This window comes from Danaus plexippus, chromosome 7, assembly GCF_018135715.1.
Source record: "Danaus plexippus chromosome 7, MEX_DaPlex, whole genome shotgun sequence".
NCBI classification, from domain to species: Eukaryota; Metazoa; Arthropoda; class Insecta; order Lepidoptera; family Nymphalidae; genus Danaus; species Danaus plexippus.
Genome location: NC_083541.1, coordinates 400,338 through 544,516, shown reverse-complemented (window position 1 = coordinate 544,516; position 144,179 = coordinate 400,338). Strand labels below are relative to the sequence as shown.

Sequence of the window (144,179 nt, the reverse complement as noted above, 5' to 3'; positions counted from 1 at the left end):
ATGTATCAGTTTCAACGTTGATCAAACAGAAAGTTACTTCGATATTTGCAAGTCCAATATTACATATTATTAAAGTAAAATAATAAGTAATTGAGGAAGATATAATTTCTAAGGCTCTTCGATAACTTTTTATTCATGATATAAATTTCCTACGCATCCGATAACTGTAAAAGCACGTAGCTATAAAATGTTTTACGAGCACCGAATAACTTCTTATGCGTAAGGAATTGTAACTCGGGGAGGTGATTTAGTGAAATGCTAACTAAAAATTATATGGAGCGTTTCCATCCAATTTTGTTGATGTGGCTAAAGACAAGGAAATGGCTTGTTGCATAGTATTACACTGATAACCTGAGTACTGTTATGGATTGGTTCTGGTGTTTAGCAGTTGTGGTTATAGATTCAATTAACAAAAAATTTAATTATTCTGAACAGCAATCTAGTAGAAGTAAATAAAAAGTCAATCCAATGGATATATTATAACATAAAAATAAACATGTCGTTTGTTTATAAGCTATTTTATATTTATTGTACCTAAAGCCGTCACTCACAAAGTCTGTCACATGCAAGGCATTGTTCTTACAATATCAAAACCAATAGAGCATTTTAGGTACAAAGAATCTGCAGGCGCCACTTCGCCAGGTGTGCCTCGTACCGTCCCCTTCCGCTCGGATGACCCGACCCTTTGATCTTCCACTTTGTGCTCATCGCTTGAAATAAACCAGACGCGACAGAATGTAACCACATGATTAAATAATACACAGATACAGAGTTTCATACAATTTATTCGCAACTATTTAACTTTCCGTAGCTCAGTTAAGTATAATTGTATTTACAATAATACTAATTGGCTCTTAGTCAAATTTTACCCCATGAAAGTTTTGTGTCTCAAATTCTTTTTATTATTTAAAATTCTCGGCAACAGTCACTTTGACCATGAGTAAATCGTTATGCAAATTCCTATCTAATATAATAATTTTTATAATGATGATAATAATCACTTGAATTTCAAAACAGAAATTCTTTTTATACATAAATTGAGGCAAATGAATAGACCATTCATTTAAGTGACTGTTCTCTGTAGTCTCAAAGACACCTGTGGCTTAGGTTTAGATTTATTAATAAAAGTTGTTATTATGAAAAAAATATAATTAAGTTGAAATATTTTACAGCCATAAAGACACAAACCTAGCTACATTACTATTTCTAAAATCGGTAAGACGGATAAAATAAGTTGTTTCAAAAAAAAAAAAAAACAATAGGCTTTCAAATGTCAATAATGAGTCAAAGAATTGTTATTCTGAACGTGTGGCAGATATATTCAGTGCTGAGACGAAATTTTAGAAAAGACGTTTCGAAGTTCTGTTGAGAGGCTCTTTGCAAACAATGTTGGAGAGCACAGTCGCGTATCTTTGATAAAGTTTGGAAAGCTGAATTGAATTTTTAAACCCTACGCGGAATCTCTCATATGTATAAAAACCATTTAAAAAGGTCACATTACGGCTGAATACTAAAAACAATAGAGAACAATGAAAGTGGAAAGTTCTCGTGAAGTTATATGAGATGTAGATACTTCGTGTTTCAGTCAGTAGGTCTCACAATAAAATATTGAATTATGGTTGTGATAACCAATTAATGTAACGCGAAAAGCGTTTTCATGCGTCATTGTTAATCATTATATCTAAATTACCAGCATGCATAAAATATCGATGGGATAATGAGTTTTGTAAATAATTTGAATTTTATAAATTTCCTGTTGATTTTAATTTTAAAATTATATTTTTTTTATAAATTGTATAAGTGTGTGAATAGTATGCTAAAAAACGAAATATATACTTCATATATATAATTATTTACCGTAAATAATTACAGTAAGTAATGTCTTGGGGATGTGAGAAAAGTAAATGTTTCAAATTGTAAATAATACCAAAGAAAATATTTGAAATAAATATTTGTAGTTTAAAGAATTTAATAATTATAAGATCAGGAAAACCGAAAAGACCTTTATATATAAGAATATTTACCATGTATCTACCACAAAGCTTGTCACTTAATACTTTACTATAATTTTTCATGTTATATTAAAATTATGTATAAGCGCCAACAAAATTTTGTCGTTTAGAATAATGAAGAGGTAGCAAAATTTGACGTTGTGGCTAGATTACTTGCCAACGGCCACTTGAAGATTGTAGTATAGCAATAATCGAATATCATTTTCCCCAAATAAATATCAAGTTAAAAAAGTAATTAACTTGATGGTAAGAACAAATTCTGTAGGAGAAGAAGTATTTTCTATGAAGACTGATTTACTTGTATATGCAACTGAGTAGGCTTTTCCGCTATACGATATTAAAAACCAATGTGAATTATACATTATTAAGTTTAAAAGGGTATTGTTTGTTGCGGTGCTGACTGTGATCGGTAGCTAATTGGGTTTAAATTTAATAATTACACCGATGATCTGATAAAACCTGAAAGTTTACGAGACATAACGCAGCTTCAGCATCCATTTGAATATTAATAAGGAAGGGAAGTCAGCCGTCGGGTAACGCTTTATTTTCTGAATAGGGGTGAAATGACGTTGAAATTTTGAATGTTATATTTCATACCTTAACAATAAGTAAAAAAATATATAGAAGATAGAAGAACACAAAATTATTTTGTTAGTAATATTATTCTTGGTCCTCTGCCAATACTTAATCATTCTAGTATTTATTTATATTGTAGCGTATTTTACTCTTCTAAAGATTTTAACTTATATAATCACTATAAAGACAGAAAGATATTGCTGTAATATCTCATATCTCTCTAGTTTTCTGTTACCTTCATATTGTATTTATTCATAGCACTAACGTAATCGCTCCCATACTTTACTGATTGCAAAAAAATCCTATCATTTATAATTTGGTCCATCCATTTTGCATGATTTTACATGAATGAATGCCTAATTTATGCAAATCTCTTTGAGGCTCTGTTGCAAGGGTCCGGATCGCATTATCTTGTTTAAACAGATATTTTCCATTACTTAACTTGATCTATGTATCCATAGATTTTAGATTTTTATTTATTACACAACATTCTTATTCCCAATTAAAACTAAATATAAAAACATAAAAATCCAACAAGAATTTTTGCGCCTATTATTCCTATAAGCTAAAAATTAAATTGCACCACAGAATTTAATTTTAATCAGAAATTGAAATATTTATATTTCAAGTATCCAACGTTTAAAAAATATATATGAAGCTATTTCTGCTTACTTCCCAAGTTATAACGTAATACCAAAGTTATTTGAAACTAAATGTTTGAAACTAACTTAGATCATATCTGTTTCAATTAACCGTTTAAAGGGAGGACCAAAGCACCCATAATTTTTCTTTAACAGTTCTAATCCAACTATTTGTGTTCAAATTCTGTTTTATATAAACATGCAGAAATTGAATATAGTAATACCAGAAAATTTTACAAAGACAGTTGTGAAGAATGAGTCATTTTAATACAAAAGTAAAAGAGTAATTTCAATAACATCATGTTATTCAAAATGTTTTCTGCTTTACCCAAATTAAGATCGATTACGACCCGGATATCCTCCAAAGCGATTATATAGTAGCGTATTTAACAAATGAAAATATAATATTACAGAATTAGAGAATTGGATACATAATGCAAAACAGCTTATTAAATGCACAAAATTTATGAGAACCTTAAAACTATCTAAGCTATGTAACAAATACTTATTTGTGTTCAAAAACTTTGATCTCAAGAACATTGCAAATGATTCATCATAGACTGGTTGAACGGATACAGTTTCATCGACAATAATACTGCGTTTAATCTTAATGAGTTATCTCCGGCAGCCTGGCGGAGCGTTTTTGCAAAATCATGGGTAACAGCGTTCTAAGTGCTTAAGGAGCGGCTTCCAAATTATTTGTGAATGGTTTTTGGCAGCTGACCAAGACTTTCGATCTAATTATGCTTTACCGTTAAATATTTTTAATTAAATATCACAAGAAATGCTGATATTATGATGACTCCGTGATGTAGTTGACCCCATTTTCAGCAAATTATAGAAGACATTTATATGGCTTTTGTTCTTCTTATACGATAAGTTACTTTGGCATTCATTTGTGTATATTGCGAGTAATTTTATCTTTAAGCTGTTAGTTCTATTTGGTCATAGAACTTAAGCATCTCGTAACTGTAAAGTTTTTCATAATCCTGTGGTTTAGATATTTTAAAGAACAATTTTAGGTCACTCGGAGTACTAATATCAAGTATCCTAGCAAAAGTTTTTAAATTTTATATCTTTTTGTCCACTACTCATTGCATTTTATCTAGAGATTTGATCGAATTTAACATTGACTATATTTTATTAAATTACTAGATACCAGCCCCGGCTCCGCACAGGCTCTATACAAAAAAATATTAAATAGCCTATTTAATTTTGAGAATTATAATTCTTAATTAATAATTATTAAACTTATATTATGATCACTTTCAAATGGTACGCCCGATTTAAATGATTTAAAAAAGAAAACAGATACTGACGAAGGCTTGAAAACGACGTAATTTATTTTGATAAGACTTAATACCGTATTTATGTAAATAGCTTTCCAATAAACGCTTTAGGAATGCCAATTTTTAAAATTTGTAAAGTGAATATAGTATGTTATCCTTAAAGTATAGACATATGCCACCGCGGACTTTCTGTATACCTATATAAGATACACAATTCCAGCATATATTATTTTCTTATATCCCAAAGACATTTGGCAGCGTTTTCGTTAAAAGCTCACAGACGGCTCATGTTTTTCCGACATATTTAAAAAATATCGTTAATGTACACACAAGTAAATACAAATAACTTTACAAGTTATAAACTAAATCCTCGAGAATCACGCTATCCGAGTGGTACTAACTGTTTGATAATCGGTGCAATAGTATTTCCGTTTATCACGAACAGACAGACAGACAGACGCGGCGAGAGACTTTGTTTTATAATGTGTATGTGTATTGATTGATATATCAAAACACAGTGTTAGCTAGACGTGGTGTATATGATTATTCTGTATTATAATCAAAGTATTAAATCTGGTTAATTCGTTTAACATATTGGACAATCAACTTTTTTATACATTTAAATGTAATAAACCTTTCTGATTTCACTTTCGATGACCTTTCCTTGATAGATTTACATATTTTTATATAACCCTTCTTCAAATTTACGTATCATCTGCTGGCAATATGAAATAAATTGTGGCAAAAATTCAATTTCTCAGGTTCAGCGGTTTTATTATACTAAATTTTATTCCGATTATACTGGAAAACGTAATATGTAGATCTATAAAGTTTTGTTATTTATTTAACAATGAAACATTAATTTTAGTCTATATAATACCCTACTGTCGTAATAGTTGTATTATGATAAGTTTACGCTATGAAAAAACTATAAAAGACAACGGCTAGTATATTCTGGTACATAGTGGATCAGTTTGAGGGGATTGTAGTAAAAACGGATCAATTTAATACCGGCTGAGACACCTGTGTTATCGGCTTAATTAAATACCGGGGTTGGAATGTTCCGTAAAGATGGTGCTTCGCTCCCGTAAATATGAATATCGTGGAGCTCTACAACCAAAATGATGCGAAAAAGTTTATTGAACTTAGGTAATATGCCTGTAATTTATCTTATTACTTACAGGTAATGTACGTCGTTGTGTACAAAAGTATTATTTTTGCCGTCTTAGCTCATATAATTCTAATTCTCGTTGCCTTTAAATGTGCACACAAGAATATCTTAGATGTCATTACTATGGTAGTTCAATAATAAAAGAAATTCCACACGTGTCGTGTAAAGTTAGAAGAATTTTTATTTACAGGTACATTATTAAATATTTTTATCTTTAACAACGAGACATGTTTTTGTCATTAATGTAATATATCCCATAAATATTATATACATATATATACATAGGGAGCAATAACTTCGGAATTTCCAAATATTTCTTTGTAAATGATTACACAAATTAAGATGAATAAATGAGAACCATTACTAAGTGACAAATGCCTCCGACAAAACGCATGCCGCCAAGTGTCACCTTGTCTACGTTTATGTTCATAGAATAAAATAAAACAATACTTCTACCCGCTATACCCCAGTATTATTATGTAAATTTTGAGTAAATTCTTAAATTGAAAAAAATATAGTCTCCAAAATAATAAATTGAAAAAAACATATTTTTTTTTGAAAATAAAAGTACGAAAAAAAATTAATCAAGTTATTTCCTTTCAGTAAAACATGTTTATATTTTTTATTATCTTCAGTCTAATTCTGTTGTAATCCTATGCATTATTTTCATATATAAACATACTTAATTATGTAAAATTACGTGACATAAGAAGATCTTGTAATACTACATATTTTTCGGTTTAACTTAGTTCCAAGTAGGTAGACCACAAATTCCCCGGAGAGCGTTTTCAATGCGAATCAAAAAAGGCATCAAACCTATAAACCCCAAAGTTGGGTTCAAAATCCTAATTTAATTATCGCTTCAATGCGAGCATGATATTAAGCAACAAATAATTTAAACTTTGCACGCTCGTCGGTTACCAACGGTTGATTAAAATCGCTTAACTCGGTTATTATAGGTAGGGTGTCTGTCAATTTTGGAGTTATTAAAATTCAAGTGTACTTTTACGAGATTGTTTAGGCTGTTTACTCTGAGAGTGAAAGGTTACATTTTATCCGTTCTATAAATACGTTAATTTATCCCGTCATGAAGTGGCCGCAGTAAAAATGCTTCATTAAATGGCTGCAGTAATGAAATTACAGGTACTGTACTAACCAGAGCTGTCCCTCCCTTTCGTAAGAGGTCGTATTAAAAAGCCATTACAGAAAACTTTAGCAAAAGCGAAAAAGATAGAAAAAAGCAGATTCTTTCCTACTCAATAGTATTCTATCAAATATTCATTTTTTAAACTCAATGTGCTGAAGGATGGAGAAATGAGATACGTCTAAAATACTATTTCCGAAGTTCAGACGCAGAAGTGACCGCTTTTCATGACGTGCATTTTATACCTAACTGTTTCGGTGTTATGCTCATGCATAAAAGAGTCGTCTTATATTTTATGCTTAACACTTTAGGGTTTAAGTTATTCCTTAAAAATAGACAACAAGAATCCAATACGTTCCAGCTCATTTCAAATATTTTTATCACGAATTTTCTCTGTTCTCATTTCAGACAATGTTAAGTAAACAAAAAACATTAAGCTCTAATTAATATTCAGTTGAAATAAAACGTGTATTTTGCCGTACACAGGGGTATGAAATGACGACTCTGATTTTATATTTGTATGTTTACTATAAGCTGTAGAAACACTAGCAATTTAATATCTGCTATAAAAGAAATCCGTTAACATTATATATATTACGTATTTAGCAAGCATTCATTGTTTTTTATTCGTTCAGACGGAACTATCAAGGGATTTTATCAAACACATTTATATTCCTGAATTTTCAAGCTGCTGTTTTGTTCAAAGTATTTTATTTTATGTTATAAATTTAATCTACAGTCAGAATAAACTTGTAAATTAGTAACAGAAATTGTATTTTTTGAGTGGTTCATTAAAAGTTGTAAGGTTTACGCAATCGTTGCTTTTGATTTGTGCTCTGTTATGATAGTATGTGAAAAATAAATGTCGAATATAGTTTTGATTGAACTCTTCAATAATTAATATTAATTACTATTAACATTGACATGTAAAAATTGTATACGGTGACAAATATAAAGATGAAAATAATACGTCATTGTATATATTAGTAACAGATCTTCACTGACTTACTCTTGTTTCTAAAAATTGTCATAAGTTAAGCAAATTAATAAAGGTTAATAAGATTAGGAGCGAAACTGTTTAAAGAAAAACGATGTTTTGTTTTTCTTAATTTTAAAAAAGTTGTTCGTACAATAATGATGTGCAAGTTTTCCATATATAATACGAAGCCTTATTTTTCAGACATGCTACGTGGTTTTATAATTTAATTAAAAAAATATATATAAACAAAAATAATGAGACCGCGTAGCTTACACGAAAAACAAAATTAAATTTTATACATGCACGTAAGTTAATATTGAAATAAATATAATATATTACTTGACCTGACGAAACGAGTAAATTGACTGTAAATTCTTTACTTTTATCTGTATATATTGAATTATATTTGAATGCTTTTAATGGAAGGGAGCACGTGAGTTGTGGGAATAAAATAAGAATAGGATTTAAATTGACTACGTTAAAATATTTAGTGTGTTTTATAATTTTTTCCTAAATTAAACTACTATTGTAAATAAAAAAAATTATTATGGAATTGTAAAAAAAATAAGACGGGAAAGGTATTTCATCAAAACTAACACAGAAAGCACATTACTATACGAGATTAACGAACAATATAGCACAGAGATAGGAAAACTCTTTTATCATTAATCTTGTAAATAACAATCTGTCATGTACTCATGTCCCTAAATTTTATTCAATTACAAATTTTAATAAGTAACAAGTGTCTTGTTTCAAAACTTGAAAAAATAACTTATTTAGTAGTTTATACAATTATAAAGACAAAGTTTATCCACTTTTCATCCAGTCGTTAGTGTAAATATACATCGTTATATTTGTTAAAAGGTTTTAAATAGAAAGTTATATATATATATATATATATATATATATATATATATATATAAGGAAAACATGTTTAGGAATTCCGAGTGCTACAACTTTGAGCAAGAAATTAATTATTTCAATGATAACATGATCTCATCTCTACACCTGTACAACTTTAATGTGTATTAGGCAAAGTTAAAAGTTCGTATAAAAGATAATCTAAAAACATTATAAACAAGACAACCACGATATTTTTCATACTAATGTCCTATATATAGTTAATTATTTCAATACTCAAAAACAAGCAATAGAACTGCTTTGGTCCTGTATTTTTGGAGATATTCGAATGGCAAAATCCGATGAGATAAGCTCTTGAACCAGCATCTTAAAGCAGCCTTGTAAAATTTTGATTTTTCAAGGCTGCTTTAATAGGCTAGAATTGAAAATGGACTTAAAATAAAATCTATACATACATATGTATAATGGACCGCATATACACGTATATATATATATATATATATGTATATATGTGTGGTCCATTTTAACCATTAATCCTTGAAATCCGCGATATCTGCCAATGTTTCTAAACAATCTCATATGTAGCTCCAAATAATGGCGAAGACAAACGTACAAATATGTTTTTTTTTTATTTTTACTGCACTAGCGATGATTTTTCAAAATAATTTTTTGTACATAAAACAATTATTAAAATTAAATTTAAATTCAAAATAATATTATAAACAAGAGAGAAATAAAAGAAAAAAAGTTTATAAAAATATTAAAAAATTATTGGAGGATGCTAAATAAATATTAATTCTATTTTTTTATTTAAAAGACACATTAACGGAAACAAAATTATTCACATGAACTATTTTTCTAGTATACGAGAGGTCTATTGAATTCTGCGCTTTAAATAGATAAGATTAGAGTCCTTTCTTAAATGAACATTGGTTCATGACCGTCTTTATAAACAAATAACCATGTAGAATATATTTCAGGTCAATATGAACGTAAACTTATTCAGTCGTATTCGCTTTCCAATTTACCTCGGATATAGAAAGTATTTCAATAACATCACACCGAAATATTATTTGACTTAAAAGACTAGTTTACCAAGACTTACATCATTTTCCATCCCTACAATGTAAAACAGAATGTGAGAAAAAATATAATTCGAGAGGGCAAAGACATTGTAATTAGAATAAAAAAATAATAATTTCATGATATAATAATTTACGTTTTTTTTTTTATTCTAAGAACTTTAAAAGTAATTTTAGAACATACTAGATAGAACTTTAAAACATACGGTTTTTTCATTTAATATCCCTCCCTTCATCGGAGTGGGTGGTGGGTGACGTACATATAAACTTGTAATATCGGTAAATCCAAATTAAAGACCCTGGATTAATACAAGATAATGCCGGGATGCGAACCTCTACACTTTATCGTACTTAAATCAGAAGCATATTACTTCACTTAATAGAATATGCCACAGAATTAATAAGATTAAGGCAAAATAATTCACTCACTATGAGTAAATTGAGTAGGTTTGCATTTAGTTTTATGTACTTAAATCAAATCAGATATTAAGCCAACATGCTAACCACACAAAAAAATTACCTTTTTTATCGATAGAACTTTTTACAATTAAGAAACAAATACTATTCTCTACCAATTCATATTAGTTTTGTAAATTGTTGTCTCGATGCGAAAAGCAACTGAGATAAGTTAAATAAAATATAAGATAAGATTAAAATAAAATATGTGTCCAGTTAATTGTGAAAGCGAGACAGGATTTAATACACTTACATTCATTTAGTTCGAACGGGTGACAAAGAGATTGTCAGATTTACTTAGTATTGTTGTCTGAAAGCAGAACAAGTTATCAGAGTTTTTCAAAAGTGAATTTGATTTTGCGATGTTCAAAATAGGGAAATAAAATATAAGGATGTTTTTTTAGCATATAAATGATTATGTGAAGAAATGTTGATATTTAATTTAATTTTTTTTTAATGTATCATAAATTATCATCATATAACATTTATTAGAATCCTCCATTATTTACGGTCCCTAAATCATTTATCAAGGTTCGAGAGATCTTGAGATTCCTTTGAACCTAATCGTTTCAGCTTCGCATAATTTCCTTTTCGTAAATACGTCTCGGAGCTATTAAGTTAACGGTTAACTATATTTAGATTTTTTGTACGAGTTTCGTTGATTTAAGTATTCTTTGTTTCTCCTTCTCATGACCTCCAGACGTGTGTTGGTTAGCAGGTTCGAACGCGTGAGATCTTTAGATTTGGTCACATGAAATATATAAATACATACACAAATATGTATGGTCCTATATATTCCGGTCAATATTCACATGTTCAAAGTAATTCCAAGCCTTTATTTTAGTCAAGATTTACCAGTTTAGATAGTGTATGTAGCTTCAATTTCCATAATTTAAATACAAGATTTCGCCTACAAGACGTATAATTAAATGTGATCTCTTGAAATAACTTATGACTAATTGGTCTTAGTAAAGCACGGTTTATATTCCCATAAGGTTCAGAGCCTCCGGTTCTGTGTAATTAATATTAGATGTTGACAAACGTGTATCTCGGATAGTTTTAAAGCGGAGTCATCCGAAACTGTAGATATGAAATCAAATCAAACACGTTGACAAACAAATATCTCATTTGGTGTTCGAAGTGTTTGCTGTTTGTATTTCTGAACACTACGCCGGCTGAACTACTGTACTGTGTCAATGATTGATACCTAATTGGGTTGTAATGGAGTTGCACTCGGCTTTCCATAGCATGTAGTTGCTTATGTACTTTGTACATTTCCAAAATATATATTTAAAGTGATATTGTTAAGCACATACGTTCATTCACGTAACAATGTTGATTTACGGGACACATATTTCATACAAAGCTTATGCAATATTAAGGTGGTGGAAGTAATTATTAAAGGATTATGTGTTAATTTTAACGATAAAATGTACCTGAACGTTCCTTGGATTAAACAAATGTCTTATATAAAAAGAAATTAAACACAACCACAAGAAATAGAAAAAGAACGTTTATTTTATAGTTACATAAAGTTACCTTTCCTATGATAACATAATATTAAGCTGATATCTTATAATATTTAAATGAAACTAGTATTTTCCGGATAAACTACGCGTGATTTATTTTTGTAAAAAACTACATACTCCCGACGTTTCGGTTACTTTTCAGCAACCGTGATCACGGTGACATCTCGTCTGCCCGTGATCACGCGTAGTTTATCCGAAAAATACTAGTTTCTTTTCAATGAATAAAACTCGCGAAAATCTTAGATCTTATTATCTTATAATACTACCGATAACTAAAGTTTGAAATTAAACCCATTTAATTTTATATACTTCTATTGCAGTCTTGATGTATAATTATGATCGAGGAAATATTGGTCGGAAGTTTTACTGATGTGTCTTAAATGAAGCGTTTGCTTAGAAATCAAAAAGGTAATCCAATAGGCAAAATCCATTAATTTATTTTGACGCTCATTTTTAACCCCGTTAAATCTATATTATAAAGTCTGTACTTTTTCAATAATAAGTTATACCGGAGATTATCTCTTGTAAGACAATAAAAGCGTGATGTATAGTTATATTTTATGTTTCCGTGGTTGCTGCATGGTTCACCTTAATGAGCTTTGTCGTTAAAACTACATTTTTAAATGCTTTTTTTATTTAAATTTATTCAGTACTTAAGATATGTTTTAAAAAAACTGTACTGAAAAACTTTTTATTAAAAATATTCCTTATAATGTTATAACGCTGTGTTTGAAGACAGAGAAGGTCGAAGAAATATTATGATTATTTACAGTATTGGAATTTTTAGAATATGATAGACGGAAAATAAATTCTTTGAAGCCAGTCAAAGGACAACTTTTTCATAGTAACCTTTTTGAATTCCCCATTAGTATTCTTTCCATTTTTTGTTAAACAAAATGAAATATATAAAACAGAATTGTGCTGTTTTGTAAAATATATTTTTTAAAAAGATAGCAAATAAATAAAGAGTTTGATGTGACATATATAATTTAACAAAAATAGTTTGTGCCTGATGAGATAAAAAGAAATAATTCAGACTAATGTCAGTCAGGAAAATTAAACTAATTTGGCAGTCTGCCAAAACAACTGTAATTATTGTGCGAGGCTGAAAAAATTTAGTTTAGGGACATACCTCCTTACCAAAAAACTTAAGTAGGAAATATGGATAACTGTTTGTGTTGTTAGCTCGTTGGTTTCACTTTTATTTTAAGCCAACTAATTAGCAAACAATGCATATACCAGGATAATACTAATTAAGATAATTTAAAAATATAATACGTACTCATAGCTGTATTTGTAACGAGCTCTTGTTTATAGTTACGTCTGTTCTAACATACTAATCCAATGTAATTATTACCCTTCGTCCCAACTTGTGTGAATTTAGTGAGAATGTTTACTTGGGAAATGCTTCGTCATGTAAGGAAAGGGAAGGGCAACCTGTAGGTTGGCAGACTTTACAATTCAACAAGTTATTTAATGCCAAATATATAATAAAGTTCCATTAAATGCTTTGATATTTTAGTCACAAAACATAAAATAACTGATTTTAACTTATAATCGTTAATAAAGTTAAGATTATTTTCTCTAACGTTGACGAATAAAATATAAATAGGTTTTATATTGTAATATCTTTTTGTCATAATTTATATCATACATTATATACCTGGCAAAGATATATAGGACCTTCTTTCTTTTTAAAAGTCATCATCACTTTATCAGTTAAGTGGAGTAAATCTAGTCTAGAACTTTCTAAAATTAAGTGATCCTTTGTTTATAATTACGGAAAATTAAAAATTCCATGTTAACTATTTAATAGCTTTGTCATTTACAGTAGAACAACTATATTATCTGAAACAAGTATAACGTTTTAGTAATTGAACTGGTCATAACTGTATTAACAATGATCGTCATTCATCATTAAAACTTTGTAACGAGATTCTGACAGACGGGCGGGATCATCAGGACACTGTTTCCAACATGTCCTTATTACAATCTGTTAAAACAATCTTATCGTTAATCCGTACAAAATTATTTTCCGGTTCGTCTGACTGGAAAACATAGTGCTTCTAGTTTAAACTTCATGATGTGATGTCGGATTATTTTAATGGTTTAATAATACTGGGAACGTACTGGGTGAAGGATAAAACTAAATGAAGAAGAAAACAAAGCAAAAGTTAAATTTTATAAGATATTGTAATCATTTATAAGGATTTCTGTGTGAAAAATGTATAATATAACACTCCATCTTGATGGAAACTATAAAATATATAGGACATTAAATATACGGACGCAATTAATTACTTTATATCAGTATAAAACTCCTAGAAAATGTAAGTGATAGCGTTATATATTATTTAGATCTTTATTTTTTTTCTTAATAGCCGTATAGGCAAAAGTAACAATAATTATTAGGTTATATAAATAAATATGACTTTGTAACTCTCAAAAATTACAGAGGAAATATGTGTACGTCACTCAGTGTAACTCAACTCATGAAAATAGGATCACGATAAATATGTGTTAATTCAAGTTTCATGCTCAACTTCATTAAGCCGGGTTTGAATATGTTTTTGTACGGTACGTAATATGTTGTTCTACCTCAATTAAGATATCATAATTTATTATAATTAAGCAGGTTACTTAATAGTTTATATGTTTAGAGATGATAGACAAATAATTTTATAATTAATGAATCATAGTTATTAATTTTACTTTACTCATTTTTATCAAAATGGATGTTGGTTAAGAAATTTCAAAGATAAAGTAATATAACTGAGAATGAAAATACAAATCTATCCTAACTTAACTTATCATAAAATCTAATTAAGTGCGAAACGACTTTCAAGACGCTAACTGAATTATATTAAAAGAAATTTACAGCAGAGCCTTTACGCGAATCTATTGCGTGATGTATTCTAGTTGAATAAAAAGGTTATCGTAAAACAAACGTTAATTTTCAGAAAAAAAAATTCGTGCTCAATTTTGTTTATTTTATTTTTATTCCTTACTACTCTTTCCTATCTTTTTTCCGTATTTTCCTCGTTTCTCGAAAACTGAAGCGTCCTTAGATAAGATTTTATCTAATTAAGACCTCCAAATGGAATTTAATCTGAGTTATAGTCAATTCGGATTGTTGATACACAGCCGGTTATAAAGGATTTATTAATTAATAAACATGATATACTCTTTTATCCGTTTAAGTACAATTTATAGGTTTGTATCAAATTATAAAATTAAATTCTGCTATTATGATTTAAGCGTTCGCGTTCTTCTTTATTTATTATTAAGAGATAAATATTGAGCGAGTTTTGTTCATATGCAGATGTTCTTATTATTAATTCCCTAATACAATCGTTGCTAGCTTATTACCACCCACTTCTAGAAGATGTTGTCCCTTGTTAGATAAGTAAAATCGCATGTTTTATGTTTTGATAATTTCATTAATATAAATATGGGAAGTAAAATTTCATTTAGATTATCCGAATTTCTTTCAAGAAGTAATAACAGCATCGCAAGTCTTTAAAACTGTAAGACAAGAAAGACAGCGAAAATGAAATAAATACATAAAATTTACAATGTCAGCTATTTGTTTTGAGACTTATTCATCTACTTTGCTGTAGTTAGCACATTAGACTTTTGAGTGAAAAATGCACCATCACTTATCCTAGTCTAATCTTATTATTGAGCTCAAACAAACGATAAAATAAATGAATATAACCGTCACAAGACCAAAACTTCAACCTCTTACTTCTGAACATCTATTTCGTATACAGTATAGCTAATTGTATAACTATGTGTTTTACAATTAGTTAAGGTACTTCTATTATCCTAGGTTCTATTATTCGGTAGGATCTTAGAATGTTCTCAATACGAGCCATCCAATTCATAAACCTTATTGAATATATTTTGTTATGAATACTATTATTAGTACTAAAGCTGACATGACAAATAAACTAAAATTAAAGCAAGGATTTCATAAAACATTATAAGGTGATAGTTCAAATGTATATAATTATAAACTGACATGACAATGAATACTTAATGAGATGGTTTTAATTAAAAAATGTTTAGTGCTTATATGTTTTAAAAATATTTATTATTAGTTATTTTTAATATATGGTAACATTTGATTAAAAGAAATTTTTGATACTTGGATTTCAGAACTAAGTAGAATTTTAGGATAAGTTGTACAAGAATAACATCAGAATCAATTTAAAACTGTACTACGATTCACCGCGCGGGTGCTGGGTTCATCAGTTACAGGGAGAGGATCTGCAACAGCTTTAAGAGTTCTGGGCAGCTATTATACCTCTCGCTCCCATTCCTACTGCGTATTAATTTACGACGAACCTATTCTTAGTGAGTTCGTTAGTGAGCTCGTAATACTCATTGACCTTGATGGCGTGGTCTTTGGGGATGTTGGCTTCCCAAGGAACTGTAAGCTCTATTAACACAACGCGCTTTAAAATTCGCGATTACAGAGGTATATCTGGTTTGGACGCCGATGCAAAATATCTTCTGGGATGTTTTATACTTTGAAAAAAAAAAAAGTACACTATGATAAGAATTCTGGTTTTTATTCAGTTATTATTTACGGAGACATACATATCTTAAACAAAATTCAAATATTTAAGATAAAAATAATTTAAATAACTATTGGTGGCCATAAAACAATTTGACTACTTGAAACTGAATTCACGAGGTCTTGCAAAATAAGGTTGCATTTAGTTATGCCTATTATTTTGTTAAGAAAATACTGAATATATATCAAATAAGTTTTATATAAACGCTCGCCCACGAATTACATTTAATATGAAATATGTATTGTTTGACAATTTAAAAGCGTTGTCAGATAAATCCACGGACTATAGAAGCTGAAGAGACACATGACAGCAAAAGCTCCGGGCACTATAATTGGAACGCCTTTGTTAGTTATTTCTTTTTATGGTTAATAGTTCTGGTAAAAGTTAATGCCTCAGTAAGAAAAACTGATGCGTAGTTACATGAGAACTTTTTGGTTATCCAATTTTTAAAAAAATATTCCTCATCATTTTATTGCATTTAAATATAATGAGAGGTTTAATTTTTATCAATTCGGTATTTTTTTTTCCAACAATTAACTAGGACCTTTCTTTATAAACTTATTCAATTATATGTTGTCCAGAAAAAGGCATGTAATGACAAGAAAAGGATATTGAAACGTATACAGAAGTATCCTAAGCATATTTCGGTCAAATGGAGGTCTAGATCATAGATTAAGATATACAAAAATATATGGACTTGATCGGTTTTGAATCTCAGGGGTATATTTTTATTCTAAATAATATTGCAAATGAAAAGGCTACCAAAAATATATTTCAGTAAATGGAAAACGCTCACTGTTAACCCTTTAACCTACATAAATTAAAGAAAATATTTTTTATTATCAAATCCGCAAATGTAAGAACTTTATAAAATAAATGTATGTACATTAACATTGAAGACTTTCACCTTTTTTTTAAATTGATTAAAAATCCGTTTCTATTTAACCTAAACAAAATCTATCGCAGCATAATATGGTTCTGTTTTTCTGAGAATTATCTTATGTAAACTATTTCATTAAGTCCTACTACCTATTTCATTAACTACTTCATTAAGTCATTGTCTAAGGCTATGAAATAAATCACTGGAAGAGACAAAAATCAAATGGTTAAGTTTGTATGTTTCTGCACCGATGACACTCGGCAACTCGTTCAAGTATTTGGGTTTTAAAGAAACAATCATGAGAATTGTACTATATTTTATTTTTTAATTTAATACAATCTTCAGACAATTTCTTTATTAAATATCGAATGTTTGACAGCTTGAAAAATTTAAGGTTTTTCAATTTTATTATTCTATAATTATATTATAAATTTTACGTCAGCCCGGAACACGGCAGTTGGTATCAAGGTCTCTGCAGCCACTCCGACCGACCACCGTGCCCTGACTACGATGTTAACGAAGAATAATATCGAGTACCACACCTACGCCCTCCCGGAGGAGAGTAGGCTTACCGTGGTTATCAAGGGTCTCCCCGCGGAGATACCTGTCCAAGTCATTAAAGAGGACCTTAAGTCCCAAAATCAGCCGGTGTTTTGGTAGTGCATCGCATGCACAGGCCCAACAAAAAACCATTCGACATGGTCTTAATTCATTTGTCCCTTACCCCGGAAGGTAAGAAAATTTATAATTTAACATCCGTTTGCCGATTGTCGGGCTTGGAATTAGAGCCTCCGAGAAACCGCGGCGCCCCGGGGCAACGCCACCGGTGCCAACTTTACGACCATTCGCAGAGGTTCTGCTACGCACGCCCGCGCTGCGTAAAGTGCCTAGGCAACCACGGTACATCCAACTGCAGCAGGGTCTCGCCTAAGGAGGAGCCGCCTAGCTGCGTCTTGTGCGGTCAGCAGGGTCATTCCGCGAACTTTCAAAGATGCCCCAAAGCGCTGCACTGGGCGAAAGTTGGGCGACACCCCAATAAAGCCCGGGAGCCGGCTCCCATCCCTGCTGCCTCCCCAGCAACTAACGCCTGGCATAGGCCTAGCATAACACATGAACCGACAGTCCCTCAGGCCCTCCAGGCCCCTAAGGCACCAAAGGCCCCTCAGGAACCCAGGCCCTTAAGGGAAACAGGCCCCTCAGGCACCCGCGCAAACACAGATAAGCGGCCTCACAACTGACTTGCAGCTAGTCTGTGACTTCGCAAGTCTCATAGACCCCGCGGAGGTGCAGACATTCGCCGCCAAGCTGAGGGCCTCCGATGGCAATCCCCAGGCCCACATGCTGGCAATGTGCCAGCACGCAGGCATCTTGAGTGCCATGGGAGCGTTCAAAGCCAATGGCAATTAGCAGTTAAGATTAGGCGTCCCAGACACCCCACCTAGACCCTGACAATGAACACATGACCGACAGTACAGACATAGAAGTCCTCAAGACACACAAGACAACATTACACTAACACACCGCCTTCGCCGGAGAAAACGAGGTCCCGCTTCTAACACGTCGCTCCGGCGTTCTGGCGTCGGGGGGCGTCATGCAATCCCATCTTCCGATGCCATCCTCCACTTCAACGTCGTCCTACGACGACTTCAACGACGCCGAGGTCCGGCCTCTTAGAGGCACCCTTGGGACTGGCGTATCCCTACGTCGGGCCCTTCGGGTCCGAATTAAACGGGTGGGTCCCTTCGGGTCGCCCACCCCTCCCGGTGACGCTGTAAAAGCCAATAGGGCTAACAGCTACTGTCAAGTCGAAAATAAATCCGAAAAATATTAGTTTTACTTGTTCATGTCAGTTTAAGATGAAGTTCCTGTAATAAGTTGCCCAATTTTATAATCATAAAAAATTGTATTAATATTTATAATAATATTTTCTCACAAACTTACTGCAATACATCGGCAACTCTTAATTCTGTTGAACTAAAATAAACCATTTTCGTAAATCCTTCCTAAGAACAAGTATTTTATTAGTCATATCGTCTTTCATTAGACCTCTATCGAGGTTGTTTACAACGTTTAATGGGATTCGAAAATTTTTCTTGCATAAAAATATTATTTATGAATGTGACTGGCAAATATTTATCATTACAACGAAACAAATGAGACCAATCGTGCTGCCTTTAGCCACATGATATTTTAAATATATTTTGTTTCATTATTTATTTTTTTATGTTTTATTATTTTTCTATTACAGCTTAAACATATACAACTAGTTATTTTCAATAAAAATGTGCTGGCAGATAATCAGTGATGACGTAAATAACACGAGTCATAATTCCTTAATCATTTCCTAATAAATAGTTCAATCGATTTTAATGACGTAGTAATAATAATTTATGTTCCAACATAACACTTAGCCATATAAAAGTGTCTCTAAGCGATCTCCAATACTTTATTATAGATAAACCTCAGTCTCATCAACTAAGCTCATTAAATATAAGAACCTTAACTTAATGCCGTAAGACTCATTACGAAGATGAAATATAAGGGACGCGAGTTTGTCAGTATATAAGGATATAACGTTATGTTGATGTAGTGGGAATTAATGTACAATAATATAATAATTGTTTTAATAACTCACTCGATTCTTAAGAGACGAAACACAAAAGATTTTTATATTTTATTTAGAAATGATGATTTACTCAATGTTAGAGTTGAAGTCAACTATGAAATACGTCTTGAAGAATATTATACTAATAAGAATACGGCTTGCCTCGTGCCAATTTTATTCTTGATGTACAGTGTAGACCATTTGATGTAATTATGCTCTTTTCTTTATAGCACTCGCTGGCTATATAACATATACATATGTATCATAGTAAGTTTTATACTTTGAATTATATATTTTTTTAAATAAGTCCTTCCACATCATCGTCAGGGAGATTTTATATTTTGGAACGAGTAGAAAGTACTACTAGATATTATTTTATTTTATTATATACTCAAAGATTGTTTTTTGGGCGACTGGAAGGCGCGACAAGTCTACGATTTTGTTATGGGTTTATAGTTCAGAGATCATTCATAAATGTAATTTTATTTTTTATAACCCAATAAAATTTCAAACTTAATTAGTTTTTAGACTTTTAAGTTGTGTTATTTTAATATTTCATGTATCCACATGAGCTAGGACCCAACCATGACTTTGCTTTGTTGAAATTCCTCAATAAATTCTTTCGGTTCATATATTTTATATATACACCAAATCGAATATAAAAAATAACTCAAAAAAGATACCATTTGTTATATTAGTTGATAAAAAATATAGAACAAAATACACCGAAGCTCAATAGTTCGCTTAAACAAATTTTTTTGACAACGAATATAAGAGATACAAATTATTATTTATGTACGAGAACATATTTGGAGATGTTCCTAATTTCATAATCATCGGTAAACGACGTGGTTCAATGAGTTTCTGTTTATTGAACATTTATAATATCTGTGTTTGTTTCATATATGTTTTGAAGCATTCTATTGAATTCGTAATTCCTTGTATTTTAAGAACCACTTGGCCCTTTTTATTAGCATTATTTCGTGAAGTATAAGCAATAAAATATATTAGGTGTGGGGCCTAGGACGAAATGTGTTCGCTTAGTGAATTAGAGCGTAGAGTTTCCCTTCTGCGAGAGCTTCTAGTGATGTATTAATTTATGTCTGTCTCAGCTTCAGAACTTTAATAGAACTTTGTTAAATGTTTTGTACAATCATTGATTTCATTTATATTTCAATTGAAAATAATAACTTGGGAGTTAATTAATAATGCTATTATATTCCAGAAAATCTCTGAAGCGTCCAGCAAAGCACTGATTCTTATTTACATTCATTTTATTTAAAGGGTGACGAGTCTGACGACTTAAGTATAAATATTACTCGGAAGCTATATTTATGTGTACCGGATATATTTCCTGTGCTAACTATGGACACATCATTATAATTGACAAAGGTGATATTAAAATTTTATTTTATTTTTTATAAACAGATAGACTCGCAAAATAATTTAAGACTGTTGGTTTTTTATCTTGTCAACACCACCAAACGCCAGAAAACAATAATAAATTAAGATATTTGTCAACGTTATTATTATTAAAACTTAAATCAATGTCTTATAAATGTTATTAGCGCCGTCATTTTAAATCACATGTCGCTATTAAGTAGGACTTTTCAAGGTGGTACAATTCTCCTACGTGCCAGATTTAATCAATGATGGCCTCTGAGACTATCCACTAAGTGACCTACGTTGCTCCACACCTGTCAGTGCAACAACAAACTTACAGGCAGAACATGAACTAAATAACATGAACTAGTTGTTGACCATTGTCTTTGTATAGTATTGTTAGTAAAGGAAAAAAAGGAATTAATGGGAACAATATTACAGTTTTCTGTACATTTTTAAACTGCCAAACTGACTTAATATATAAAGTCTTATTTTAATGCCAATTTTGCTAGTGAATTTGTATGCTTACACGTGAAGGCTTGCGTATGTTTGTGAATCACTCCCATTAAAATGGATACGTAGGTAGGTAGGCACACGTAGGTGAGCAACATTAAATTGATTTCATATAAAAAGTATGTTATATTGTATGGCATTATGAAAACTAGATTTCGGATCTGGTTTTATTTGAAAGGAAATTAAGTACAACAACCAACTAGTTTACGTGACCAAGGGCTCAAAGGAAAACGTTATAGAGAAACTTTTACAAAGAGATGTTGACAAGTCAGTAAAGACGTGAGCACCATAAAATATATGCCAACTTTTATTACTACTTAATATATTGAATATTTGAATAGTTTTTTTCTACGACCCTCATAATGGATATATGCCTTAGGAATACGGTGGGATAGGGGATAGGAGAATTGTACCCAATAAATCATTATTTGAAATGTATCGAGGTATATTTTAATTTTTTAGATTCTCGTTGACATGTCATATACTCTGAATTTTTATATAATACAACTGATTTTGAAATAAAATCTTGGAGCAGATTTAATTCCACGCGTCAAATTCCACAGTCAAGATACAGGAGTGTTCCACCTTCATAACATATTCTCAAAATTCTTCTGCTAAAAGTAAATATCCTCCCTCGTAATAAAAGTATCCATGGCATCCATTTATCCTAGTTACCCATCCATATGCAATGTTCACCTCTTACAAACAGATCAGCAGCAAACGTTTTCCACTGCAGAAAATTTACGAGCAAAAGTTACATAAATAGCATAGTTAGTTTTTGCATAATAATTTTATTCAAATAATACTTTCAACCTCCTATTTTTAGTATACTTTATAATTAAATATTAATATTTTTATCTTAAGACATTTTCTTCTTATCTTCCAGTGAATACTGATATTGCAAAGCAATTTAAACTTCGAGCTGAAAATAAAAATGTAAATATGCTACATCCGAATGCGAAAATATACTTCTAGGAAAATGAGATGCACTAGTGATAATCTTTGAAATAAAATGTATTGTTTTATACTTAAATTAAATCTGTTAGTTTGAATATCAGTAGTTATATTACATTCCTATTATATTAAATCCTTTGGCATATAGAATGTATGTGAACATTGTGATAACTAACAGTTTTTTAAACACCACGATCTATTAAATGAGAAAATGTGTAAAACTTTATTCGTACAAATGTAAATTATCACTACACGTCATAGTTTAACACCTAGCCCTTGTATTTTGTAGCAGAGATTCCTCTATAAAACGGTGTTTCGAATCAGCTGATGGATCGTTTATATCAATCAAAGCTTCCTCGCCCATTCGTTGTTTAGAATGTTTCAGTAAATAACGTTTACTGTTTTGTACTTGTGACAGCTTTTAATTTTAAACAAATGAATACCTTTTAAACAATTGATTTGTATTGCTACTATCATGTTGAGGATTTTTTTATATGATATTAAAGTGCTAAGTGTATCAAATTGATTACAGTGTCAAGTAATGCGAGTAAAGTGGCCAGTAATTATGGAAGGTCCATTCAATCTTCATTACGTTAGTTAGCTTTGGCCTTTCAAAATTAATTCATTGGATTTACTTTATTGTAGGTAACAGTGAATAAAAGGCATACAAAATTATCTCTGTAACTTTAAGGACAGGATTTTGTAATTAACTCTGGTAGGACTACTTATTATTTTATCCTGTCTGCCATTGTCTTATTAAGAAGTTTTATGGGCTACTATTTAAATGAAGTGGCAATAGTAAAATTATAAAAAAGCGATCAGTGCCAACACAATAAATTTATTGTTTGAATAAGTTCTCAATTGTTATCAATATATTATTTTAGAATGGAATGTTTGTTAATTATGTGGTCATGAAACAACTCCGCTTAATTAGCTAACTGATTTAAAATATACTGGCTACTGTTTAAAGTTATAATTAATTTTTTGTTACTGAAAAGTCTGTATTTGAAAATTATGAAAAAATAAAATAAACGACATAGATTTTAAGTAAAGTAAAAAAAAATATATAACAATTATACAGAATCAAAGCTATGGAGGAAGGGACAGGTTAAAACAAATATAAATTTACTTTAAATATAATATTCTTCAACCGATAAAAATTCTGAATATCTCACAATACTATTGCCAACGAATACCCAACTCAATCATCCGTAAAGAAGATCCTAAGCTGAAGGGAGCTGATAAATGGCTATGACGCTTTTGTCCAGACACAAGCAATAAATTGTCAAGAACTCTTCGGGATTTATTAAAAATGGTTGGTACGCATATGGAAGTTAGATAAGCTATGGGATTAATAGCAGCTACTTCGGAGAATAAATACAAGTTAAGAGGTGAATTCAGCTGTTTTGTCCTTGGGCCAAATTAGATATCAGATGTATGTTTATGTATTTGACTATTTGTGTCTATCATTTAATTTTATAGAATTACAAAAAAGACTTTCCTGGATTAATATTTTTAGTGTATCTACCACCTTTAGAAAAAAATTAAATAAAAATATTTATTTAAATCTAATTATGAGTAACAAATTGATTGAACCGAGTTTCCCTTAGACTTAATTCAGGTTTTTTTTAAATAATTTTGATATGAAGCTACATTTAAATATTGACAAGGCGCAATATAAGCAATATCAAATAGCGACTAAATTCTTTACTCCCCATGAATTTGTCAATGAATATATATTTTGAAATCACTAACTGCGGAAACTTTTGCATCAAATCAATGTTTATATTGGTATATAAAACACTGGCCATTTGTAGCGCATCAGCTGGCTGTTATTGCAACGTTCACGCTTTTATGAGAGAGTAAATTTTTAGATGAAAACTGTTAGTGAGAGTATCTAAAATAACCTCAGTAACGCAACCAAAACGAGCTCCTTTAAAATATGTGCTATGTTTTATTTATTTACATATGCTTAATTTATTTGTAACTACTTCTATGTTTGCAAGTGAATTAAAAAATATTATAATATCTATTAAAGAAAGTGATCAAAAAATGTTGTTATGATTTATAGTGTTGTGTGTTAAAAGAGTTTTAAAAATAAAAGCGTTAGAACAAACATTCAAGAACGTAAAACATTCCTATGGCTACAAGATGCATGGACGGCTTGTACCACATGCATTGTAAAATTAATTTCTCATTTCACGTTATATTTAATAACCAAATATAAAAACCAAACATTGTCTGTATATTTCTTGCATAAATATAATATTCATAATCGGAACCATATCGCCACATCTCTACTGAATTCCAAAAAAGTTTCAACTTGCAATCAATAAATAGAGTTGTGATTTGCCCACATTAATCGTAAATATGCTCCATAATGTATGAGAGTTATTTCCGTACTTCTCTTTGATATAAAGGTTTGGATTTGTTGAGAATTCCTGTGGATTTGAAACGAATAGAATCGTTTTGCATCCTACCTGAACGTTTTCAGTCTCTCTTTTTAAATGAAATCATGATTTTCTTATTTTTCTATCTAAATATTGTTGCAAATCTGTTTTGTTAATATCGAATCGTCGGATATGTCTTCAATGGGGTGTCATATTCGTACAATGCCCTGATAGAGATTCTATGTATGTTTATCGAGCCTATATAACAAAATTCCGGACGGCCAAGATAAAATTTTATGTCCGCAAGAGACCGGAACTATCGGGGCGTGCTATAAAAGTTTTTGCATATGAAAAATCCCAATACACGCTAGGGAGCCAAAAAGCCAATCATCTATACAATACTATGTGTCCGAAAATTGACTTCATTTTAAAAATTATTGCAAACCCTTTCCCATTCTGATATTGCAATGCTAATATTTTGTTTGTTGTTTTTTTTTTCAATAAAATTTTTTTTGGGAATTTTTGTAAATCATATAAAGTATTCTTTGAAATATTATGTTAAAAAGAATTGGACTGCTATTAAACACAAATTTTTGTTTATATTAGAAACATTTAAACTTAAACAATCCTTTCAATCTATAAATCTTTATCTATACAAACATTAATTCTAAACAAATGACAGGTTTTGACATGAATGCTAGCACCACAATAAAGAATTTAAACCACTCAATATTTCACGGTATCGATGTGTCTTTCGTAAATTTTATGTCTATTTGTCCCCATTAATAGGGTATGTTTTATTGTCCCCACGGTACTGTGTTTCGTCTCAACCCTTGTTTCCATAAATAGAAAAGAGCTTTTACAAAATTGAACCTTTTAGATTTGCTTACTGATATCAAACCGTGAATTTGTATTTCTGAACCTGCTCTCTTCTAATACCAAATTTATATAAAAAATAATAAATTCGGGATAAATTATTCGGGATATTGGCTTCTTTTTTTAACACCAAACTTTTTCTGCATGTCACAAAAACACGGGTCTCGGATATTGTAAGTAAAATTAAATAAAATTCGAAAATAGTAATTGTACATAATAAAGAGTGTTGGTAAATATTATAAAAAAGAACTTCAGTAAAATTTAATACTTTAACGGATTGTTGAAGTGGTATTTGATAATAATACTTAGGACAGTATCTTAAACAAAAATACAGATATAATAATAAGAAGCAAAAGATGACTTGAAATCATGCCAATACATATACATATTCAATATATGTATGTGGACTTAAATATATTGGTAAATAGATTAAAATAACTTATACAATGTAACATGTTACGAAACTTAAGATATATCTTGCACATTTTATTATTGTACTATTATTATTATTTTTTGTTTCATTTGGAACTAATTTAAATTCAACAATTAATTTCTAAGCTTTTTGGTACGGCAAAATAATCATAGATATCATGAGATAATATAAAACCTCCTAATCAATTCGTCTACAAATGATAGTGAAATAGATTTAAAGGAACGCCAATCGTAAGGAATAAATTAATTCGTTCCGTTTTTTTTATAACTATTTTATGTTATTCCAAGTTAACTTGATATTTTTTCAATACAAACTAGTAAGTGCACAACTAGCATTCCTCCTAATGATAGATGGAAATAAAGCTCAAGGTTTTAATGAAGCTTTCTTAGTAATAGATTTTTTATTTATAAACGAAGGCAAACTGTTTGAATAATTTCCTGTGCATGTCAGAAAAAATTACATTTCTTTTATTCCAGCTGGAAGGAATTTTAAGGACAAAGGGTATAAAGGAGATGGTGGAATAAAATAGACAAATTCATACTAAAACTTTATATAATAAATCCTATAAATTAACCACAAGATAACTAGTTTAAAAGTCTCAAAGCTTGAAATACTGCCGTTCTTTTGCAGGGACACCAACCTTTTTTGTAAATGCTTTAGCCTTGAATTTAAAGAAGCGCCCGAAGTTAAGGTCCGAGAACGCCTCAAATCTTAATAACTAAATAAAAAATCACCATTTTCGTAGGATGAATAACGGAATAGTAAAGTGAAAGTGAACAAACTTTTATAGTAAAGACATGCTTGCGTTTCGGTGGCGTAAAATTTCATAAGATCGGTAGGAAGCACTTCATTCGGATCCTGACTAAAGTTTAAAAATAATAAGCTCTTCCTTGGTGTCTTTTAAATAATCACAGTTCGCCTAAAACTTGACTGAACACCACTTCATAAGTTTGCTTTCATCTGCGTAATCAAAAATGCTCAGGAATAGCGGACCATTAAAGTGGGACAACAATAAAATTGTAGAGACAGCAGGCTCCAACGGGATCCCTGCTTTGACCGCTATTGTCTCAGACGATTTCTATAACAACTGCTACATAACACGGTTCGTCATAAATTCACAAAAACATCCAACCACACCAGGGAACGTGATTAATATATATTTTTTGTATAAAATATTTTTTACATTAAAACTATACTACTAGATAGTATCCAGAAAAGATTTTACAAGCTCTAGTCCGTTTTATAACATTATCATACTAAATATGTTTGCCGCATTTTTAGGAAATTGAACTATCTATAATTTGTGATAAAATATTTATTAATTGAGTAATTATAACAATGAAGCTGTTGCTGTCAAAACTTATAAATTATTCATAAGTTTTAGATTGAGAAACCATTAGGTCGATAGCTCAAATGGCATAACTAGGTCACACAATTAATCACTGTGTGGTAAGATGTAAATATATTTGGAATGACTTCATTAAAAATGTAAATAATTTTATTAATGTCTAAATGTTTCTTTGATGTTATAATGTTTTTATTATTATTAATAGTATTTAAATAAATATTTAAATGTATTTTAATAATAATAAAATTGGTTAACTGTTGAGATTACTAAATGCGTCAATTTGGATACTGATTAGTAGGCAGATTTTTTTTTTCATTATACAACTTTAAATAAATACAAAATCCCAATTAATTTAATGTCCCTTTGTCAATAAAATATTTTTTGAATTTTTGAATAACTAAATATGCCTTATGGTTTTATCGTATCCTAAATATTGACATTGTTTTTATTTTTTTATATACTTGTGGGTTGAAAATGTACCGGAACCTCATATTGAGTGAAGAATTCCAAAATTTTCGATTTCTGCCTTACATACTGCAGTTGATCCTTTATTTTCATATGAAAATACAAAGGTGCTAGAAATAACAATTACAAAATTAAAGAAAATCTATCTTCAAAAATAAGAATTGATATTTATATTTAAAAGAAGATTTTCAGAAATTTAATATTGTTTCTTTCTTTAATGTAATAAAGATTATTGTTCTTTTAATGTAATAAAGATTTCAAAGATTAAGCCAAAATTAAACCTATCAATTTATATACATTAAACTCTTATCACTGTTATAATTTTATAATAACGATATCGTTTTGTTTTTTTAAGTCACAATTAGTTAAAGAAATTTATATAGAAATGTTCATAAAATCATTATCCCTATTATGGCTTAACATTGTTACTACTGGAATTTTAAGAACTTAAAGAAATTTTCTTTATAAATGTAATGGCAATAAAAGTAAAAAGTGTTACGATATTTTTTTTGGAACAGTTTCATTGTTAGAAAATGGGGTCAGGTATAAAAAATCTACAGTCATCTATTAAGATCAAATTTAGAAAAAAATAATTATATTGTCATTCGTCTGCATTATTAGATAATAAAAAAAACTGATTAGATTAAAATAGAGATATAGAAATATATAATAAAATAATGTAAGTAACTGAGAAACTGATAGAAATTAATATAGAACTATTAATTTTTTTTAATAAATTTGACTGGATCTTTTTCATATAGTGTTTGCTTGTATATTTTTTTTTTTGAAACTACAATAACTTTATAATTAAACATTTGCAAAGCACAAACTGTTATATTCAAAAAATAATATTTGAATTTCAAAAACAATTCTCTTTATTTTGACATAAAGTGAATATTTTTATTTCCTTTCACAAAATTAAATCCGAATAAAAGTTAGGATAAAAAAGAAGAAACATTTTTTACTTCAATATACCCTTTAGGACGATCAGATATGACTTCTAAGAAGAGGCAAAATCACGGAGATCTTCACGCTTCATTTATGATGATATAAAAATATCGTTGGAACACATGTTGAGATATATGAGGCCGTATGTATCTTGTAAATGGGTTTAGGTTGAGTGTCTTTTGAGTGGCTTTGGAGTAAATTATATAAAACTTTGTTACTCTACTAACAGCGAATAATTTATAGTTTACTGTTCACATAAAATATGCTTAAGTATGATATGTTGCAATGTAAAATGTAAACAAAATGCTCGGTAACATTAAAGTAACCACAGTATAATATGAAGACAGAACATTTAATACGTCACCGCGATAATATTACGAAAGTTCCCCAATTTTCCGAGTTAATATAATTATGAGAAGTCTCATAAAATTTCCCTTTCATTTGGCTTATAGGCCTAGTGAAGAAACTGAACGAGCGCTGCTAACACCCCACTAAGTACTTAAGGAACTTAAGGGATACAAACGTTTCTTTTATTATATTAAATTTCTTATGAAGTCAATTTATTCCTTAATAATTCATTTCTAATTTAATTATATGAACATTTACATACTAGTAGTGAAGTGTAAGAGAATTCCTAATATCAAATTATGGGCCATGAGTTTTTCGAATGGTTCGTGTTAGGGTTTTTTATTTATAGCTCCAGATGAGATGGTTTCAATGGAGTGGATATACGGAAAGTGTGAAGATTATTTTCGATAAAGCTCGTTTTCATCTTGTTTTCATAGATTCTAGGCTTAGGGAAGATGATTTATGGTCCATCCATTACAGTAATTTGGACACAATTAGGAAATAACACCTTAAGTTTATCAGAGCCTTTAAATATTGCATATCTATTTTTTTTTTATTTCCTTTTGCTATCCAAACACTATGATAATTAAACATCCCCAAATAACAGTAAACGCCATAATTCAAATTGAATAAAGAAAATAAGAAAATGCATTCCTGACGATAGATCAGGTGCTTATTTTTAATGTTTAATAACTTAAGTATTCTATAGTTTCGTGAATCCCACATCGGTGATCTGTTAAAATCAAAGTGGGTCAAACAAATATAAATAAATTTCCACGGCTAACAATCCAATTTGCCGTTTATTTCCGAGTGTGCCGTACATGGGAACCAATTTATTGCGTACCCCTCTTTACTCAATCCACGTCGTGTACGTGCCGCAACAAAAATATTATCACCTTAAAATAAACGTAGTCTCACAGACGCCCCACTGTTAAACGAAATTCTAGTCAATAGATAGAGATGTTCACATATATGGAACTTGTTAAACGTTTGTAACTGGTACCTAAGGCATCTTACTAAAATAACAAAAAAACGGTCTTTTTACACAAAATATAATATTATTTCGTGTTACCATTTATACAATATACACTAATAATATCGTATTCTATCCGTACGCGAGGGAACAATAATGTACACAATAATAACGTTGTGAATACAAAGTAAAAGGTGCCTCGTTTAAGCAACTTAATAAAATAAATAGTATTGTTAAGATTGTATTTATGTATTATCTTAATTTATTACATATCTCGTTGATATATTGTGGTCTCTTCTGGAACAACCTGGTTAAAACTTCAATTAAAATTAATAATACAAACATTAATCCCCGTGTTTTAATATATTATTTCTTATCATTTGAGTCAAATGTCTTAATGTTAAATTTAAAAATTATTTTATTAATATAAACTATGATCTTTCGACACAAATCCTTTCGTAGTTGAAGTATGGTTGGACTATCGAAGGTTTTTATCTAAATATTGATGAATATTTAGAGTAAAATTTGATAAAATTTAAGTTGGAAAAAGGAAAATACTTCCAAATAATCGTACTTCAGAACTTACACTAATAGATTTGTCCTGCCTGCTCTCTATATTAGGATTCGTTATGGTATATCCGAAGCTCGCGCCATGAAAATTCTACCACCGGATGTGCTCACTGTTGATTATAATGAAATAATATAAAGAAATATAATTGCAGCGCAAAGGCAGAAATTAATACACTTATTTTGAACTGAGCAGTAAATACAATATTTTATTTTTCCCAAAATAAAATGTTATTTTGAGTTAAGTTATTATTTACTTTACATGTTAGTGTAAAACACTCGTTAAAAATTAAAAAAAACAATAATTTGTTGACATAGGTGGTTATAACAACAATCGTATTCAGAAAACCGTTCGCTTAGAATACAAGTATACAAAAAAGCCTATGTTATACACATATGTTAACAAATTTTGGGTTTAATAAAAAACAGTTGGGAAATAATGTATCAATTTTAACAACATAGTAAGGGCCTTTTAGTCTTTGACGAAATTGTTAGACGTATTTGTTGTAGAGCTTTGTAGATGTTTTAAAGGCTCTCAAGTTTATTGACTCCTTACTCGAATAATTCAAAGAACTTACATGCAAAATTAATAATTGAATTTTGCATAGTGAATAAAGATTTTTATAATTTCATAAATTTTATAAAATATGCAAAACTTAAGCATTTTACTAACGTGTACCTGAGCAATTTTTTGCTGAAAAGAAGTAAAGGTTCGCTAGTCGACTGTCATGAAGTGCGTGGAGTTCTCTGTGGCTGAAATTTTCAACTTGGTAGGATTTTTTAAAGATTATTCAAGTGTAAATTAATTAAACAAAGTATGGAGCAAGATAAATTACTACTACACTTAAATATAATCTACTTACAATCACGAGAAGATATGTTTTAAGTAATGTAATCAATAATATTATATGATAACCCGACACTTTGAGGTACCCCGGACGAGACCATACACGCCGATCAGATCATATTATCAGTGAGAGTGTATTGTCTGAGACTATAGAGGTATCTTTAAATTTAATCTTACACCAACAAAGACATGTCAAAAGGATGGAGCAGGGACCTATAAAGATATATACTCACCGATATTAGGAGCATCGCAAATATAGGGACTTATACAATGTGATTCTTATAATTTCATTTATTTAACAATTATCGTTTCTCTCCAATCGGATATCATTGTCAATTAGAATTAAAAGCACTGTAACCATAATATGATTTGGTGGGTATTGCTCTTCTTGTTTGGTTTCTTTGCGAAATTATGATATTGTTCCATAGAAGAAACAGTAAATAAGTTGAGGATCTATGTATCTATGTATATTGCCTGGAAATCAACAAAACATATGCTCATAAAGCTTTTATAGGAGCCAATACAAAGTACCGAAAGGCATCCAACTCAGCTGTAATACGAGAAGTTGGACTTGTTGCCGGAATGGCAGGATTCCAATTCCGTTGGACTTTTGACGTTTTTGGTTCGAAAAAGTGTATCGTTGAGACCTTTAATTTTTAAATATAATTTTAAAACTACAGACAGAATTCAGAGCTAGCAATTTTGAAGTGCATATTCTATACTTTTAATGGAAATATTCTTTTAGACAACAGTTTCAAACTGATACTGACACTTCATATATTGTTCAATAATAGATACTGTTATTTTAAAATATACGTCTAAACATACACGTACCCAAAAAAAATTATGGGTCCGTATTCTAAGCATTTCAAAATATTCGCACCTTTTTGGAATGAGATATGGCAATACTCCAAAGTTCTAGCGGAACGTGACAGGATTGTATTTTTAGGCAGTCGCTTAACGGTACCAAAGGACGAAGAAAAATTTACTTTATGTGCTCTAAAAATAAAATCCATTTTATTTTTAAAATTTCATTAATATTTTAGAGCCACCTTTTTCCTTTATGTTAATTAATTGTAAGTCAGTTTTGATTACTTTCCTTTGAACCCAAATTTGATTAAAGACAAAAAAAATAAATTGTAGACGACGAATTGTAAACGACGGTTACACGTGACAAATCCACAAAGACGCCAATCAATAGAAATTAATGCCCATTTATATAATTCAGAATTTCATTTCCTTCCGGAGGAATAGACACAATAAGTTTAATATTCTAACTTCGATTACATACAGCTCATATACATATATACATTGTATGTGTTATGTGTTTTTCTAAATTTTATTATAAAAACTCCATCGTCTTAGTTCTTGTAATAAGCTAACACAAAACCCTGAGTAAAGTTTCTGTAATTGAAAACTGTTATCGCTGCTTTTCTTGTTCCTGAAAGAAGTCGCTCTCTGCGATATAACGTAATCTTTATGTAGCAAACACATATTGCCTTTTGTTCTAACAGCTTCTGTTTTAATTTAAACAAGCTGTATATTTTTTAAGAATAACAACTATCACATCTTAATTTAAATTATTCCATTTCGAAGCCCTAATATATTGTCGTGAATACTGATTTTTAATGTGTGAACTCAAAAAAAACTAAAAAGATATCAATAAACTGTATTCAATTCAATGAACAAATTAACATAAATAAAAATCTAAAGTACGCTTTAGAATTATTACCATAAACGTGTCCGTGAAATGCCGGGCGTCATTATGTTTATTTAATATATGAGAGAGGGGAAAAATCTTTTCGCAAAATCATGGAATCGTGTTAAATCGAGGACAGCGAAAGCGTTTTAGAGATGAGGTTGCATTGAATATATTTAAATAATCTGACAATATTAACTGTGAACAAAAGAAATTATTTTTGACATTTTCAAAATATAAAGTTGTATTTCTGAGTAAGTTAAATTATTTTTATTAAAATATATATGTATATATATAATAATTTCATCATGAGATATCAAGCTAATGTTTATAAACTCCATGTTAACTTTTCAATTACCAAGTGTTGTGAATATTAATGTTCCTAAAAATAATTTTGAAAAATTTATTTTAAGACGACGGTTTTTTTTATAATTTGCATTATATATTTTGATTTAGAAGATGTTCTGCCTGAAATATTTTAAATATAAAACAATAGATTGAGCTAATAATAAATTTACAGTACCTTGGCTTTTCAGTGTCATTGAATTCCACCGACGTCATAATAACCCTGTAACGAACGGGTAGTTATTAAGGAGCGCAAAGATTACTTCATTGTTTTGGAGCAATTAGAGATACCAGAATATAATATATTTTCTAAACAAAGGTTGTACGCTTCACTTTCATTTAATGTTACTTTTAATATTTGCTGAGGTATAGTCGCTTCTTAGTGTTGAAATACATATTTATATGTATTCCGGTATACATGGTGTATATTATATCTTCATGCAGATTGTCCTATTGATATAAAATCTTTTCATCATCCTAATTTTATTAAATAACGACTCTTAAAATTGCAGAAGTAGAATACAGTGGACTCTTCAAATGTTTCCTAAGAAATTTCTCGGGAGACGGTAAAAATATGTTTATAATGAAAAAATTACGGCCGCATGACACTAACTCCATATTCTTAATAGTAAGGAACTGAAGCTTTAACATATCGAAGAATTTTTTTTTCTGAGGACAGAACTCGACATTTAAGGACGCACATCTTCATTTGTGTTGTTGAATTGTATATTTGTTCAGTTGAATATCAAACTCATTCTTTTGCTATAAATTTCTGTCACTTAAAAATAGATAGAAATATAATTAATAAAATGAACAATATAATATGTTAATTGTGTTAATTTAAAAAAGACAAATTATCTAAAAACAATGTCGCTTCTATTTATTTGTTTATTTCATTCGTCCAAATAGATTCAATATTATGCAGGAAAATATTCATTCCTTTTATTTAAGGGTACGGAATTTTTCATTTTAATTGTGAACGCAGAGTTATCGGAATTCTGAGCACGTTCGAGTGAAGGTTTTAATTTTAAGTTGTCACACGAGGAACTACCGCAGGTGCGACACCGCCGTTAGAGTAAAAAAGTTTTACAATTCCGTAACTAAACTTTTACTAGTGAATAATTTTTTTTTGGTTGAAATTTTTTGCACAGTTTGTGAATAAAATTATTTTATTTACATTTTTATAAGGAACATTAATAGGTATCATAAAATAAAGAGACATATTTCATTTGTTAGAGCTGAAGTAAAAATATTACGATCTCTAATGAAAAAGCTGATATATGTAATATGTACAAGGAAGTAATGTTACAGTTTTTTTCTTGCTAATATTACCAGTGATATGATACCAGATACAGGTCTTTACAAAAAAATTCAATTTTTAAAATTTCATTTCCTGAATTTCTAGTGTTCGATAAAAGGTTTTAATTTTAAATCTGTCACAAAGCACTAGAGCAGATCCTGAGTTAGGAAAAAGTTTTATACCGAAATATTTTAATAAAATGGTACTACACTTACTTATTTGTCGGAATATATTTTGATCTGTTCAGATTAAATACTATTTGATTGCTTACTATTAAGCCTAGAAAAAACTAAACGAATTAAATATTCATAACTTATGTAGCCTTTTTATTTCAAAAGGAACTAAATAAAACGAATGACCCCAAAATTACCCCATAATTTGTATAAGTTCTGAATAAAAGTATATAGGGTTCTCATGATTAAGTTTTAAAAACATTATAAAAGAAAAGCGAAGACGAATATTTAACTACTACAAACATCTTAGTACACTCCAATAAAAGGAAACATATAAGAAAGTCCTAAAAGGTCAGTTAAAATTTATTTTGATTTTATAATTACCTGCCTCTAGACTCAGAGATAGATAATTAACGCTCCGAGTAGTGGGGTGTTGTGACGTCACATGACAAAACTGTTTTAGCGACCATCAGAAGGATGTCTTTAAAACCTGTACTGAAGATAAAGATATTGTGGTTTCAAGATAAACCGTGCACTTATTATCCTATCTACGATTTCCCGACAATATAGGTAGAACCTTGTTGAACCTGAAACAAATATGGATAGTATGGTTAGTTTATCCGCATAAAATAGCTTTTCAGGTGGATATGAATATAGTCAAAGTCATGATCAACAAGAATGCTGATTAGGGACCACCTACAATGTCGATCAAAGATGTTGATGAATTATACATACACATTGACTTAGCTACAATGTTTCAACTAGATAGACCTTATTTAAGAAATTAAAAGACGGATGGACGAGCTGGGTAGCGTTTAAAAGAAGTAAACTTCATCTCGTTCTCTAAATTCAAATATAACGAATTTTGAAAAACATTATTTTCAAGAAATGCGTACTAATTGAGCTAACATGCGGCGCATAAACTGGTGAAGTTGCACTTAAGTGGCTACTTAAGTGTAACTTCACCAGCATCAAGGCACTCAGCAAGCTATGGAGAATCGTAGCTTAGCAGATTAGTAAGCTAAGGTCGCAGTATACCAAGGATAAGACCTACTTTCAGCAGTGGACAAATTGAAACTATTTTTTTTTCATTCAATTTGATCTATAAAAGATGGAGGGCCTAGAATATAAATCATCAATGAAATAAAACCAATATTTTTCGAATTTGCTACGCGTTTATAATAATTTTTAACCACATTCTCCGTAAGTTTCGACGAGATCACACCAAACTATCACCACATCTCGTCTTCCCGTGATCACGTTTGCTGCTTGAGAATTGAAAAAACATCAAAAGTTTTTTATTATTTCTCGAGAAAAAACTATAATTCCACAAGTCTTGGGAAAACTATACAAGTAGCAAATCTTAACTCCGGACAGAAACAAAAACCAACGACCTCTGACAAAGTTTCAAACCTTGAGAGCCTAACTTTATAACTAATGAAGAAACAATGTGTTGTTGCGGCTCTTGGTCACTTACCCGTAGAATGGTGCCTGACAGTAATTAATAATGTATTCTGAATGTGATGTTGGGTAAATGGAATAATTAATATTCTCGATAGGATAAAATATAATATCTGCTATCATAAATTACTTGCAAACGACTTCAAAACTAATAAGATCTGAAATTACAACAACAAATTATTTAAAACATGTGAAAATTAACTTATCAATTTTATTGTAAGGTTAAATGATTTCTTGTCAAATATTTTTTGAATAGTTCATAATGAATTTAGGTCCAATCATGCTCTAGTAACTAGTTTCTTCTTTTCAATTTCCCATTTACAATTTTTTCCCTTTGATAAAGTAAGAATAATAAATTACTTTCTTCTACAACACTAGTTGAACATTTTAGATTCCAACATTTTTCTGTATTTTGAAATTAGAGTTAAAATTGATATCAAAAAATGTATAGTAGCTAATAAACAATAATAAGTTTACAGCATCACTTCATAATTTAAACCACACAGTATGTTATTTAACTCAGAGGAACATGACTAAATTTTATTCAATTAGTTAATCCATGAGTTAAATTTTAACTCAAGTGAAGAATTACTATTTAATACTTTTCTAAAATCTTTCTGAACTACTCAAAAGCGTGGATATGATATAGGAGATATTTTACAACGTAAAGTACGTTATCAGTCTTGGCAAGGGATCACGTATAAAACAAAGTAGTTTTAAATATCTGAGTCAATAAAATTCAAAGCTCTAATGCACTGTGAGACAAAAAATATAAATCATATATGTAGTATATTTAAATGTGTATTCTGTATAAACTTCATTTTTATAAGTGATTTTTTTTTAAATTAAAACAGTATATTTTTTTGTCCTAAGTTTTTAACGATCAATAGAAAGTTGTACATGTACATAAAATCACTTTAGCTATAACAGTGTGATCACTACAGATAATGGCACGTCATGTGACACAAGTGACACTTCACTCTTGATTTATCCAACGGACGTGACACCTCGCCATCTACTGTAATTCCTCATCGAAGTCGTTATTTCCTATGACGCCCTAATGTTGTCAATTTATCTTGTTTAAGAGCCACCGTGTATTATAACGGCTGAAACATCGTGGATGTGTCATTTCTATTCCTCTCGATAAATTACTGACGTCCAACAAATTTTCAAATTAAATAACTTTTAGATGTTTCTATTTTTGGTGCTGTTTTATGAAATACAAAAAAAATAATATAAAATAAATCTAAATGTCATGGAGTGATAATATGAAGGTTTGTTGAAAGTTCACGCAAAAATTACAGAAAGGAGTTTACGACGCTTAAGAGTAATGTTAAGCTAATATTTTAAAATATATTCCTGAAAAAAAATTGAGGAAAACTAGATGATATTTATCAGTTATATCAAATATACAAAAAGAAAGCACAAATGTATTCTACTACATTAAAAGAAACAATATATTAAGAGAAAAACAAATTAAAATGAATAAGATAATTCCTAAACTTTATTTTAATTGGTAAAAGACAAAAATATTTAAAAATTTTAATAAGTGGCCTTAATACTATAGAATAGGTTCTCGTAGCTTCAAGTTTCTTAACTTAAATACAATAACTTTACCGATTTGTTATTAGTTTATCGAGTCCATTATTTATATAAATTATAAAATAAATTAAATATTATATATATATATATATATATATATATATATATGAGTATAATACCTTAGATAAGTTGTAATGTAGACAACATATTTTTTTTTTATAATATTTAATACAGGCATTTTCTTTTGTTTTATAAAATAAATACTACTTTTAAACAGTTACTATGTTGTAACTGCAAAATAACGTACATATAAATTATACAGCGTAGTATCGCATTTAATGATAAAATATCTTTTGATATTTTTGAAGAGCTCTTTCGTTTTTATTACTTTTGTCCCGCCGGGAAAGGTACTGATTCTAATTATAACGATAAACCAGAAATTGCCGACCGACTTACAAGATAGAAACGAAAATGAACAAATTGAATTAGACTATGGCGTCGCTTAAATATGAAAGACGACAACCAAAAATAATGAATCGAAAACTCAACAAGTGTCACTCGTCACCTCATGAATACCTCTACCACGACACTACACGCTTTATAAAAATCATTTATTAAACCAATGGCCCAAAATCCCTGGCGTAGCTCGAATCCCATAATGATTGCATTTAAACACCTTCATATTTTTTTGCCTTTAACGATAACTTTCTTTGATTCATTGACATACATAAAAAGATTTAAACATTGCAATTAATTTGTTTTGAAAATTTAACTACAGGAATATTTTGACATATTATATAAAAGTCATTGCAGAGTATCTTAAAATAATATTCAAATATGTATTATTTTTTTATAATATACAATGTATAATATATTATATTCCTTATATATTTTAATTATAAGTTATTGTTATTGTTATTGGTAATTTACATATAAAGAATAGTTTTAAATATCATCTTTGTTTTTTTTTCTATATATAACCACTTAATTGTTCTTGCTTCATTATAATTCTTTGAAATCAAATTAATATTTTTTTGTGTGTTTTTTTTTTTTGATACTCATAATAAGTCCGTCACAACTGAACCATAATACAAGTCATGGTTAGTCGTTGATCGATAAACAAAAACAAACTACATTTTATTTACTATTTCAATTACTTATCGTCACTGGTTCTAGCGATAAATGCCTTGTCCAGGCTTTCTGTATTCCGCTTATCCCATTTTTCACAGAACGAAATTCGATAAATTGAACTGAAATATTTCATCGAAGTCAATTTGACATTATTTTAACGGATTTCTGTTAGATGATGTGTTATCAAATAATATGTTCGAAGTTTAATATTAGAAAATAAGTCAAAAATAAATATAATAAATTTCTAGTAAAGACAAAAAAAGCAAAAGACTCGTGACAATCTATGCGCGATCCAGTCGAAAATTAAAGAAGTATGAAAAAGAAAAAGAAGTGTTATGCATATTATAATACATACGTTAAATAATATATATCTTATAACATCAAGCTAAAACAAATGAAATCACAGCAGAACTGTTAAAGAAATATTAATTTAAAAATAGATTTCTTTGAAGATGTCTCCCTTTTTATGAATAAATAGCTTTTTATTTCTTTTACTTTATAGTAACTTCTATCTTGACAAGTTTACAGAACTGTGACGTCACCATCTCGTAATAATTCCATCTGATTTGATACAAATATCCTTTATATGGTCTTGTCCACCATATATTCATAAATTGTCACTTCAAACAACATTTATTTAACGACGGAGATGTTTCTTAAGTTTTGTCCTCCCTTTTTGTTTCTTCACTGTATAATAAGCTCGAATCACAGTCAAGATTATACGCGACCGAAAAGTGCAAAGGACTGCAACACTTAATGGAACTGTTTCGATTCAAAGCTTGCTGATTTTGTGGAGTGAATTTTCAAATACATTTATGATGTGAACTGTTTGTTTAGAAAAAATTTAGCTGAAGGTTTATATTAGTATGGTAAGAAATTGTAAAATGTATTTTAATTTAAGTTTCAAAATCTACTATTCGTTTCATTCGGAAAACATGTAAGCTCATCCGAAAAAAAAGTTTAATTTAAATTTGTACGACTGGTGAATGGTGGTGAATTTTAGAAAGGATAACTTGAAGCAGTGGAAAAACTAACATGTTTTATTAAAGAAACACTGTAATTAAAACTAAAATAAATATGAAGGAACGAATAAATCGAATTTCTATTAGTTACGATAACAAACTCAATTTAATTTAATAAAAGTATTCGTAGTATAATATCAATAATTATTTAAAAAAAAATACTGAAAGATTTTTCCTTCAATTGTCGTGTGATTAACCTCTATATATAATTAAAAGTGTAATTATTTTTTATGTAGTAGAAACTAAGTATTTGAAAGACTATGGCTTCTAAGAGGTTGTTTCCGATTTCCATGTGTACCTACAGCCAAAGGAACCCGTAGATGATTTAGTCTCATATGAACCTGGTCTTACGAAGCTTAAAAGACCATAAGTAATATCTTCAAAATAGATTCGTCAAGTAGGTACTCCTAAATACTCAATTTGCTCAGATATATGTTGACGGCGGCTCACGTACAGTCTTACTATAAAATGCAGCGAAGTGCTTCTAAACAATCAACATAAAATTAAACTGCTTTGAGTTCGTTGACCTACAAGAGTGGCGGTATCTGTATCCTAAACAAAAGTTGAAAAATGAAAACTAAATACAGAGAGATTTCAGTCTTTCTTTTAATAACCTAGGTTAAAACGATTATTTGCAAAGATTTATTAGTGTATAACTCCATACCCGCCGTAGTCAGTTTGATGAAGCAAACTTGGATTAAAGGTACAAACGTTAAAACTGATAGGAATTACATTCTATTATAATTTATTACTTTTGCCCACAGAATGAATTATCTTAAAACCTTAATTTGTTTTATATTTACAAAGCCAGTAACATGTAATCAATAAAAAAATTTCTAGGTACAATAAAATTACTTTTTTGCGTTATAAATTTCTTTCTCCCATATATAAAAATTAACACGACTTGGAAATAAGATTTTATTTTCACGTATTAGCCTTTAATATGTGAAGTCCCAGGAGTGCTTTTCTCAAACCTTTAAAGGTTGATTTAGAAAAAAAACTGTCGTGTCACGATCTCTTCATAAATAAATAGTCCGTGTGATTTGATCTCGTGGGAGGCTGTTCGTCGTTTGTTAGAAAAATACGTTTTAAAAATACGTGTAAAACAAAATAATTTATCACTATTTTTATATTATTCTAATCAATATATTTTTTATAACTTTTAAAACAGTTAAAAAAGTTTTCCACGATACTTTTTAACTTATTCTCGTTGTGTAACCCTTAAATTAATTATTTTGTAAGCATATAATTTTATAAACATATGGGACGAATATTAGTAGGAGCAACAAATTTTAAGTCGAATATCTGGGTTATGTCTATCCCAATTTCAATGTCTGATTCGATTTGGGGATTAAATAAGGAAAAAGCGTCAGTATTTTTTTATAATTCCTTTATTACCTATGGTAAGATGTCCTTTAATCGTATTATATTGCATAAAGAAAGTATGTTAAACAAAGACTTATTTTAATGTAAATAACTTTGCTATGTACATATGATGCAAAAGTTTTGATATAACAGGAACAGTTTAACATACAGGATACATTCTCTGAGGTTGTACGTCTTCAGGCTTCCTGTATACTTATATATACTGTTCACTTTATAGCCAACGTAATTACAATGTAATAAATTCTCTTGTAACGAACGTCGCGAGTAATGTTTCTTATATTATTTGGCTCAAAACAAAACAAAAGCGCGTAAATCTACCCATATAACATTGATCTAATGAAATATATTGCAAATTTATACAAAAGTAATGTAATTTAGTTATTTCTTATTATAAGACGTCATATTGATTACAGACTTATACAGTTTTAGTTGTATTTGAAACAAAATCGTTTTAAATATTATTGAAAGAAAATTAGTAGTTAGGTAAAAATGTCTTGTTACTCAATACCAGTATAGGGAAGAGTAGATTAAAATAAATAATAAAAAAAAATCTCAACTGTCATTTTACCTTATTGGTCATAATTTTCTTTAATAGCGACATTAAAAATTATTTATCAATAGTGTAGAAATTTTAAATTAATTAATGACATCATTTATAATTTATGTAATTCTCCAAAAAGTGTTGGCCATTAACTATAGTTATTAAAAAGTTATTTTTTTAGTTGTCTCTGATAGCTTATGTCATTTGTAATTAAATTACTTTAAGTAAATGTGAAGTTGATTTCAAGTCCTTACTATTTCTATTTACAGTATCACATTTAACTGTGTTTTATATAAGTACATTTTGTTTTACATATTATGTAACAGGGTGTATATAAAATTTTGGGTTGGACATCGAGTAAAACTGTCGTGTCACGATCTCGTGAGAAATGTCTTACTTGGTTTTACCTCCTTGGAGGCTTTAATCTTTTTATTAGTACAAATCCCTGAAACCTTGTTAAAGGATATAGACTACCCGAAATGTTTCTTTTGGGGATACGTTTTGGAATATTTAATATTTTAGTTTACTATACCTAATACATAATAATATCAATGAAGTTTTATTTTGTTTTATAATGGGATAATCGGATAATAAGAATACTCGGAGCCAAATAAGTTTATATGTAAAAATGATTACTTTGCTGACGGACTGATTAATTATTTACAAAATTAATCGAAATTAATATTTTGTTTAACATGTAAATTTGCCTGAATACAAGGAAATTTCATATAAATTCTTTGGAGATTTAACATATTTAAATTTTTTATTTTTTTTTTAATTTATGAACCTCATAACCGATTAAAGCGATCAACGGACTATTTCCATTATTCCAATAATAGACAACAATAATCGTTCATTATTCTAAGTATCCCGAACATGATTAGTAAATCATAATTAAGCCATAATCACAGCATAGGTGTCTGTTTCACTCAAATAACATTTGTATATTCATAAAGATACATAAACGTTTTTTTACAGCTTTTCATATGAATTTATTTACACCAAAACAAGTTTATACATATATATTAAAATCAAAAGCCTACAGCTTTATAGAAACATGTTTTTACTAACATCATCAACTTAATATTTTTTCCGTGTTTTTATTTATTACATAATAGTCACACCTTAGCGTCATACAGATCAGTGTAACATACTTAACTTGTAACGTGAAGGCAACATCTGTCAGGAGAATCATTAATTACGATTCAATTAAGACGAGACAAAATTAATTCCCTCGGGGATGTACCCTTGTTTTAATGTAATTATGTATTTATATGATACATATAAATGATTTTTGTTTCCTCGTATTAAAATAATTGATAAATTAAAAAAGGAAATTACTTTGTATTTCATTTACATCGAGGCAGAACAATTGTTAATGTCATGAATAATGTTATTCACTGATCATTGTGAAGCGAGAGTAAACGGTTTACCGTCTTATAGTTAGTCATTAAAATGGGAATAAATATTAAAAATTTTCTTGAAATTGATGGTCCTTGCCTCTACAGACAAAGACTTCACGGCGGCTCTTAGTGCTCTGAACTTAGAATTAATGCTGAATTCAATAAGTTTTTATAACAGACAAAATCTTACTAGAGGCGAAAACCCTGTTGCCAGCTGTTTCTACTGCTCTGGAAAAAAGGAACCTTGAAAGCACCCAAATATGCAATCAGTTATTAAAAGCTTGCTGAGAATGTAAATTACGTTCTCTTTTATGTTGAAATCAAAAACAAATGTACAATGATGATGTTTTCTTACGAAATCAAATACACATTTGACACAAAAAAAAAATACTCTTACTTTTTAAAACATCTAATAAATTAAAACACTTGCAACTGAGAAAAGGTTATAAAGTGCCCCGCACGATTTAACGACAATGTTGTCTGAGTCACTCGATAATTTGACATTTCACAAAATTAACTTCTTTCAAATATTTTCTTCCACTTTTCTTGTGGGCGTCTCTGGATAATTCTCCCGAGAAAAAGGATAGAGTTCAATTTAACAAAAATATGGGAGAATATGTTTATGTTATGTGCATTTTCTTTTTTCTATTATAAAAGCAGTAATTTTAATGTATATAACTATATACATAAATATACGTTTATAATGAGTATTTTTAAAATTTGCATCTAAAATTTATATTTATTTTAATAAATACATTTTTACAGAATATTTCTTAAGGTTAAAGACACGAATATTTATGAAACAAAGTATAATAATAATATTTTTATAACCGTAGAAATTATTTTTAATAATAATAAAATTGAATAAAATTAAACCTTAAGCTTTTTATTCCTAAAAGTAAATTAAATAATCACGTGGGCTTAGCATTTCACTTTGATGTTCTAAAGACTCGGCGAGAATTCAGCTACAAAGACACGGGTTTAAACGTATGTATGTTTGTATAATACATAATTTAAAGTTAGGTTACTTTCGTCTGACCAAATATTAATTATTATAAAATCGGGATTAATTAATAAAACTTAATAAATATAAAACATGAGCTAAGTTACTAGTTTATTATTTTATCCCAAAGCAACAATTTATAACATTACATAAGTGTTATAAAAAGATAAATGATTAGCCGAAAAATAAACCATGAGAGACATTTATCATGAGATCGTGACACAACACATATTCCAGAATCAATTCTGAGAGCTTTGGTTTTATATATAAAGAATATAATAAGAGAAAACCAGCAAATACTATTCTTGTATTTATGTATGATCTTGAATATAAAAAAAACCATTCATTTTTATTCTTAAGAAACTATTTTAATTTTAAATAGTGAGTTAAGGAAACTTTATCTCACAATACTTCTTGACAACACTAATTTCATTCGAACCGTTGTATACTGTGTAATTTGTGTAATTAACGGATGTTATTCACTGTTGTTTTGTTTGACGATTGCACAGATGATGAAAATTTGACATGTGAGAGACAAATGTACCGATTGACATCTTAAGCAGATTTAGAAAACGTCATTTTACGGCTGTCATACGCAGCGAAAAATAAATGTTTGCGTGTTTGTCCTTTACAAGTATTATTATATTTTGTATGTACTAAAAGAGCCCACGAGGGTTGCTTGCACAAATAATATACGTACAAAATATTTGTTACCCATATTTGTTGACAGTTTTTTTGGGTATAGAATTTTTTTTGTTTTCCCGATAATCAAGCGTGGAAGACAAATATTATTTGGCATATTTTTATACCTTTCTAAATGTTTTAAAAGTTATTCTCTTATTTGAATTACAAAATTTAAACTAGCCGTAGCTCCTATGAAAAGTAAATAGCTTTGAATGTATATAACCTGGTAAAAGACTTCTTAATGTGCCAGTCAAGAAACATTGGCTGACGTTTCTTACTCATAAACTCCTAACTTGCCAAATTTCTGCTGACGGCAGTGGATTTCAAACTTTTATTATTCTGTATGCCTTTTGAAGATCTTACAACCATTGCAGTAACTCTGTTCGTATATAGCCCAATACGTATGTACATAAGCGATACAATTATTAAAAAAATACGGAACCAGAACAATTTAATCAATTATTCATTTCATTCTTAACAGGGACACATAATGCAGTTTAAAAGATCATAAAGAATATCTTTTAGTGATCCTAAGGACACATTATATACAATTATTTTTTTTGCACATTTTTAATGTAAAAATGACTACTTTGGGGACGGGACATAAAATAGATACTATATTTATAAAGATTTTTCCAGAAAACTTATCTAAACTTTAAAATATTTAACGTTTCTCTTATATTTTAAATGATTTGTTTGGGTCAATAAAACTGAAACTCAAATTATAATATTTCACTATTGAGAGAGATATTCCGAAGAGATAGAGAGAGATATTCCGCACCCGTGTTTTTCTTCGTCACGTTCTTTGAGAGTATAGTTCATAACGATGAAAATGTCACTGTAAATTGTACATTATAACTCTTCCTTTAATATAACACTTATGTATAGTAAGTAATTAAACGTTAGATCCAAGAATCTGTGAAGTACGATATCCGTATTTCTATTCGATATAATAACTTTCTCTTATCGCTTTGCTCCCTAATGGATCAGTTCCTAACCCTACTTCAATGATGGATCGACGGTGTTAGCGCATGTCACATTAAATAACCTTTCAAGTATAAATATTAATGATATAAAGAGTTACTAACATTAATTTTTGCTCAAAATTTTTGACGTGATGGTGATAACAACGTCTTCTCTACTTAGAAGCTTTTGAATATATTCCATGATTATCCTCAGGGTTATAGAGCAGAGCATAGCTTATCTTGAAAATAATATAGTTCTTGATAGAACTCTAAACAGATGATTAAAACTAAACTGTAAGGTCTATTGTATTTTTTTTAGATAAATATATATATATATATATATATATATATATATAATAATAAATTGTTACATTGTAACAAGCCTGTCTTGACGGATAAATAAATATTTCAATCGAAAGAAGCGTCATTTAATCAGATTTAAAGCGCTTCATTCTTGATATTTCCTAATTGACAGTTAATTAACTTCATTGACGGGTTAATAAAGATTGAAACTTTGTTGAATAAAAATTATGCTGGGGATGTTCAAAAGTTTATATGAGAGTTGGAAATAATCTCATTTGGAATAGAACATTTTTTTACGACAAAACTGATCTATTTTTTACTATCATCGACTTAATATTAATCAGATGCCCCAATTTTCCCGGCTTTCAAAATCGGAGACCCACTTAACATACCACAAAGAGAAGCAATTACCCATTATCGGACCAAACGTGTCGAGATTGTAAAACGAAGCATCTTCACAACAATTTGGACCCATAACTTAGGATTACTTTGAAGATACGAGCCTTCTATATCATCAGGTTCGACAAGAGAATTTATGACAAGTACGAGTATTTATATGATTTCGAAAGGTCTGATAAATCATCAGGAATTAAAAATGGCCTGAATATTTGAAACCATTATATTTATAAGTTTTTATTCTTGATATATTTCCTTGTTCTACCATCAATCACATGAAATTGATAATCAAAACGCTTCAATTTGATTGATGTTTGAGATTTTTTGTGATTTTATAAGAATTTATCATGATTGATGATCTAAAAAACTGTAATAATGGCGAGCTAATGAAGCGCATCTAAGAGGTGAGAAGTTTTTAGAAAATACGTTTGTTCTTTTATCTTTTAATAATTTTGATTTGATTTGGTCTTCAATATATGTACATATAATAAGACAGTAAAAATCGAATATCTGTACATTAAATATTTTTCCAAAAAACTGATAGGAGTCAATTAAAGAAGAGTCATAGAAACCAAAAAAACAACTTTGAAATTTTTGTCTGTCTGTCTATCTGGTACGTTATAACTTCAAAACTAATCAACGGATTTGAACGCGGTTTTCACAGTTGAATTACATATAATTAGAAGCATTGTCAAAACTTTTTTTTACGGTGTTAAGATTCTCCGTTGCGTAATCACTATCATGCTCTTCGAAAGTTCATTGTTGTTTGTTGGTAGTGGTTGTCTATCATTTGTTATCATCTCTTTTCTGTATGTTATTATTCTAATTTTGATATATATATGGTTATGCGAAAATCGACCAACAGGCGGGCAACAGCTAGTATACAATAAATGAGCATGTTTTCCGGTAATCTATTGAAGAAGTTACTACTAGAATATAATTTCATTTAATGATAACTTTAGTATTCAAAATATGAATAATCATTTTCATGAAAAAAAGAGAGATGTTCTAGTTTAAGAATTAAGTATTTATTTAAAATCTTTTTTCTTTTGTTCTAGGTGACGACTCGAGAATGCTCAATAAAGTATCGTGTAAACCTGAATGAATTCTCAAACGTTGGAAGATGTCTAACCTTTGTCTTTACGAAAGCAATGTAACGTAGTACAAAGTTTTAACGATGGTAGATATAAGAAAAGTACCATACTACTACAATGCACGTAGTCAAACATATCTTTATCCTTCCAAACGACCCCCAGACAGTCAGGAAGCGAAGATATTCACTTCAAAAGGAACATTAAATACTAGTTATATAAAAAATGAAACCAAAGAAACTGGTGATTTGTTAATGTTAGTTGATGATTTTAGTGATTATTTCTATGGGAATGCAAGCCATGACTTTTTTAGTGTACACAACCAGACGTTAGACATACTGAACGATGTGTATACAAACTGTACATTTAATGGTACCTTCAACATATCCTGTTTCAGCAGAGACGATGTTACTCCGGAATATAACTTTTGGGCGTTGTTGCTGTTAATATTTCCCTTTTTTACTCTGTTCGGCAATGTACTAGTGATCATGAGTGTGGTGAGAGAGAGGACATTGCAAACTGTGACGAATTACTTTATAGTGAGTTTAGCGGTCGCCGATTTACTTGTTGCTGTCGTCGTAATGCCATTCGGAGTTTATTATTTGGTAAGTATTACTACTAGTTTCCCTGTATTTTATTTTCAACTATGATAGTTTTTTAATATAAATATTTATAATATAATTACACAGAACCAAAATGAAATTCAAAGGTTTTTATAATGTAACATTTATCGTCTGTCAAACGTAGAGGGTTAAACTCGGAAAATATTTACAAAAAACGGAACCAATGTTTCGGAAGCTGTGGATAAAAACGTAAATGTTAATGTATTGTATAAAGATAATAAACCCGCAGCCGAACTGGTAATAATTTATGACCTTTAATAATTTATAACCGTTAATACTCCAACAAGTCACAAAAATATAGACTATTATAATGATTCATTTTTATGCTTTAAGCCGAATATATGAAAATAAATACAGTTTTATTCTATTTTAAATAACAGAAACAAGTTGGATGTTTTCTATGGATACATATGAATTTAATATATTTTCTACTTTCACATCTGTTTGTCATTCGTACTCACAGAGAGTGTATTTACGATGGGACAAGAAATGTCCTAATTAAAGACAACGGATGTAGCAGAATTGCAAATTCATGAAAAAATTGTATCAATAAAAAAATGTTTGCGTCCCTTTACCACGCGTGGTGCGTTTTATACTTCACGATACAAGGGAAGGCAGTAAAATTTTAATAGACGCATGAATTCTCGACGCCATAAAATATTTGTAATAAAATTGTATTTGCTGAAAAGATACATCATCCCCTTCGTTTTTAGGTTTTTTCGGTTCACGTGCTACGTGTTTTTATTGCGGTCAGGAATTTAGAGGAAATTAGGTCTCGATACTGTGGACTTGGCAGTTTATTATATCATTTCATTTAATGTCAAATTTATAAATAAATGAGATTATATGAAATAAATAAGTATATTATATTATTCGTTATGGAAAATTCTCTTTTAAATAGGAAATACTAAAGCTGGCTTTATAATATTATTTTTCTAATATTTTGAACAGATAACAAACTATCAGTATTGTTTTATCCGTACGGATGCTGTAAGTCCCAGAACTTCCCGAACTATATCAATCGTATTCAATCTTTCTTCATCAATCGTAAGTTGAGAATTTGTACAAAATATTTTATTTATCTCTCTCAAATGGAATCCATGAAAATAGAATTCCTTTTGTGAGTCATCTCTTGTATTTTGATCAAATATAAAATATTTTCTCGTTTGTATATTTGGTATCACGATTTTTTTATTATTTAAATGTATTTGAACGTAAAGTCTGTGAGAGATACTTTAAACATCATGAATTTAGGTTAAAGACGAGGCGTGGCGTTAAAAAATGTATATTAATAAAACTTTTCAAAATTATATCCGTATGTGAAAATGTATAAAAATTATAAAAATATTTTAAACTTTAATAAGGATAAATAAAATAAAATTTTATGTCACAGTACTGCTATTTTCACACTCCTACTTTATATCAGGTTATTAGCACTGCTAAGAAAACTTACAAGTAACTTTCTGTTCAGTTTACTTGTAGCATTTTATTGCTTCACTAATGTTATATTACGGTACCGATATAAGAGCAGTATGATTCTGAAACTAAAATATTCTAAGTTTCATGGTTACTTCATCTATAAAAAGTAGAACTCTATTTAACTTTAAGGACTGTATCTGAACAGAATTGTCAACTCTATTATAATAAACACTAGATTTATTATTTTACACTTTTGATTTTGCTTCGACTATATGGAAGTCTACGCTAGGCAATATGAAAGTCTCCTTCAGTTAGTCTTATTTATTTAAGTATTTTGAACGATCAGATTATACCCGGCTGTGATGCGTGTAGATTGGCAACGTGTTGCTAAAATGTGACTGGTACAAGCTATTGCGAACAAAGATGATAGAAGAAAATATTAATAACATAGATGTATGAGCTTTTCACAATGTTTTCATGACCCAAAAAAGTACAAAAAAATGTTTATACCTTTGGTGTCATTATTACTAATGTTATGGAAAGGATACAATGGGCTGGTGTATACTAAAATATAGAAGTCCCTAAATAATATTAAATAAAAAAAATATATTTATTACTTTATAACATTATTGATATCTAATTTAATTACTATGTTATTATTCTAAAGAATCCTTAAGCTTTCAAAAGTAAAGAACACATACTTAGTATATTATTGAAAACAACAAGTCTATTTTGTTTAAGAGATGACATGTTTTGTTGGTTATAAATTTTCCTTCCGGAAGTAATGTTCTGTGACATTGCTACGCTTCAATGGCCGGCTTTTCAATTATCTTATGCTTGAAACTATAGAATAAAATAAATGTATATAAATATATAATTTCTATTTTTAACTTCCTTATTCAATCGAAATATTAAAAAAATTTAGGGCTCGTCCGGGATTTGAACCCGGGACCTCTCGCACCCTAAGCGAAAATCATACCCCTAGACCAACGAGCCGATATTTAATACAATTCCTTTACTGATGTATTTCTATATAAAGTTTATATTTTAATATAAATATTGTTTGACACATTTCTTCTTTTTTAAATGACACTCAGAAATTGTAAAATATCTCATACGTTTGATATTTTTCTATTCTTGCATCTCAATATCTATGAAGAGAAATAGCAAAATATGTAGTATAGAAATTTTGTTTATTATAAAACACGATCCTATCAGCTGTAAACAAGTCATTTTTTAGGGTTCCTTACGTTAAAACCTAACGTCACTTTGTTATCCATCCGTCCGTCGGTATGACTGTTTATCTAGGTAACTCATAGGATAAAATTCCATCGATATACTTAGGTTTACAGCTTCATGAAGAAAAAATACCGTTTATGCTACAAAGGACATATAAATTTCAATATTCTGAAGAAAATTCGAATGTAGAGTGTTTTCCGTTGACTAAGAGAAAAATATGGTAATTAATACCATCCTCTACTACAAATGTAGGAAGGATCCCATAACTAGGTACAGATACCCTTGGATGGGTGAGCCCGACTCACACTTGTCCAGTATTTTTATGTATATATTATTTAAATAAAATGCTTACTTTGGAAACTATTATTGTTCGATATGTTTTTTTTCCTCAGTTCTTTTTAAATTTTAAAAACATAAAAGATCAATAAAACGTAAGCTTTTTAATTCTCTTAATTTAATACAATTTACGATGAAGACATCAAATACCGTAACTACATATTAGTAATCTCAATTTTATTAAATCATACGTCGGAATTATGTAGTTTATTAAAATAATAAAATACGCCTAGTATAATCCGAAAAATATTAGTTTTATTTAAACGAATTCTCGCGATAGTCTTAGATCTCATTTATTTAATGATTCCATTTTACTAACTTCCAATAGGAAGAATATGAAAAAGCCTCATTATATTACATTACATTTGGTAAACCTTAACTAAATATCGAATAAAATGAACTGCACATCTTAATAAACGTACATTAGATAACTGAAGTGACAGAATCATTATTTTGTAATCAATCAAGCAAGTATATTAAAATTAATGAGTAAATACAATTAAATGTATTGTTAAGCTCAAATACTGTCGTACATCGTATATCATAATTCATAATTCTGTGACAAGAAGTCATTAATTGATTATATTTCATTAAATATTACGTTGAACACATTCATTTCATTCTTATAGTATTTAAACTATATTTTCTAGTCTGTTCTGAACTATATTCATAACCATAGACGTGTTTTCCGAATTATAGTTATAGGTAAAATTCAAAATTGTATTTTCTATAAAATTATAATGACATATTTATGTTGTTTGAATTTAGAATTTCGTTATTATAAACAAAACATTGCAGAGTAAATCCCAATTTATTCAACATTTTTGGAACTGAATCGCTGAAAACAAAATTGAATTTAAAAGTTCGAACCCTAGTCAAATAAACAAAGCGGGGACGTCTAATGAACTGATAAAGTAGAGCACTAAATAAAGAATTTTAGTGAATTGAATGTACTGAAACAACTCCTTTGTTACAATCCTTTGTAAGCACTGTAGGGTTAATTTGTAACTAAGATTTTGCAAACTTCAACCTTGCAACATCACTTCTGTGTGCAAATAAATTGTGTAGTAATAAGTAAACCTATCCTAACGAAACAAAACCTATTGGAAATGACGTTAGTAAATAAATTTTTATTAAAGAACTTTCAATCATCGTAGAAAAACAAGAAAATGTATAGTTTTTTAGTTTATTATTAAATTATTTAGATTTACGTTCAGACGGTTTTCTCTAAATTGATAAAATCGTTTAGATTGAAATCAATACTTCTACGAGAGCACTTCTTAGACAAATAAAAAAAAGGTATTTGAAATATGCGCTATTGATAATAAAATTAAATAAAAACGATTATACACTCTTTAATGAAACTATAAAAACTACCACAAATGTTTATGGATTAGTCCCATGTACAGATAGTCACCATCTCTATAGGGCAGATATCAATTTACTCTTATATTTTTATATATTATTTTGTATCTGTTATTTCACTGGTTTATAAATAAATAACTTAATAATAAAAAAAACAACAAGTCATAAAAGTATCGTGCATTTTCATTTGATACACTGTATGAATCCTTAATAAAATCATTATTTATTTTAAGTGAAAAGTATAAAGAGGTTGTATGTCACGTAATTTAAGTACGTATATTAAATACATAAGAGATTTTTATTAGAATATAACGATTAATATTGAGAGGATAACAATGTTACGGAGATATTTTTTTTACTTTTTGATTAACAAAATGTATGTGAAATGAATGAAATCTCAACTATTTTAATTTGTTTGTTTATTCGTTCTATTCGCTTGGAGGGATGAGTGCGATTATTGAAGTTCCCCCAGTTGTTATATCAAATACAACAAAATTGGAGCTCAGCTTTTATTATTTACATTCTTTGAAGTGCAAATAATTCTTTATTAAAAACCTGGCGCTGTTAGATGAATAAAGAGATTTTTAGTATGTTGTTTATTTTCTAGGAGACGAATATTTAGTGGTTTGTCATGCAACACTAGTGCGATTCCCATAACGTCGCTCGTCTTTCCCATATCACTAAAAGTCAAATCAGTTAATTGTTGCATAAGTAATGCTATTCTGGTATTCTGGTAGTTTGCACGTCATCACGTGCTTAACAAACAAGATTCATAAATGTCGCTTATGTTCGCTTTGTAAACTTAATATTATATTAAAATAATAATGTTACTACTGAGCTAAAGTAAATATTGAAAAATTCTGAACATTGAAAAATCAGCACATTGTCCTAAAGAACTTCTAAATAAAAAGAAAAAACAAGAAAGTCAGTTTTTTTTTTATTTTATTTACGTTTTATTTTTGATCCTGGTGAATTGTTAAATAGAAATTAAAAAAAAAATTGTATACGACCATACTTCGTCTTCCTATGTGGGATAATTTTACTTTGTACGAAGTATAATTCTGCCTTTTAAACTTTTTATTCTGCCTTCTAAACTATGGTCTCCTGTCACCATTTGTCAACTTTGAATTTTCTTTGGACTTGTCAACTCGAAGTTAAAATGGAACGTTTGGTTATTAACTAATTGGCCGTATTAAGGCTGGCCACTATGGAGCGAACATGTATAATATAATATATTATCTACATAATTCATAATATGAAAATTGTGTAAACTGTATACCACACCACGACGGTTGCCATCTATAGAGAAGTACTACGTTCAGCAGTGGACAACCGGGAAACGAATCCTTTGTATTTTACTGGTCCATAAATAAACGGTGGCATTAGTTATACTGTGAAGGCCTGCAACAACTGATAACAGTATAAAACAAAGTGTTTTTTCTTGTTAATCAACGTCACACAATTTTAAAATCACGGCTTGAATAATTTATGAAATATCTTTTTAACATCTGCTGTCAGCATGAAAGTAATTATAAAAATATATATTTGAGAATCCGATACAATTTCTAACACAATAAACTTAATAAGGCAGTCTCATAAATTTTGTATATTTTTTATTGGAACCCGACCGATGGTTTGGGTAGAATAATAAAATATAAGGTTTTTGGGTCTAAGTAACGATTTAAAATTTTTTCCATTCGACCAAGCGAAACGGGCCTTTGATTTGGATTCTCGATGTATTTAATTTATATTTTTGTATATAATTTAATTGCTTTTTCACAGTATTCAAAAAGATATAATAAAGGCGTTTATCAACGCATCCATATCAATTAACTATTTTTATACTAGTAGACACAACAGCGTATCCACTTGATGAGGTTCCTTAGGGATCCTATGATAGGATAGGACCTGTGTCCTGGAAAAGTTAATAAATCTATGGAAGTTTTACTGTTTGCAGAATTCTTTCAGAAATTTGGAAATGAATGAGAAAAACCGGATTCGGATCGGATGAAAGAGACTTCAGGCTTCCGTTACCCTTCCTTATTGAAGGGATTGCAGCTTTAATAGCCATTTTACGCCTATCTTCAGTGTACTTCAAGATTACTAGAATTGTGATAGTACTCCGCTTGAGATAGTTTTATTACAGAGACAAATCCATTTACTACAGTAGTAATGAAAGCTAATCCAGATATACTTATATAATCCTTCTCAATAAAAATAGTTTCCAAGACTACTTTATTTATCATCCCAAGGCTCTGCTAAGACAGTACATTGTGTTACAACCTTTAAAAAGACAACGTAGAATTTCTTACTGTAATTCTAGTCATATTTTATAATAGTCTCGAAGAAATACTTTAGAAGAAAAAAGATAGTAAGAAAATTTATAATTTTGGCAAAATGTCCTGATTTAGAAAAGATATTGAATATTTTAAAATCACAAAGTTTCGTTTAATATGCTGCAAAAATAATAAAAATGTATTATGAAAGTATTATAAATATTCAGATTAAACTATTGAATACGACAAAATTCTTGCCAAAAGTTTACATACGCCAGATTAAATCGTTTGATTCAGAAGATAAAAGAAGGTGTTGCTAGGTACATATGTATAACAAATAAGAATTGGCATTTTACTGCCTTTGATCTACAAGATTGCCCAAATTCAACAGCCTTACAAAAAAAAAGATTTGCAAAGGAGTCTCGCATTTAATGAATAATAACTGAATTTCTTTTCTGTACTCTTTAAATATTCCTCGATTAATGCTGATAAGTGAGGCATTTTATTATTGGGTTAAATAATTTTTTACAAACTATTCTATAATTAGTTTAAAGAAAAAAATATTTTTTATAAATATACTATACTAATTTTGGGTATCTTATTTTTTGTATGAGAAATATACTCGTATCATGGACTGTTATTAAGTTTGAAAATCCCAACTGATCAGTCAGATTACATACCAATATTGATACTATAGGATCTCATCATCATAAAGAAGTAGAATAAGCAAAATTCGGTATTACCTCTCTTGATTTGGCTGTAAAGAGGATGTGTTAGCAAAAACTAGCTATCAAATGAGTTGTATAAAAAAATTGTGCCAATAAGGCTTGATTTATTAAATTATTGTGTTTATGATATGCACGTAGTGTCTAAGTATTTTCCTATTATTTCCTTTATTGCCCTACATAATATTATAAAAATAAATTCGCCTCATTCCACACACCTGTATTACGGAGAGTAATGTAAAATAAGTTTAGGCTTAAAAAAATATTTATAGAATTAATAAGTATTATATTATATAAAATTTATTAATAGAATAAAGTTATTCATCAATATTTATTTAGAAATATTATCCTTTTTAAATTGGATTACAGATTGAAGAAGTTAAGATCTGAAAAAAAAATACAATAAGGCAAGAAAATCTCTTAAAAAATACTTAGTCGACATTTAATCATACAATTCCAAATGTATCCTTCAAATCTCGATTTGATTTGGTAATCATTTTAACAAAATCAAACAGGAAAAGGTTCTTACTTCAATCTTAAATCTTACTCAGCTTGAGACAGCGATCCGTATTTTTGGTGTTCGGTGGACTATGGTTCTGTGTATATATTTTTCAGTCTTTTATACAAAATAAAAATTACTTTTTCTTTTCTGCCATAACTATTTCTATTGATGCAAAGGCTTTTATGATTCCGATACGTATGTTTTAACCATTTGAACCGGTTTTTAATAATAACATAAAAGTTCGTTTTTTAAACTCCATTGTTATATGTTTAGATTTCTTTGCTGTAATACATAATAATGTATCACATAAAAGAATAAACATAAATATTATATTAAACATATTATTATATGAAAGCTTTATTAATAACATATACAATAAAAAACTCTTCAGTTTATTGTATCTAAACATAACAATATTTTTATCAATCTATATTTTTCGTTAAAGCAAGTAATAAAAAGAAGCGAGTACTTGTTAGCAATATCTGAAATGTATCAGATTAAATGAAGTATTCATTGTATGAGTAACGAAGATACAAAGACGCGAGCAAGTTGCCATCACCATATAAACGACCACCGGTTCGCTATAACTGGGTCAAAGTACAGTAACATCACGCAAAAAATAAAACTAACGATCTCTCTTAAGCTGCTTTTGATTTATGACACTTGAGACTTCGTAAGTAAAGTCACATACGTGGGATCATGCAAAACGACAAAACTTTTGTTTTGCTACATTTGGACAGTAATATTAAATGCTATTTAAATGACGGGAAACTAATTTCAAGAAGTAGCCATTGCTACTATTGTTACGGCAGGCAGATGTAAAATACAAATAAATAATTAGTATTTAATAAGTTTGTTAATTTCATTAATAATAACACGTCTTTGATAACCGTTGGAAGCTTTAAATAAAATATAAAAACCAATGATTATTTGCGCTCTACATACATAAACCTTATTAAACGGTTGCACATAAACACAATCTATGTTCGGTATTAAAGAAATATGTAATATACTCATATATTTTTTAAAAAAGATAAAGATACAAAATAAAAATAAACAAAAGATAACATTTTAATTATTAGGTTTTATAATAACTTATCATTACGCGAGTTCGCGATATTGTAACGAAATTTTAATAACCAGCTCATTGACATTGAAAGAACCCAAACAGGTTCTTTATGACATGACCTTAAAGTGATGATGAGAAAATTTTTTTTATGAGTTACTTGTATGTAAAAGGTTAAAAAGTTTAAGCAAAATAACACAACGATCAAATTGTTTGTTTTCATATACATATTTATTTTATTCATTAATTTAAAATTTATTAACTTAAAATTACTTTTCTCCGACGCTGATAAAGTCGGCTTTATATTGTTCACTTAATAAATTATAACTCAAAATTTTGGTGAAACTGGATTAAATACTCAGTTATTTTTACATTGTTATAAACAGTTACTTCTGTTATGTTTAATATAAGTTAATATATATTTAATCGTTTGTCTTTCGAAACATTTCCCTAAATATTTAAATTAACTTTAATAAATTCACCACAAAAATTTAATGACATCCTACCCTGATTGTGTCAACACTCAACGCATATATTGCAAATAAGTAAAAAAAAAAATCCAAAAACATCAGTGAATAACAAAATATTGAATTTGTCTTTATCAAAGAGTTAGCTAGATTTCCGTTTTTCCTACTACTTATGAAATCGTGATAATTGAGAGATAATTTGAATAAAATTAAAAGAAAATTGGGCTCGTCCGGGATTTGAACCCGGGACCTCTCGCACCCTAAGCGAAAATCATACCCCTAGACCAACGAGCCGATAGTACATAGATGTTTATTTTTCTTTATGCGCCAGACGTTGGAACCAAATAATACCTTTCTCTTTATATTAGTATACTTACATATGTTATATGGTTATCTGGTTTTGGGCAATAAGTTTACCATCTCGGAAAGCAAAAGTTATTAAACAGCCTGAATAAAAATATTCAAACTGGTTATAAGCATTTATATCTATCGTGAGGGTGAATGGAGGTTTGTTGCTCTATCAAGCAAAAAGTGTAAAACGAATTTCGATGAAACTTAAAAGTTATTTAACTTAGATACGAGAAAAAGACATGGGCTATAATTTATCACGGAAACTTGAATACTCCAGCGAATTCAAGGCATAACAATTGTTTAATTTATGAAGATACGCGACACAGAATATAGATGTCGCTGTCGGTCGACTACCACATCTATTGTTTTAATAAACATCTATACAATAATTCATATTCATAATAAATTTGTATGGCAAAGCTGCTTTGGAACTTTTATATAGAGCCTGTATAAATAACACAATTTAAACATTTAATTTCTCTTCTCTCCTAATAAATATTAATACTCCATTTAAAACATTATTAAAGCGAGACGATTCTAAATAATGTTCCACAACAAGCATTCTTACAAAATAAACAAGGTCGGTTAAAATGAACTCTAAATTTTATTCAACTTTTATTCAAATTTTCGCAACTGAATCTGGTCGCAGCGGGATTGAATTTAAAACTTCAAATCTAAAACAAATAAACAAAGCATGACGTCTTTTGAATAAATGAGGTATTACGTGAAGAACTCGAGGAAAGTAGCTACATGATATCAGAATAATAAAATTGTAGGTAGTCATGGAAATGAAATAAGAAACTTATTTGTTTCATAAATTTAAACATACACCTGGCATTGTTTATTGAGCTGGACTATTTTATATACTGTTAATAACAACTACAGTGTACGCTTAATTAATTATCATAATCACATCACTGTGAAACGTGCAGCATTTTTGGTTTAAGGTCATCAAAGACTCTTTCAGTACAACTTAAGAATAGGATGTATTATACTGTATAACGAATAAACATCGGCTTGCGTTTACATATTTGACTTTCAATTATATATGAGATATATTGTTTCGCAAAATCTATTTCACACTCAAGTAACTGACTAAATAACAATCATAAAACTTGGATTTAGAAATGTCGTATTTATTAGAAGCTAAGTAGATAAGACTCATTTATTTGGATACGTTTTACTTGTTTTTAAAATTTTGTTATCACTCTTATGTAGTAATTTAGTTTATAATATGTTTACGTATCAAAATACAACATGATTCATTTTGTTTAACAATAATATAATTATTGGAGAAAAGTATATAACAATTATCAATAAAAATAGTTTTAATTCAAGATAATTGAAGAATATAAAAGTTCGGGCTCGTCCGGGATTTGAACCCGGGACCTCTCGCACCCAAAGCGAGAATCATACCCCTAGACCAACGAGCCGACAGATGAATGAGTAAAAATAAAACTTTTTTCTTAAATCTTTAAAATCAGAGTACAAAAATTGATGTTTGGTTGTTCTTAGACTTCCTCAAAAACTATTTTAATTTATTAATAATATTAAAGATATAGACTCAAAAAAAACTTCTTTTTTTACTCGCATGATTAAAATTCATTTCTTGAAAAATTAGCTACAACCTAGAATTGCATTAAAACACGTTTTGGTTACATCTTTGCCAGTGAGAGAAGAATTCTCGATCTAAAAATGCAAACGCTAGGGAAAAGTGTTTTCCGGAAATATTTAAAACTGTTCCTTAAACTTACTTTTAACAAAATTATTAAGTAGAGTTCAGCTTACATTAGTTACTTGTCATTACTTATGTTCCAATTGTCTGTATTAATTAAAATAATAGCTTAATTTAAAAGAAAGAAAAAAACACTAATAATAGATAGACCTCTTAATTCTATAGGCTATGTGTTTTGACCCACTTTATTTAATAACTTGCAAGAAAAGGCGATTGCTCATAACAACTTTCCAACATCTCATTTTACGACTCTTGTTGTCACAAAACATTAACAATATTAAAAAACTTTTTTGTTATCCTTTTAAATATAACACTACTTCAAATAAAAACGACGCCTTACTTATTTATTGGTCTATAATAAATTTTCTTTGTATTATAGCTCGGAGTTAATGAACTGTTCTGTCTCAGCCTTCTATTATATTTAAAGGATGTACAGAAAGTAAAAACTAAACATGTACTGCATCACCATGTTATTTATTCTCGTCGTATGAGAGGTAGAGTCGTTACATAATATTGTATAAAAAGTTTGGGCTCGTCCGGGATTTGAACCCGGGACCTCTCGCACCCAAAGCGAGAATCATACCCCTAGACCAACGAGCCGTTACATTATTATACTTATTTATCTTTCTATAGGAAACAAATTGTTTTATACCTTTCACTTTATGTTAATACTATCATGCATAAGCAGATTTACTTTTGGCTTTTATAACTGAATGTACATTTACGTACGCCATTACTGTTTCACTAGTTATAAAGCATCCCTAGAGAACGAGGTTGTATTGATGAAATATCTTAAAATAACTAGCCTAACTCTGCTCTATGTACCCAGTACCACTACTTTGTTGTAGAAAAAGAACACAGAAATCCTTTGCGTTACAAGTAAATATTTTGAGACTGCTATCGTGTATGTGAAATAATGTAGGCTTAGTTATAGTTAAAAAGTTTCATATAATGTAAAACAAACAAACAAACAGTATACTCATCTGAATTGTCTGAGTTTTTCTGAGCCTCTAGTTGGCCATAACCATCAACTAAATAAATTACTTTTATTAAAATTAAACATAAATAAAAATAAAAATATTTTTATATTTATTTTATTTATTAAAATTAAACCCTCTATTTTTTCAATATAGCAATACATTTTATTAAGTTTATTTACATAGTACAAATTAATTGTGTACAAATTATAACATACATTGATATAGAATTAATTAAATACAAATATCAAGGCAATAAAAAAACACACAGGCTATGTGATAATTACATATAACTACAAAAGATAAGCTAATTATTTAGTAATTACTAGTTACATCGTAATTTTAAAAAATTGGGCTCGTCCGGGATTTGAACCCGGGACCTCTCGCACCCTAAGCGAAAATCATACCCCTAGACCAACGAGCCGATGCGTGGTAACTTTAATCAGAGTTAAACAAATTAAATTTAGGTTTTTTACTTCAGATTCAACAAGTTAAACATGTAACGTGTTACCTTATCACGCATATAAACCTTCAAAGTAGTAACTCCGTGAAGTGATGGAGACTGTAGAGACAGTTTTTATTGAGAGTCGAGCTCAGAGTGAAATGAATGAAATATATTAGAACAATACACGTAGTAGGTGACCTTCGTTGCAGTATTTTTATTTAAAATAAGCTGGTAAAGTGCAGCGGGTTCTTCGGTGTTGACATATGGATCTAAATCATCGGAGTTTTCACCCAAATGCATACAAAAAAAAAAAATTCAAATCGGTCCAGCCGTCTAGGAGTACAGTGACATATATCGACAAGACAGTAGAATTATATTTATGTATATATATATAATTTCACGCACACACAAGCGCACACGCACAACGGACAGTCTTGCTAGTTATTATTGTGATTCGTGATTAATTAATATTTAAGTTTTATATTTATACTTCTACTGTAACTGTGTAATCCTGTCGTTTTAGTTCCGTCTAGTTAATTTTTACAATGTCATTATTAGAAGCACTGTTGGATTACCGAAATAAATAAATAAAAAAATTCAACAATCTCTTCAATAATATCTTTTCATTATTCTAACAAACATCCGTTGATAATATATTATTATCTTTATCATAAATATAATTTTATTACTTAAGACTGTTTAAAGTATAAATATTAATTGAAACATTCTTTTTATCTATGGCTGTTTCGCGATTTTATAGACTTCAATGTACAATATAAAATTGTAGTATTTGTACGTCATAGAAATAAAAATTATGAACGTGCTAGATCTACTTAATAAACTAATCTTTTGAATCTGAAGTATTGTATTCTTCTTGCTGAGATCTTTCATAAAACGTTTGGAAGAAAATGAAAAAGTTTTGATTGTTAATTGATAGTTTGTCTCAATTTTCTTGAAGTAGTTTTGTCAACCTTACAATATTTAAATACTCAGGCTACATAAGCAAAATAAATCAATTATAAAGGTCATAAGTCATTTTTAGACTAAATTTTTGAATAAAAGTCGCAAGTCCTGTTCTTTCCTATTATTAAAAACCTATGAAATAAAGTTATCGGAAGCTCTCAATAGCCTCCGTTTCAACGGAACTTAATTTATATGCCATTAACACCATAATAAAATTATTGTTAGGGACAGAATAAATAACTAACTACGGACGCTTTATCATAATTCACTTTAAAATATTTCAGATAATCTATAAAGTGTTGTTTATTTAAAAGAATAAGAAAATGTAATGAGAAAGTTGATATTGTTTCTAAAACACTATAACTATTATAAGATTTATAAATTAAAAGAAAAACCTTGGACATCATATTATAATATACAATCAATACTTGTCGTGATTTTAAGAAACAAAACCGGATTTTAAAAGTAAATATATTCTGTGTTACCTTTTGATCCAGCTATTTATATTGATATAATATTGCTATCAGTTCTATTTTGTCACAAAACCTCAGCTGTGTCATTGGTGGTAGCTTAAATCTATATGACATTCCAAAAAACCAATTAATCTTGCAGTTTTCAGGACAAATACACCGCGCTGGTGTTTAAATTTGGACATTATAGTGGAGAGTTAAGGTTGTATTTGGGTTGTACTGGTCGATGGTATATGAGTGGGATGTATGCTGGGACAGTGTGGCAATACGTGATGTCCGCTCGGTCGACCGCGGAATCTATTGTGGTGACGTCAAATTACGCTGATGTTTTCGAAATGACGCTGTTTGTTATGATCGATGGATTGGAATTCCGATATTCCGCATTAAAGTAAAACCTAATTACCCACCACAGCACGATTTTCTGCCAAATCATCGAATCAAGTCTTCTAAACTAGTTATAACTTGCGAGTCCGCCCGCATGATCTTCGGAATTAAGTTCCGAAAAAAATATATATTAATTGTGTTAAAGCATAAGACACTATTAACTGACCGTCAGCTATATATATAGTCTTTGTAAAATTACTTCTTTCTACATATAACTGTGATAACCTAATAAATAACAGCCTATATCTTAATGTGTTGTGTTAATTAGATTATTATAAGTTTTATCAAAATCCGTTTAGTATTTTTGTGTGAAACAACAAAATACCTCTATGCATTATATATTCTGTCAATCACATTTATGTTTGTTAATTTAACATAATAAAGTCTCTTTTAAATGTATTTCATGTCCTGACTTCGCCTAACATTAAAAAAGATGAGTCTGAGAATAAAAATAGGTTAATATAAAAATACTTGGCACTCAACTTTGACAATATTTTTTTATCCAAACTAACCGCTCAATATACAAATGAGACTCAAACAAGAAAAATATATAATAATGAATATAAATAGTATGTAAATTTTAACTTAAAAAAATAATTTCAGTGATTGATGTCCTCAGCTAAAACTAGCATGTAATATTGTTATGAGTTATTAGTGAAATAATAATAATTTAGGTGACCTGATAAAACATTATTTAACGAACACTATTAAATTGATATATAAAATAGAAAAAAACATAAATTATTTATATCAATTCTTTTAAGCAGCAATTTCCCAACTCTTTAGTTCATATTTCTGCTTATTATAATAAGGCAAGATTCACTATCTATTTGGACAGTGGTTGTAAGTTGTTAGCTTTTATTCCGTTGTTCCAAAATCTTTAACATTAGTTTATAAGAATTGTTAATATATATTAATTGTCAATACATTGTGTCTGTGTTCTGTCGTACTTGTTATGTGCGTGTATAAAGTCTATGCAATCAGTTCATTTCGCGACTAATTAAAAACGAACCTTATATAAAATATAATTAATGAGAGCGCTCATAAAACCATGATCTCAATTTAAATTAATTATTATTAAGTAACAAAGTATAATAAGGTTATTAAAGTATTATAAAATAACAAGCTACGGAAAATCAGCATCATGATTGTGGACCGATAATGCTTTCTATAAAAATGCATTTTAGTCGGCAATTACGGTGAATTAAAAAAATAATCTGCGTGTCGTAAAAGACAGTGGTTTGGAATTTATTTAGCAAGTCCTACTCAAAGCTAGACTTAGAAATGTTTTAAATTTGTAATAAATATTAATAATAAAATATATAATTTTAAAAATTTTGATTAAAGAGACGTATCAATAGTGATGCCAGCTCAGTTAATTGTAAATAAACTATAGAAAAAATATGAGAGTCAAAATGGTTGAGATCAGTAATCGAAGCCTAATTGAACTCTCCTATGTCTGTATTTACCTATTTTATTGTTTAAAAACAAAAACTAAGATATCTTAGCGATTTATTTTGTTCGTACAAGGAAATGTGTATGAAAAAGTTATATAAGGATTTCTGAGGAGATATTAAATGCTCCTTCCCCAAAAGTTGAGGGTGCTACTCACATAATGCATGTTCGGCTGCGTCTTCCCTTTCCGGGGTTTAGTAAACAGGAATGGTTCTTAGTAAAAATGGGTCATGACCCAAAACAACAAGAGAAGTACCTTCAGGGCATCATGGAGAATAAAATTTGAATTAACTATAGTACATACTGTAGTTGGATATTATAATATTTATTTATTTTTGAAATGTTGACATCCCTTAGAGAAATTTCATCCAAGAAAGAGTTGTCAGGTGATAATACGGATTGAGAAAAGTTTTCATCGAAGGAATCTATTTTAAATTCCATGATTTAAAAAACAATAACTAAAGAGTGTAAATGTATTTTTTCTAATACTTACAAGCAATGCCTAATGGACTTCTAAAAATTATCCCATACAGCTGACAGCATTTTAGCCAAGGTTTTGCCTACGATAGAAATATTTTTAAATAGGCGATTTCTTTTCATCGACAATCGGATCTTGTATACAAATCAGATTTTATTAATAATTATAATCACTAAGCATTTCATTTGTTTTTTGGCTCACAGTGAGTTATATCCTTTTCTTGAAAACGGAAAATCTAAAGAAAGTTTAAGTCCATTTAATTAAATATGAAAACAATTGAAAACTTCTCGAAAATAACAAATAATAACAAATAATATCAACACTTTTGTTTGAATATTGAGTGTATGACACCACAATACGTTTTTTTTTCTAAGGCCTTATTATTGAAACAAAAAAATCTACTCCTCCGCAAAATATTTAATAGTTTTAAAGTGTCTTAACAGGAACCTTCATACATATAATATACAAATTAATTATCGTACATGGATTTTGCTATCAGTTTTTATATTTGAGATTTTTTACATTTTTAATAAATGTATATTTTCAAATTAAAGTGGGTAAAGGCATATTGAAAATGTCTGAAAGTGCTCTTGTAAACCTTTTACGGTATAACTTCTTAGATGCAAAATAGCACATGAGGTATTTTTTAATAAAATATAGAGCAGTACGATAATAATTTTATTCATTTGATTTTTGGTCACAACAGTTTGGATTGATATAAGGGCTTTGTCTGAATATATTATGCTTTTGTTCTACGTTTTCAACTAGTAACTGAAACAAACATGTTTTCATTCATATCTTTATACAGTAATAATTTTGAATTAAAAGTATTAACTATTAATCGTGATTACTAATTAAATATTAATTATTTTGATGAAAACTTTCATTGGATTATCCAATAAATGTGTACATTATAATTAAATTAAATTTTTAATGTGACACTTGTTTTTGTTCATTAAGTAAAATTAATTAAAATGACCAGAATTTATATCAATGAGGCTAATGTAATCATTTCACTTACCGTAATATGAAAGTAGCTCAGCTGTTTAGCAACAAACCTTTCAGTTAATATGAATAATATTTTACAAAAGAAATTCCTCGTTTATTGATTCTCTTACATCTGGATACGTGGAAATTTACAATAAATAACAACTACGACCTACGATAAATTTATTTCTCTTCAAAAGAAGAATCGATATCGATTTTTGGTCATCACATTAACGAGTTCGTTCGTTGTCAGCTTGATGTGGCCAAGATCTCAAACGTGTCAGAGTGAAAGGTTTTAAAATGTGAAAGTATGTGTCAATGACTATTTTAGAATCCAATGTATAATTTTGTATTGACGCATAAATATTTTTATTCTCTCAACCGGCTCGTTGGTCTAGGGGTATGATTTTCGCTTAGGGTGCGAGAGGTCCCGGGTTCAAATCCCGGACGAGCCCAATTTTTTCTTAAATTTTCATATAAATTTAATTCTGCGGATAAATTTTAATTACGCGTTTGGATTTGATATTATACTATTATATATAAAAAATATTTTTTTAATGTTACAGAGCATTCGTTTTATTAGAGAGAACTCCTTTAAGGAAGTCCCTGTCACTGTCATTTTATTACTATTTTTATTTAAATCAAAACTATCAATCGAGTCAGCCTTCCCTGCTGACAGTAGGCCGTCCCCAGGCTGCATAAACTATCTCTAATATCCGAATATTGCATTTTCCATAGCAACCTGAATATTCTTGAATTTATGGAGAAACCCTGCGGTAAATATCCATGCTTCATCTCCGTAGGTAACTTGTAGATATAGTTCACGAATATTACTGGTCGATGGTCCTTCAATATTTTTGACATTTTTTATTTAAAAATACACCTTTATTCAATACCTTCAATATAATGCCATTGCGTAGGATAAAATTGCTACGATAACTTAAAAACAGCGCAGAACACTTATTTTTTTATTTTTTTAGATCGTACTTAGATAATTTTCTCACAAAAATCTTAAAACCGGAAAAATATCAAAGATATCGATGGATTGAAAACAACGTGTAACTTAAATATTTTGTCAGAATATGAATCTAAACTTGTTTTATAATATTAATTATATATTTTTTTAAGGTTTTTTCATGTCCTATTTACAAATTTCGAGTTAATAAATGTTATTAAATATATCGCGAAAAAAACTAATGTGGACCTAAATGCAGAATATTCACTTATTTCAAATTAGGTGAATGTATCATTGATAATTATTTTGATAGGAATTCTATAAAGTTAAGAACCATTCATAAAAAAAAAAGTGTCGGTTTAGTTTTCTTAAGATATGGCTTACTAAATTGCGGTTACTTGTGAATTTTTACTTTCGATATTTTCAGCATCTACAATTAGATCGATGATTGTAATCTAATTAAAAATTCGTCTATTCATCATAAGTTCCTAATTTTCTTAATGGTTATCTGACACCAGCGGGTTCTTCCGCGTTGTTTCTCTTTAAAAGTTTTTCATGATAACAAAACATGCCTTACCACGCGGTGCTTATAAAAATCGTTGTTTCTTTTTTTAAACTTTATTGTAATATCACAATTATTATTATTCCGTTTAAAACGCTTCAAATGTCTAAGAAAAAAAACCTTAAAAAATATACCTTCTCTATTATTTACCTCTTTTATTTTATTAAGATAAATTTTAATTGCCATTGAAAGAAATGAAAGTATGTAATACATACTTGTTCTTTGTACATACATGCTATGTATGAACAAATTAAATAGTATCACTAACAAACTAATTTTATAAGGACCATCATGTAAAACAATAACGGGAATATTTAAAAACATGTTCTATTTAAACGCCTAACGATCGGCATACGAGAAAAAAATATTAGGTAACCATTAAGCAGTGTGATTGTCCTACGTGATTACAATTTTTATAGTCAGTTTTGTAAACTTACCATAAAAATGTGCTGCCATTTTTTTTTTTTGGTTGGTAATAAAGTGAAAAGAAATAAAATATAATTGAAATACAATTTCTTAGGTCACTAGCTTTTTTTTAAATAACAGTAACATTTACTTGAAAGCATGAAATGTGAACACGGTAATAAAATATATGTAAAGGGGGTTATTACGAATAGTACCGTTTAAACTTAAGATTAGATGAAATCAAAGAGGTCTCATATTGCAAAAATATCGATTTATGAGCAAAGGATATTCAAATATTTTACATGCCCTGTGATTATAAAATTCCCTTTTAGAGAGATAAATCATAATAGAGACGGACAAAAGATTTGAACAAATTAAAAATGCCCTACCTATAATAAAGATAATGCCAATAAAAGAAGAGATATATGATCGGAGATAAAAGTTCAGAGTGACGTGAGTTGCGAGGTCTAAAAGTAACAAATTGAAGATAAATGACAGATTTATTGTAACATTGAATAGTTTGAAGACCCAAAAGACATGTCTGAATGTAGAACCTTTACAGTGTGAGCCTTGAGAGGAATGCAAGAATTATGAGAGTGAACGAAAAGTAGCAAAATCTATGTAAGTCACGAATTTCAATATTAAAATAAGTCAAGAGTATTGCTTATTTTAAAATGTATGTACCATTTTAAAAATGAAAATTTTACAGTTTTGAAAGCGTCACTTGCTCTACCTTCTGGACAATTTGAAAATATTACGCCATAAAATGTTTGTCAAAATGACATATAAATATTCTAGAGCCTTTATAGTTATTGGAATGTCAACGTAGTCTTTTGTTATTAAAAGTCATATAACAATATACTGTAAGTACAATTAATTTAAACTCTTAAAAAATGTTAGCTATCAAGCGACTCGTTGGTCTAGGGGTATGATTTTCGCTTAGGGTGCGCGAGCCCCAAATGGTTACTTTTTAAAAAAATCACTTATTAATTAATGTACCTACAAAGGATAGGACCTATAAGAAGAACGTTTAAAAGGCAGTTTTTGCTGAAAAAGTATTTTATTGACAACTTTAATATTGATGTGATGGAATTAACATAGACCACATAATTTGGATGTTACAGTTTTTACTAACGATCCCTCACTCAGAAGTTCGTTACAGACACTTTTTAGAAGACTGTTTACCTATAAAGAATTAGGATAAAACAATATCTTTAAAAGTTAAAACGTAATACCAAAACATCTTCTTCCAGTATTACTTCACCCGTTCCATTAATTATCGGAATATAGCGAAAGAGTCACCATTAGTATTAACTAATGAGTCAAGCAAACAATTTCGCAACTAGTTTAGTAGATTTCGCAACTTGTGTTAGGATCCAAAATGGCCACCAAGTTCCTGTTCAAATCAATTTTACGCAACATGTTACCAAAGTTATAATGGTACACTTATGGTGTCAAAAGTTTTCGATTTCAAATAGTTTACAAGTGTCACGCATTTAGGCATTATGGCTGCTATGAACTGATAAGCGGTCTCTTAATCGCTAGATGTTTGCTAACGTTGCTATAAACTGTCGCGATTGATGTCCTCGTAGTGGTTTTGTTGGGTTTAATTGTTGAAGTCCTTTTGCATGTAACGTGATTCTATTTTGAATTTACTTTGCGCTGAAATTCCAAGTCAGCTGGGCAAACACTCTGAGAGAGAGCGTGTAGTAACTACTGTAAACGTTCGTATTTCTATGAGTACCGCTCTGTTCATAAAGATGAAAAAATACAAAAAAATTAATCACACCTAAACCTATTCGTTAACAAAGTTTACCGTGAAATAATGACAATATTCCAAAATATACCGTAACACTAATCACGAAGTGAACCCGTAATTACTTTTCGTTTCGTATTTCTGGAACCGTGCCAATACAAATGTGGGCTTACAAACACTGAAGAGGGTTACTTATACAAGTAACATTCAATACGACTAACACTATTTGGAATGGATTTTCTCACAAATGTATGACATTTTCCAAAAATATTATATTTCAACCGCACATTTAGTGCATATAATGAACATGACCTACTTCCAAAGTATTTCAAGAAATACAAGGCTTATGTTATGCAAATAGTGTAAAATTTTATTGTGTATTTTATGTATGAATGGAGTTCACATAACTTTAACTATTAATGATTGTCTGTCATGTTTGTATTTTTATAATAATAAGGTAAATAAAAAAAAATATAATATTTTAATAAAACTTGATCTCTCTTACCTTAGTATTAACTATATAACATTAACTCTCATTGAATATATGAAAACATTCTGTTTGTTTTCCTTATCTTTGTATCTCACGAATGATAAATCGAGTTATTTATGTATCGTGAGTCATCAAAGCAATTTTTCTTCGACTTTTGTTGTTGCTAAGTTAAAATAACGTTCAGTTGACAAATTACATCCTCGGACCTTAGCGCCTGATTATGAAAAATTACTATCGTGGAAAATATATTCATTAACGACTACTGAACTTTATTTTTAACAGACTGTAAAAGTAAGATTGTCAGTGAATATAAGAATAATAGTGATTTATTGGGTATGAATGATTACTAGTCTGAATAATTGGCTCGAAGCGATGCTTAATTGTTGAAAAACGCCTCTTTTTGTGAAGAAAAAAGTGCTTTTTCATCACAACAACGCAGCGCTTCATACTTCTGCCTTCGGAAAGGCCAAATTTGATAAATTGGGCTGCAAGCTTCTGCCCCATCCGCTCTTTTCACCAGATTTGTATTGTTGCAACTTCTTGTTTCCGAATGTGAAAAAGTCTATCCCAGGGATGACATTTGAGTTCAATGACAAGGTTACAAACTCCTCTAAACATATTTTGCGTATGGTTTAAAGAAGATAGAATATGGTTCGAACAATTTTGTAGAGCTGGAAGGAGATCACATAAAAATATAAAACAATTTTTTTTGTAAGCTAGAACCGATCGGTTCATTAGTATTGCATTCGGTAATTACAGATATTCGCCAAAATCCAATATTATTATTGTAATTATGCGTTTTCATAACTTCAAAAATTATTGAAATAGTTATATACATACATAAATAGCAATGCGAAATAATCCATATTTTAACGAATAACTCATTAGGCTCACAGTTACTTTAGAAGAAAGGCAGTCAATTATCTCTGTAAAATCATTCGTAACACCCACTTTATTTAGTAGGTGATTCATATGTGACCCTTGTTAATTATACGAACCCATACTAGGTTGCTAAAACCTTTGAGATATAAATTACCTCCAACCTTTTATTACATTTCCGACAGCAGTAAGGTTGGATTTACCGTCCTATTCTATTTACTTAGGCTCCTGGCGGTCTTTAAATTACTTTGTTTCATATATCATATTTTAAGGAAATAATTTTGTGAATATTTTAATATGGCGGCTGATGAAATGTGTTACGAGATATGCGAAACTTCTTAATATATTGTATGTCTGCCATTATTTCTTGTATTCAATGACATACACGTGGTGAAAACACAAAATTTTAACATTTGAAAGTTCTTTCACTTACAATATTTATAATAGTAAGAAAAAAAACATTAAACAATATGAAAATCTGTAATTTACTTGATATATGAAAAGAAATATTTTTTCTGTCACTGATATATTTATTTAAGAAAAAATTTCGGGCTCGTCCGGGATTTGAACCCGGGACCTCTCGCACCCTAAGCGAAAATCATACCCCTAGACCAACGAGCCGCCTGTCTATAGTGATAAAAACATTTATCAAATCTTAAAATTGGTTTGTGTTAAACCATAGTTTTTGGTGAAAGGTGACCTAATACTAGAACTGGTTATTGTGTTTGAGACGCCTTTCTTCTTATTGATATTGGTCGTATGAGAAACAAAACCTCAAATGTGTTTGTAGGTACATAGATTTAAATATAATAAAATAAGTTTTGGTTAAAATTTAAAAGACAAACAACCTAAATCGATTTTCTGTGAAAAACGGATGCAAAAATATTTGTTTTATTTCGTATACAGCGTAATGAATACTAAAACTTAGGTACACTAAATCATTTCAAACACAAGTTATATTGGTTTTTAAACTCTTCGTATCTTTATCTTCGTTATCCATAAAATTTATTATACCATAAATTTTATTATCTGTTAAAACATGTCTGTTTCGCTACTCGTGCTGTTCTTATCATATATCTTTATTACAGTACAAGTTAAATGCTGAACGTCTAGCATCAGAATCAAATGCTTTCAAATGATTTTAAACGTTTAAAATCATTTTTCGACTCAAAATATGTGCTATTTTATGCTCAAGCCACGGTTTACCCACAGAATCCTTTATAAGGCTTTATTTTATTTGACTAATGACTTATAGAACATTTAGTTTGGTAAATTTAAAAAAAAAACATGAATTATGTTCCAATAAAATCGTATCATTCTCAAGATTACATAAAATTTATTAGTGCCTGCTAAATAAATAAAATTGAGCACTTGAGAAAACAGTAAATTTTAACAGCTAATAATATATAAATACCTAATATAACGGTTTGTTATTCTTCTTCAATAATTCTTTATAGTTTGTACAGTTGTTCTAATGACATGATGATGGCAATTGGAACATTGTTTGCCGTGACGCTGGTGTTTAGCAACAGACACGGCTTATACAGTTGTGAAACCTTAACTCATTGGTCTACTTATTATTATTAATATTATCTTATTAAATTAAATAACAGAACCAGATTAAAGAGGTTTACGATAGAAATTAATTAACCGAATCGTGTTTTTGTTCACTGACATTTTTGGGACCACAGGAAATTTCAATGCTAACAGGGATGTAACAAACTTACTCCAAGATAATTAAGATACTACAGAAATGTACAAAAATGAAAGTATTTTATTTTAATAAGATTTTACTGAAGTACTTGGACTTCTTAATATGAATAAAACTGAATAAAGTTAGTGATGAAATAATATATTGATTCATTTAAATGAAACTAATATTTTTCGAATAAACTCCACGTGATTTATTTTTATAAAAAACTACATACTCCCGACGTTTCGGTTACTTTTCCGCAACCGTGAACAACGTGAGAAGGTGGGAGGATGTAGTTTTTTACAAAAATAAATCACCAGTAGTTTATCAGAAAAATATTAGTTTCATTTAAATTAATAAAACTCGCGAAAATCTTACATCTTAATATATTGATTCGTTAGCGAGAATAGAGGTTATTATAAATATTTTTTGATAATTAATCAAATATGAATTCCACGTTCTAAAACATGAAAGAAAAAAGACTGATAGCATGCATCCGATAAATTAATGCTAGAAATATGTTGAAAGTCTAGGAATGAGATGTTTGTTTCATGTGAAAAATCTTCTGCGGAAAAGTGGTAAAATTATATTATATATTCTGCCATTTTTTTTTTTGTTCTTGACTGCCTCATTTCGTTATAGTTTATTAGATTTAATATTTTAAATAACAATGAAGTAAATTTAACTTGATTTCCCCATTGTTCGTTTTTGAAATCAGCGCTGTTTCCGAATTACGGCTGAAAGGCTAGTGTTATTGGCAACACTTCGTTATCCATTGTGACTCATAATAACACCACATGATGGACAGATTGACATCAAACGACCGTATTTATTGTTCCTTAATGATGTCAATTGTCTAGTAGCATTATAATAAGAGGCCGTTTACTTAAAAGTTAAATAAAATGAGTGTAACAATACGAAAATTGTAGCAAAATTTGGAAATTAATGCTATTTTCATAAAAAAAATTGTCAATAATTATAAAATATTTTTCTTTATATTTTACAAGTATAAAAGTTTTTTTTTGTATAAAATATTTAAATATAAAGCCTCCCAGAAGATGAAATTTAAAAAGTTCCAATATTTAGAGAAGAAAATATTAAAACTTTGCACGGAAGAGCACTTTAAAGATGCCAAAACGAGTTTGACCTAGTTTTATTTTGATAGAAATAATATTATAACTTTGAATATCTATCTTTCCTACAGAGGCTCGAAGTGAAAGTTGTTCATTTAAAGAGTGGCCGGAATATTATATTGCAATTGCAAGTTTTAAAACTAACACTGACTTTACAAACAGCTTAAATATAATACCTACCGTCTCACTTAGCCTTTACTCGGAGTTACATATTACAAGAGTTACAAATACTGTATATTTGAATTTCATTACTCTTTTTATTTAAGGAGTTTCTGGTTTGATACTGGATATTATAACTTCTGAATTAGATTTTTGTGTTATTTTGTTGTCATTGTGATAACTTTCCTATTTGCTTAAGAAATGAATGTAATGAAGAATACGTAAATCTTTTACTAACACATAATATTTTAAATATATAATCTTTATCTATGTTTGACAAAACTAGGAGGCAGTACAGACAGCAAAACATAATCCACGATTTGACATAATATTTTTTTGAACTAAATTCAAAATTGAAGATAAGTGGCAGAATTAGAGCCATCAAGACACTTCCTTCATTTCTAATGGCGTTGAGAATAGAGTGCCTTAATGTTCGTAAACGATGTCTTAGAATATGTCTTCGGTTAAGTTACAAGCTGACGACGGATAGAAGTAATTTACGTATCCATTGCTTGGCGAGTTACGTCATGTTGAAAGAAAAGTAATGTAAAGATTGCATACTAATTAAAAAAATGTTGATGTGAAGAATTTGCCTATTAGATTTTTATACCTACTTTCTTTTATAGTAAATGGTATATGTAACCTATGTAACCTGTGTAATAATTTACTGAAATTATTTTTATAAGTCTACGGTCATTCATTATGAATTATAGGTACATACGTACCTTCAATGTTATATATTTATGGTAATATATTGTGAAGTTAGTTCCAGCAATGTTATATTTATATGTATACAAAAAAAAAATTGTGTCTCTCGATGTAATAAAACTCGAAATCCTTATGGTATGCTAATAGAATTTTTTAATATCTGCGGAATGGAATGATTAATGATTTTATTTGTAATCTTATTATTATTTTTTTATAAATATAACAAGCGACAGCTGTGGCATTTATTATTAAATTTGTTGTAATAACATTTATTGATCTGTTTCTAAATAAAAAAAAAATAACTAAAATGTCTCTAGAGCAATATTTGCATTGTTGATTTTGAATAAAGAAGTCTAGATAAATATCAGGACTAGAGTTTTGATCTAGATATTTTTAAATCGTGGAATAAACATTAGTACGTTTTGTTAGTTTTTTGTATACTTTGGAATTTATTCTATTTAATTTTGCTTTATGGTAAAAAAATATAAAACTCACTCAAAGTTTCAAATGAATTTTTAATATTCAATTAAATATTAGTGAAAGCCGTGAAAGAAAAATAAATACGTAACCTCTTTGAAATCTAATTTCTTTAATCGCGTCATATTTATTTTGTGATCAAAGCATACTTAATAGTCTATAAAATTCAAGTGGCTTTGCTTGGATGACGTGTGTAGACGTAGATCTAACGCAGACGTATGAATTGTCTGTCTTAATATAGAATACATGTACGTAAATACACCTTTAATAAAGTTAAGCGATAATTAAAGCTATAAAATCGATTTTTAACAAATATATTTTTATTTATTCCTGTATTTTTAATACATATTCTTAAATAACTTAAACCGTTATGCATAAAACGCTTAAATAGCTCCTTATATAATTTCACTGTAATTATTTATCATCATCCTCTTGAAAATTTAATAGAAGATGTAACGAGCGAACTTTATCCGTCCGAAAGTTGGGAAAGATTTTTAGTGTTGGATTAAAAAGTATTTAATTATGAAATTTTATTAAGTTTATTTATTCATGGTTCATTCGACGTTTTGTCCGAAAGTTTCATTTCATCAAATATGTATATACTGTTTAATGTTTATTAATTATTAAGGCGAAAGAAATTCAAGACTTCAAGACCTTCGACGATTTCCATATAAAATAAAATACGTCTTTCACGAAATATTTTTAAGTGTTGAATAAAGTACACAGTAGATCAAAAGTATATCTCAAAACAGTTAGCAATTAACCATCTATATAGCACATTACATATTAGAACTAGATGAGGGAGGCGTATGTCCAGCAATGGACCTTACATGGCTGAAGAGAGAGAGAGATAGCACATTAATTTACATGAGCTGATATAGAATGTAAAAGTAAAGATTATTCGCAATCTCCTGTTTATTAGTACTTATAAATATTGATTAAATAATTCATATATATTTTATTATAATACAATAATATTATACCGTAAGGTACTTTAACCTTAGCATATGTGGCTCGTTGGTCTAGGGGTATGATTTTCGCTTAGGGTGCGAGAGGTCCCGGGTTCAAATCCCGGACGAGCCCGATTCCTTTTATATTTTAGAGTTTCTATTTGGCTTTTTGTTTCAATATTAAATCATGATTCTTTAACTTTGTCTTTCATATAAGAACGAGGCATGATTGCACTGCATTTGTATTTTTGTTTGTATCAACAACAACGTGGAATATCAAATAATATTTAAGATTTTAACTTACAATGATATAAGCTTCAGAAATGAACATTCAGAATATGTATCGGGAAATAACATTGTCCACTAACATTAAGGTTCTTCATAGATACTTAAGCTTACCGCATCTTCTAATATAATTCATAATGGAAAACTTAACAAAAATAATTCAAAGAATAGTACTAGCTTTGCTTCCAAGAATTTTTCTTTCATATCGAATTGGATATTATTCCAACGGTTTCGAAGTAATTTAGTATAAATTAAGAAAACTTATTTCCCAAATACTTGATGATTAGCAAAATAACTTTATGAGTAAGAAGAATATTGATATATTGTTTTGATAAACGAAGTTAGAATCGTTTAAATTTATGAAAATAATGAAATATCTTTTTTGAGTAACTTCTATGAGAAAAATAATTATTTGTTTGGGTCTGCAGTTTCATAACTCGTGAATATTAATAAATTGCGTCCATAGAAGATTCCTTCGTCATTCCTAACCTTCGTATAATTTAGAATTTTGTTCTTATTAATCTGGAATAAATTTATTCATTATAACATGTATATTTAAGCGTAGAGATTACAACAAAACAATATTGAGTCCAAAGAATTCACGTAGAAAGTTGGCGTGTTCATTGCAATAAGAGTTTTGTTTACAGCGTCCGTAGCGAGATAAGAATTTCTCCCCTAAATTCCCTTTCATTCAGCTCTACGTACAAACTTTGCATGTTAACATTCTTTATTGCAATCTCAAAGTTTGAAAGCAACCAGCCTATGTTACATGAAAGGGTGAACTTTAGTTGTTTCGTTTGAAACTGTAGCAAGCGGTTGCGAATTTGAGTATTACAATTTATTGCCACGAGTTTATATGACTATGAGTCTGCTCAGTATACCGCCTCGAAATAAATATTTACCGTTACTAGAATTTACAGATAAAAATTATATTTATACACATATTACGGACAGCAATTTAGAGTTCAAACTAAGAATACCATATCATGAAGGAATTTGTTTGTGATGATTTATTTTATAATCCAGTGTAAGATACAACTCTACGTTATCAGCCAAAACGTTTATGAGTGTGTTCCAATATTTAAATTATTGCAGTACCATTAAAACAAGCGATAATTAAAATAAACAAATGGATCTAATTTCGGCCAATCCATCATCTTATTCAGTTGATGTTGCACTTCCATCATTGGGCCTTCAACAAACGATACATCAATCCATTTGACAAATCTGCTCTAACAGGAACGAGATGTGAAGTTTCGAAAATAATTTAGTGATTCAGATAAAAAATCAACCAAACTTGAAAGCTATGAGAAAACTGGAAGGAAAACATTATATTTTAATATTCTAGTTAGTCTAGAAGGTATGAAAGTAATCTTTTAATATGTTTTCACAATCATCTAAATGCCGTCAAAAATTCTAAATCCCCGGAATAAAATTCCTCGTTGCAAATCGACTGGGTTTAAATCTGTCAACCGCATAAAGCCGTATTTGTGCGATTCGCATCCCAGCTGTGAATTCACATTTTAAACCTGGATCACGAGGTTGGTCAAATAAATAGCGGAAGTTGATACAGACATCTTATGTGGAATATAAAGAGAGTTAATAAAATATTAACCTGTAAAATATTGAGAATGTCTATAGGAAAATTAATTTTTGCAGTACGGATTGTAAATAACATATTATATGTCATAAGGCGTTCTGATAAGTTTTGTTTAACAACCGTTTTTTACTTTATAATTATTAACTTTACTTACTTTTACTTTTGATATTATCATTATAATTTTTATTTTTAATGTTTTTTTTTATGAGTTTATCTGGAATAGTAGTTTTAAATAGTGGAAGAGACAATTGGAAGTCTATTTAAGTAATTTTTTTTTTATGAAAGGTACTTTTACATTACAGTTACTATAGAATAATTCATATCAGAATATGCATGCCAATAAACATTAGGTATTGGGATGAAACATATCCAAGGAAAGATCTCCGGATACAAAGAAAATTTGTGTCAACACTAACATCTGCACGATTGACTTAAAGCATTTACAAAATTATATGTCGTATGTATTAAAGCAATAATAAAATGTTTCTTTACTTTTAATATAAAATGAAATATAAATCAAATGTTTTCCTAACAAAATCGACCACATTAGTTATTATCGCTCGCATAAAATTTTTATGCCATTATATTAATAAATATCTACAAAACATTTAAACATACGACATTTTTTTTTTGTTTCACAATCAACTTATATGTATTCAGAATAAAATAAATGTTTCAAATAGTTTCGAATTTACTATTGTTTTTAAAAATCAAATTCGACCATTTACATAAGTAACTATTGACAGAAACAACATTTTTCATGTTGGTTCAATCTAACAATGCAATAAAAAATACATTTGTAATTAAAATTTCATAGAACTGACTACGGCTAACAAAAATTTCTCACTTTAGGATTACGATCATTGACGATGGCAGTTAGTATATTATCTTTGATGGTTATAATCTTTGAGTGTAATTTAATTAATGATAATTAAATCAAGATTTGTCCATAAAACAATTGTCTTCAGTTATCATGTGTGTACTTAATGTTTACTTCGATTCGTCATAAATGTTCTTGTTATTTTTTCTTTTGATATTTTTTCACTCGATTTATATAGAGTGGTAACCGGAGGTTCCAGGAAAACTACGAAACTTACTTATATGTATTTTACTAGTTTTTGCCCCCGACTTATCCGCGTAAATTTCAGAATTAGTTAAATATAGCTTTTACCCGTGACTTCGTCCGCATTGGATAGCTTTTTTGTATAATTGTATGAAAAAACCTGAGCTGAACTTTTTTATACGTATGTTTGAATTGTGCCGAGATGAGCTGAGGCCATACTAAGTGTGATTGTCATAGGTTAGGTAAGGTTAATACATTTTAAGAAGAAGATAGGTCACTGCAATACATTTTTATATACGATGTTTTTTGTTTTTCCTTCCTTGGCCAGAAAAGTATTTTTTCCCGTGGGAATGCGTTGTTTTCCCGCGGTCAAAAGTAACTCATGTCCTTTCTAAAGTCTCAAACTATCTCCTTACCAAATTGCATTTAAATCTGTTTAGTAGTTTTGGCGTAAAAGCGATCGGACCACCTGAATGTTCCCATGGGAATGTGTCATTTTCCCGGGGTAAGAAGTAGCCTATGTCCTTTCTCGGGTATCAAAATATCTCCATACCCAATTTCGTGTAAATTGTTTCAGTAGTTTAGGCGTGATTGATTAACAGACAGACAGACAGACAAACAGACAGAGTTACTTTCGCATTTATATTATTAGTATGGATAAATAAAAAAAAAATATTGCAAATTAATCATTCCTAATAAAATGTGTAAATACAAAGTTTCACTGTTACAGCTTTAAAAATGACGAATTTCCATATGAACATTCATCCCAACTTTTTACCCATTCTCCCCTATTTTTTTGCAATAAAAAGTAACCTATGTTATTTGTCAGGGTCTATTCTATCTCTGTACCAAATTTCATCAAAATCGGTTCACTGGTTTAGGCGTGAAAGCGTAATAGACAGACAGACAGACAGAGTTACTTTCGCATTTATAATATTAGTATGGAGTATGGATATGGATACTAAGAATTACATATTAAAACTTATATCCTATACTTAAGACTACATGATTGCCCCGATGTTAAGATAGCAATGCCATTCCATAGCTTGTGTGGTATCAGGGATCTCCCGGTTCACACGGCTTGGTGTTCGTTCCGTGGAGTCAGCGGCGTCACTCATTGTATGACTTTTTATCCATACAACGATGTTGCTCGTACGTAACACTCGATACGATTATAATAACAATCTATGTAAACTAAGACGCTCAACTAACTATATTGAAGAGTTTTTGGTCAGCCAGCGCCTGTTTAGATTTAATAATAAGCTTATAATGTACTGAAAACAACTTTAATACCGCGATTAATTTCTTAAGGGATTCTTTGGTGTTTTATTTATTTTTAGATAATGTCAATACAGTTTACATTTTAAAAATTACAATATATAGACTTTTCTCTATGCAAAAACCGGTTGGTCGTAGCATAAGATTATTTAATTTCTGAGTAAAGCCGTTACTCCAAAACTATTGACGTTTGTTTATTTTCTTTGTAATTGTTATTTGTCTCTTGACATATAACTTCATATATTTAACAAGTTTATTACAAAATAATGTTAGTATTTATATTTATACGTATGTTTGTAAAAAGCCATTATTTTATTTTAGTATTATAATTTAATTATAATATGATATTATACAAAAATGATATTCTTCTTTAAGTTTGGAGTATTTATTAGTATTATATCAGAAAACCTTATTTATGGAACCTCTATACCTTTTAAGTGTCGTGTTAAAGTATGTAGATAGGTTTATTCACCGACTGAACTAAAGGCAGAGTAGCCTAATTGGCAAAGCGACTTGTACACGGGATAGCGGAAGTTAAGGTATTGAAACATTAATTAAATTATATTGTAATATTATAGGATTATGTAATAACTTCTATTTATTAAAAGTGAAAAAGAAATCTGAAAGACTAATCTATCAAACACAATTATTGAAATTACCTCTTAATTTACTTTATAAAAGATTTGGAACTATTTATTGCTTTGAAAGATACTAAGAAAATATTTGTCTTCTTCAGTTTGACACGTTCAAAATTTTTATCCCACTGAACCGATTAGGTTTCATTAGTCTTTGTTAATGTGATACTATAGTAAAACTATTATCAGTTAAAAGAAAACTTACGTAGGATCAACAGTTTAAATAAAATTAAATTACCTGTAGGTTTAGCAGGTTCACGCTATGCGAATCCTGTGGTTTCGGGGACTTGTACCAAATTGTTAGACATTCTTGTAATTTGTATTGTTATGCTTCGCTTACAAAAGGCGATTTTGAATAGAAAACTTTTCGGCTGAACCAAACTGGAGCTCAACCAACGTTGGAACCTGTCCATTGAAGCCTTCAATACGAATTACATATTTGACGAGCTTAATTTAAAAAAAATAGTAACATTTTTGACCGTTTTTGAAAGTTTGTATAAAATTTATTTGTTTTACAAATTTATAAATAAAATTGTATAATAAAATCAAAATTTACTTTGTGAATTTTAAAATATACTTCATCACAGCAGTGCAATATAACCCCGCTAGAAGTATCATCTTGTTATTGAATGTTGTGTTGAATACGTTATGAGGTCATTAATCAATTACACTCAGTCTGAAAAGATGGATGGATGAATTGAGAAGGAATTTAAAATTACTAAATCAAGCCGACAGAATATCAAATTGCTCGTTTTCTGTTATAAATAAAAATTACACTTCCAATATACACAGATTTTAATTACAACTGTCTTACACGATAATTAATATATGTAACAAATTAATTAATTTATGATGATTACTATGTCATTAGAATAAACAAGCATTTCAAATGTAAATATGTTAGTTATATCAATTATATTTAATAAAAAATTCTTGAATGTAATATGTAGCATCTACATCCCTCAATGCATGAATTAAAACATTATTTAAATTACGTTGTGTGGTTTCGTTGCCTTTATTGAAGATTTCAATTAAATGTATTATACTATACGTCTACATATAACATGTAAAACGTACAAGGAAGAATGAATACAAAGAGTACAAAGGAAATAAAATGGACGGAAATTTAATGGAACGAAGATCCAGCAAAACTTGTATTTAAAATTTATTTTCGCTAAACACGTGAGACTGCACTCAACTACTTTCAACTATTATAATTTAAATGCTGGGGAAATTATATTATATGAAATACAACCGCGCTTATTTTATGCTATATGTATGCTCTATACCTTCTCCGTGTGAGAAGAGGCCTTTGCTCAGCAGTGGGCTCTTATAGGCTGATGATGATGATGATGATGATGATGATGATGATGATGATGCTCTATTAGTACATTTTGACATGAATAAAAATGTATTATCTATCACAAGTATCGTGATAACGAAACTTCCCTCATTCATATCCATGTTACTTTTTATTCATAACTTTTCCAAACTTCATATGCGAATACAAGAATTTGCAATCTCAAAGTTTGCGACCAACAACTGGCATGTACCTTCCAAAACACGTTATAATCTTTACGCTTTGTTTATTTCATAGTTAAGTTTTTATTTCATTTCCGAAGTCATAATACACTTGTCGCTTTAAGTTGTACTTAAATCATTTAAAAACCATAACCATAATATAAATTCACACAAGTTACAGTTGGATGGTTTAAGTTTTATTAAGATTTTTTTAAATTACTTTTACCAACTATTGCTCACTAACAATAGTCGAAGTCGCTTTCAGAAATCAAATGGCACAACATTGTATATTTGCAGAACAACCACAAATATTCATTTGAATCTGTGAGTAAATATTATTTTAAAATGTCTGTTTTTAAAACAAACTATTTTTTTACAATTATATCTTTTTGCATGTTACAAAATAAATAAGTCCTTAGTTTTTATTTTGTTTTTTTTATGGCTTTTTTATTTCAGTATCCAAAGTAGGTAATATTTGAAAAAGATCAACAGATTTTATTTAGACTTAAATGAAACTAATATATTTTCGGATATACTACGCGGATTTTATTATTTTAAAACTACATAATCCCAAAAATGTGGAACGCTTCACGATTTTGCGTGTCATCCTTGCGCAGAATCAGAATCAATCATTAAGAAAGTCGCGAAAGTCTTAAATCTCTTTATTCACACGTATACTATAAGACAGAGACATTTTTAGACATACAGAGAGGTACATTATAGCTAACTTTGATCTTAGACGGCCTCAAGATAAAAGAATAAGTGAAATAAAACTCGAATGAAATTACGCAGAAAGCTAGTATACATAATTGCAATCCAATACTAGTAGCGAAATCCTCTAATAATAAAAGATATTTTTCTGGTTTGAAAAAGACACTTGTAGAATAACTTACTTGTTATATTTTCATTAGTATGACAGCTTTATCACTGAAAGCTTTTTTTAAGCATTCTCGACTGGATCAACCTAATATAAATTAAATAATTTAATATGTCTATCCCCTAGAAACATTTATGTAACAATCTGGTCATGAATAGGAATCCACAACAATACACAAAATTCCTGTGATTGCGATCATTGTGAAACAGACAACTAATAGGGTGACGTTTTCCCGGTAACAGTTTAGTGGTTCGTACAATTTTCCTTCCTTCTCATTAAAACCCATGATATGTGACTGAGAGGTTAACCATTCATATCTATATATATATATATATATATATATATATATATATATATATATATATATATATTTATATATATTTATCCTATTATTGTAAGGATTATTTTCTTTCAGAACCGCTTGACTTAATTTTATTATCTGTAATAATTTATTTTTTATTTTTCTCTGAGAAAAATTTCGTCTTATATAAATGCGAGTAAATTTAACTACAACATATTATAAATAACAGTAAAGTAGTAAAATGTTTGAAAATAAAATTGTTTTCCCAAGATTCACCTAATCACCTATTTGCATTTATTTCAAGATCAGGCAAGTTATAATCTACACCCTGTATATATAATGTGTAACTGCTCATTGATTGCGTTTAAATCTTTCAGCCACATAAAGTTTTATTTGCGCGGTTCAAATCGTTATAAAATTCGCTGGTTAAGCAAACAACTGGTTGAAGAAATATCCAGGCTTTAGTTTATAATTCTTTATCAAATTAACGAATTGATGTAACCAAAAGAAACATATTTTTTTAATTTAAAAGCAATTTACTTGGTTTGATAGTCTTAATAATCTGAAATAACATTCACAGATCAATAATATATGTACGTAATAATACGACTGCGGTAAACACCAATTTCCATACCGCGGAAGGCAAACCCATTTATGCTATATTTACTTACAAATTAGCCTACCAAATGTAGAAAGGAGCACTTTAAATGTTCCCCTCTGTAATGTGGATTTCTACAGATATAGTATATACATATGTAAATATATACCAATAAGTTTTCCTGCAATTTCATTCTGAATTTTTTTCTCACTTATTGTTTTGTTAAAGTATTTAATGTCGGCTTATCTTGACTTTCACAAAATTCTCCAAGTAAAGCTTCGAGTCAAAAAACCAATACAAAGTGCTCTTTAGTCTGTGAAGTCGTTTGATCACTGCATCTCACTAACGAAGCACTATCCAGAAAGAAATTTTTATTATTCTTTATTAACCGTGTTACGCAAGCATAACCGGGGAATAAGTTTATAGTACAACAATGGTGTTAAGTACCAAATGCTGACTCTGAGCCATCGGTGCCGGTTTGAATGGGAAAGTGAAGTCGACACCGCACGCCTCGCACCATCGGTGGGAATGGGGAATGGGTTCCAACACATATTCAGTCTGGAGTCAATCGATGACTTAAAGACACCTCTCTAGCAAGTAGTTAGATTTAAGTCTTAATTGTTTATGAATATAGTTTTATAAGTAAAACTGAATTTCTTGCATCCTTCGCTGCCACCAAACGTAATTACCGTGTAAACAAAATTATAATAATTGTTTTTCGTAATTAAAAAAATCTGCCAAAATTTTTATGAATAAATGTGCCAATATCACATTAAAATAAAACAAAATATATAATTTACATTAATATTATTCTTATATGAGAACTGTTTAGGAAAACAAGACACAACTATGAAATATAATAAAAATAACCTAAGCTGGTTACACTCTTTGATTATTAACTTTTATAATTAAAAAGTATAATTTCATTATATTATTCGCACGGACAGTCATACTATAGTTCGTTCACTCGATTCCAACAACCCTGATCTCAACTCAAGGTCATCGTCACAATCAGGTTGACAATCTGAGAGTTTAACCTCTAAGATATTTTTAAAACAATTAAGACAAATTAATAAAATGTACGATAAAAAACAATCAACGCCATTTTAATCTGAAACAAACTCTGTTTATACATTAAGACATTATTAAAATAATATTATGATTAAATCTGTTTGAATCAGAAAGAATTGTGACCGATACTTCACATAGGGTAAACATAGTTGCAATAATTTTTGTAAAGATGTTGTTCCTTATTTATTAATTTCTTTATCATATTAACAAAAACTATTGAATCAATACCTTTATAATTGCAGGTATATATTTTCAGTACATTTTCTTCAGTTCTTAGACCAACATACAACTTGATATATTATCTTTAAAATGACATTATATTAATGTTCCTTTTGAATGAAAAAAAATATTTTAAAATTAATCTTTTTAATTCGGTCAGATACTTCTATTTGATAAATATTGTATTTTGCATTTGTTTGTTTAGTTTTAATTGATGTAAAGAATATAATGAAATAGATAAAAATTTTATTCTATCGTAAAACGTTTGAGTTCGTTCGGTACTTCAAGAGTTTATTCATTAATTAGGTTACGTGTGAAAAGATGGAAATATGAGTTTGTGAAACAAACAATTCTAAAAATAAACCTTGTAATGATACATCCAAGTCAGCGAAATTCAATGAAGTTTGATATATAGATATTTTGAAATATCCTCGGACTTAGGAAACACAACATTCGTGTAATCAATCTCGTAAGGTAATTTTATTAAGTACTTTAACTTCAAAATAAATATTCATTGCATAACACTATGTATAAAAGTAAACTTAATGAGTGCTATGGAAGTTTTTTTTTGATGATATGAAGGTTTTTGATTTCAATTATCAATTTGCATTCCTTCTATCATGATATTGGTAAGTCAATATTTAACAGTCGGGATTATTTTTCAAATAGAAATAAATTTTCAGGTCTAGGTCTGTTCGCATCTTATTCTGGTCTGATCGCATCTTATTCCCAAGTAGAACGTCTATCCTTTATGCTAAGAATACAATCTAGGCGTTGTCCCAAGGGTAATATCAATTTCAGGAAAATCCAGCAATTTGGACCATAAATTAAATAACAATAAAAAGGATGTAAGCATTTTGACAAAAGTGAAATTATAGCAATCAAGATACTGCGGTCATTCCTAATGGAGTATGGCAGAGTTGAATATAGAGTGCCTTAATGTTCGTGAACGATCTTATAGAATGTCAGGCCTCGTGATGCAAGCGGATAGCGGAGATGTATAACAAAATATAATCGTATATACATACTCGTCTATATAATATACAACAGCTAAAACAGTTCCACGCAATATAAACATTTTTATAATATTTATTAATTTTAATATTATCAATAGATGTAGTACTTTTCAAGATCCTTTAATATTCTTTAATTATTTCTATTCATGAATACGTTTTAAGCGTATTTAGTAATTTGGTTTGATAGTCTTAATAATCTGAAATAACATTCACAGATCAATAATATATGTACGTAATAATACGACTGCGGTAAACACCAATTTCCATACCGCGGAAGGCAAACCCATTTATGCTATATTTACTTACAAATTAGCCTACCAAATGTAGAAAGGAGCACTTTAAATGTTCCCCTCTGTAATGTGGATTTCTACAGATATAGTATATACATATGTAAATATATACCAATAAGTTTTCCTGCAATTTCATTCTGAATTTTTTTCTCACTTATTGTTTTGTTAAAGTATTTAATGTCGGCTTATCTTGACTTTCACAAAATTCTCCAAGTAAAGCTTCGAGTCAAAAAACCAATACAAAGTGCTCTTTAGTCTGTGAAGTCGTTTGATCACTGCATCTCACTAACGAAGCACTATCCAGAAAGAAATTTTTATTATTCTTTATTAACCGTGTTACGCAAGCATAACCGGGGAATAAGTTTATAGTACAACAATGGTGTTAAGTACCAAATGCTGACTCTGAGCCATCGGTGCCGGTTTGAATGGGAAAGTGAAGTCGACACCGCACGCCTCGCACCATCGGTGGGAATGGGGAATGGGTTCCAACACATATTCAGTCTGGAGTCAATCGATGACTTAAAGACACCTCTCTAGCAAGTAGTTAGATTTAAGTCTTAATTGTTTATGAATATAGTTTTATAAGTAAAACTGAATTTCTTGCATCCTTCGCTGCCACCAAACGTAATTACCGTGTAAACAAAATTATAATAATTGTTTTTCGTAATTAAAAAAATCTGCCAAAATTTTTATGAATAAATGTGCCAATATCACATTAAAATAAAACAAAATATATAATTTACATTAATATTATTCTTATATGAGAACTGTTTAGGAAAACAAGACACAACTATGAAATATAATAAAAATAACCTAAGCTGGTTACACTCTTTTGATTATTAACTTTTATAATTAAAAAGTATAATTTCATTATATTATTCGCACGGACAGTCATACTATAGTTCGTTCACTCGATTCCAACAACCCTGATCTCAACTCAAGGTCATCGTCACAATCAGGTTGACAATCTGAGAGTTTAACCTCTAAGATATTTTTAAAACAATTAAGACAAATTAATAAAATGTACGATAAAAAACAATCAACGCCATTTTAATCTGAAACAAACTCTGTTTATACATTAAGACATTATTAAAATAATATTATGATTAAATCTGTTTGAATCAGAAAGAATTGTGACCGATACTTCACATAGGGTAAACATAGTTGCAATAATTTTTGTAAAGATGTTGTTCCTTATTTATTAATTTCTTTATCATATTAACAAAAACTATTGAATCAATACCTTTATAATTGCAGGTATATATTTTCAGTACATTTTCTTCAGTTCTTAGACCAACATACAACTTGATATATTATCTTTAAAATGACATTATATTAATGTTCCTTTTGAATGAAAAAAAATATTTTAAAATTAATCTTTTTAATTCGGTCAGATACTTCTATTTGATAAATATTGTATTTTGCATTTGTTTGTTTAGTTTTAATTGATGTAAAGAATATAATGAAATAGATAAAAATTTTATTCTATCGTAAAACGTTTGAGTTCGTTCGGTACTTCAAGAGTTTATTCATTAATTAGGTTACGTGTGAAAAGATGGAAATATGAGTTTGTGAAACAAACAATTCTAAAATAAACCTTGTAATGATACATCCAAGTCAGCGAAATTCAATGAAGTTTGATATATAGATATTTTGAAATATCCTCGGACTTAGGAAACACAACATTCGTGTAATCAATCTCGTAAGGTAATTTTATTAAGTACTTTAACTTCAAAATAAATATTCATTGCATAACACTATGTATAAAAGTAAACTTAATGAGTGCTATGGAAGTTTTTTTTTGATGATATGAAGGTTTTTGATTTCAATTATCAATTTGCATTCCTTCTATCATGATATTGGTAAGTCAATATTTAACAGTCGGGATTATTTTTCAAATAGAAATAAATTTTCAGGTCTAGGTCTGTTCGCATCTTATTCTGGTCTGATCGCATCTTATTCCCAAGTAGAACGTCTATCCTTTATGCTAAGAATACAATCTAGGCGTTGTCCCAAGGGTAATATCAATTTCAGGAAAATCCAGCAATTTGGACCATAAATTAAATAACAATAAAAAGGATGTAAGCATTTTGACAAAAGTGAAATTATAGCAATCAAGATACTGCGGTCATTCCTAATGGAGTATGGCAGAGTTGAATATAGAGTGCCTTAATGTTCGTGAACGATCTTATAGAATGTCAGGCCTCGTGATGCAAGCGGATAGCGGAGATGTATAACAAAATATAATCGTATATACATACTCGTCTATATAATATACAACAGCTAAAACAGTTCCACGCAATATAAACATTTTTATAATATTTATTAATTTTAATATTATCAATAGATGTAGTACTTTTCAAGATCCTTTAATATTCTTTAATTATTTCTATTCATGAATACGTTTTAAGCGTATTTAGTAAATATAACTAACAATAAAATCATTTTCTTGCGGCACACCGAATCGAATCAGTTTCGTCGCGAGTGGAAATGTGTGCTTGTAAATTGTCTTCTGATCTTCGGTCTTAGAATTTATAACCTGCAACTGATTGCAAGTTGTGTGAGGACATTCTTGCATCAATTCGAATACTTAAGGTTATTTTTTTTTCCTTATTTTCATGTAAAAACAAAGAAAACTTAATCAGTTTACAATTATTTATATTAAATACTTGTGGGATTCTATGTATCTTCAGGGTAACAATCTAAATTTTTTATTTTTAAACTAAGCATATAAAGAATGTTGTTTATGAAGCAATAAAATTTTCCGCTCGTTATTTTTAATAGCTTAGCGCTTAAAAATTTAATACAATTTTAAGAGAAAATTTAGTTATGGTAAATGTTAAGTTTTTATTAAAATGTTAAATGTAAAACAAATAGTTTAGTTTATTACTGATTGTTTTAAAAAAAAATATTATAAAAAATAAAACCCTTACAAGTTAAAGAATAGGTATTGACAATCAACAACGTGTTTTGACAAAACTTTACCTATACCAGTTTGTAAAAATGCAAATATTCTCATCTATTTTTCTATTGCAATGAGAATAACACAAAGAAAAGCTCTTTTATGACTATTATTTTTATGGCACTATTTTTTTCCTTATTTCTTATGACTCGTGTCTACTTTCCATCTCATTTCACTTTAATTTAAGAAGGAAACAATAAGTAAAGAATAAAAAAAATCCAGTACATATTAATATACATTCATTTATGCTAATCACATTCCTTCTAATATTGACATAACAAAATTAGATATCAATGAGACTTTTACGAGTCATTTAAATAAAACTAATATTTTTTCGGATTTACTACGTGAATTTTTATTAATTTTAAAAACTACATACTCCCAACGTTTTGGTTACTTTTCAGCAACCGTTATCACGGACAGACGAGATGTGAATGTTGTTTTTAAAATAATAAAAATTCGCGTAGTAAATCCGAAAACATAAATTTTATTAGATATCAAATCATTGGTATTGATAAAGTTATTTAAGTTGAATATTACATGAATGATTTTGTAATCACTTATGGCCATAGATAAGAAAAATGCTCCCCATGTTTGTATCAAGCGACAAAATTAAATTTGTCCCATGTTTCTTTAAATTGCTTTTATTTCTTATTTCAAACAATATTTTTCCAGGACGATGTGAAAATCTATATCCGCAAGTGCACTCGATATTACTTTAAAGGTTTTACAAGAGTGTTGACATTTTTATATGACAAGACAACTTTGATATATAATAAGAGTCATCTTTTCTGAACCTAATAGTATTGTGACTCAGCTCGTTTTAAAACATTCAGATAATAACAAACGAATTAACTAATCAGGATTAGAGTGGAAAAATTTATTAATATTTACTTGAAAACGCAAAAAATTTTGTTTGTTGGACATTTAAAACACATAAATTGGTTAATTTGTTGTTATACATTATTAAATATAAATGTAGCTACCAAAACAAACCTAAATGCAATTTTAATTAAAAATTCTAATAAAGTGATGGATTATGTTAGATTATGTGGGATTATGATAGGATTCCAAATGAAAGCTGAGTTTTATCCATGAAATGCAACCTGAGCCACGAGGAAATTAAATTTTTAACAACAAAATAATTTTTCAATGTTGCTGTATGCAAATGTAAACTTCAGTGTTATAAAGGTAAATAATTAATTTTAAAAACTTAAATGCCTTAAAGTACGAACTTACGGTAGTATTCTGATTTAAACTCCCAGTTAAGTTTACTGGCCTTTCACTTATATCAGATATTAATCGTTAAAGCCTTAGAGAGCAGATGTAATCTAAGCTAACTAACTAGGTCGCACTTAACGAGTTTCAGGGGTCAGATGGTAACACGATATTAATATGAAAGGATTTTTTAATCTGTTTAGAACAATAGAAATAATTTTTGTAAGACAAATTCATTAGGATAAATTGCATAAAAGAATAATTTTTGCAAGATTTCAATTATTTTATTTATTTTTTAGCGTCGATTTTTCATATAGGTAGAAGTTTTCTCAATAGTTATAAACAAAGGGAATTTTTATTGGTTGTTTTTCTATCCATTTAATTTTTATTATTTACTGTACGCATTTACTTAATACTCGTTTTTACGTAACTAACCTAATTCTCTAACTTTTAAGGGTTATAACAAGACATGTGAACCTTTTTACGTCTGTATGAGAAGTCACATTTGTTTCATTCAAGATATTGAAACACTCTCAAACTATTTGACAGCTTTCTGCTTCAAGCTGGTAAAAGGAAGTTAGAAAAACAATGAGCAATGATTGTGGCTTGACTACCTACGTCCCAAAAACCTATAGCAATAAACCTGATGAATTCTTTAAAGAAAGTTATAAATTATTTTCAAGCTTTTTGTGTAATTTTTATTAGAATCTTTGTGTTTCATTTATTTATTTATGTAGTAAATAAACACGTTTCCTTAAAATAAAAATTACTTCCGTTTCTTTATGTTGGTGTCGCTTTTATATAATTATCTGGTTTTGAGTGGGATAAAAAGGGATGTGAAATTAGGGCTAAATAAAAAAATACAGGAACCACTCTCTCTTTCTCAAATAGGTTTGTTTGTCAAAAGCTCGCTCTCAAGATACCTAAATAAAAGCCAGGTCACGTCTCAAGACGTGCTTTATTTCCTAAAACCTGTTCCCCCGTGATTCAATGATTTATGATCCAATATTCAAAAGTGACTACGTTCTACCGTGAACATGCGTATGTTATTTTTATCTGTGGTAATGTTTTCAAAAGGATTTCCTCTAACATTTGTTTCCTTAGACATTATATTGTTCCTCATAATTTGCTCACGATTTATTGAACGATGATTAACTGTTAATTATCTGATAAAGTGCTTAATAGGATTAGAATTAGAATAGTCGTAAATAAATTTATTAATCAAGGCATATAACAGGTAATAATTACATTGAACGTCAATATATATGTACATTTAAGCAATTTAATTTATCAAAAATTATAAAATTGACCTACCTTAACAACTCCTCATATACAAATTAATAAATAATATTTATATAAGCAGTAGTAGAAAAATAGGATAAGAATTTTAGGATGGTGGCTATAAAACTTGTAACTCTAAATAAGAAAAGTAAATCGGCAATCATTTAAAATAAAAATAAAGCAAAGAAAGGCAATGGCACTTGCTCATATTGCGTTTTGTAAAGTTGCTAAGTTTCATTTTGTTTTGAACGGCATTCACCTCAGACTCTTGTAACTTTGTCATTTCAGTGTCAATATTATTGCTCTTCCTTTGAATATTGTCGGCAGGAAACGGTCTTTGAAATTTAAAGATTTAATAACGGAAGAGTTTCTCGGCATGCCAAGTTGACGTTCGCCGCTAATATTATTAGTAGCCTTTCAAGACGACGGCAAATATTATAAAATTAATGATAATTTTTTGCTTTACTTCCACAGTTTTGTTAAGATTTATTTTTCTTCTCTATTTGTCTAACTAATGCTTTGTTTTCCTATAATATACAACTGTAATATCTTAGTTTTTTCCTTTACAAACAGCAAGCGGCGGTTTTGCGTAGGTAAATAATCAATGTCAACAAATAAATTCATCCCCCGGGAACTGCGCGCTCCTGAAATAAAAAAATGTTCAATAATCTGTTTCATACAACCTATCTTCGCCTATTTCACCTATTGTTGGGTTGAAATTAACAAACATATCTCCAGAAACATTAAAAATCAAAGCTTATCATTTGCATTGGTTTTATAACTACTTCAAATTATTAAATTCGAAATAATTAGAATTAAAGGCATCATGACAGAATCTAGATACGTATTAATACGGCAACTATATGAATGTGGAACAAAGAGTACTTCGTAAGTCACTATTATATATACCTAATTATTAAGTTCATACGATAAATTTCATAATTTTGAAAATCTTTTTTAGAGAATAACAATATCAAACACGAACAAATAATTTTAAAGTAAATGAGTACGATTATTTGCTTTTGATAGTTACATCTCCAATACTATCAACATAAAACACTATTAAAATGAAACTTTCTTGTGAAAGACTGACGATATCATTTAAAGAATATCCACGATTTTAAAATCTGTTAGAATTTGTTTTGAGCATGGAGATATTGCTTAAAACCGACATTAATAAAAAAAACAGAAACATTTTCATTTAACTACCTTCATTATATTGTTCTGCCAAAAAAAATATGTATTATATAAAAAATAAAAGACCTGTGTATAATTAAAAAAAATATATCATAACCAATATTTTTGCATATCTGGAATTAGGTACAAATGGGAAGACTGATAGTCAAGCATTATCCAATCCAGTTTGAAAAAAAAAAATCTTGATGTTAATTAAAATTATTTGACCATCAATTGAATTTACATTATAATGATTGGTGCGTGTTTTCTCTAAATTATAATCTAATATGAAACAACAATTCCAACAATTAGAAGATATTCAATACCTGTCACTAAGAGCAGATCGATGAAGATCGATGACATCAAATATCAATGACATTGACAAGTGACAGTAATCTTGTTTGTGGTCAATTTTAAGGTATTGTGTGTGTTATTCGCATTAATAACAAATTGCATAAAAACACACGTATTATAAAGAACAATAATAACATGTTATTATACTTATGTACATAGAACGTATATACTTATCTATATTAGTAAATAAGATTTTATTTATAATTTCACATTATCAGCTGTTCGCTAAAGCCATATGAAAGTGTATATGATACCTCCATTAAAATGCAAGTATTTTTTAATAAAAAAATGTCTCATTAAAATAAATAATTTTATTAGGATTAGATTAACTTATAAAAAGTAGAAGTAAAAATCTCTATTGATATGTATGCAATGTTAGTTCAAAATAAGGAGTTTATGAAGACGTTTTGTAATTAATTAATTATTAATTATAAAAAGAAATTTTAGTGTATGTGTATTTAGATTCAATTTAATTTTAACACACCCTATAAGACTAAATTAGCTACAAAGAATGCAAGTCTCTTAAAGAGCGAGACGGAATAGCTTTGCCCGACTTTAGATTGTTTTGTCAACAATATTAGAATTGTTGACGATTTTCAAACTCTAGACACTGTTAGCAAACCAGTGTAAAATACAGCATTAACGATTTATTATTTTATATCTCATTAATCTGAAATTACTTCTTTCATACACATTACTAATAAATATAAACTGAATTACACTTTAAACAACATAAAAGCGTATACACACACGCACACACATACATGTACATACATATCTGTTTGTATGTATGTGTGTGTATTTATATTTTTAATACCAAAGACTGCACTTTATATTTTCTGCAAATTGGTATGTTGAATATTTATAGGTTACTCAGGTAGAAAGTGTTTCTCGTTTAAATTTGAATGTCGTTTTCATTTTAATTAACTTTTTATCTCTATTTCACCATATAAAAATTTCGTTCGCCGACTTAATCACACTGACAAGCATGGAATATAATTAGAGTCATTTAACTCTCAATCAAGAGATATACAAAAATATTTTAAGAGACAATTTAGAAAATAGACTCCTTTATAATTGATAAAACTAAAAAATCCAAAAATAGCTTTTCCATACAAAGCCTGGCTAAGGTAATTGCGATCTTTGATTTCAACATGGATGAGTACCAATATCTGAGTGTATTCATAGAAGCCATTATTATATATTTCAGACTAGGTTTTTATCATAGAACTCCCTTTTTCTAAATTATTATATCTAAAATTTGATATCGCGAAAAATATTCTATGTATTCCCCAAAGGTATCGTTTCCTTAAAAACCATACTTATTTTAAATCAAAGTGAGTTATAACGTAACAAAAAATACAAATTAAATAAATGAAACAAATAGTATTTAAACAACATAAATGATATGATTGTTAAATTTAAACTCAACAACACAAACGGTTAAACAAGCCGTACATTTTATTTCCGCAATCATCTAAGTACCGTAAAAAAAAATCCAAATTCTCTGAATAGAAATTTCTCGTTGCACACCAACTGAGGCGGAATCTGTCACCCGCATAAAGCCCTATTTATGTGGCTCACATTCTCTAAGCTAACACTTTTTATTTATTATTTAATTAAACCGGTAATTTCTAAGCATATTTCAAACTTTTATATAAAATTCTCACAACCGTTTAATTCTATTATAGTAATTATTTTGTTTATTTTCATTTTGTACTGATGGAAAATAGTTTTCTTAAATTATTTTATTTTCAATAACATGTATGTGCAGTGTTTACGAGATGATTCAGAAAGCGGATGCTAAACTCATTTTAACTATATTTTGTGGTTTACATCTATATTATCGCACCAGATGTGTAAGGTTCCGTAGAACTTAAGGCATAATGTCTTTCTGAAACCATAACCGCTTAACTTCAAATTGTTATTGCGTTTATTGCCAACACCGACATCTATTGCAAATTAAATTTATCATTTTTGGATTCTTTCTGCTTTTTGATATTTTTGATATTTGTTCCTCATATTTTGAAATCACAATTAAATAAAAGAATGTTGATTTAAATGGGTTCAATCCCACATAAACATAGTCGTAGATTTGACAAAAACTAAGTTAATGAAAATTTTACATCGTGCTTCAACATATGTCTAACAGCGATGTAAGTCAATTAATTCTGAAAGCCAGCACAAAACCCATCCGGTCATTGAGAAGGGATGAGGTGGTGAATTCGTTACGAAGCCATTGTTCAATTAGACATCACTTCAGGACAATTGTTGTATCAAGTGATATGAATCAAACGAGTTCTCTCCTCATATAATATATAAAACTAAAATATATTTATAACCGAGCTTTTAATGTGGCAATTGAATTGAATAACTATCTTAAAGAAAATATATTATCTATATAATATATTTTTTTAATATTTTTATTTTTTTTAAAGACAAATTTTGTGGTGGAAATGTTGTTTGAGAAAGACATCCAAACTTTATCACTTAAATATTAAATCTATTATGCAAATTTCCTATGACGGTTTTACGAAATAATATCATATTAAGTTAAAACTAACCAAACATAATAATATATTATTATATAATTTTGTATTAAACTAAATTAAATATAAAATCTAAGCAACAGGAAACGTGATTATTTATCGTCTGTACTTGAAAATTGTTCGAAACTCGATTTCAAAAATAAATATTTTTATTATTCTATATCTCTCTGATATTTGGATTATATTAGTAATTCACCTTCCTTGAAATAAAATGATATATATTTTTATAACTTCTTAAACACATCAATATACATGTACAGTGTAGGAGGAAATCACTGCTATTGGAATTATAGTACATACTCTTATTTACACAATAATATTACGACAAATTTCACTAGCAGGGAGGTAACAATATATTTTAAATTTCATAAAACCTTTAAATTATTTATAAGATTTTATTATACTAATAAAACCAAAAAAAAAAAATTTAATATATATCTAAGGAAAGGCTACCGATTTCAGTGCTTATGTGTATTTACTCTAATATTCAGGTAGAATTCAATGGAAATGTGCTTTTTGTTTTATTCCAGTTAGTTCTTAAAAATGTACACGAATTTTTTACATTTCTATTTTTCTTTATATGAATATATCTATGTCCGTTATTATTTTTATGAAAACACTTCGTGGAATAAAATGTTACCTGCAAGAGTATTCTGCAAAACATAATATCATGGAAATAGCTTAAATAAACGAATGAAGTTGTATTTACGAATGCTAATTGTCTTATTTTCCTGGCTTCAAAGGCTGCCAAGCCGAGATGAAAACTTGGGGCTCCAATAGCTTGTACTAAAGATATACGTTAGAAAATTTACTGACGACACATTTTGTTATAACTACTCTAATAGGAAGAAATTTGCTATTACATATTATAAGTAAATTATGAATCTCTAAGAAACGAAAAATGTGTGTTTATAAACATACACTTAAATAACTTAATAGCTTATGACAGTTTTAATTTATTTATATTTATATAAATTAATATCAGTTATTTAATTTTAGTTTAATCTTTGAAAGAAGAGTTTGAAACGTAACAACGAGATGTATTTAATATGAATAGAAAATGGTAAAAAATATCTTTGTCAATCGAGGTTGACCACAGAAAGACATCAGAAGATTCTCAAAATGATCTGAGAGGGAAATGTTATACTCGTATAGTAATTTCGTCTAACGTGCGGATCACTTAAATTGATATTCGCTCATCTGTTTAACGGACAACCGTAACAATAGGAATGCTGAGCGAGCTAAAGATTACGTTAATAGTCGACATTGAGGTCATTTTATGTTAAGACAATTTACATTCTTATTGCGAATACAATAATCGCTTGTCAGTGAACCTCATACTTTTTTTACCACAATCATCATTTGTTATATTGGGTTCTAAGATTCATGTCTTATAAAAATTTCTAGGTTAATTGTTAGTCTAAAGATGTTATTTTTTAATTCTTTATCCTCAGGGCTAAAAAGTCACATTGTTTTAGTATCGCTTAAATATATATATTAAATTGATAGTGACTAGAATGAGGAGAGTTTTAAATGAAATAGTAATTACTGTAATGATATAGATATTTTGAACCATATTAATTACTTTTATATTTTTATAAATTATCATTTAAATTCAGAAGCATTAAAGGATTATTTTTTTTTGTTTTTGGTATAATAATGAATGATAGGTATAATTGCAAACATCTTTTTTTGATTTTGAATACATTATCAGCTTTTGCTTATCAGATAACAATTAATAACTGATCTTACCCTCGATATTGCTAAGGATTATTCAACTTCAAGGTTCAATACAGATGAATACACATATTTAGACAACCTTACATCACAATAAAACAAATTGAAAACCAATTCTTTGATAAATATGTAATAAAAAATAACAGTCGTTTATAACATTATGATAAGAAAAAAAAACCTCTTCTCAATTAACATAACATTATAATAATGTTGCCTAAATCTTAAACTGTTTGACCATTTTGTCATTGTTTATTTATTATATACATTATCAAGTTGTAATAAAAAGAAGTGCCCTGGAGGCTAAAGGCCCGCCTCTCATCCGTGAGGGCGCGGGTTCGAATCCTGGCAAGTACCAATGTGATGTTTTCCGAGTCATATGTACTTTCTAAGAGTATTTAGACGCCACTGACGGACGGTGAAGGAAAACTTAGTGAGGAAACCTGATCTTATAATTTCAAACTATAAGATTGAAATCGCCAACACGTCTTGAGCAAGCGTGGTGATTAATGCTCTAACCTTCTCCATGTGAGATGAGGCCTTTGCTCAGCAGTGGGCTCCTATAGGCTGATGACGAAGATGATGAGGAATAAAAAGAAAAGACATTTGTCGACGTACGCCGATATGATTATAATTGATGAATGGCTTAATAACGCATTCAGAGCCGCATTAGAATGACCGAAGTGAATTCCGTGTTGACATTCGTTAATGTACGACCTACATTGTCTCAAATGTAATGTACCAATGTATTAAAGGTAAATCTGTACACAAAAGTTATGTCAAAGGACATTATCGTATTTATTATATAACTTTAATTCAATTTACGAAATATGTTTTTGGTTCAGGATATATTTTTAACTGTGACGCTGTATAGAGCTAAATAACACCCATTATTTTTGTAACGCAAATTATAAATTTAACTTTCAAAAGTTACTTAAAATTTCAAACAAAACTTTTATTATCAGCTGATGATTTATAAGAAATATTGTGAATCTGAGATATACATCTTTTACAACAATCGCCATGTGTTGTAGATAAAAACTGTAAGCTAAACGCGAGAGACTCACGGAGTGAACACGTGAATATAATTTCATGCGGATTTGACAGATTTTTACCTCAAAGTGTGAAACGAGATTTATTGATGTTCATAGAAAAATATTTACAAGTTTGTTAACTAATAGTTCGTTGTTTAATATTTTGTTATTGTGATGTTGTTTGCTATTATAACATGATTTTTAAGAACATTTTTAAAATACAGATTCTTGGTTTACTCTTGGTTATCGCTGAGGACCATCTTATATAGCAGTCCTTTTTAACGTTAATGTAAATTTATTAAATAATATTTGTCGAATATTATACTTTAAATATAATCTCTTCCCAACAATAACAATGTTTGTTCTGGTTTATCGGTTTATAGATAAGTATAAAAAAATAAGTACAATCTATTATGATAGTAAAACCGTCTTTAAGCAAACAAATACACCTACATAGCCTGTAAGCTCAAATAATACGGATGAAGTCAAACATCTCGTAAAGAGGATTAGCACACGAAGACCCGCATCAATATATTTTAACATATGACAACAAAGATAAGTCACAGCGACATCCGAATGTTTTGGTGAAAGCACAGATTTCATAGATCTGTTTTTGGCGTATTGACGATCTAGAAAATAGAATTAATTTAACTTAGTATTCATGAAATATTTGTGTTGATAATTCGTTTGAATCAGAACCAATTTTGCTATTAAACTTTATTTAATTATTGCTGATGTTATAATGGAAGGAAATTAAGCGAAGTTGAGTGTAACTTTTTAATCGTTATGTCAGATTTATATAATAAGTATTAGTTTATTTAATTTTTGGTTTATTCGTAACAAGTAAATACATAAAATCAGGAATTAATGTGGAATAATTTTTCATTGTGCGGACCATCTGTATAACTGTTTAAATTACATAAGCGTCTAACGTATCGCTTGCGAATGCTTTTATTGCCTCGGCTTTAATAAAATCTAAAAGATTAGTATAAATAATAATTTGAAATCATATTCTTTTCGTGGTATCAGTTTCTAGACCAATTTTTTCTATTATAAAAGTTTACTCAATACATATTCATTGAAATAATATGTTCGTATTATGGTAAACAGCTATTGCTATTATTTGCCTATTAATATTACAATAGTTTCAAATTGCGTTACGTATAGTGGTATTATCTTATAGTATAACAAATTATATCTGGCTTGATTTAAACGAATAAAAGATAGCAGAGTCAATCTGGAACCAATTCAGTGAAGTTTCTAGAGAATACGATTTAATGTTTTACGTGATATGACTTCTATTGGGTCTTTGGTATCACCTAATTTTTATGTACTAGTGGAATTCACATTTATTGAGATATTCAATTTAAGTGTAAAGAATTAGGAGCCATATATCAGTGAAAAGTTATGAAGAATTGACTTCGTGTTTTGGAGTGAAAGACTTAGCTTTTATTACTTTTTGCTCAATTATGCATTTTCTTGTATAATAAGAGAGGATTGTGGGATTGGTAATTTATTTAAACATGTAAGTTTTCTGCACTGTCAATATATCTGATTAAGATATAAGCTATGAACAAGGATTTCAGAATTATGTAAGGATCATTTAAAAAAAATTATGTGAAAGGATTCATGAATTTTTCATTCTACTTAAAATTTAATAATTTGAAGGCTTTGATAGCGTTACTTATGTTTCCAGATAAACTTTTAAATATAAATCGGAGACCTTCAATGAATTCTCTTTTATCTTATATTAGACAACTAGCAGGTACCCGTTTCAAACGTGATTAAGGGTGAGAACGTCTATCCTTTGTAATATATATTTGTATATACATATGTATATAGGCTTATTGGGAAAAAGCCTTCATTATGCCAGCTATCAAGACTATAATATAAAAGATATCTCATAAACATTTATGTAACTAAAACTCGATATGTATTCAGTTTGAGATGTCTTTCAGGTCCGAAATTATATTTAGCTATTTGAATGAACCGTATATGGGAACTTAGTGACTAGCAGCCATGTGTCGTGGAAGCTTATTTGAATGAAGAAATTTTGCTTTCATTTATTTAGTTTTTGTTCTACTCCATAAAGTGTTATTCAATTTGACATAAGGAGGTGTTACTGGTAGTGAATCTTTAAAACTGTTGAAGGATTGACCTCCAAATTGAAACTATTCCTAGATAACACCGCTGAAGATCGATTTAAAAAGCAAATTAATTATATTCTCTCCTTTATTACAATAAGCGTTTTATAGAAGCACAATTTTTATGTTGTTCATTTAGATGATTTGAGATAAATTGTTTGAGTATTTCACAAAAAACAAAAAACCTGTTAAGCCGTTAAAAGGAAGTTAATTGGTAAATATTGTCTTAATCTTCATTATTTTTTGTTTCTTGACTGACCGAAATGTTTTATATTAGGAACGTTGGCGTGCGAATAATAAAATTAACTTCATTCTACCAATGAGCGTAATCTAGCACATTCAGCTTTCCTATTATTACGGCCACGGAACAAAGAGGACTTGTCTTGTCATAGACCAAAAGCCGATAACTAATCGAATAAAAAGAATTCTTTCTATATTATTTTATCACTGAAAAGACTTTTTTTTTCAAATTAATAGTTAGGAGTAAAGTTATGAAAGTAATTTCGAAAGGTTTATGTTATTTATCCACAGCATATAATACTATTTTATTATTTTGATACATTTTATACTATGTCATGCTTAATGTGTTCGACGGTTTAGATAATTCAAAATACTACTATCCTGTGTCGTGGTTGGCAAAAATTTTAAAATTCATTCAAAGTGATCGTCACTTCTTCATCAATAATATGTTAGAATAAGCCACGTCATTTGCACTTCCTTTGGTTTCATACGTTTTGTTATTTTTACGTACACATGTATATAATGCCCCTATAAATTAATGATACAATTTGAAAATGCTAGTTAAGTTTATTAAATAAATCTTTAACTTAATGAATGTTCTCATTTAATGATTTTTCAGAATTGCTCATTGCAGCTCTTCATACAACATTAACGCATCGGAAGAATTTTACCTAGGAATTGGATCATCCGATCTTGCATAAGACTTTATTTTCCCTACCCAGCACTCGAAGTTTACGAGTTGATTGATATGATTTTTTTAAAAACTACTTTTAAATTGTCTTTACAATTCATTCTACAAATCATTTTTTTGTTTAATAAATTATTATTTTTTAAGTTCGGTTCGATTTAGTTTCAAATCATTTAATTATTCATAAACATTATTTATTTCATTATGATATAACAATCAACATTCTGTTCAAATCTTTTTCGATATTGATAAATTAAACACTACTTAGCTCTTGTCCATTGAAGAAAAAAGCTGTTAAGGTCAATGAATTCACCAAATGTCAGGTGTCATATCGCAGCGTGACAGATGTCAATGAGATCTGAAGTGGGTCGTGTCGTCGTGTCATAATTGTGTTTTTGGAAGCGATTTTCCAACTGATGGGTAGTATGTATTTAGCAACTATGCAAGTGAAGTGATATTAACATATAACAAATCAATTAGTTTTAATAATTATCAAGTATATAAAGGAAGGATATATAAATATATAGGATTTAAAAAAGGTATTAAGTTATTTCAATATGGAAAATATAAGCATCCATTGGTGATTATTACTTACGACTGAAATGAAAACATAAAGTTATATATGTTGTCTACTTTTGGTCTCCCACAATTATTCCTACTTTGAACTATGTAAAATATAAAAGTGATTTTTATAAAAAAGGCCCAATAATATTATCACAATCATTGTTTCCAAATATATTTTAATTTGTATACTATACAATAGCTATAAACATTTTTCCCTTAATGAAAAATAATAGGCAATTTAAGACTAAAACATTATTTTGAAGTTATATGTTTAAACAAACCGAATCACTATCACTTAGAGATTCGGACGAGACACTTAGCTTTATTTGACATATACATTAAAATGATAATAAATCGTGTTGAAGAAATTATAATTATTAAAATACAATAATTATTACTAACAAAACTATAGTAACGATGTCAAAGGACCTTCACCGAGATGCTTATTTGATGAAACATACTTTATATTCAATTTAATATGTCAATAATTATATTGCATATGGGCTGCCTAATATTTCTATTTAATTTCTTTGACTATAAGCAGCTGATAAGCTCTCTTCTTTTCTGATTCGTGGGACGGTTGGTTGGACCTCTCAGTCGCACATATTCAGTCTCCGCAATATGTCACTTTTTAAAATTCGACAACCATAATTCAGACTGATTTTTCGCAGACAACCGTATGCTATCGTGTTGATAATGAAATAATCATTATTTTCATTTAAATTTGATTAAATTATCAGACCGTTGCAAAATGTTGCTATGGATTTGCCTGTTTATACCTGGCAACCCGAGAGTTATGACTGAAAAGGCTACTTTTTTTATAGCCTAAAGCTTTCATATTCCATGGGCTTTACACTATCGATGGGCATGGAAATTGTTTAATAGTCAAACCGGTGAAATATTAAAAAATTAATCTTTTTTCAGTTATTAATTACTCATATCCTGGACTGAAATTTATGAGGCAACCCATATGCAATATTATTGACATATTAAATCGAAAATGAAATATGTTTCATCAAATAAGCATCTCGATGAAGGTCGTTTTATATCGAGATCTCAGATTTATACAAAAAGTATTGGCAAAAGAATAACCAAATGAAAATCAAAACCGAAACCGAAACTCAGCTCCGCATATATCATTGTATTGCGATGACAAATCTTCGAAGACGTATTGTCCGAATGCTGATAATTTAAATTGAAAATATTTTGAATCATATATTATAAAGTTTAAAGCAACAGCTCACTCCACCACCACAATACAGGAGACAGGATTAAATAAAAATATTTCTAACATGTTATTTATATTTGAGTCATAACAATGTATAATTCGATTAAGATATGCTTTAACCAAATAGGAATGTAGGTGAAAATTATCAAAAATTTTCTTACCAGTCAAAAACACTTATATATAACAGCTTGTCCGTAATCCAATTTACTAAACGGTAACAATCCCCAAAAGCATTTGTTACTTTTAAACGTTTCTAACAACGATTAGATTTACAAATTAGATTTAAACCGAAAAATCATTCAACTGGGAGTTGAACTACAATGTTAAAGAGCCTTATTGATGTCCAAAACTTTAGAACGACAGAATTTTGTTGTACGAAATTGGCTCGCCATTAGCATTTTAGTAATTAGTCCTATTAACAATTTATTAAGTTATACGAAAGTGTTCTTTTATATTTAACAAAATATTAAATTTTATATAAGATAAAATCGTTCTATTTCTTACAATAATCATTATATCGTTTTAGTTACATATCCTATTTCATAAGGATGAGATCAATGACGAGCACACTCATGACATATATGTATGTGTATTAGGCTTATTTGATATCCTAATATAAAATTTCTGACTATGAATATCTACTTTTCATTAGCTCACTGTATCTAGTGTTATATTATAGTACCGAGCCTTATCGGAGGACTTTATACAGGAGCTATTATGTTTGTGTTTTGTTTGATGAAAACGTTTGCCAGAAGTTTTCTTCGTGCGCTTTATCCAACCCCATTTTCTTTCTTATTTACCTACAATTTAACGCTTGCTTAAAAATATCTGTCGAAATCCATAAACAGCGGAAGTTGCCTAAAATTATTGGATCATCACCCATTTGGCTTTATTTGGAATGATTGTAAATATTAATTTTTCTATAAACATGCACATGAATATTCAAAAGCGATGACTTTGGTGCTTCCATAACCTTTAAAGTTACCTTTTACGTAAATTATTTAATTACTCAAAGGAATCATTTCTTCTTATTGTTCTCATATTTTATAATTTGAGGGGAAAAATATTGGTTAGAATTATTTTCTAAGGAAATTACAGGAGTATTTTAAAATAAATGTAGCAATGTACGAATATTACGGTAAATAATTTTATCTTAACAACCCAAAAGTTTTCCTCTTGGACCCTTAGTTTCAATTACAAGCGCTTTTACCTTATTAAGTAACTTTCATCAGTATCGTCACGACTTGGAATACACGCCTTCATATTATAACCATAGGTTTTATTATCCCTTGAATGTATAATTACGACATCCTTATGCCTATGATGTACGGTCTAAAATGTCCCTAGTTTTTGATGTTATTCATTAGCAGGCAACACGACCTAATTGAAGGTAACCATCGTCGTACGCTATTATATATCTTGGTAGTTTAATAATAAAGAACATAACTTCATGGCATATTTGAGTTGTATAAACGTGTTTCATTCACTGTCTCGCACTGGCAGCTAACTAGACGTGAATAATATATGGAGTACCAACTTGCTCTGGTACTTGATGAATTAGAAATTTAACACACAGCTAAGTTTCTAAACTGCAATTGTAAAACTTTGTCGGAGAAATTTATTCTTCTTCGCTGTATATCTAATATAAGTTGCGACCTCGATATACATGTAAAATAAAATAAAATGTTTGAAAATCACGGATTTCGTTAGATTAAAAAATAAATTAAATTACAAACGAGTGATTCTTAATATTATGCTGAATAATATAATAATAAGATTATCAGTTTAAGCAATAAGGTGACAGTAATCACCCTGAACACAACTCAACGCCCTTGTAATTAACAATCTGTTATCGGCAATTGGTTAATTTGATGGTTTATGGTCTATGGAACAATCTCTCGACGGTGACTCCATCTGGTGATCTGTTGGGCGTTTGACACTCACTATACTATACCATGATTTATGAAGGAGAAATAACAATATTATTAAAAATATCAAAGCTAGAAGTTACATTTTAATATATAGTATACGAATAAAAATCTTATAATGGTGCTATATTTAAATCAGAATTATGTTTTTATCTTTGATATTGGACATGTTGTGTGTAATACAAAATAAAAACATTCTTCAGTTACATTTTTATTTTGTTTTGTTTTATTTTAAGTTTACCTCTATCACTGAAACTAAGAAATTTTAAACAATCTTCTCTTTACTGACATTATAAAATATTTCTGTGAACATAAAAATACCTCTCATATTTTATATGTACGTAAGTATCTGAGATGTTAACTTGATAATGCCATACTTCGCTTTAATGACATCGTCTAATATAACCAAAAAAGTACATATATTATAAATTGACTAATATAATCAAAATGGCACATTTTATGTGACGATAGGGAAAGGATAGTACCAACTTATATAACGATGTGGAGAAAAATAAGTGAGAAAAAAAATGCCTGAAATAAATTATAAAAAAAGAGTATTTTAGAAAGTTTGTACATTAATGTAAATAAAAATTTTAGAGTAGTATTTTCATTAATCTTTATAGTCTAAGATACTAGTTTGAGTTATTTGAAGCAAAACCTAAATAAATATATATATTATTTGGATCTATACTAAAAACAGATCGTATTTTTTTCTGTGGTACAGTGACCTAAATAAATGTGTATTGTTTTATTCTTTTCGTTGGATGTTTAACGACGTCTGGGTGAAATGTTTCCCCCAATTAGGTATGCTAATTAAGCAATTACGCATGCATTTGAAATTTCCTAAGCTTTGAGTGCTTTTTAATGGAAAAATTAAGATCGTAATTGATATAAGGGTAATGAAGATAGTGAAATTTTATTTCTTTCTTAATTTTTACGTAATTTGTTTCATCGTTATTTTAGTAACAAGAATCCGGATTATCTTATAAGTCAATTAAATATAGGAGAGAACTAAGTGTTTTGGGAATGAAAAATAATATGAATAAAACCATTTTAGGCTAATAAAATCCTCTAGAGGTTAACACCCAATAGATGTCAACTTGGAGTCAGATTAATATATCCAAATGTCACTAGAAAAGATTTACCGGCCCAAGTAAATATAACCGAAAAGTCACTTCTCTGTCAGCTTTTTGTTGACGTTTTGCTTTTTAGAATTACGTTCAATGTTGACTGGTAAAAATTATTGTACTACTTTTTTTAAGTTAATTATGAATTATATATTTTAAAGCGATATAAACTATTCGCGTGTTAAAGATGTTAAACAAAGTCATATTAAGTACAAAATAAGACAAATTTTATAATTGCAAATTATTATCTGCATACAAGTGAAACAAGCAATAAAGTTAACATTTAAGTGTGATTTTCTTTAATATGCAATACTAATGAAACAATGAAGATAAACTAAGTTAGAAGATATTTTGTCTTGGAAAATAATCTTACGTTTACGTAACATGTGATATAGAAATCATGTTAGTATAGATAGATTGATGCAAAAAAGCATGTTCAGTAACAATCATAAATCTTGACGTTCGTAGCAAGACTAGGTTTGCCTTGGAAGAGAACCGGGAGAGGGAAGACTAGCAATCAGGGTGCCCATTCACTTGGAAAACCATTTAATACATTTCGCGTGATTCTTTCACGATTGAATGGTTTTTAAGATCAATAAAATGTCTCGACAGCTTTATACTTAATTTCAACCACCTGATAATTTACAAATGTTTGTTACTTAAAAATTTCACCCGCATTTTTAATCAAACAACAATAGTTTTATTTACGATAACCGAACAAAGCGGCAAAGAACAAACGCTGATGACAAACGCATTTAAAAGTTAACCCTTATCACCTGTCACAAACAAAATACGTGCTGTAATCGAATTAATTATAAGAATAAAGGCCGGACATGTTTGTCTGAGATAAAACATTTAATTGTCGCTATAATATTGCTTTATGTTTAAGATTTTTTTTTCTTAAAACCACTTTCCGTTTCGCTTATTTCATGGTCACTTTATATCTGTATTTGTATAATTGTTACATTTTTTTTTAAACTATTAAATCGGAACAAGAGGCTAGGGGCATATCATTAAAGATAGATTCAACTTTATATTTAAAGCTCATAGAAAATATATAGCATAAATGTAAAAAAGATCTTAATATAAAATTAAGGGTTACTTTATGAGATAAATATATATAGTATATTAAAAAATGTAGCCATTATTAGGCATCCTTATGTAAACAGCGAATACTCTGAGACATCGCTCTTAGTAGCTTCACCTCAAGTTTCAGTCACCACAGTGCATACAAAACGTTTTTTAATATTTCTTTAATAAATCTTGGCACACGATACTATCAACTGTAACCATTCTTGTGGTCAGGTCATGAAGAGGTTTATCGTTACTTGAAATTAATACAATGACATTAATGTTTATAAATTTAGATTCCCATATTGAAGATCTTCATAATATTTTTTTTTCTATAAATAAATCTATTTTATAAAGTGCCTAATGTTTTACCTAGGAAAGAATTATTATAAGGATATATATTATTATTGCATATTATAAGTCTATCCAAATCAGTAAGTCGTAATATACTGTGATTATTTCAATTAAAATTGTTTTATGCATTTAAAAAATCTATTTTCAGGTAAGATGCTGAAAACACAGAGAGTAAGTCTTATAATAAGTGATCTTTTTAATATAAAAAAAGAAAATGTTTGGTTAAAAATAGAGAAAAAATAAGTCGTTTGTGGTAAACTAATAAGTCGTAAAAGAAAGTAGTGTTTCAGCACTTCATGGCTTCTACGTGAAACGATTCATGAGAGGTGACATTAAATTTATTTAAACCGGTGCAACATTCGACTCCTGAGTGCAAGATTCCATTATCAGTTGCCCTTCTACAGCAACGTGAACTTAATTCCTCTCGGAACAAGAATGAACCAAATTGCTTTATCTTGTAATTAAGTTTTTAGATAGTATACATTTTATACAGATAGTATACATTTAATAAAAGCACAATAACCTTTGTCACTAAGATCAAGAAACATAACCAGTTGTTATACCATAACCATAACGTCAGTACGTTAAATTAATTAATACAAAATAGAATGCATACTCCCTCTTTACATAGTCCAGTATAATATCGACACATGACATTGGCGTAATCTATAAGGCAACGCCACTAACGAAAAAGAAGAAGATAGAATGCATAAACGAAAAACGCATTATGATTAAAACAGAAGTGAGTTTAACAAATTTTCATGAGAATCGAATGTAATTATAATTATCACAAATGAAAATTCGATTATATTTTGAAACAATTTCAAAATGCGATCGTTGTTAGTATTTTTATTTGTTAACTGTTCGCTCCCGGTTATATGTTCACAAAAAAATCTTCACTGACAGATTCCAATTCACATGCATTTAGTTAATATTAATTCAATTTATATTTTGATGTCATCGTATTTATTCGATGTATTATTTTTATCAATTGTACAAAAATTTTATCCGTCATTAGTTTATATAACCATATATGTATACATTATACTTTATATTTCATAACTTTAAATTGAGACACGGACAGTAATTTAACTTGAACATTATAAATTGATTTACAAAATGTGTTAAGTCTCGTCCCCCGGCGAGACTAGTGACAGCTTGTATAGAATATATTATGTTACGTATTTATTATCTGTAGCAGAGTTTGACTGCGGGTAGATTTATAATAATTTTATACAAGTGACGTTGATTTTATAGAAAATTAAGATCAATAAGTGAATTAAAAGGAATTATCATTATTCATAATATTATAATGCCAGTGAGCTTGATGGGGATTCATATTTCATTAATGATATGAACATTTACAATGAAGAGTTCAGTTGAGGTCAGTTTTGTTAATACTTCTACAATTCATTATTATGTTAAATAATCAACGTGTTAAAATATATTGTTAGCAACAAAATCGATAATTCATCTTATTGAGTAAGACATATCGTTACATATGAAGGAATTTTAAAAGTTATTCTTTACTTAGGTATGGTTTTGAAAAATAATGACGTTACAAACAATTTAAGTGGTTAAAAATTTATTTAAATACATGGTTGTTTTTCAATAAAGGTGACATTATAAGAGATTAAATTCATCATGTTCATCAAGACACTGCCGATCAAATGATTGACATGACAATATTTATATTAATTCTATTAACTTATTCATAAAATATCTTTCAAACATAAACGAATCAGCTGAAAACGATTCAATCTTATCTATTATATCCGTTCATAAACTTAAAATGTTCACTAGTGTAATTGCTCAGTGTCTTTTAAGTTTTAATCACTTGAGAGTAAAACATATACATGTAGTCGTAACTTCGTCTCTCAGTGTGTCAGCTGCACGCGAGTTCGGACGTAACACTATTGGCCGGGACATGTTTTTGCTTTTTACGTCCACTCCGTAGATCATAATAAGGTTACGTGTTTACTAGCTTTAAATTTGACACTCCCACTACATTCTGTTATATGTCATTCAGGATTTATTAAAGTAATGGAGAACGACATTTCTAGATTAATAGCAATGGCAAATAATAAACTGTCATTGAAATCATTATGAATGGATCGATAAACTAATTTAAAATGCATCCAATCTTTTAAATTGGTTTTAATAACTTCTAAGTTATTAATTCATTATTCGCAATGACCTTCATCAGAAGATTTTGTGAGAATTTTTTAATATTCTCATTTGATACAGTGATGTTTGAAACAGATCCTAGTATACAGAATTTATTCAACTCCCTCATCATAATAAACCTGACATCGTTAATGCACATTTTATACAAAATAAATTTTCCTCGACAATCTTGTTAACTTATTTAATTTAATTGTGCTAGTTTAAATAATATCAAAGTCACTTTATTAGTTCTCTTGCATCATTTCGTTTTACTTAAAATTCTGTGCATCTGACTTGAATTTCCAGTGACATTTCCCAACAACTTCTCTAGTTAAACAAAACTTTGATATAGTAAAATTTTAATATGGAGTGTCATATTAATTTGCAGCCAAGGAGTAACATTGTTGAACTCTTGCTGTCACAGAGTAATGAAAACATACGTTGTTTTAGTACAATGATCAAATAATAAATTATTTGAATTTATATTACATTATTTTTCAAAAACTGTATATGTTACAGTGTTAGAAAAATCAGATTTTTGTACATTTAAAGCCACATGTATAAAAACAAAATCTTTTATGCTTTTATAGATATCTTTCTCCTAATATAATATACAATTCTACAAACAATTACATAAAATCATGAGGCTACGAGTATAACTTTAACAAAAGAGATGTTTTTACTTAGAAGTTCCAAACTTCTTTTTTATTATAATTGCTTAATACTTTCAGATAAATAATACTGAAGTTGAACCGGCATATCAGAAATTTTTTGACGAATGCTTTATCTTTCCGGCGCAATATAAATTGTGAACGCGTTTACATTGAAAGTATTTGAATCTCAACAACAAAATAACTGATTTGGATGTAGACTTTTTATCAAGCAGAATCATGTCTTTGTAGTTTTGATATACATATTTACGGATTACTCATTCAGACGTTTAGAAATTATTAGCATTTCTTCTCGATCTGTGCTTTAGAATTTGTCTTAAATGGAGTTCGCTCCCTGGATAAGTTAATCATTGCATAGTTAACTATTGGTTACCTTTGTAGTCCATAAAGACATACACAAAATCAAGGCACATTATAATACCGGGATATATGGGCTCATACGACGAATATAAAATTAACGACCCCTTTAGTATCCAAGATTTTGATTTCAATGCAAGACGCAACCGTAGGTTTCTTGTGACATGTAAATTCGATAGTATGCACTTGAATTATGTATTATAAAATCGCGCTAGTAACTTTTAAATTTAAGCACAGGGATAACTTACGTTTAAAAAATAATGTTCTTCAGAAATTTTACAATGAAATGTAAAAATGTTCAAGAATATTTACCTTTGAATTTATTATACGGATAATGGAACACTATAATTTTATTACAGGACTTACTCTGTCAGTGTTGTAAATTTTGCAATTTAAAAGGAGTTTAAACTTACCAAGTTTCTTGCCTGTGTCTTATACTTAAATTCAACATTCCAAACTAGAGAAGCGGTTGATTAATTCTACTTATAAGTTTCTTTTGAGTATTTGTATACATAAATAAAAACGTCTTAATATTTCCTTGCTTCTTGATTTTCCTTGAATAATGATTGCAATACATTTCTTTTATCTATAATTCTAATAAATAGAACAATAATGATAACATGCTGACGGTACAATCATTTTATGCCGAAACAATCACTAATATAAACGATTTAATAATTCAATTAGCTCATAATTATTTATTTTATGATTAGTCGTTTAAATTAATTGTGGTGTGGTGAAAACTGATTTCCAAACCACATAGTAAAGTATGTAATGAACAAACATTCATTGTTGTGTCAATCACTGAATGATTTCAATATTATTTGAATTGTTATACCTTATTTGCAAACTAAATAAATCAATTTATATTCATATGGTATGAAATATTAATTAGAGGAAATCATTCCAAAGCATTTGTTTTCGTTACGTTTTTGTAATAAAAAGACATTAAGCAAATAATAAAAAATTATAGACATAATGAGGTTATTTTAAAAGAGACTTTGGTCGCTATTTTTAACTTTATACTTGATATGAATATTTGTATTGTTTCTTATGATCGATTTTTTTTATTTATCCGTTACTTTTTGTTTCAACTTTAAAAATGAAATATATTTAAATGAACTTAATGTCGAGAAAAATAAAACGAATATTTGAATTTAATATTTATATTGAACGTACGTTATTTTTTTTATTTATTATATCATAACAACCACTTCATTCTATTTCCTACACATGTAATAATAATCATATTACTATATTTTTTGTGATGCTTCAACATAAGTTGAATTTACTTTGCTATTATTATTTTGATATTTTGAAAATGGATCCTTCATAATTATTAACATTTATAGTTTGTGGCAAGTAGGTTAACGAGCCAATTAGTAACAAGTGATAACTAAGGAAGCAAACGTCTTGAGATATTTCGAGCTAAGCTTAATGATAATACTAACTTCTTGGGATATTATCTATATAATCTATTTGTATATTACATTTTTAATCTTATCATTATTATACAAAACTTGAAGCAAAATACATCGATAACATGAGTAAAACACAAATACTGTTCTTATTGCTTAATGTGTTTAGAATTAGAAAAATACTTAACAAGCAATATTTTAGGTTCGATGCATTGTGTGCCATCGGGTATTTTGTTGTGGAAATTGTCGTTGGAACCACGAGAGAACCACTCACGGCCTCACTTATGATTGTCCCATCTGTCGCGGGCATCGATTCCTTTGTCAACCCCAAGAACTAACACAAGACTTTATAGAACACTTAACAACTGAACACTTACCCCTACAGTGTAAAAAGTGCAACAAGTTTTTTCTGAATATGGAAGATTTAGTTGAAATCGACAAATGTACGAACATATCTGAATTACTCGATAAAGACGATGAGCCTAAAAAAGAATTTAATATAGATGAAAAATTTGATTCCCTTTACGAAAAAATTAATAGCGATGGAGATAATTTTGAAGCTATTATATCGGTCAATAATTCAACTAAAACAGCGGTAATAACCCCAATAGTGAGAAAAAAATATCTTGTTGATTATGAATCTAGTGAAAGCGAAGGTGAAGAGGAAAATCCAACAGTAACGACTCCGCATCCTAAGATTCTGTCTAAAACACCGGCTAAAACACCAAAACTAAAAAGACAACGGGCGGCTACTCCGCATATTAAGAAAATCGTTAGTCTTATGAGACAAAAAGTAGTCGATGATTATGAAGAAACAGTTGATGAAAACTTTAATGAATCTTCCTTGAACAATAAAACTACATGCTCGACTACTGATAATATACATGGTAAGTTTTGAAATACGTTAATTTAATACAAATATTACAACTTCGAAAAAAATACTAAGAGGAATTATAAAAAAAAATATCTTTATAAAACAGTAATTCTGAAGCACCCGCAAAACTCATTAATAAGAGCGGGTATTAGCAACACTCAAAAATCATAATTCTATAGGCTGTTACTTATTAACGCACTTTTGATGGGTTTAATCATTAAACTTTATATAAAAAATTACTTAAAATCACGAGTTAAGAATGCTTAAAAAGGTCGAAAACATTATGCATAATTTATAATTTGAATTATTTACATGAATATATATTTGAGAAATTTGAAAAGTTCCAGAAGATGATAAAGAAATGACAACACCTACGTCTCATCTGCCTCATGTTATAAAACTAGCTCAGATCGTTACTACCAGTACTCCAACCCATCCGGCAGCGGGAGCTTGGTTTTCAGCTCCCGGAAACGATTCTCCTCTATCAGAAATTGAAACAGCAGATAGCCCAGCACAAAGCATTGATAAAGAGGTATAGTCCACCTATTACCACAATTGACTTAAGAACTTGAGAATCCTCAAGCATGGGATGTAATATTACATACAAGTTACATATTCTCAAAATATTAAACACATCATTTAAATATATGACAAAGAAAAATGGAGGAAAATGTTCCAGCTTAGACTATTTATTCTGTAAATGCAATATTCCCGTTTATACCAGCTTCTAAGATGAGAACTTGTCACTATTTTTAAACGAAAAATGTATATTGCGGATTTTCCTCCCATCTTGTTAAATATGAACAAAGAGTTAGGAACAAATATTTTACATAAAAATGGGACCCTTAGAGTATTGATTTAAACAACTGAAACGTAAAATGTAGCTCACAAAGTACTGTTAGATATTTTATAATAATAAAGAATTTATCGTCTATTAAATTTATCGGTTATTCTCATTGGAATACTATTTGAAATTGTTTTATATATTTTTATAATTATATTTTCAGGCGTCAAAAACGGATGAAAACATTCCAAAATTAAAAAGTATAATAGCAGTAGGCAGTCACCTTAAGTTTGGTAGTCAAGACAGCACTGACAAACAAGTCACCTTTCAAGATAGTACCAATAACACAGAAACATCTGTGAAAACCAAAAAAGTAAAGTTTGCTGATGATACAATTTTTAAGCAGGAACCTAAAATAAAAAGAGGTATACAAGTAATTGATTTTTTGCCAAAGTTTTAATTTATAGGTTTAGGATTTTATTATCATAATAAAAAAAAAATTATAATGTGCATAATTGTTATTAAAATTTTATTAACAGTTAAAAAATAAGTACTTACAATAAAAACAGTTTTTAGGAAACCCAAACGCATGCTCACACCTGGGCCTCAAAGACCTAGATTCACTCATAATCCACGTTTCCAAGCGCTTATCAACCGTTTCGAAAACCAGGCACTGACATTAGCGAGAACACCGCTTAACACTAAAGAACTTAAGGAAAAACATCTGGAAGACACTCCTCCAGCAATAGACCACAACTTGCCAGCAAGAGCTATTAGTTTTAAAGATGATAGCCCTGTAGTCGACTCGGGAAGTCAATGGAAAGAAAATGAATTATTCAGGACGTGTGTCGATTCTCCCATTCAACCGATCAACAATGCAATAACAACGCTAACCGCAAACATTGCTGGCTCCCTTCAAACATGTCTCACGTCAGTTTTACGCTCCACTAATGACGAAACCGAAATACAATTTAAATTTGTTATCACGAAAAAAACAGTGAGCGTTAAAAGGATTGCTGAAGACGGTGGGTGTGAGAAGTCGACGGAAATAGAACGAGAGGATCATTCCAATAAGGAAAACATTTGGTCGAGTGTCGCCAGAGCAGTGAAAAATGTATTTTGGGGAAGTGAAGGTAACTAAGGCTATATATAACCGACTGCGTTACTTTCAGAATAATTTGAGCAAAAAATATTTTTGATATACTACTAAATGTACCCCATAAAAATGTCAGGACAGAACAATATTATAAAAATTATCTGAAATTCATAATTTATTTCTGATTACTGATTTTTGTGTTGATACATAAAAATCTTTTATATGAATTAGTATATAAAATTTGTCTTTATTACGCGGTATTTTAGTGGTCCGAATATTATTGAAAAATCTATTATTAAACGTAACATTCAAATATTCAATCAATATGGAGGTAGAAATGAAAAAAAAAACAATCTATTTTTTATATTAATTTTGTGCTGAACAAATGTCCTTTTATCTTTTAATTTGCATCAAAACGAACACAATTCATCCCCTAAATATTTTACGTCGAAAGAGATACGTAGGAAAAGTAATAAGCGAAAGAAAATACATTAAAACATAAAAATTCCAAAGTGGAAAGGAATCGAAAGTGAAATGCAATATTGCCGGTGTCAAAGATACATTGAAGTGTTGGTTTTCAACTTGAATTTTATCTTTTCCGCCCGTTAGCCAGATTACACGAATATTAATTTTTGCTTCTGACATAAATCCAATAACAGGCTTGTACATTTAATTTATCGTTTTGTTCTTTACAGAATACAAGCTCGGATTTAATATTAAAATGAGCCTAAATTGTTTTCGATTCGACAGTAATAAGTTATTAGCTTTAATTTTGAAGAGAAAAAGTGTTACAATTTGCCTATGTATTATATATATTTATTATATGTGTGTGTGTATTTATATATGCGTGTGTTACTTTTATATTGTTATTTCGGCATCGTTTTATGATAAAATACAACAGAAAGTGACATTTAGCAAAACAAACTCGTCCAGAAACTAAAATAAACAACTTTGGCACGTAGCCGGTTTAGTAGAAAAGCGACTGTTTTACTATCCCAATCACTATTCTCTCATTACGTAAACGCTGTACACGAAACAAACGCTTAAACTTTTCGTTATAAAGGTTATATTTGCGTTAAAACATTATTCCTGTGTAAGGAACTCGTGATTGTACTCATAAAACACAAAGAAGAGGTTGTTTGACCTTTTTTGACCGAAATGCACGTAAGTAAAACAGACAGACCTTTATTGTGAACGTGACCGACTTTTACGCACAAAAGAAAAAATGGAACGATAAATGAATACTAAATATTTTTCGAATAGTATTAAAAAATCACAAATAGGAACCCCACGGACTAAACAAAATTATTCTTAGGTGATTCATATTTCATTGCAATAATCAGGTGGACAATTTCTGCTTTAAATATTGGTATTCCATTAAATGCTTGTATTTGGAATTTTGGAAACTAGAATAAGCCACTAGGTTCAAAAATTTGATCATAATTAATGACAATAAACTTAATGCATTTCAGTGACACCTCATAAACCTATAACCGCAAACGATTCTACGTCATCTTCTAAGCGAAAATTTGCTGAGTTATCAGATAGTGAACACAGTCCGATTAACAAACGCCATAAATATGAAGGACGAATCCGAGGAAGGCCACCACTTCATGGAAGCAGGACTTGTGGAGTTTCCAGCTTAAGGAGTTCGCAATCAGCGGAACAACACTCTTTGTTAAAGGATTTTTCTATGAACCAAGATGAAAATATGAATTTGAGCTTTTAATTAATTTTTGTGTGAATAAATTTTCTTTTTTTACTTTTGGCGTTAATCAAACATAAGTATTTTTATTAAGTATTAATATTTATGAAGAAGTCTATAATAGTTTGCTATTTCTGATAATTCTGGAGTCGTTACGAAATACAAACTGTTATTGAACTTTTTTATAAGAACGTTGTATTAACTTATTAAGTATCTATTTATGTGAATGAAAGAATATACATATATTAAAAATGAAAGGAGGTATTTTACTTTTAAGTTCTACAAGCCTGTAATATTTTATTTTGAATTATGATCATGGAGGATTTGTGAAAAAAACCCCGTATCTTTTTCGTGTCAAGGGGCCTTTACAAATTATTTTTTCCCATTCTTACGTAAACTATCCATGTGAACAAAACATTTTTATCGATAAAAACAATTCTTATATTATATAAATCAATACTAAACAATAAATAAATCAATAAAGGTTCAAGCAATTAAAAGTAGGTGTTAAACCTTCCCCATTTTATTTTCAAGCAAAAGTTTGAAGGAATTTCGAACACAATATTAGCACTCGACAAAATTTATGACTTGTTTTAAATTTTCTTTTATTACTCCTACCTTTTGCACTTAATCAAGGCTGAGATTGGTAAAACTCCTATTTTCGTTCAAGAAATGTTTTGCAGAACTTTTATTCGTGTTCTGTTCTGTTTTAAAACAATATAACTATAAGAATAATTTAATCTACTTCCACTTACTAGATTTATGGAAATAATTGAGCCCACAAACAGGATCACGACTTTTGTGAAATATTTTTACTATCCGGAGTTTGACTCTGGGTGACCGAATTTTCGTTTTAACCTAGATCTTTATAATCATTTGGACATTATGAATACACTTTCCTCATGACATCCGATGTATTTTCATTAAACACGTGTAACAGAGATCAAAAGGTACCTCGATATTTTCATGTTAAGCGAACCTTTTAACGAGCTACCACTAATAGAAGGTGTAATTAGGAAGATAGATTTGTGATACTGTAATTTATTTTTAATTTCAAGTATTCTTTATATAAAAGAAAGTCTTTCATAAAATTTAACAGTTGCTTTCCAAAAACTTGAATAAAATTAAAAGAATTGATTAAAAAAGTTATTAAAACACTTTTTTAACATTAAAACCCACTTCATGTATGCCATGAAGCTAAGAATCTAATCAAAGTTGTGTTGTCAATTTTGATGAAGAACAGATATCAACGTTGTTGAATACAATTAATTTAGATTTATTAGTACTTAAAGCTGAAGCCTTCCATGAACTGGAAGAGATTATACGTCATATGGCGATGACTTAAGGGCTTGGTTTGCTTGCTTGGTTTTCAAATAATGATGTTATGAAAGACATACATAAAATAAATTAAGTATTCTCATTCTAAATTAAGTGTTTAATTAAAAGCGATCTAAGCTTTAAATCTTAATATAATCTGAAATGTTTACTTTAATACAACATTTCGTTCAAGATGTACGGAATTTTGTTGATATGTACAGAAAAACATGTATAAGATTGTTAAAAAATTATGATATTGCTTACGTTAATATACTACTACTATTTATTTATTTGGAAATACATACAGTTATATAAAAAATAAAATACATATTTAAATGAAATATATAATATGAAATTGTAATTAAACATAATATACTTAAAGAGTGAGGAGCAAAGGAAATTGATTAAAATTTCGTACATTTTTTCAATACCTATGAGTTTTTAGAATTTCAAATTACTTTCTCTTTCAAATTATGTGGAATAGTAATCCATTTTGATTATTATTTAATGGATTCCCATCGGATTCCACTTTAGTATTATGATAATTACCGCTCACCGATACAAAAATATATACTCTCTTCATGGACGAACCAAAAACGTGATTTAATTTTAGTTTCTATAACTGATAAATAAAGTTTAATATTGAATGAACTTTTACGAATTGAAGCAAACAGAGATATATATTCTGATCACGTACAATATGGAGCGTGACAGTATTATTTCAAATTCAAAGGGTAAAAAGCAAGCTATATTAAAAAGGATAGCTTTTGTAATAGAACCTTTGCACGAAACGACTGTACTTCATAGCAATATCAGCTAGCGAGCTACGCTTTTTAATGTCTTAATCCTTATTACTTACGCTTAAAGCTCATATTTCAAGTCACTAACATTTTGTACTGTTATGCCAATATATAAAAATAAAAATATACGAGTCTTGTGTTTATTCTAAGCCATTGTATTTTTTATAAAAAAAAAAAATCCTACTTCCTGGTTTACGTATTGTGTAATTTTTCTTTAAAAGAAAAATTTAATAATTTTTTTCCAACTAAATTATAAACTAGATAAGAATAAAAATCTTGTTTTTTATGAAACTATGATACAGAAAATAAATATTTTTTGTTAGTATCAATAAGGTTTTAACAAAGTCAGAAATGTATGAATTTTTAAACGACAATTATAGAGAAGTGAAGTTAAATTACACAAAAAAACTTTTTCCTTTTGTTACAACAGGTATTTTTTTCAGAGGGTACTACATTATACATGATTACTTTTTAAAACAAGACCTTAGCAACAATTGTAAAGCAGTGATTATCGTGTTCAAATTTTTATTTAATTTGCTATGTATGCATAATTATGTCTAGGTTTTTTATGGTGCAATCTCGCAAATAAAATTTTGATGCAGATATTTTCAACCCCTTGATTTGAAACCTTTAGACACTTTTTGTTTGTACAATTCATAGATGCTTTAGGTAAAATCAGAGTAATTTAATATGATGGGGTAAAGATACCGAAAAAACTTGTTATATCTGTGGGAAGGCAGTTGGAACTGCTAAGCAGTTGCTGGTGGGATGTAGGGTACTCCTGGATAGCGGTCAACATTCGCGTCGTCACAATAGTGTTCTGGAAATCATACGTGAAGTGGTTCGTCTTTCGTTAGCCAGAGCCCAAAGGGAAATAACCACAAACGAGCGATCAGTAGGTTTTGTGAGAGAAGGCACTAAGGCAACGAAATCAAACGTCAAGCCTTACCCTATCATTAAAGCAGCTTCGGATTGGACTATAATGATGGAAACGTGTGAGAAACAATACAAAATCCCAGAGGATATTTGTGCGTCGGCCTCCAGACCAGACATATATATGTATTCGTGAATTTTCAAGCGCGTTGTGATTATAGAGCTTACGTTTCCTTAGGAAACCAACATCTCCAAAGACTATGCTATCAAGGTCAACAAGTATTACGAGCTCACTAAGAATAGGTTCGTTGTAAATTTGTACGCGGTAGAAGTGGGAGCGAGAGTTGTAACGGCAAAATCTCTCTACAACTTACTAAAACCTTGGGCCTGTTCAGAAGTAATATCAATTTATTCTTGGAACGTACTTCGAAGTCAGCCCTAGTAGGGTCTTTTCAAATTTGGTTAGGTAGGGAGAGGAGCTCGGATGGTGAAGGTGAGCGTTTAACGCGTGATAGATAGGGGCCCTTTAAACCTACACCTGGGTCGCAAGTCCCAGGCACTGTTGAAGCTCCTCTCCCTGCAACGCGATGAAGCCGGCACCCGCACGGTGAATCCATTGAATGCTAAGAGGTTTCGTCTCATTCTAGACAACATGATTTTGTGGATAATGTAATTTTAATGCCATCCTACGACATGGATGATAATTCAAAAAATATTCTGGAAATAAGTCAAACAAAAATATTGATTTTATTTAAAACAACCTTAATATGCCATTTCTTCTATGAAAAAAAAAACACGAACAAGTGTCCACATATTACGTAAATTTTAAAGAACATCTTTACTTCAGTTGTCTTGAATATATTAAATTCTATAATTTATTTTAAAGCTCTTTGTCGTCTTAACAACTGTTAGATTATTATAATATAAGAAGTTAATTATTTTCGATATTAATAAACGATATTGATGTTAAAACATAATAATCATCACTTATTGGGACCAACAAAGAGTTCCAGAAAGATAAGAGTGTGAATTAATTGCACTACATGAACTGCGCTTTAAATAATTTATTATTGCCTCATAAAATACAGTATTTAAAGTATAAACTTTTATAAATGGTATTATAAATATCAATAAATAAGGAAAAAATATTTTATCATTATATTTAAAAGGAAAGAAAAATTAGCAACTTCAATGTAGCTGCTGCAAGTGTTTGTATTATACTCTCACATTTTTCTACTTCCCTGAAACCTTTCTTGATAAAACCTCAATTTATCCCATTCACCGCCGATATAAGCTTTCGAAGAATAACGGTTTTGCCATTAAGTTCTGCTCACATCACTTATCCGCAATAAGGTATCTTAAATTAGCTGGTATTAATAACGACCGCCCAAATCGATTGGGTGTAATTGGAAACGTGCCCGGAATATCAGTATCAGTATCGGCGGTCAGTTGGTCACCTCGACTTGAGCTTGGATGCAGTTTTTCATAGAATTTTACTGAACCATTTTTTCACGTGCTGCACACAGGGCTAATGATTAAGCATTTAACATTAAATTTGGATTTGTAGTCTAAAGAAAAGATGACCATGTTTAGTTTTTTATTTTACTGTTTAATCAAATAATTAAAGTAGTTAAGAAAAAATGTTTACATTTTTAAGACTTCTAACGTTTAAGATTATAAATTGATACTTGTAAGAGCTGTTATTTAAATTGCAATACTTAATTTTTTTATACTAAGGGATTGTTTTATATTATTTCATTATGAAACCATCTTGACTTGTTCCCTATAAGGGTAAGTTACAAAAATAATTATAGGTTACAAAACCTATTATTCTTATTACGTTATGTTGATAATTAAAATGAATTTTACTGTTTCGTTACTTAAGAAACTATTAGGGTCGGCGCTTAATGTTTATATTTAACTGTTCCTTTATCCCTTGATACGTTTGCGTTTTATTATTCACTGCAATAAATATATTCATCTACTGCAACTAGTTTTTATTCAGACATAAGAACAGGTTGTTGAAGGTAGCCAAGAACATGACATGACATGAAAAATATGTGCATGATTTATGTGCTTCTGTATTTCATTAGTCTGAAAGTGATGAAATCGTTTGTAAGCTAGTGATTTATAATTTTGTTTTTATGTCGATAAAAACCGTAAATAACTTATCAACTCTTGAAAATTCGTTAACACAAATTAAAATTTTCAACTTAACTTTATTTTTAAAAATAATATTGTAAATTATTTATTTATTTAATTGATCTATTATACTTGTCTCATGATTTTAGGACCTGTGTATGTGAATTTTAGAATATGTATTTAATTTTCTTCTTATCAGTTTCCCGACTACCAGACATATTACTAATACATATTATGATAACCTTCAAATAACTATCTAAACATGTATGTACGATAACCCTCTCCCGGATGTCGGCTATTTGATAACAAGAAATTAATAAAAATAAAATAGAAAATTGAAACAGTGTAGTTATTATTCATGACATTTATACTGAAACTAACTTATGTGCATTTGATATTAATTATTATCTATCCAACATAATATCATTAAAAGTAGTTTCCATATAAAAATGTATTTCTATTTTTATTACTGAGCGCTTTTATAGGTGAACGCTCTATTAGCGGGGTAATGAATGAATGCAAATTAACTTCATCTTTTATATTTTGCTTTGGCCAACTGAAACGGTAAAAAAGTTTAAAAGGTGGTGAATAAACTGGTAAAAGATAAAACATTTTCGCGGTGAAAGGGGCTGCCGTTGACTATAGACACGTACAATTTTACCCAGAAAAAAATAATTAAATTAGTTGTCATCGTATACAGATTGGTTCAGACTAGAGATCATATACGAAGTATGAGTAAAAAGATTTCTTTGTTTGAGAAAGGGAATTTAGTGTTCCAGCTCTTAGACTAATGAAATGAATTGAGATTATGTGTGTTATTTGTAATGAGTTTCCAATCAGTGTATTACTAGCCTGGACGAATATTAAATGCAACTGATTTTGGGACCTGATTATCTTAACTTCTTTAACATTTGGAAATTAAACTGACTATTTTTCTTTATGCTATTAGTATTATATATATATCTATACCTCACATCCGCAGCCAAGCGGTATCCGGTGACGGCCATTACAAGCTTTTGTCCGACATCTTTTGTATCTCATTTAATAACCAAGTATTTATTTTATCGGATACATCGTTTGTATTAACGTGATTAATTAATGACTTCATTCATTCACCTCACACAGACATACTCTGAGTCTTATAAATAAATTTAAATATTTTTTAAATAACGACTATATATATATATATAAGAAAACATCCAAAATGTGTTTTTTCTCTAAAGCCTTATAACTACTGAAAGGTTCTATAAAAAACTTTTGTTAAAGTCTATTTTTAGTTGGTTGGGTATAGTATTATAAGTAACAAAATATTTACTTGTTTGATTTAAACTGAAGTCACAGTTCAATAAAAAAATATATATGATAGGAGCTCAAAGTAACAGATCAAGTAGGAAGGCCAAAGATACGGATATTAAAGAGTTTTATTCGACAAGACGAGAATTCTATATATAAGATCCATGCAATGAGCTTAGAAATCCAGAATGAGATATTTGCATCCAATTAGCACTAAAATGCCGCACCTTAATTCATGATTAGTCGCCAGGTCTGCTAATATTATATCTCAATGCGTTCCAGATGACTCTCACAGATCAGAGTAATTTAGTAAGATGGGTTAAAGGTACCAAAAAAGTTGCTACGTATGCGGGGAGGTATTTTGAACTGCTAAGCATTTCCTGCACCCGCACGGTAAATCCATGGAATGCAAGAGGTTTCGCCTCTCTCTCTCTCTCTGTATATGGTCGTTAATTAAAATAATAAATTTCTTTATAACAGTCAGAGTATGTCTGCGTGAGGTGAATGAATGAAGTCATTAATTAATCACGTTAATACAAACGATGTATCCGATAAAATAAATACTTGGTTATTAAATGAGATACAAAAGATGTCGGACAAAAGCTTGTAATGGCCGTCACCGGATACCGCTTGGCTGCGGATGTGAGCTATACCGGCGTTATTCAGCAATTTGTAGGCTCAACTTTTTTGGTTCAGTATAGAATAAAATATAATATTAACAAAATCTATTACTTATTCTATAAAATCTTTATTTCTACCACAGAAATACGATATTTTTATCTTATAAAAATTATCATAAACTTTTTTATTATACATTTTCTTGAATCATTTCATATTTTTGAGTAGAATTTATATCTATATGTTATTTTTGTGTCCTGTGATATTTTAATGTAGATCAGGTAAATAAAATCTACATGTTTACAGATATCAATTCAAACAGATGTAATCTATTTCAATTAAAATAAATTTGATTCCATTGAAACATGTAAACGTGAATTAGATTTGAGTAAATCTTGTTGTTAATATATTAAAGTCATGATAAGGATCTATCTGTCTTTGTAACATAAGCCAAGCAATAACATGTACATAAACATATGTATATTATTATCAATTAAGTCAATATGTATATATATCTTATTGTTCAGTTCATTAAGCATCATACGATATACATTTTTTAGTCATTAAGTTAGTACGAAATAAAAAATCTATTAGTAAAGACGTGTTGTTATTACCTAATATCTAGCAGCAAAAGTGAACCTTGATTACAAGAACACTTATAAAAATCTATAGATATAGCAAATATTATTAAGAGTTCATAATTGTATATTATTAATTCATAACCCAATAAAACTTACTGCATTATGGACGCATTGCAGTATTAAAGTTAATACTTGCATATATTCTTTGTATTACCGGCAACATTTGTAGGTAAAATCATATAGTATAATATGATTAAATGAAATCAGTTTAAACTAATTATTATGTAAATATTCAATTAAATAATTTACAACATCCGATTATATTTATATATGTCATAAAGTCTATTTTTGTCTGCAGGTTAACGGTTCCTGGGGTCTTCCCGCGTTTATTTGCGACGTGTACATCGCTATGGACGTCACTTCGTCCACTTCAAGTATATTTAATTTGGTCGCTATATCTGTTGATAGGTGAGGAGAAACATATATCAACTGACTTATTTAAAGTTTCAAACAAATAATCATATTTTATATAATATTGTGAATACGAAATTGATAATTATGTGAATGTTGATGGTTATAATAGAGTTATTCAAAGATATAACCCTAGTTCTTATGTAGGTTAAAACCTGATGAGTCGATTACAAAAAAACACCTTGATACTCTAAAATGATTTTATATTTTCAAGTACACCCGTCTCGATCGGTATCTAACAGCGAGTGACCGATCGAGTTCCGTTTAAAAATCATACCATACTCAAAAACAAAATTAAATAATACCCTACGTAAAAAAACTATCACTTTACAAAAATAAATCGGTAAAACATTTGTTTTTAATCGATATAAGCTGAATAATCATAATTTAACATTTAGAAGTTATAATAAATATTAACGTCATTTAACAAACAAAATGTGATATTCCATATCAAGGATTAATATGTCGGTAACAAATCCAAAACAGTAAAATGAATTTATATATTTTCTTTTCATAGTAGTTGCTTCAGACATTAACATAATTTTATCTTCAGGTATATCGCAGTTACTCAGCCAATCAAATACGCGAAACATAAAAACAATCGTCGCGTCTGGTTCACGATTGTGCTGGTGTGGCTGGTATCAGCAGCTATCGGCGCTCCCATCGTTCTCGGCCTCAATGATACTCCAGATAGGAATTTTGACGAGTGCCTCTTCAATAGTCAGAACTACGTCCTCTACTCCTCTCTAGGATCATTCTACATACCTTGTATCATGATGATGTTCCTATATTATAATATTTTTAAGGTAATTTCACAACCAGTATTGACAAAAAAAAACATTTAAAATTTACCAACGATACATTTGTTACGTGTAATTTTTATAACATTTTTGTTATATATTATTATTTTGCTCCAAATAAGGCTTTAAGAAACCGGGCTAAGAAGCAGAGAGCTGCGAAAAAACCTCCCATATCTGGTGAACCCATCACAGGAGCAACAACGGCGGTGGTGATAGAAAATGTAGCGCAGACGAGGCAGTTAGAAACAGCCATAGATGACCGACCTACTAACACAGGGTCTGGTAGCAACGAAGAAGAACACGAAGACAGGTGAGACCTAAAGCAAAAAGACAAAACCCTAATTCTTGTTTTTAACTGGCTCTTGTTTTTAACTTTAGCCATAGCTGATTATAATTGTTAATTCTCAAATAAAAAAAAAAAACAATACTATAAACAGGCATATAAATAAATTTCATATTGAATGATGAGGCTATTTGCTAAAACCTCTGCCTGAACTATGATATGATCTGAAATCTATTATTTTTGTTTGATTTTTATAATTTGTGTGTAAAATCTTTAAATGACAAGTTATGCGTTTGATGTTTGATAACTGAATAATTGTAAACCTAAATCAATTTTACCTGAAAAAATTAGATTTAGAAAAAATAAGTGATAAACGAAAAGTTTTATGATAAATCTATGTTTTTTCTTTTTATAATCTATAAAGTTTTATCATTATCATACATTAGTTTTTTTATATCCAGTTAAAATACGTCAATAGATCCCAAACAATCCCGAGTACATATGACGTCATAATTTTAATTTCAACTTTCGTCCACCGTTGATATGGTATTTCAATTTCTAATCAATACGATCGTATTACTGTCGTCAGTATAGTCAATATTGATAAATACTTATATGGAAAATATCACAATCAAATAATATCAGACTTGTTTCACATAATTTTAAATTCTTTCATTTAAATGTACTCTAATGTACTTGCGAAAATCGTAAATATCAACATTATTTTTAAGAACAATTTGAAATGTGTTAAATAAAATTTGTTTTTTTTTTTCCAAAATCTAAGTATACGTTACTATTTTTAAAGGATGTAAATTAATATAATCATTGTTATTACATCACAGTTTCGACAAGCGTTCGGTGGACCTAGAGGTCGACGCTGACGAGTGCCACATAATCCCTAATGATAAATCCACGGAATTCATTCTTGCCAGTTCCGCGGATAATAAGATAAAGTAAACACTCATTAATAATTATTAAAACGTAGTAACAGTTATCAATATAGTACAAGTGAATTTTCAATTAAACAAACTGTTTATAGAAAACCTAAAAAGAAGATGAAATCGCAAATTATACAAGACCCGAACGGTAACAATGATTCCGGATACGCTCCATCTAATTTGGAAGATACGATCAGAGAGCACATATCACCACCAGCATCTCCCAGTATGAAAGACGCTACCATTTTGAAAAGCATGTCCTCTGATACTAAGTGGAAAAAAAATGGAAAACGAGTCGATAGCGACTCAAGGTAAAATTATTTTTAATTTTTTAATATTTAATATTATATTTTGTTGACGAGGTTAAATATAATTTAACAGACTACTTCAAAATTATGACTTTAGTAACTACTGGTTACTTTTCAAAAAGGAAAATTGATAAATCTATTTTATATTTTCAACTTATTTAAACTTTTCCTTAGAAACGCTTCAATAGCCTTCCGATCAGATGACGATTTGAGATCAAGCCATTATGATATCCGAGATGGATCCACGTGCAAAAAGGAAAGGAAAGCCAGTGCAGCGACTGCGCGGTTCACTATTTACAAGGCTAATAAAGCAAGTAAAAAGAAAAGGGAAAAATCTTCTGCTAAAAAGGAAAGAAAGGCCACAAAAACTTTAGCTATAGTTCTTGGTAAGACTGAATTAGTTACTTGTTCTACTGAACTACTATTTATTGTTCAACTTACCTAACTAGAATCTCTTCAAGTAACTTTCTAATAAAATTCCTAAACAATTTTTTTACGCTTTGAGAAAAGTTGTATCTTATGATTTATACTGTCTTCAAATGGGAAAGTATTCTTACGATAACTCGTTAAAAGTTTCAAATTGAAGATTTAGCGAAAATGACAGTTTTTTTATGTATACTTTCTTTATGGTACTTAAAACGGCTTATGAACTTTGTGGAAATTTACCTACTAAAATTTAAATTTTCCCAGGTGTCTTCCTGTTCTGTTGGACTCCGTTTTTCACATGCAATGTATTGGATGCTATTTGTGGGAAGCTCGGGCTGCAGTTTACTCCGGGCGTCACTGTTTTCATACTCAACACATGGCTTGGATATATCAACTCCTTTCTCAATCCTGTTATCTACACCATCTTTAACCCTGAATTCAGAAAGGCATTCCGTAAAATACTTAAATGCAGCACCTAGCAAACAGATTATTTGGTCGTTTTTACTCCGTAGATCTCCAACTAAACATTCCATTTCACATCGACAAGGATTGTGGTAGTAAAGTGATTTGTAGGTTTAAATTCTGAAATGGATTATTAATTCTCGTAACAAGCTTCCTAGTGATGTCGTGAAAAAACTCAATTATTCTAGGTCTACAACGAATACTATTTTAAGTAGGAACTTTGAGATCTACTAAACGGCCAAATATATTATTTTTGATTAATTTCATTTTCTTTGTGATAATTAAAATGATAATGTAGAATAATAGCATATCAAATTATTAACAATATTGTAAATTTTATATGTAGTGTGAACTTAATCTTACAGCTAAAGCTATTTGCTCATTATATTTTAATCTTGCAAGATTAAGCTAAAAATAATTAATATACTGAATGTTATTTAACATAAAAAAACTTACTAATGCCAAAAACTTGTTAGCTTTATTAGGTTTCGATTATTTTAAGGTTGTGATTTATTTTTCTTGTTGTAGATAAAACAATTAATAGGCATTTTAAAATGACTTCTTTAACCAGGTAGAATTTTGTTTTGTTTATTTAATAACCTGTATTTGTTAATGTAATTGGAAATTTCCTTTTTTGCCTATTTTTATACTTATACATACATCAAAATTAAATAGAATCTGCTTATTTGCCACGTAGCTTTTCCGTCCAGTGTTAATTTTATGCTAATGTGGTTTCCATTTTTTTTATTCAATGCCAGTTATAATATTCATTAGTAACCAAATATTTTAATCAGAAATTATTACTATCCTTAAAATATGTTAGTAAAATATTTTAAATAGTATTGAGAAAAGGATCTTAAAATAAAAATAATTGTAAAATATGATGTATTAGAATTTTTACCAATGGGAGCTAACGAATATATGTATGTGTGTAGTCATAAAAATATTGAAATGTAATATAATGATCTCACGTTGGTTCCCATTTCAATATTTATCAAAATGTCAAAAAGACAATGCACGACGTGATTTGATACGGTAGTTTGTATAAAAGTAGTTCATTGTTCAAATATATCTGATTATTGTGTATTTCATGTATTATAATGAGCAATAATATTTAAAGAAAAACTTTGCCAAATATTAGACTAAGAGCAATATAGATGGACATATATAAGTTTTCTTCTTGGAAAAATGCTTAAGACATCTATGCTTATTAATGTTTAAACAACTTATTGATATAAAACTATATTTTCGGATTAGACTAGGGGAAATTTTCTATATAATTTTAAAAAACGATTAATCTTCCAGTGTGTATGGTTCGAAGTTTCGAGTTATCGAAAAGTCCTTTTGAATAAAACATACAAAGAGAGTAATATAAATTAAATACATAGATGTTTTCAATAAGATATAATTGAGAAAACATCAAAAAAGTGTGAAGATATAAAACCTAGGTCTTTATAAGAAGGTGAAGCTACCTCATAATAATATATTTTGTATCTACATCAATATTTTCGTGTGCTGAAATTCAATTAATAAGCCTTTGCTATCTTCTAGTACTGCATAATTGAAATTTTTGACCTCTTCTATACCTCCCAACAAAATAAATTTAACTATTGCTCAATTATTATGTTGGCCACTGTTGTAAAAAATGCTCAATACTCATAACTAACGATACTCGTTTCCAATTTATATTTTGCTCAAAGTACCTCAAAATAAACCTTAAATAGATTAAGTAGAAATTATTATAGCTTACAAAATTCTTCAGAGTTCCAAATATATCGCGTAGATACGTGTAGATGATGATAATAACTAAGTAAATTTAATGGTGATGAAAATTAGTTTTAATTATAATCAAAGTTATAGACGATTTTCCATACAGTGTAAGTGTGAAAATGTTACGATACAATTAATGTAAATCTTTCTAACTAAGCTAAGTCCATTCGCAGTTGTGTGAACACAATAAGTCTTGTGTAAATATTGTAATCAAAATGAATATATCATAAATAATTTAATAAACTAATAGTTTTATTCATCATTAATTATCAAGAAGTTTTATGTGACATACTCGATATATTTTTAGATTTTAACGCTTTCTAACTATAGTTATAAGCTCACTTATTAATATTAAACAAATGTATGCAATCGTAGTATATTTTAACTTTCTATGCGACGTCGCGATGAGTTGGAAATATATTATATTCTGTTTGTAATTGTCTTTTATTTATTAAACAACAACTACCCACTGCTGTATTGTGTAGTGATGCAAATGATTATAGAACGGTAATTTTACTGTAACTTGTTTTAAACCGTTATATTAGTTGCTCGATAGAATAAGGTTCCATAGAATTGGAAAGAAAAAGCTGAGTTTTAAAACGACCACAAAAAGCCACCTTGACAAGTGACGAAAGGGTTGTTATAATCTAGTGATTTGAATTTATTGAAAGCGTTGGAAGTAAATAAACAATGACGTGTATAATGAAATAATCAGGTCTTGATTAAAAAAAGCAAAAGTAAAAAAAAAATATGCACACCATGGAAATGCATGTTGTAATTGTAACATACTATTGTACGTTTCTAAGTATGTAAAAATAGTTACTACCAATATTATATAAATGTATAAAAACATAAAAAAAAACTTTGGTAAAAATAAACAATAATATTGTATGTGGTGAAATTGTTTAAGCATATTTATAATAAAAGTCTACCACTTAGAACACTTATTTTTTCTGTTAGTGGAGGAAATAAAACTGCTGTCATAATACAATTTGCAGCCTTTGAATAAACTCTATGTGTTTTGATTTTCAATCTATAAAATAAATGGAATGTTTAATAATATAAGTGCTGTCATACATATGATAAACCAATGCTTTAGGCAGAATATTCAAGACTTCACATCCTAATTTGGATAGCTCTTAATTTGAAATACTTTTTTCAAATAAATCGTTACTAATTTAACCGCAATATTTGGAACCAAGGGTTCTTTAATGCTTATCAACATCATAACAGATAAACCAGGCTCGTTAGATACAAGTTTTGATCGAAGGACTTATTTATATATTATTAAAATTGTAAGTAATTATGATCTAAACTTTATATTTTTTTTTTGTTATTTCAATCAAGTGACAAACGAGCTAACGGCCCGTGTGGCGGGAAATGATTACCGACACTTATGGAAATATGCTACATATGAATAATTGCAAGTATTTCCATATTTTAGCTGGAGAAAAATATATAAAAAAAAAATAAGGTATCTATGTTGTAGTTTTCAGAGAAAACTTCTAATAGAATATAATTGCACATCCAGCACCAGCATAGAAAGAAGATTAGCGATACATGTTTTGTTCCAGAAAAAGCGTTTAAAGGACGTGAGCTATCCACATGCTCTGGACGTTTTTAATCCAACCATACGGTAAAGAGTGGGATAGTGATAGGCGTGGCCATCGCACTGCATATGATAACAACTAGGGAGATGAAAAAATAAGAATAAACGGAAGCAAAGAAGGTAAACCTCTCAAACAGCGGATGAAACGCAGCGCAAAAACTCTACCTTAAACCCATCCTGCTCGTGATGGTTGTCCCTGACCAGTCGAGCTAGCTCCATTAAGAAATTTAAAAAAATCAGTGCACCTCTTAAGTTTCATAAATAATTCGGGTACAAAAAATATTTAAAATGTTTTTGTTTTCTTTTCAGATTATTACTTAGTATTAAAAATTTATCAATATATACATACATATATATATATATATATATATATATATATATATATTGCATATATATATATATATATATATTGCATATTAACTCAAAAAATACTTTTAAACAGCCCCCTAATTCGTAACATTTCTTTATTTTGCAAATGTACAAACAATCAACATTATAAATATAGGAAAGGCCATCAAATTCATATGAAGTACATTTTTTTCTCTGAAACCACTAAGCTTAATTGACCGTACCTCGACCTGAAAGTAATATTTTCTGGTCTGCGATACTTGAAACTTGTAATAAAGAAAACCTACGTATCAACGGTATAAAAATATATACATTTTTTGAATGAAATATATTTAATACATGTTTTAAATACTATAACAGTGAACTTCCTACAGTAGAAGTAATTTTATTGCAATATAACATTGCTCGTGAATTTGAAAGTAATTGAAGAGTATTTCAATTCTTTCATTTATGACCAATATATAATTTGGATTGCTTTCTAAATCCTACTTAAATATGATATTTAATATTTATTCCACGGTTTTGTTTTTAATTAAGATAATTGAGTAAACAAAACAGTAAATAAATTGTCTTATTTTTTGTTTTTTCAATATATATCTATTATATCCTAGTAAGCTGAAACGACTGGAATTTTCGTCTAGTAATGGCAACAGTGATTTGTTATAAAATACTTTAGGCTACTAAAGGACTCTAAGTGCCCTGATCTGTACAAAAAGGTTCAACTTGTTGTCTCTGCTCTAAATTTAAACATTCACGATACGTTGCCTTTTATTAGTCCTGACAGGAAAAGGGAGTAGGAAGATTGATATATGAATTTGTAATTCTGTATGTGGCCTGTATCCTCAAGGCTAATTGGTTTTTAGATATCTTAAAGATAACTTCGAGAGGGAATTTCAATTTGTTTAAGTTAAATTGATTTAGCCTCCTTTTACTAAATTAATTTTAAGTCAACTTTACTCAAATAATTAAAAAATAAATTGTATCATTAACAAACATGTTATTGATATTCTAGTGTAAAATATGTATAGAGATTATACAGAATGGTCATCACAATCTTTATATATTAAAATGTTAAGTTGGTTTGTGTATGCTTCAAATGCTCAAAATGTTCTGGACCAATTCAGCGGAAATTTGGAAACAATATACAACACGCTTCAAGGATTGTTTTTATCTATTTTTTACGATACTAACATACCCCTAAGTCAGCTAAAACTCTACAACGGCACACGACTGGCAGTTAAAAATTTTATGAACAACATAGTGGAAGCAACGATTTTAAATGGGCCTTTCAAAGGTGAAGATTTCCTCATTCCTCGAATTCAGATGATCCCGACCGATACACCATTTCAATTTAAAAGATTGCAATTCCCAATTCGACTAGCATTCTCAGTCACAGTTAACAAAGCTCATATCAACCTTTAGAACCGTGTGCTTTAGATTAGGATGTGGATTGCTTTTCACGCGGACAATTGTATGTTGCGTGTTCCCGTGTTGGAATACCAGATAGCCTCTATATCCACACAAACAATGGGAAAACAAAAATATTGTATACCCAAAAGTATTAAAAAATTAAATTTCAATAAAACATATGCTGCCTTTTGTTGTTCACAGTGAAGCGTGGCAGGGCACAGCTAGTAGTACCATAAAAGGAAAAAAGAAGTTTATAAGATAATTTATTTCTACTTGTTAAATCTACTCAATTTAACCATTTAAAGGGAAAAATATGTTAAAATATATTGCACCGGTGCTCCTTTCAAATTTGATTTACATGTAAAAAACACTCAATAAAGTATTAATTTGATAACAAAATTATTTTAAACACATAATATTTCAAATTATAAGTACGAAATAAAATTTTGTATATTTCACAAATGTACATATATTGTAGCGTCTTTAATTGAATTTTTGTTTGTTCAAAAAATATTACTCCCCAGAATATACAATTAATGATCGATAGAGACCTACATAAAACAATTTTATAGTGTTTGTGTATATGGTCGCAGACCTTTCTCTAGAAACTATATATTATTCTCTAATGTATCGATATACGAGTCAGAGCCACTCTGTCATATTCAAGGAACGTATCCGGCCGCCATTAGCTGCGGTCACACTATATTTACATATATGTATACAAAGGAAATTATAACACTACAACCTCACTTATACTTTGAGATTGTAAAATTGATAAATTAAACAATATTTGCAAAGTAATTATTTATATCAGAGCAAAGTTAGCTAGAACTCTGGAAATGGGATTGCGGGCAGTGACACTAAAAAACAATATTTTTTTATCGTTAATAATAATTTTAGGAAATTTAAAAAGCAAAAAATATACAAAGAATTTTTCTGAATCCGTTCAACATTTCAAAGTGATCATCTTCTTGGAGAACTCTTGTAATCAGAACTTTTAATACACAAAGTATGCTCAAATTTGAAGCCAACCTAAACATACATATTTATATTTTATACTACTCGTACACATGAAATTTAGTTCCTTAATACGATGTTATTTTAGAATATAATTACATCATTAGTTGCTGAATGTACGTTGCTACATGTAACATTATATTAGGAAATTATTTACTAAGCTTTGATTAAATGATCCAAATCTGATTAAACAAATTGTAACCGTAATGGGTATGTGGATCAATATCCTATCACAAGATACATATGTACACATATCCACTATGTACGGACGCAGAGTATTTTCGATGATAATGGTATATTTCGTATTCCTACCAATGAATGTGGAAAATAAATAAAAATAATGTATTACATATAATATATTAACTATGTCTATTTAACAATATAATATTGTATAATTACATGCTATAAACCACAGAGCATCAATATAAGCAGGTAAACTTAATAGACAAATCACGACATATATGTATTACATAGTTAAAGAACAAAATAATTTCCTTGCTCTCTACCAGGTGTTACATAGAAAATTTTTTGTATGTACATAACTTAGTCACTGAATAATAATATCGAGTGAAACATTTTAAGAACATGATTGGTTTTAATTATACAAGAATATGAAGACGCAGTGGCTCTAAATACGATGCCAATATAGAGTCCATTGTTTAAGGATAAAACTGAAATCCACTTTACGATCTTTTTATTACAAAGACAATCAACGATTGTTCTATGGGTATGAAACTGAGATTTATATTAACTATTTTATAAGGTTTAAATGTCAACAATATTCGGAAATATAAACCGTGGATTACTGCTGGCTGGATCATCAAAATTATTATAATATATTGATTTTATTATTGAAAATGATACGGATTATTAGACTAAGAGCCGTGGTGGCTTGGAGGTTAAAGGCCCGCCTCACATACCTGAGGGCGAGGGTTCGAAACCTGGCAAGTACTAATGTGATCTTTTCCGAGTAATATGTGCTTTCTAAGAGTATTTAGAGAGTAAGAGTAAGAATAACAGTAAGAGAGTAAGAATCTTAACAGATGGTTAAGGAAGACATCGTGAGGAAAATTAGACTTATAATTTCAAATTATAAGTTTGAAATCGCCAATCCGCCTTGAGCAAGCGTGGTGATTAATGCTCTAATCTTCTTAATATGAGAAGAGGCCTTTGCTCAGCAGTGGGCTGCAATAGGCCGACAATGATGATTAGACTAACTGAATGTTCTTGCTCCTGTCATATTAGTATTTTTATACAGAAATTGCAATTTGTTTAGTTGATGTAATATAACAGTGATGTTTGTTGCAACTAATATTTTGATATCAATTAATTTATTTGTATATTAGGTTTGACTTGGCTACTTCCAATATGAATTATATTAAAGCATACGCTTACTTCTTACGTCTTATGTTGTTATAAATAATTTTCAAGACTGACCATCCTGCTTGGCACCTGTTTAGATCACACTTCTTTTATCGTTGACCCAAGCCATATATAACAATAATGAACTTGGCTCTGATGTAACATTTATGTTTTTCTTTTAAATAATACGTAAATAGAAATCGGAATTGGTCATTGAAATTAATGATGGGAGGAGACAACAACTATCTAATAAACTGTGTTTTCTTGTCCGATATATCATGAATGAATTGTTTAAAAAATCGTACGTTTCTTGAATATACTGTTTGTGCTAAATAAATTGAACTCTTAACAAGGTTTAAACGACTTCTTCAGTTATCTATTTTATATGAGATTAAAACTTGCCCTCATTATTTTTATTTTACATGATATTAAAGTTTTGTAGAATGTTGAGCAATAAATATTTAATACAATATCATTTTTGAACACTACTTCGGAATATTTTATGTAAGAATAATATAATCCAAGTACTCAGAAAGCGACATAAAATTAAAATGAGATAAATAAATTTTGCCATTTGAATAATTAGTCCCAATGTAAAGTAGATATGTAGATATATACCTAATTAGAGAAGAATTATAATAGATGCCACAAAATTATTATTTCATAAACAGCATTTTATTTTCTGTATATGTCAATCCCATTGTTGTAGGCAATTGTCATTTGCTATATATATTTTAATTAGTATAACTCTAACTACTATCATAAACAAAACATGTATTCGAAACAAGACAGTGTATGTGCTGTGCTCTCATACTATAACGAAACAAAATATTTTTTTTTGAGAAAAATTTTAATGTATATATAATATCTAATATATATATATATGTATATTGTAGACATGGATTTCACTAGGAGAAGTCATTCAATTCCTATTTTCTTTATCTCAATTTTTTTTTATAATTTAATACTTACTTGAAAATTTTACGCTTGTCGAAAATCGGCTTCAGTTTGGTCCAGGGCTAAATTCCTTTATGGCTTGCGGGATTACCCCCTATGAGGTATTTCAGTTATTTTCTCTCCTCAACCTTCGTCATAAGGAATGAATTAGATTTAACAAACTTAAGACACATGTCGTCAATTTAGTTATAACTTTAGTTTGCAATTAATTCAACAAATAATAACATTTATCATAACTTAATATTCGATTTTGCTTGAACGTCATGAAGCCCATTTTATTTAATGTTTGCTTCTCCTAAATCGATGGCATAGAGTTCTATTTTGACGATAACAAAATATATTTTGTAATAGTAACTTTGTTTTATATATTTTGCCAAATGTAAAGGCCTCCTCAATGAAGAAAAAGCATTAGAGTATGTGCGTGCATTCTTTAAAAAATTAACTAAATATACAAAAGTAATTATTAATTAAAACATTGATAAATAAACACTACAGAATTTATCTATTTGAAAAAAACTCCGTTTAAGATATACTTGACTATATAGATGTACTCAATAACAAAGGGTACAACGACTACAATAAAACTTTTTTCGAATTTCACTCGTGTATCTTTTATTTTAGCTACTTTTTGATTACTTTTCAGTAGCTACGATTACTTTGGTCTTGTCTTCCCGCGAACAGGCGCCCAGTATTTGAATCTCGAATTTAGGTCAGTGAGGAATATTATCCATCGTCCAATAAACATGCACTTTCAACCTGGGAATTACTCAACAATTCTGGCTATAGTAATATGAAAGAACCAACGTCAAAAATATGAAAAAAGACTAATTTTTATTTCACCCACATCATATATGGGAATTAACACCTTATGACTATTACCTCCTACTAGCATCTTTGATTAAATCAACTTTTAAGATTTTCCATTACGCCATTATATCTATACCCATTTCAACTTTTGCAGATTTTAAACATTTCTATCATTAAAAATTCCATTTGCTGTAACGTTTCCCTTAGTTTCCATAAAAGGTCTTATCAATAGTAAAAAGTGTTGAAATTAAATATCACAAGTCTTTAGAACAAAGTATCTTAATCAGTAACCTAGTTTCACTAATACCCATTTTATATACCTTCGTGATAAAAATCTAAAAGGTTGTTAATCAAGGTAATTTTTTAAGATAAGTAACAGTAATTACTCACTATTATACTTAATTCTGTTAGTACAAATATAAATGTTCTAGGAAAATGACATTATCAGAATATTTTTTAAAGCAACGAGTGACTCTATTTTACACCTGTGGTGAAATCAGTCAGTTTTCTTTAAGCAAAAGGCATTTTTATTGTAAAGCCTTCATCGATCTAAATGAAATAAATCGGTAGTTAGAATTGAATTAGGGATAAAAATCTATTAACCCAATTCCATTGTGACGGGTTCGTGTTGTAATTTCGTTACTTATTGTTATTAGATAATGAAACTGTAACACTCTGTATTTCTTAAACAGGATTAATAAATAAAATTTTTTATAGATTTAAATTTTGTTGAGATACCGGATAGTTTTTTAAGAAATTAAATAAAAACAATTATAAGTCTTATAAATGTGACGTTTATTACAAGTATTGTGTATTATGTAAGACTAAGTTTTGTAGTTTTTTTTTTTAATAATAATGGGTATAACAAACTGACCGTCAGGCAGGTAATATGTTTAAGGAAATTATACGAAGATGCTTTGCAGACAGGACGTCTATCGGATCACAGGACTTCGACCTTAGACGTGAAATACACGCTTGTTCTGTCTTTATCTCTCTCCGCTAGAATACGTTTACCTATCATTTTACTTTCTCATTTTCATCTCCTTTACCCTGGAAGCTTGTCTTGTGACTTTCTCTGTTTTAATAGCTGGCAACATTACATTCAACAACATTGAATACGACTAAGCTTTTATCACCGACAGCCTCGAATCTAGTTACACTATTTTTAATTCCCACACACCCACAGTTTCAATCACTATTACAAAAATGCAATTTTCGCTCAAAGAGTTATTTTTAGTTTATTAGATTTCAAAGTGATCGGTAAATGTTGACGAGGCTTGTGACTAGTAGCGATAATAATAATTGGTGCTACTGGAACTAAATGTGCTCTTCATAAACATAATTATGAAATGTAGTTGGTCATGTTACATTTGGCTAGAGGTTTTATAATGATTTCATTGGGTGTAGGTTTTACCTTATTTGTGACTTAATAACTAAATATATTTATGTGTTATACTTTTTTTTATTAATTTATGCCTCTGAATCCAAAACAAATTGTAGTTTTAAATTAAATTACTGTAATAAAATGGTCAGTCACAACTTAATAAGGAATATCTAGTATCACGATTAATGTAGCTGATAATTAAATAATAGCGCTCCTCACATACATAGGTCTGTAGTAAATCACAACCAGTTGTGTAGATAACGTTAATGTCTTCAAGTAATTCCGTTTAGAGATAGGATAAGTCTCGCCATCCCAATGTTTCTCGACTCTGATGCGTGCACGCAGGACCATCTTCTCTACCTACAAACAATGTCAAGTCTGTGTGTCTGAAGGACAGAATAAAAGGTACAAAAAGAAAATTTAAGCAAAGAGCAAAGCACGTGACAGGTAAAGATGACGAGAACAGTACTTAATGAGCCGGGCTAGTGCGACGACCGTGTGTATCGATTCGATGTCTATATCGATCAATTAGATCGACGTAACAGTACATGCCTTGTTATTTTGTATATTTACAAAGCAAATATAACCCATAAACTTAATAATAGCTTTCGTTACCTAATAAAAATAAATAAATAGTTTTATCTAAAAAATACACCTATCTTGTTTATTGTTTGCTTTAGAATTATTTTTTTCCGTGACCCCAATGTGGGTGGGTTACTTTATTTACGTCCATATCTTCTCATATTACCACATACACTTATTAATTATCTTAATTAACAAAAACAAATACAATATTAAATTAAAGTTGAACAAATAATGATATCTGTGATTTTTAATATAAACTTTAAAGTGTCACGAATCAACATAATTTTGTAATTTGAATACAACTATAAGAATGCAAAATTTGAAATTTTAAAATATTACTAATAATGAGAATAAAGTATTTTTGGAAAGAATACCCTCGGTTAGAATAAAATTATGACTAAAGAGACGAAGCCTCTTAGCATTCAATGGATTCACCGTGCGGGTGCCGGGTCCGTCGCGTTGCAGGGAGACGAGCGTTAACAGTGCCTAGGACTTGCGATACAGCTGTAAGTTTAAGGGGGTTCAAGGTTTATCTAACGCGAGTTAAACGCTCACCTTTACCGTCCCAGTCTCTCTCTCTACCTAACCAAATTTGAAACGAACCTACTAGGGCTGCCTTAGACGTACGTTCCAAGAATTAACTGATGTTAGTTTCTGACAGGCCCAAGTGTTTTAGTAGGTTGTAGAGAGATTGATCCGTTATACCTCTCGCTAACACTTCTACCGTGTACAAATCCGCGTACAAGCCTATTTCTAGTGAGTTCGTTAGTCAGCTCGTAATATTTATTGACCTTGATGGTATGGTCTTTGGGGATGTTGGTTTCCCAAGGAACCGTAAGCTCTATTATCATAACGCGCTTTAAAATTTGCGAATACATGAATATGTCAGTTCTGGAGGCTAACGCATAAATATCCTTTGGGATTGTGTATTGTTTCTCATACGTATCCATCATTATGGTCCAATCCTAAGCCGTTTAAAGGATAGAGTAGGGCTCGACGTTTGATTTTATAGCCCTAGTGCCGTCTCTCTCAAAACTTACTGATTGCTCGTTTGTGGTTATTTACCTCTGCGCTATGGCTACCGAAAGACTAACCACGTTCACGATCACGTATGATTTCCAGAACCATATCGTGACGACGCGAGTACTGACCGCCATCCAGGAGTACTCTACATCACACTAGCAAATGCTTAGCAGTTCCAACTGCCTTCCCACAGATATAGCAAGTTTTTCACTACCTTCACCCCATCTTACTTAATTACTCTGATCTGGGAGAGTCATTTGGAACGTATTGAGATAAAATTTTAGCAATGCTGGTGACCACTCGTGAATTAAGGTGCGCCATTTTAGTACTAATGGGATACAAAAATCTCCTATGTCTAACCACTCGTTCTGCATTACTTAACTCATTGCATGGATCTTATAATTAGCATTCTCGTCTTGCCGAATAAAAGGCTTCAAAATATCCTTATCTTGGACTTTCTTACTTGATTCTAACCCTACTCTGTGATCTTGTGCTCCTATCATAAACTGCTCTTAGAATTGAAGTCTTGACTCTAGCTCTGGGATATCTTTGTCATAAGGGAGCGATGTAACGACTTCATCATGAGATTTTCCCTGGTTATATCTTTCGGAAACTCTTAGGTGTTTATAGCTCTGATGCCCTTTTTAGACTCATTCCAAAACTGTTGGGATCCCTCAATATAGCTGATAAATCAGTCGTTAGCGCGAGGCCAAGCCACAACTTCAGTATCTTTAAGACGCCGGCATCTAATTTTGACAAAAAAGTTTTATTGAAATTATAGATGAGGAAAGGCTAATTTAAACGTGAAGTTAAGTAATTATCGTAGATTCAAGCTTTTTTGACTTTTTAAGATCGTTTAAAAAGCTATCTACTATTCCTTATGAAGATGGAGTACAACCTATATTATCAATCTTACGACCGAGAAATTTGAATAGTGAATTTTCCGTAACCGTAGAAATGCATTGTCCGCCTAACGATAATCCCGGATCGTATGAGGTATATTTGTATTCCGCCTAGCGAGACACAGACATTGACATTGACATTTACTTGGTTTTGTCCTCAATCCATCCGTCCACTCACAGAATTTATCCACTTCATTCAATAATACTTGTCAGCGAAGACTAATATGAATTTTTTGTATTTAATATTAAATTTGAACTGATACCCCATACTTTCTCGTTGTTGATTAGTTAATCTATCAAGATATTAATAACAAGATTAAAAACTATTGGAGATAAACAAAAACCTTGAAATAGTCCTATATTGTAACTCAAAGTTATTGAAAGGCCTTCTTTAGTTATTATAGAAAACTATTATTATGAGTAATATGACGCGATTATATTAATAACTAGGGGTGGAAAGTTCTCATCCTAGCACTACTAGCATTAATTTATGTTGTAACGACCCGAACGTGTTCTCTTAGTCTATCCAATAAACGGTAATTTGCCTCTCGCTTTTTCTAGCATCTTTGAAACTCTTCGATAGCAAAGTTTTGTGTTCTAGGCATCCAGAAATCCCGAGTAAAAACCCTTTCTGGTGATTTGGCCTAAAATACCTGTTGCTGAGCATGAATCGCGTCATTTTCGTTTATAGAATTGAGAATAAGATTTTAGATATAGTATTTGTTAAGGTTATCGTTTTTTTATCTCGCACGTAGGGCATTTCAAGTCCTTATTCGTGCCATTAACATCGACGGGTGGACAGAATTTTTTTATAATGGTATTTAATTATAATTAATATTATTTTCCGAGATATTATTTATTTATTTCGGTAATCCATGATTGTTTACAACATAATAATTTGTACTCATCTCAGAGTATTCAATAATGCTATTTGTACGCCGGTTTAGTTTTAAAAATGCTTTGCAATCTTTTTCGTAGGATAAAAGTAAATAAAACATCATCATATCAAAGTGCTGGCGACATGTCTCTAAGGTATCCATATAGTAATGACGGCAAGCCTCAATATAGTTATTGAATATTTTATGGCCTTTGTAACTAAGCAACTATAAAACTGTTATCTGTATGATTTCTAGCCTTTCCTTGTAAACAAAGTATGTGGTGACCAAAGTGTGCATATGAATGGAATAATCATATTTTTTTTTGTGTTACAATTTACTTGATACTAAAAAATTTGAAGAAAACATATATAATATTTTATATCCAAGATGAATTCTCCTTTCTTATTTCAATGTGCCTTGTTTCAAGGTAAGTATAATTGTATTTAGATTTATTATAAAGTAAAAAAGAGTTACCAATGTAATTGGACACGTAATATATAAATGTATTTAAGTTATTTTTCAGTGCAGTTCATAGGAAGTTGTTTCTCTATATTTAATATTAAGACTGCACTAAACTTAACATCTTCTTTTTGTTATCAGTTAAATTTCT

The 144,179-nt window shown here is 29.3% G+C and overlaps 2 protein-coding genes, 1 long non-coding RNA gene and 8 other non-coding genes across 11 annotated transcripts; 5 read left to right on the top strand and 6 right to left on the bottom strand.

Moving 5' to 3' along the window:
* The first annotated feature begins 48,340 nt into the window (after nucleotides 1-48,340).
* LOC116770802 (dopamine D2-like receptor) lies at nucleotides 48,341-129,751 on the top strand. Its single transcript, XM_061521049.1, has 8 exons — nucleotides 48,341-48,903; nucleotides 126,188-126,297; nucleotides 126,854-127,106; nucleotides 127,223-127,410; nucleotides 128,226-128,336; nucleotides 128,423-128,632; nucleotides 128,804-129,015; nucleotides 129,320-129,751. The coding sequence occupies exons 1-8, from the start codon at nucleotides 48,385-48,387 to the stop codon at nucleotides 129,532-129,534; spliced, it is 1,818 nt and encodes a 605-aa protein (XP_061377033.1). The 5' UTR covers nucleotides 48,341-48,384; the 3' UTR covers nucleotides 129,535-129,751.
* Trnap-agg (transfer RNA proline (anticodon AGG)) lies at nucleotides 51,265-51,336 on the bottom strand. Its single transcript has one exon. It is a non-coding gene; the product is annotated as a tRNA-Pro (tRNA).
* Trnap-agg (transfer RNA proline (anticodon AGG)) lies at nucleotides 58,539-58,610 on the bottom strand. Its single transcript has one exon. It is a non-coding gene; the product is annotated as a tRNA-Pro (tRNA).
* Nucleotides 60,029-60,100, bottom strand: Trnap-ugg (transfer RNA proline (anticodon UGG)). The gene has a single exon. It is a non-coding gene; the product is annotated as a tRNA-Pro (tRNA).
* Trnap-ugg (transfer RNA proline (anticodon UGG)) lies at nucleotides 60,931-61,002 on the bottom strand. The gene has a single exon. It is a non-coding gene; the product is annotated as a tRNA-Pro (tRNA).
* Nucleotides 61,732-61,803, bottom strand: Trnap-agg (transfer RNA proline (anticodon AGG)). The gene has a single exon. It is a non-coding gene; the product is annotated as a tRNA-Pro (tRNA).
* On the top strand, nucleotides 66,945-67,016 carry Trnap-agg (transfer RNA proline (anticodon AGG)). The gene has a single exon. It is a non-coding gene; the product is annotated as a tRNA-Pro (tRNA).
* On the bottom strand, nucleotides 72,158-72,229 carry Trnap-agg (transfer RNA proline (anticodon AGG)). The gene has a single exon. It is a non-coding gene; the product is annotated as a tRNA-Pro (tRNA).
* On the top strand, nucleotides 76,790-76,861 carry Trnap-agg (transfer RNA proline (anticodon AGG)). Its single transcript has one exon. It is a non-coding gene; the product is annotated as a tRNA-Pro (tRNA).
* On the top strand, nucleotides 81,337-82,140 carry LOC133318784 (uncharacterized). The gene is made up of 2 exons (XR_009752531.1): nucleotides 81,337-81,493; nucleotides 81,834-82,140. It is a non-coding gene; the product is annotated as an uncharacterized LOC133318784 (long non-coding RNA).
* Nucleotides 110,355-118,428, top strand: LOC116770801 (uncharacterized). The gene is made up of 6 exons (XM_032662418.2): nucleotides 110,355-110,518; nucleotides 113,949-114,633; nucleotides 114,962-115,152; nucleotides 115,628-115,829; nucleotides 115,974-116,537; nucleotides 117,973-118,428. The coding sequence occupies exons 1-6, from the start codon at nucleotides 110,501-110,503 to the stop codon at nucleotides 118,227-118,229; spliced, it is 1,917 nt and encodes a 638-aa protein (XP_032518309.2). The 5' UTR covers nucleotides 110,355-110,500; the 3' UTR covers nucleotides 118,230-118,428.
* Nucleotides 129,752-144,179: the final 14,428 nt, after the last annotated feature.

What these genes read in the sequence shown, in the direction of transcription:
- LOC116770801 (XM_032662418.2), top strand. An exon ending in GACTACTGATAATATACATG is followed by an intron (nt 114,634 to 114,961) that starts GTAAGTTTTGAA and finishes AAATTTGAAAAG; the next exon opens with TTCCAGAAGATGATAAAGAA. An exon ending in CACAAAGCATTGATAAAGAG is followed by an intron (nt 115,153 to 115,627) that starts GTATAGTCCACC and finishes TTATATTTTCAG; the next exon opens with GCGTCAAAAACGGATGAAAA.
- LOC116770802 (XM_061521049.1), top strand. Translation starts at nt 48,385, where the DNA reads ATGGTAGATATAAGAAAAGTACCATACTACTACAATGCACGTAGTCAA. An exon ending in CGAGTCGATAGCGACTCAAG is followed by an intron (nt 128,633 to 128,803) that starts GTAAAATTATTT and finishes ACTTTTCCTTAG; the next exon opens with AAACGCTTCAATAGCCTTCC. An exon ending in AACTTTAGCTATAGTTCTTG is followed by an intron (nt 129,016 to 129,319) that starts GTAAGACTGAAT and finishes AAATTTTCCCAG; the next exon opens with GTGTCTTCCTGTTCTGTTGG.